The sequence below is a fragment of the Mesocricetus auratus genome, unplaced genomic scaffold (assembly GCF_017639785.1).
Source record: "Mesocricetus auratus isolate SY011 unplaced genomic scaffold, BCM_Maur_2.0 Super-Scaffold_100003, whole genome shotgun sequence".
Taxonomy (NCBI): domain Eukaryota; kingdom Metazoa; phylum Chordata; class Mammalia; order Rodentia; family Cricetidae; genus Mesocricetus; species Mesocricetus auratus.
Genome location: NW_024429188.1, coordinates 54,917,956 through 55,062,134, shown reverse-complemented (window position 1 = coordinate 55,062,134; position 144,179 = coordinate 54,917,956). Strand labels below are relative to the sequence as shown.

Below are 144,179 nucleotides of genomic sequence, written 5' to 3'. Positions count from 1 at the left end.
AAAAGTAACACCACCACAAAGGAAATTCAGTGAGACGTAACATGCAAGAGATCGCCAGTTGTGGTCTCTTATTTGATCCAGCCAATCTTTAGTTGATTCTCACTATAGATGTCATACAAGTTCCCGATTGGTCTGGTTTGATATTTGTAAGTTAGGTGTGCTTAATTCAGTACTGTTTCTGTGGGAAACATTACGAAGATTATAGAGTGCTAAAGAGTGGAGGAGGGCTTCTCGGGCTTTGGACGCCTCTATGTTCTGCTCTTGAGAGATCTGAAGGCTGATTTGATTAACATTATTCATCAGCATATTAGAAGCCATGAAGTTGGTTATAGAGATGCACCTGGTAAGATTTTCTTCCAGAAACTGTTTGTAGAGTTCATCCACCTTTTTTTCCATATAATTATTAAGCATAGAATTAGAGAGGGGTTGCTTATGTGATAACATGCTTTTTTCTCGAATCTCATCCCCATTTAATAATTTTGAACTGGATGTTTTCTCTAGAGGCTCAATTTTAGGAGAATATCCCAATGGTATATCCACCGAAAGTAAAAGAGGACCATTACAAACATCATCTTGGGCATGTTCCACAAAGCAACCAGAATCATACATGTTTCTAACATGATCACCTCCTATCTGTAGGTCAGGGTAATTCTGGCAAATGCTTGTACATGACCAAGATCGATATAAATCCAGTTGTGTTTCATCATGGCCCCTCTTTGGAATGGGCAATGCAATGGATACATTTCCTGGAAGAGGTGTACTTTTGAATTTTGCAACAGGCAGCTCATCCACAGATTTCATTTGAGATGTATCATTATCTTGTTCAGTTAGACATCCTTCTATAACTTTCTCTTGATTTCCCATCTTAAGAGGGGGAGATAAATTGTCCTGTATAGCTAAAATATTATTTTCCTTTTCATCATTTGATGTCTTCTTACATCTTACTGGTTTGCAAATTTTTGCGTGTTTCTCTTCGTTGTAAAGGAATTCTGTTAGGAAGCCTTCTCCAAGCATTTTCTTAGTCAAGTTCTTCTAAAACTATGAGTGAATTGTATTCCTACAATATAAAACAACTAATCAAGACAATTTACATTACAATATTACAATTAAAATGTAATTTACATTACATTATAATAATTTTCTCCTGCATGAACCATGTTTTAAGGAAAAACTGTTGCTTAAAGAATAGAGAATAAGACTAGAGATACATTGATTCCTTTTTATCACTGTTTATTACACTCCCTACATTTTTCATGGGGCTATTGGGATAATATTACAGAGCACCTAAGCAAGTGTTTTGAAAGCACAAACTAGGGGATATATATAACTCTCTATATCCAGCTGTCTTCTAGTATTTACTTATAAAGTACTAAAACTTTTATTTCCCAAAAATCCACTTAAAATAAGAATTTACACTTACAAAAATTTTCTGAACTAAACTATAAACATTCTGTCTATTTTTTTCAATAATGTGGGTCTCTTAGTCTTCCTACTACTTTTTCTGTCTATTCCTTTTTATATTTTTTTCTTCTTTTGGACTCAGATCTTTCTTCCTTATTTACACTACCCATTAATGCAATTTTAAAAGTTTAATATTTCCCTATAAACTCCCATATAAAAACCAAGACATGTTGGTTCACACTTGTAATCCCTGCAGACAGCAGCCTGAGGCAATAATATCATAAATTCTAGGTCAGTCTGCGCTAAATAGCAAAACCTGCCTCTTACATACAAAAATAAAAGCAAACTATATGAGAATGGAAAATACCATTCAACTTTACTCAAAATAGAGCTTTCATCTCACAAGTCCATGCTATACACTATACAAGTTTCCAGGAAACCCATTTATTTTAACGGTTGAAAGAATTTGAGAAGAAAATGAAACAACACAAATCAAACTAAGAAAGAGTTTATACTTACAATTTTTTCCAAATATCAGGGTACCTAAGGATTTGGTCTTCTGATATGCCGCCACTCCAAACTCAGAAAACGTTCTTTCTGCCTGGTTTGTGTCTCAGTGTCTGCTTACATCTTACAAAGGAGGACAGCTTTAGACACATAAATTGGTTCTGCTTTCCATTCACACCCCACGACTGAAACCCTGATAGGAAAATGATGCGGGTTAGTCACATGTGTGGTCTGGTAATGACCACTTACCAAAAGAGGATATGAAAGTGTTTATTCAAGTTCCCAATGACAGAGAGTGGGAAAATGTTAACAGCAACAGAGTTCTTCATGTACGTCAAGACAGACAAGGTTATTTTCACTTTTAAGTAGGACAAGAGTGGAAGAGTCTCAGCATCCTTGGTAAAAATGATTAATTTGAAATAAATCAAATGAGCATCAAATAGAAAAGTAATCAATAAATCGTGATGCACCATGACATGAAACACTAAATTAAGCATTTCATTAAAAATATTTGTATTAATTCTTTCAGGGCTTACATCCTTTAAAAAAACCTCTCTCCCTTCCCCTCAGAAGCCATCAACTGTCAATAGGTCTTCAGTTACGGTTGGGGGAGGGAGTCATTAGCCACTAGGCCCTTCATGTTAGAATGTTGATTAGCTCGATCTTGTACAGGTCACCACAGATGTTGTAAGATCATGAGTGCCCTGGCCATGTCTTGTCCAGAAGTCTCTATTTTCCTAACCTCTAAATCTTACACTCTTTCCACACCCACTTCTATGATGGTCTCTGAGTAAATGGAACATTTCTAATGCTTTTACAATACTAAACTGATTGTTCCTTTGTTAATTTTTTTGTTTGTTTACAACAGGTATCCCTGGATGACCCATGCTTTGGAGACCAAACTGGTCTTAAACTTATGGCTACTTGACAATCATTCTAAATTGTCATATAGATTGTTAATTTAACAAGCAAAATATTATCCGTTTAACAGAGGAAACAAAGACAGAGAAGGGGGTTATGCACTTGTTGACAGTCACAAAACTAATAAGTAATAGAATTAGGGTATTCAGCAAACAGTTGGATTAAGAACACCACAGTGTATGTTATGTATATGTGTAAAGTATGTGCACTGCAGGAGAATATACACAGTTTGACTCCAACATGAATTGTGTGTATTATTCAGAGTATTTCACACACACACACACACACACACACACACACACACCAATTTAATCTTCATAAATTTCCAGGAGACAAATACTATTTTCCTTATGAAATAAATTAAGTACAGAAAGTAGTTAGGGAACATGTTCAATTTCAGAGAAGTGTGAGGAATAGTTTGGGTTTGCATTCAAGTACTTGAGAATTAGAACTTTCACGTTTAATGTCCTTGGTGAGCTAGTTTTTGCTTTTCATTGCCTTAATATATGTCAAACATGCTGGTAAAAAAATGATGCAAATCTAATTGTTTACATCAGATTCCTTTGTAGAGAAAATGGCATGAAATATGTAGAGGGGTAATTTTACAACTTACTTTCTATATTTCTATATGAATTGAATACTCTTATGATTACTGTGTATCTGTGTTTTATGGGAATGACTGAAAGACAAAATAATTCACATACATACAAAGTCAAGGAAAATACTTTTCTATCATTATTAGAATACGCTTTCCCAGCCTTACAAAGGTCTCACCCATATTTGAATGCTTTTTAATAACACATAAAACTGCCAAAGACACACAATCACAGTTTTAATACAGATATTATATTTGGGGCTTGAATTAGTAATTCATCTTTTTATTGTATTTAATGAAATTAAATGAATCAAAAGCAACCTAAAGATAGTTCTAATTTTGTGTGTCTTACCAATCAACTCGTTCAGGTTGTCAAAGTTGTCCTCCTGTGAGAAGTACTATATTACAAGAGCACCCAGTGAAGTGAGGAGATATGTCAATATCTTACACTATAAGGTAAGGAAAGAACTTCGAAGATAAATTCTATCAATGCCACCAAAAATGAATATTAAAAGAAAATAGAAAATTTAAATCCCTCTTAATTTAAATTTCATCATTGACTATATTCCATCTAGTTTCCCTTCATCCCTATATATCATGGGTCAAAATTGTATCAATGCCCTGTCCTTAAAATATCTGCCTTTCCATACTTGGATTACAATAGCTGACTCTAATCTTGTCTCCCATAACATTTGTCATACTATTTTATCTAAATTTTATGTAAACCTAAAATCTTCAAAGTCTTCTGCTTACCCATGGTTTATAAGAATGAATATATATATGTATATATATGCATATATATGCATGTATGTGTGTGCCTCAACGTAAAATATTCTTAGGCAAGGTTTTCAACCATCACAGCAAATCTTCAAGTTATAATTACCTGCAATTTTAAACAATAGTATAAAGTCTCAAAATATTAAAAATCAAAATCCAATGTGAAACCAGACTTCCATCTTTTAGTTTCTCCCTGTGCCTCTAAATCTCAAGTAAGCAGATTACTTAATTGCAGAGACAAAAAGCCAGAAATGATCACGTTAAAACCCTACCATCTACTGGGAACCTAATATCAGTGATATTTTGTGTAAACATTTGGAGCCTAACTTTTACTGGCCAGTGATAACTGAACAAAAATGATCAGTTTCGTGAAAGATAAATTGTTCTGAAAATTTGCTACTAATGACCCTTGAGATAAGACGAAGAACTTCTCTCTCAACTGCTCTGAAACTCTCACATACTCTTAAGTCTTGATTTCTCTTTTCTGTGAAATCATCAACTGTGTTTTTGCAGTGTTCTTTCAAAAACTCCTCTTTTTTACTGTCTGTTTTCATCCAGGTAAATATCATTTACAGCCTGCACATTACTGGCTTTTTCAGACGCTATCTCAAACACAGCATTCATGACAGTTCTTTCTACCTTAAAATACTTTGTTCTAGTATTTTTGCAGCACTCTACATGACTCAACTTTGTTAAGTTCTGTTATTCTGGGATAATTACCCTGACCCACATAGTAAGGTTTGATTTTATCTGCATTATATTTATCTCATTTTATGAATTCTCACTCAGTTCCTTGAAAACAAATACTTTGTCTTATGCACTGATGTGATCTTTAGCAGAACACAGAGTCTAGCACCCGTCATTAGTAACACTTTACTTCTGCACAATCTTACAGTGAAGTCACACACTTTCACATATTCAATTCATTTAATTTTTAAAATTAAATTTTTAGATAGGTACCATCATCCTCACTTCAACAAAAATGAAATTTTAACAAATTCCTTTGCTCCGGTCTCCCACTTGTTCCTTCTTCAAGACTAGGTCTCGTGATATGTATCCCAAGCTGGCTGTAAGTCTTTATGCACCAAAGCATGACCTCATACTTCTGATCTTCCGGCTCCCGGCTCCTTCCGCGTGCTGGCATTACGGATATATGCCACCAGCCCTGCTATATGTGGGACTAGGCATGGCCCAGGACCTCAGAAGCACTCTACCAAGTGAGCTGCATCTCCAGCCACGAATCCATTCTTATTAGTAGATAGAGCCACGTAACGCAATATTGTCTTACAGAAAAAAAAGGATACTTAATCCACTTTTGACAAACTCCTTAAGGTACAAATGTTGCCAGTATCTTCCACAATTAAAAAATAAAACTGGGGGGGGGCGAAGAGATGGCTGTTCAACAGTATGTACTGGTCTTCAAGAGGACCAGAGTTCGATCCCCTACATCAATGTCAGGTGGCTCCCCGTGCATACATCTGCACACCGGCGCAGATACATAATGAAAAAGAATTTTTAGAAATCTAAAAAGAAGTTGTAAATAGAAAGTATTCACTGAAAAAAATGAGCTCTGGGTGTTTCAAAGAGGAAGCAGACATTTTACACAGGGAACAGCAAGGGTGGGGGAGAAGAGGAAGTACTAAAAGGGGTAGGGACTATTGCACAAATTGAAGGCTTGGCCTCAAAAAGGAAAGGGCAGCCTGCAAAGCACATCTCAACAAGGGAGCCAGGTTGGGGGGGCGGAGGAAAAGAACTTTCCTGTGGGGGAAATATTGCTATGTTGGTCATGTCTTGCCTGAATCTGTTTGTTTGTACTATCCTTACAAACTAAGGCAACATGAGTTTGTCTCTTTTCTTCACATGCCACACTGTATTTTAATGATTTTCCTCCCTGGTCTCTGTTCCAGTGGAAAGGTGTTAACTAGTCTGTGTTACTCTAGGGAGCACAGCCTCGCCTTCCCTCCCTGCAGATGGGTGGGACTTTCTGCCCTCTGGTCACTAGGCACCAGCTTTCCTCAGAATGGGCACCAGCCTACGCCACAAGGAGCATTTGCTCCTGAGCCAATCCTGAGTGCAGGACCTTAGCAACCCCCACAGGGAAAACAAGAAGGCTAAGCCAGGATCAGTGGTCAGACTTCAGAAAGCAGGAAGCCGGTATCCAGGAAGGGAGCTAACCATAAACCACCAGTGAAATATTCCACTCATTTCTTTTGAAGAGTAACTGCAGATTGGAAACCATGAGTAACATTAAAATTTATTATGCCAGCGTGTCAGGATCTAGGGAGGTGAGTAGGAAGGGCCTCAGGTGGAGGGAAGGAAGCAGGAGGGGATTAGAGTCAAAACATCGTATTTGGGGACGTCAAGGTTTTGCTAAGACTATCATACCCTTTCTGCCCTTTTAAATTTTGCTTTATTTTACTACGTTGGATGGAGGTGGGACATACAAGGACCTATCAAAAGGGGAGTTAACTCTCTTATTCGGGCTGTGCTCTAAGAATTGAATGATATTGGAAGTTTCAGGTGTTTTGAACTCAACTACCTTAAGGAATTCAATAATTTTGTCGGTATTTCAAGTGTACAAGAAATAGTGAACTCCATTTAGAATGGGAGAGAAGAAAACGGCAGTAAGTATATAGCCAAAATCCCCAGAGGAAACCAAGCAACCCATAAAGGGGTCAATTGTTTATTTCTAAGAAGTTGGTATATTTGCATAGGTCACATATTTCTTACACAAATTAAAGTTTGGATGATTTATTTTTGGCAGTATTTAGGAAGTATTGTAGAACAGCACTGCTTAATAGAAACATAATGAAAGCTACTTATGTAACTTTAAATTTATTACTAGTCATTTAAAAGAGAAAAACAGACTAATTTAGTATATTTAACACAAAATATTCAAAATGTCATTGCAAAATGTAATCATTATGAATGTTGGTATGTTACATATTCTTTTATCATATTGTCTTCAAAAGCACTGGCTCACATAAAAACTGAAGGATTAGAATTTTTGCCCTTTTATGAAAACCAATAACTGGTTGCCAAGCATTCATCACACCCTTGCTGCATGCCATGCACAATATCTGAAGGGAGGAATGAGATTTGATCTCAGCCTAGTCAGGTAGATTCATCTTTTTGCACAAAAAAACGCAGTTTTAAAGAAAGTAAATTATGAGATTACACTAGTTTTAAAACAACAACAACAAAAAGCATGTGACATATATGCTATTGTGTATGATAGTCTGTAAAAGTGAATGATTTCAAATAAAAACCACAAAGAATGTAATACACTAAAGTGCTGATCTATGACACTCGAACTGTTGCATAATCATCATCCGGCAGGGATGCTAGAATGCATTATTACGGGTACTAGCCTCAGTATTTCTAATACTGTAGATTTGAGGTGGAAGTGATGCTGATGCTGCCAGTCTGTGAATCATGCACAGAATATCACTGTTCTATGCAACTGTTCCCTTAATGGATTAGTCTGGAAAGATTTAGAAAAAATTATAAGATGACTCATGTCTCATGCAATATATCTTGCAATTTAAAGAAGTAATGAGAATGTGGAAACACTGAATTTTGGAATTTTAAAATTTTCTCTGCTATCCTTTAGATACAGACAAGTATTTTTGAAGTATGACTGAGTTACACCTTCTGAACATCCAACTTTAAAAAGCTTACTGACATGGCACTTTTACAGAAATCCCACTTCAGTGAGTTGGGGCTGGAGCTTGTCAAATGATTTTCACATTCTGGTATCAGAAGTATTATTTGACAAAATTACTCAAGATACCACATGAAAACACAGAAATCTCAATTTTACCTAATATTTATGATGTGGTTCTTCAATTTTTGGTTATAAATTAAATTAAAAAACAAACAACCACAGTTATGATTCTACTTTGACCATAGTGTTCATTTTAAAAGAAAGTTAAGTATCAAAATGAGTCTGTTGGTGTAGGATACAAATTTGGCAATTCAAGCACACAAAAATTAGCCATCTTTGATCTTTCATTTATTTCATGTATTTAATTTTTCATTCCATTTTCTGATTTAACTCCTGATTTTTTGTTTTCCCTCTTCTATATGTAGATGTAGACACACAGGGTGCTTTTCAAAGCAGTCTCACTGTGTGATCCAAGCTGGCCTAGAAATTGCTCACTATGGCTGTCTTTTTTATTTGTTAGTATATATTGATTGTACAAACATTTTAGTACATGTTAAGTTTCATATATTGCCACACATCTTTTAAAAGAAAATCTGTAGTCCTGTTCAATTCCATATTGTGCAATACCTATGTGTATATAACATAATACATATGACTGATAAACTATGTATAATATGACAAATATATATATATACATGATCTAACAACAAAAATGCCTAATTGTTTTTGTACCCAAGCTTGCCAACAATAATGGCTGTTCCTCTTTCATAACATAATGGATAGGCCAGACAACAAAACATAAAGGTATTAGTGCAAATTGATTAATAACTTTCTATCTCTTTATACTAGGTAAAACAAAGGCAAGATGAGGTTATGAGGATTTTGGATTCTTATAAAGTTAAGTATGAGCTAATAGACATTGCTGTCAGCTCCCAAATATTAGAAGAAATGAGAACTAAAGTTGCCTGTCCTAGTGCTGCACCGCCTCAGATATTCAATGGCCAAGAATATTGTGGAGTAAGAATGCTCATCTTCATTGTTTATATTTAATAACATAAAATCATATATGTGGGTAAAAATCAATGTATGAGGTATGAAAAGTCGGGTTTACTTAACTACAGACTAACTTCATTGTGTTTCTAACAACAAGATAATTGGTGTTTAATCCTAAAAAGATTGTCACTTCTTGGTGAAGGATAATTATGTGTATTTTTATCATTCATTATAATATGCAATAACTGATATTCTGGGGAAATTATTCATCTTTCTGAGTTAGCAGAAGTTTGAAAAAGTCTGGGCATAATAATTAGCAGGCAGCACTTGACTTTAATTTGTAATTAAGAATGATCAGAACTGATTAACTCCAATTTTATTTTTAGGATTTTATAACTTTCCACGATGCCAAAGAGAACAAGGAAGTTCTAAAGTTCCTGAAGATGGAGAAAATGTAGACATGATAAATGATAAACTCATCATTTACTCTTATCAAATAACTGCTCCATTAAAGTTATCACCAAAACTAATGGAATCCTACTCTGAATGAAATCCTACTCTGAATGATTTGTTAAAATGATTGTTTAAAACTGAACATTTTAAAGATTTGCATTTACTCTCTCTCTCTCTCTCTCTCTGTCTCTGTCTCTCTCGGTGGGAGTTGTGCCCAAACACACACACACACACACACACACGGATGCCTACAGAAACCAAAGAAAGGTGTCAAATTCCTTATTAGTTACAAGGAGCATGGGTACTGGGAACCAAACTTGAGTCCTTTCAAAGATCAGCAACCACTCTTAACTGCTAAATCATCTCTCCAGCTCCAACTGTGAACACTTTGCAGACAAGAAATTGAACTAGTATCCATCAACATGAAACTTTAAACAAAAACACTAGTAACTGGCTACACGCATGAATACACTTCTAGGGCAATTTTCAGTTTGCTTTCTGCTTTATTTTTAAATGTTTGTCACTATATTTAATACAGGTTTACATCATAAATCCTCATGCAAAGGAAACACAGGACTAAGAGTAACTTTCATTCTTAATATTCTCAGGTGAGCCGGGCGTTGGTGGCGCACGCCTTTAATCCCAGCACTCGGGAGGCAGAGGCAGGCGGATCTCTGTGAGTTCGGGGCCAGCCTGGTCTACAAAGAGAATTCCAGGACAGCCTCCAAAGTCACAGAGAAACCCTGTCTCGAAAAACCAAAAAAAAAGAAAAGAAAAGAAAAGAAAAAAATATTCTCAGGTGATTTTTCATACATTAATATCTGGGAACCAATACTTGAAAATAATTTCAGATCACCTCTTATTTCCTACATGATACAAAATGGCGGACTTCTTCCAATCTGTTTCTCCACTTGTTTTTGTTGTTGATGTTGTTGTTGACAGGCGAATTTATCTACCCATACTACATCTCAGAAGACATGGTGTTGACTCCATGTGAAATGGACTACCAAGTCCTAGATGAGTTGGTCTTCATATTTCAGTTATCCTCTGCTTCTTCAGTTAAGATTTTTCTCCATAGCCCCATCATTTTTTATTAATTTACTTTTTACATTCCAATCCCAGTTCCCCCTGCCTCCTTTCCATCCCCTCCCTCCACATCCTCTTCACCCCAACTCCCATCTGCTTCTCGGAGAGGGTAAGGCCTCCCCTAGGAAGTCTACTAAGTCTGTCCCATCATCACGCTGAGGCAGGACCAAGGCACCTCTCCTCCCCCCCACACCCGTGTCTGGGCTGGGCAGGGTATCTCTCCATATAGAATGGGCTCCCACTAAGTCAGTTTGTGCATTACAGTTAGATCTGGGACCCAGTGCCAGTGGCCTTGTACATTGTCCCAGTTGCACCATTGTCAACTATATTAAGGGAGTCTAGTTTAGTCAGAGTCAGTGATCTCTCACTAGTTCAGGTCAGCTCTTTCTGTGAATTTCCCCATCATGGTCTTGACTCCTTTGTTCATATTATCACTCCTCCCTCACTTCAATGAGCTTGGCCCAATGGTTAGTTATAGATTTCTGCATCTGCTTCCATTTGTTTCTGGAAGAGGATTCTAGCTTCTCTGGGGTTGTGAATTGTCAGCTAGTTATCTTTTGCTTTATATCTGCTATCCACTTATGAGTGAGTGCATACTATATTTGTCTTTCTGGTTTTGGGTTACCTCACTCAGGATGTTTTTTTTTTTTTTGTTCTTTCCATTTGCCTTCGAATTTTAGGATCTCACTGTTTCTTTTTATAATTTTAGTATTTTTATTTTAGAAGCACTCTTATTTACATAACAATCCCCCCATTCCCTTGCCCTCCCATGCTCCACTAAACCCCCAACCCAACCTACCCCTACCCACTCCCCTCCACGGGGGACCATCAAAGTCCCTCACATCACTTAGGGCAGGGCCCAGACCCTCCTTTCCATATCTGGGCTGCAAAAGTATCCCCTCCATAGGGAATGGACTCCCAATGTCCATTTATGATCTAGGGATAAACACTGGTTACCCTATTAGAGGTCCATAGACTCTCCTGGCCTCCTAGTTGGCACCCACATTCAGAGGGCTTGGTTCGGTCCAATGCTGATTACCCAGCTTTATGACTAGTGTCTCCATGCTCTCACTATATCAGGTCAACTGTTTCCGAGAGTTTCTCCAGCACCATCTTGGCTCCTTTGCTCATCCCTCCTCCCTCTCTGCAAATGAATTCCAGTTGTATGACACAGTATTTAGCTGTGGGTGACTGTTTCTGCTTCGATCAGCTACTGGAGGCTCTAGGAATGGCAACCAAGGCAGTCATCAATCTCATTATAATGGAAGGATATCAAAGGTATCCTCTCCACCAATGCCTAGATTGTTAGTTGGGGGTCTTTCAACCATTTTAGATTCCTCTACTATGAATTCTCTATTTAGTTCTGCACCCCAATTTTAATTAGACTGTTTCGTATTTTGGTGGCTAGCTTCTTGAGTTCATTGTATGTTTTGGAAATCAGCCCTCTGTCAGATGTGGGGTTGGTGTAGATCTTTTCCCATTCTGTGGGCTGCCATTTTGTCTTGCTGACTGTGTCTTTTGCCTTACATAAGCTTCTCAGTTTCAGGAGGTTCCATTTATTAATTGCTGATCTCAATGTGTGTGATACTGGTGTTATGTTCAGGAAGTAGTCTCCTGTACCAATTCATTCAAGGGTACTTCCCACTTTCTTCTAAGAGTTTCAGTGTTGCTGGATTTATGTTGAGGTCTTTGATCCATTTGGACTTAAGTTTTGTGCATGGCAATAGACATGGAACTATCTGCAATCTTCTACATGTCCACATCCAGTTATGCCAGCACCATTTGTTGAAGATGATTTCTTTTTTCCATTGTATAACTTTAGCTTCTTTGTCAAAAATCAGGTGTTCGTAGGTGTGTGGATTAGTATCAGGTTCTACCTGTCTACTTTTGTGCCAATGCCAAGCTGTTTTCAGGACTACAGACCTATAATAGAGCTTGAAGTGAGGGATGGTGATGCCTCCAGATGTTGCTTTATTGTACAGGGTTGCTTTGGCTATCCTGGATTTTTTGCTTTTCCATATAAATTTGAGTATTGTTCTTTCAAGGTCGGTGAAGAATTGTGTTGGGATTTTGATGGGGATTGCATTGAATTTGTAAATTTCTTTTGGCAAGATTGTCATTTTTAATATGTTGATCCTACCTATACAAGAGCATTGGAGATCATTCCATTTTCTGGCATATTCTTTAATTTCTTTCTTTAAGAATTCTTACTATACAGGTCTCTCACTTGTTTGGTTAGCATTACCCCAATATATTTTATGTTGTTTGTGGCTATTTTTTATTTTTTTCTTCTCAATATATGTTTTATTTAAATTAGAAACGTGAATGTTTCACATGTCAGTCCCAGCTCCTTCTCTCACCCCTCCTCCCTTGTCCCTCCACCAGACCCCCAGCTCCCAACCCAATACCCACATCATTCCCCAGGGAGGATGAGGCCCTCCTTGGATGGGGGGGAATCTCTAAAGTCTGTCATTTCATCCTGGGCAAGAACTAGGCCCTTTCCCATGTGTCCAGGCTGAGAGAGCGTCCCTCTATTTGGAATGGGCTCCCAAGGCTCTTTTTTAAAAATATTTTTATTATTTTAATTTTAAATAGCTTGTTTTACATGTCAATCCCAGTTCCCTCTCCCTCCCCTCTTACCACACCCCCCCACCATGCCCCACATCCTCCCACCCTATTGCCAATTCCTTCTACATAGGGGATATCTAGAGTCTGTCATTTCACTCAGGGTAGGGTTCAGGCACTCCCCTAAGAGTCCAGGCTGAGAGAGCATCCCTCTTTGTGCTATGGGCACACGATGTCTGTTTATATGCCAGGGATAGACACTGATCCACTGCTCAGGACTCCATAGGTTGCCCAGGCCTCCTCACTGACTCTCACACTCAGGGGCTCTGGATCAGTCCCATGCTGCCCTCCCAGCTGTCGGTCTGGGGTCCAAGAGCTCTCCCCTGTTCAGATCAGCTGTCTCTGCTGGTTTTGCCAGCCCATTCTTTGCCAATTTGCTCATCGCTCCTCTCTCTCTGTCGTTGGGTTCCTTGGGTTCAGTTCAGTGTTTAATGTGGGTGTTTGCCTCTGCTTCCATCAGTCACTGGATGAAGGCTCCAGGATGGTTATACACATCAAGTTCATTATCAGGACTGGGCATTTGAGGTGGTCTCTCCACTATTGCTTAGCTTGCCAATTGGTGTCATCCCTTTAGAACACTAGAGGTCACAGTGGTGTCTGATCTGTCTTCTAACCTATGATTCCCTCTTCCCCCTATCCTACCCCCCACTCAACCTTCCTGTCCCCCCTCTTCTCCCCCTCTCTATTTCCCAGCTCCCCCTCCCCCCACCCCTCGCCGTGTTCCCCATCTGTTCAGAGGATCTTGCCTTATTTCTCTTCTCTTGGGTACCATGCATAACTTTTAGGTTCTTTCCTCTTTCCCAGACTCTCTGAAGTGGAAGTGCAGACGGGCACTCTCCTGATCCATGTCTAAAAATCCATATATGAGTGAGTACATACCATGTTTGTCTTTTTGTGACTGGGTTACCTCACTCAGGATGGTTTCTTCCAGTGCTATCCATTTACCTGCGAATTTCAAGACCCCATTGTTTTTTTTCTGCTGAGTAATACTCCATTGTGTAAATGTACCACATTTTCTCTATCCACTGTTCAGTTGAGGGGCATCTAGGTTGCTTCCAGGTTCTGGGTATTACAAATAATGCTGCCATGAACATAGTGGAGCAGATGCCCTTGTTGTATGAATTTGCCTCATTTGGATATATGCCTAAGAGTGGAATTGCTGGGTCTTGTGGTAGATTGATTCCCATTTTCCTGAGAAATCTCCATACTGCTTTCCAAAGTGGCTGTACGAGTTGGCACTCCCACCAGCAGTGGAGGAGTGTTCCCCTCTCTCCACATCCTCTCCAGCATAATTTGTCTTCGGTGTTTTTGATTTTAGCCATTCTGACAGGAGTAAGACGGTATCTCTAAGTTGTTTTGATTTGCATTTCCCTGACAGCTAAGGATGTTGAGCACTTTCTTAAGTGTCTCTTGGCCATTTTAGCCTCCTCTATTGAAAATTCTCTGTTTAGTTCTGTACCCCACTTTTTAATTGGATCCTTTGGTGTTTTGGAGACTTGCTTCTTGAATTCTTTGTAAATTTTGGAGATTAGCCCTCTGTCAGATGTGGGGTTAGTGAATATATTTTCCCATTCTGTGGACTGTCTTTTTGTCTTGTTGACTGTGTCCTTTGCCTTACAGAAACTTTTTAGTTTCAGGAGGTCCCATTTGTTAATTGTCAATCTCAGTGACTGTGCCACTGGTGTTATGTTCAGGAAGTGGTCTCCTGTACCAACTCATTGAAGAGTATCCCCCACTTTCTCTTCTAAAAGTTTCAGGGTGGCTGGATTTATGTTGAGATCTTTGATCCATTTGGACTTAAGTTTTGTACAAAGCGATAAACATGGATCTATCTGCAGTCTTCTGCATACCAGTACCCAGTGATGCCAGCACCATTTGTTGAAGATGCTTTCTTTTTTCCATTGTATAGTTTTAGCTTCTTTGTCAAAAATCAAGTGCTCATAGATGTGTGGGTTAAAATCAGGGTTTTCAATTCAGTTCCATTGGTCTACCTGCCTATTTTTGTGCCAATACCAAGCTGTTTTCAGGACTATAGCTCTATAATAGAGCTTGAAGTCAGGTGTGGTGATGCCTCCTGAAGTTCCTTTATTGTATAGGGTTGTTTTGGCTATCCTGAGCCTTTTGTTTTTCCATATAAAGTTGATTAATGTTCTTTGCAGGTCTGTGAAGAATTGTGCCGGAATTTTGATAAGGATTGCATTGAATCTGTAGACTGCTTTTGGCAAGATTGCCATTTTTATTATGTTGATCCTACCAATCCAAGAGCATGGGAGATCTTTCCATTTTCTGGTATCCTCTTTGATTTCTTTCTTTAAAGACTCAAAATTCTTGATATACAGGTCTTTCACTTCCTTGGTTAACATTATCCCCAGATATTTGATGCTCTTGTAAAGGGTGAGGTTTCTCTGATTTCTTTCTCAGTCACTTCATCATCTGTATATAATAGGGCCACTGATTTTTTTGAGTTTACCTTGTATCCTGCCACTTTTCTGAAGGTGTTTATCAGCTCTAGGAGTTCCCTTGCAGAGTTTTTTGGGTCACTTATATAAACTAGCATATCATCTGCAAATAGTGACTTCTTCTTTTCCTATTTGTATATCCTTGATCTCCTTTTGTTTTCTTATTGCTGTAGCTAGAATTTCAAGTACAATATTGAAGAGAAATGCAGAGAGTGGACAGCCATGTCTTATTCCTGATTTTAGAGGAATTGCGTTGAGTTTCTCTCCATTTAGTTTGATGTTAGCTGTTGGTTTACTGTATATTGCTTTTATTATGTTCAGGTAGGTTCCTGTTATCCCTGATCTCTCTAGGACCTTTATCATGAAGGGGTAGTGGATTTTGTCAAAGGCTTTTTCAGCATCTAGTGAGATGATCATGTTGTTTTTCCTTCACAGTTTGTTTATATGGTGGATTACATTGATAGATTTTCTAATGTTGAACCATCCCTGCATTCCTGGGATGAAGCCTACTTGATCATGGTGGGTGATTTTTCTGATGTGTTCTTGAATCCGGTTTGCTAGTATTTTATTGAGTATTTTTGCATCGATGTTCATGAGGGAAATTGGTCTATAGTTCTCTTTCTTAGTTGTGTCTTTGTGTGGCTTGGGTATCAAGGTAATTGTAGCCTCGTAGAAAGAGTTTGGCAGTGAGTCTCCTGCTTCTATTGTGTGGAATACTTTGAGGAGTATTGGAATTAGCTCCTCTTTGAATTTCTGGTAGAATTCTGCACTGAAGCCATCTGGGCCTGGGCTTTTTTTGTTTGGGAGACTTTGGATGACTGCTTCTATTTCATTAGGGGTTATAGGTCTGTTTAGATTGTTTATCTGCTCTTGATTTAGTTTTGGCAAGTGATATCTATCAAGGAAATTGTCCATTTCCTTTAAATTTTCAAATTTTGTGGAGTACAGATTTTCAAAGTATGCCCTGATGATTCTCTGGATTTCCTCAGAGTCCGTTGTTATGTCCCCTTTTTCATTTCTGATTTTGTTAATTAGCATGCTCTCTCTCTCTCTGTCTTTTGGTTAGCTTGGACAGAGGTTTGTCTATTTTGTTGATTTTCTCAAAGAACCAACTCTTTTTTTCATTGATTCTTCTCAATGTTTTCCTGGTTTCTACTTGATTGATTTCAGCCCTCAATTTGATTATTTCCTGGCGTCTGCTCCTCCTGGGTGAGTTTGCTTCTTTTTGTTCTAGAACGTTCAGCTGTGCTATTAATTCTCTAGTATGACTGTTCTCCAGTTTCTTCATGTGGGCATTTAGTGCTATGAACTTTCCTCTCAGCACTGCTTTCAAAGTGTCCCATAAGTTTGCGTACGTTTTGTCTTCATTCTCATTGAATTCCAGGAAGTCTTTAATTTCTTTTTTATTTCTTCCTTTACCCAGGGATGGTGCAATTGTGCATTGTTCAATTTCCATGAATTTGTAGGGTTTCTGTGATTTGTGTTATTGTTGAATTCTAATTTTAATGCATGGTGGTCTGATAAGATACAGGGGGTTATTCCAATTTTTTTGTATCTGTGGAGATTTTCTATGTTTCCTATTATGTGATCAATTTTAGAGAAGGTTCCAAGAAGAAGGTATATCCCTTTGTGTTTGGGTGGAATGTTCTATAGATGTCTGTTAAACCCAGTTGGGTCACAACTGCTATTAGTTCTTTTGTTTCTTTGTTAAGTTTCTGTCTGGAGGTCCTGCCTAGCGGTGAGAGCGGGGTGTTGAAGTCTCCTACTATTAGTGTGTGAGATTTTATGTTCAGTTTGAGCTTTAGTAATGTTTCTTTCACAAATGTAGGTGCCTTTGTATTTGGGGCGTAGATGTTTAAAATTGATAATTCATCTTGATGGACTTTTCCTTTGATGAATATGAAATGTCCTTCTTCATCTCTTTTGATTGATTTTAATTTGAAGTCTAGTTTGTTAGATATTAGGATTGCTACACCCGCTTGTTTCTTGGGTCCGTTTGATTGGAAAATCTTTTCCCAACCCTTTACTTTGAGATACTGTCTGTCTTTGATGTTGAGATGTGTTTCTTGTATGCAGCAGAAGGATGGGTTCTGTCTTCGTATCCATTCTGCTAGTCTGTGTCTTTTTATAGGCAAGTTGAGGCCGTTTACACTGAGGGATATCAATGACCATTGATTGATGATTCTTGTTTGTGCTTGATTTATTGGTAGTGAAGTTATTTTGTGTAGTTTCCCCTCCCTTTTTTATTGGTGTTTGGTAAAGTGGGATTATATATTGCCTGTGTCTTTGTAAGTGTAGTTATCTTCCTTGGATCTATGTTTTCCTTCTAGCACTTTCTGTAGACTGGATTCATGATACGTATTGTTTAAATCTGGCTTTGTCATGGAATATTTTTTCTCCTTCTATGGTAATTGAAAGCTTTGCTGGATATAGTAGTCTGGGCTGGCATTCTTGTTCCCCTAGCATTTTAGGACATCTGTCCAGGATCTTCTGGCTTTCACCGTTTCCATTGAGAAGTCAGGTGTAATTCGGATAGGTCTGCCTTTATATGTTACTTGGCCTTTTTCTTTAGCTGCTCTTAATAGTTTCTCTTTATTCTGTAGGTTTGATGTTTTGATTATTATATGGTGAGGTGACTGCTTTTTCTGGTCCAGCCTATTTGGTGTTCTGTAAGATTCTTGTATTTTCATAGGCATATCCTTCTTTAGGTTAGGGAAGTTTTCTTCTATGATTTTGTTGAATGTGTTTTCTGTACCTTTGAGCTGTATTTCTTCGCCTTCTTCTATACCTATTATTCTCAGGTTTGGCTTCTTCACGGTGTCCCATATTTCATGGATATTTTGTGTTAGGGATTTGTTGGTTTTGAGATTTTCTTTGGTTGATGACTGTATATCCTCTAATGAGTCTTCAACACCTGAGATTCTCTCTTCTATCTCTTGTATTCTATTGGTGATACTTGCATCTGTAGTTCCTGATCGTTTACCCAGCTTTTCCATTTCCAGCATCCCCTTGTTCTGTGTTTTCTTTATTGTTTCTATTTCAGCTTTCAATCCTTCAACTGTTTGAGTTGTTTCCTTCATTTGTTTGGTTGTTTTTTCTTGGTACTCTTTAGATTCTTTGAGAGATTTGTTTATTTCTTGAGTTTTTCCCCCATTTCATGCAATTTTTTGTTTGTTTTTTTCCTCTATTTCTTTAAGGGATTTCCTCGTTTCTTCTTTGAGGGTCTCTATCATCTTCATAAAATGATTTTTAAGATCTGTCTCCTCTGCTTCATCTATGTAGTGCTTTTCAGGTCTTGCTGGCATTGGTTCCCTAGATTCTGGTGGAGTCATGTTGGTCTTTTGATTGCTGAGTGAGGTCTTATTCTGTCTTCTTCCCATCTCTTCTTCCAGTGGGTGCTGGTGGTGTCTTTCTGTCTCCACTGGTCTCCTTCCTTCCTGAAGCTGAAGCTGGAATCGCTGGAGTTTGGGGCCTGGAAGGGCTGATGTCTATCTATCCTGTTTGGGCAGGTCTTCTGGATGCCAGGAGCAGCCCCGGAAGATAGAGGGGAATGGGTGTCGGGTGGAGGATGGGGAGTGCCCCCCCCGAGACCCAAGCTCACCTAGCTGGGGTCGCTGGAGTTTGGGGCCAGGAAGGGCTGATGTCTTTCCTGTGTGCGCGGGTCTTCTGGATGCCAGGAGCGCCCCAGAAGATCGAGGGGATGGGTGTCGGCAGAGCATGGGGACTGCCCCCCCCCGGAGACCCAAGTTCACCTGGCTGGGATCCCCAAAGCTCATTTATAAACCATGATAATACTGATCTACTACCCAAGGCCCCAGTGATTTCTGTGGCCTCCTGCCTGGCACTACATTCATGGAGTCTGGATCAGTCCCCTGTTGACCTCTTAGCCATCAGTCAGGGATTCAAGAGTTCCCCCTTATCCAGTCAGCTGTCTTTGTGGGTTTCATCATCATGGTCTTGACCCCTTTGCTCATCACTTCTCCATCTCTGTCACTAGGTTCCAGGAGTTCAGTTTAGTGTTTAGCTGTGGTTGTCTGTCTCTGCTTCCATCAATCCCTGGGTGAAGGTTCTAGGATGAGATATAGGATAGTCATCAACCCTATCATCAAGGAGGGGCTATTAGTGTAGTCTCTCCACTATTGTTTAGTTTGCCAGTTGGTGTTATCCTTGTAGATCTCTGGAGAGCTCACTAGAGTCAGCTCACTCCTCAAGCCTATAATGACTCCATCTATTATGGTATCTCTCATCCTGCTCTCCTCTATTCTTACCTCGACTCAACCTTCCTGCTCCCCCAAGCCTTCTTCTCCCCTCCTCTTATCTTCACCACCTGAGATTCTCTCTTTCATCTCTTGTATTCTATTGGTTATTCTTACATCTGTATTTCCAGATCGTTTACCCTGCTTTTTTATTTCCAGCATCCCCTCATTCTGTGTTTTCTTTATTGTTTCTATTGCAGCTTTCAAGCCTTGAACTGTTTGAATTGTTTCCTTCGCTTGTTTGGTTGTTTTTTTCCTGGCTTTCTTTAGATTCTTTAAGAGATCTGTTTATTTCTTGAATTTTTTGGTCTGTCTTTTCCTCCATTTTATGTAATTTTTGTTTGTTTTTTCTTCTATTCTTTAAGGTATTTTCTCATTTCCTCTTTAAGGGCCTCTATCATCTTCATAAAAATAGTTTTTGAAGTCCTTCTCTTCTGCTTCATCTGAATTAGGCTTTTCAGGTCCTGCTGGCGTGGAGTCCCTAGATTCTAGTGGTGGCATATTGGTTTTTCTGTTGTTGAGTGTATTCTTACACTGTCGTCTTCTCATCCCTTCTTCAAGTGAATGCAGGTGGGGTCTCTCCCTCTTCTCTAGACTCCCAATAGTGGCGTATGTGGGTCAAGACTTCAGTGTCTGCAACTGTTGATGGTCTGGCCTCTCCTGGTATTCTCCTCACTCAAGGAGAGCGCATAGAGGGGCCAAGACTCAAGTGGAGGTTGGAAGGTGGAGGGCAGAAGGCGAGGGTGGGGGGCCATGAAGTGTGGCCAGACTCAGGGTGGTCCTTCATGTCAGGGCGGGTTCACTCCACTTGAGGAGCAGGCCCAGGAAGACACAAGGAGGGGAGGATGGCAGGAGTTGGGGGCCTGAGCAGAGCCCATATTCACCTCCGATGTCATTGTTTCTTACCACTGAGTAGTACGCCATTGAGTAAATATACTACATTTTCTTTTATCCATTCTTCAGTTGAGGGACATGTAGGTTGTTTCCAAGATCTGGCTATTATGAATAATGTTGCTAAGAATATAGTTAGCACCATCATTTTAATTCACACTCTTGGGAATATATCTCAACTCCTTATTGTCCACTTTTACCATTATAATATTTGTCAATCACAGTATTGCTGGGTTGGCACTTCCAATTTTGAATGAGTATTGAAATTTTTAAGACTATTATGCCGTGATCCAAATCTTAACATTTTAAATGCACAGTTAAGACTGACAGCAGTGACTTTAGAAAGATTTTTATTAAAGGTAAGTTTTTAATTCTAACAGTTTTGTGCAATGTTTTTTACTCCTTTGTCTTTGACTTTTTGTCTTTGGGGGGGGAACCAACCATCTCCCAAATAAATAACACACAGGGGCTTATTCTTAGTTATGAGTGCATGGCCTTAGCTTGGCTAGTTTCTAACCAGCTTTTCTTAACTTTAAATTAGCCTGTCTACCTTTCCCCTCTGGGCTTTTATCTTTTTTACTTCTGTATATCTTACTTTGCTTCTTACTCCAGGCTGGCTGGGTGGCTAGATGGCTGACCCCTGAAGGTCTCCTCTCCTTGTTCTCTCATTGTCCCTCTTCCTCGGTTCTCCAATTTTATTCTCTCTGCTTGCCAGCCCCACCTATTTTTGCTCCTGCCTCGCTATTAGACATTCAGCTCTTTATTAGGACCCTCAGGTGTTTTAGACCGGGAAAGAATCACAGCTGCAAATAGCTAAACAAATGCATCATAAACAAAAGTAACACATCTTTACATAATTAAACAAATGGTCCACAGTATAAACAAAAATAACACACCTTAAAATGCTGTTCTATCCCATAACAATCTACAACAGAGTTTGACATTACATAATGTAGAAAAATCAAATTTCTCCCAATTATCTAGAGTTAGTTACTAAATATTCATATTCCTAAGTCCTTTCTTACATTTTAAAGCTATAGCAAAGATCTGGGAATTTAATTGAGACAATTATGATGATTCTAAAGTACAGTAAGTAACATCTAAGAAATTGAGGTCAAATGCAAATTCCATACACATCGTTGGAGACCTGCACCTGTGAATCACTTTGCTCCTACTTTTTAATTATAGCTACTCTTTTCCTCGAGACCTCAACTTTGCTCTATGTAACTTCCTAAATGCGTCAGCTTTGCATTCTCTTGCCATTTCCCTACATTTCAGTCCATACATCCTCCTGTCATCTGTTGACAATTAATTATTGATCTTTCGTGTGTAAGTCCCTCGTGACATTCTTACTCATGCCTCCCTAACAGAATGTAGCTTCATTTTCCTTTAGGATTCAGGTATAGCCTAATATCTACTTCTCTCATAATACTAATAACAGGTTATAACTGTAGACTCCCTTAAAAATAGTGTCGGCCAACATTTTTTCATGTATTTCTACAATGTCAAATTTTGTTGAATAATAACAAATTCACAAGATACAGTGGTTTCACTAACAGTAACTGCCAAGCAGTCTTGCTTGCCTTGATAGATTTCCTGGGGGAAAGTTCTTTTTTAAATATCATTATTCTTATTGCCTGTATACATACATATAAATATAGCCTACTGAGTCCATTTAGTATTGCTTGTGTGCATATGTTTTTAGTGTTGACCACTCAGTACTGGATAACCAATTAATGGTCTCATCCCTGGGAAAGACTGGTTCTTCCCCTGTCAGCAGTCATTACTTGCTTCTAGTTATTCATCTAGGGGTGAGAACCAATAATTCCTAAAAATTCTAAATATTATGCTTATACACACAGATAAATGTAGCTCTCATTCATCATTAAAGAAGTTTCTTTTTTCAGCAGATCGAGATTATAGAAAACTATAAAAACTAGTCAAAGTACAGAAAACAGTTGACCATGGTATGCCCAGCCCCAGGTAATCCACCCACAATACAACCCATACACCCAAGGCTCAGAGACATTGTGGAAAAGGAGGGAACAGAAAGACTGTAAAAGTCAAAGGACCAGAATTTCTGCTGTGAGGGTGTTTTTTTTTGTCTAGGACAAGGAAACTATATGTGAACAAAAATATCAGTAGATAGTCCACATTCCTGAAGCAATATGTGCCAGGTCCTGTTCTAAAGGACTTTGCATGACAACTTCATTTAATGCTCTCAATTTCATGACCTATGTATGAAGAAAATGAGTTGCAAAGTAGAAATTTGCAAAAAGGCTACACAGCTAATGAATGATCAGGATTTGAAACTTCTCCCTAAGCAAAGAAGGTAGGAAGATGAGAAAGCAGCAAGGGGAATCAGAAGTGTAGGTCCATAAAAGGAAGTTCTATGGCTTAAGACTTTTCAAAATACTGTATTTTATGTGTGTATGGGCATTTTGCCTGCATGAGCATCTGTGTTCAATGCAATGTGTGTGCAGTGTCCTTGAGGTCAGAAGAAGGCATTGGATCCACTGGAATTGAAGCAAAAGTGGTGGTAAGTTGCCACGTGGGTATTAGGATCTGAACTCCAGTCATCTCGAAGAGTAGTAAGTGCTCTTAACTGCTGAGTTATATCTCCATTCTAGTCTCAGTTTTCTTTTAGGGAAATTTTTCTGGAAAGAGAGAGGAATAGCAGTCTTGAAAACTAGCTACTCTTGGGGGTAATAAGATCAGAAACGAAGGCTTCATCTTATTTCAAAAGTCTTTCTAGAGAAACCAGCAGCCACTCATTGCACTATTATGGCATAGCCACAGTGTCTAAGTGAGTCTCGTATGATGACACTGAAGGTAGCCTCACAGAGCCCTGTTCCTTTAGAGTGAGGCAACATTTCAAAGGTCCCCATACCTCCAGTGAAAATAAATGAAAAACATCCAGCTAGACCAACTAAAGCCTGATTATTCAGAACTTGTTAGGAATTGGGCACCTTCACTTGCATTTTACAGATACTTTCAAAGCCAGGAAAAATAGTGGGGAATTTTGTAAACTAAAGGAAAGACCAGGTATGTGCCAATTGACGTCTATTGACTTTAAGATTCTGGAAGCAGGCTAACAAGCAGTAGACAATCCTATGAGATAATTGATTGTCTCCAAGTAAGGCCAATAGTTAGAGAAGTAGGTTGTTACTAATGAAGTCTTGAAAGTCTGGGACTGATTGCCACAGAGATTGTGGTTCCGACTCATGAATGATTTGCCACAGAGACTGTGGTTTGGTTGTGCTGATCATTACTAGTCACGGGTCAGTGTTCTGGTTTTGTTTTGTTTTATGTTTTTTTTATCTAAGATATGGCCACTCCCAGAGAGGCTCTAAACTGGCTGACTATGAACATGAAGATAGGGAAGCCTTCCTGAAGTTCAAGAAACATATAGTGGGAAACAACTATGAACCTAATAACCAGTAAGTAGAGAGAAACAGCAGCCACAGTAAAAAAAATATATATATATATATCAGTTTCTCCTTAGGTAAATATGCATACCATGTACATGTACAAACAATTTTTCTCTTTAAGATCTATTCTCACAGCTTTCAGATACAGACTAAGAAAACTGAGGATTCTAGTTTTGTTTACTATTTACTCATGCTACCCATAAGATACTTAATCTGGATAGTATAAACATTCTACTAGTTTTGCAGATGCAATAACCTAACAGCCATCAGCTTGGAAGGGACTCTCCAGTAACAGAATGAAATGTTACACCCCTCATATATGCACACGCACACATTCACTCCAATCACTGAAACTTAGGAAGGTTGCCTTATTTAGATAAAGGGTATTTGCAGATGTAATTTAGGATTTTGATATTTAAGATAATGTAATGAACCAAATGAGTCCTAACATTGACTTCCAAGCATCTTTGTAAGAGTGAGGAAGAGGAAGACAAGTCAGAGAGAAAAGGAGAAGGATCAAAGAGGAAGACTGAATGACTGCATGCACGAACAGAAGCTGAGAAAAGGAAAATAATCTACTTTTCCTGCGGCCTTTATGAGGCACACTGCTTTAAACTTCAGGCCTTCAGAGTTATGAAAGCGATGTCTGCTATCTTAAGCTACCTGCTTTATGGTAGTTTGTTTTCACAGTCACAGGAAACTGTTACATCTTCTAAGTGTAACCTCTTAAAATGATGAGAGGAGGGAGCTCAAATGCTAGAGTCAGGGATGAGATCACAGAAGGAAAATTCAAAAGTGATAAACAAGAAATCAACATGACACTGAAGCCAATAGACTAATTATAAAGGAAGATTGAAATGCAAGGAAAAAATAAAACTAGAATTATAGAATCAGCAATAACTTCTTTATAGAAATTCACATTAAAATACCTCATTCAATTCTCTAACAAGCACAAGGTGACTTCACCTAGATATATGTATTATATACCTCATATCTAAGAACATACATGGAATGAAATCTGAAATAAAGCAGGAGTAGTCACAGCAGTATCATATAAAATAGACTTTAAATGAAAATCACTAAAAACAGAAAAAGGTAGAAAAATAACCATCACTGAGGTAAGTCAGCAAGAAAAAAATAACACAAATATGTGCACTCAATATCACACCACCAAAATATAGAAAACAAACATTAGTAGACATTTAAAGGAGAGATAGACTACATTGTAGTAATGATATATGAGTTTGACATTCTACTTTTAGAAATGGAAAGATAATACAGACACTAAACTAGTAATCAAGCTGAAATTAAAATATACTCAAAGTACCTAACATATACATATGCTGTACACCCCACTGATCACTGCCAAATACACATTTTTCCTCGTGAGTGGAGTGTTCTCTAAGATAGGTCAGAGACCACAAGATAAGAAACAATATATTTTGAAAAATGCTATAAATTCCCTTTCTGACTTCTGTGCAATAAAAATAAAGCTAGAAATAAATTGCTTGGAAAACTTGAAAATGAAAAAATGCATGTAAATAGAACTGTATGCTTTTGAACAACCAATGTATCAAAAAAAGTCAGGAAGGAAATTTAAAAACCCTATAGTTAAGTGAAAATAGAAAGTGAATTTATCAAATATTTGGGGATACAGGAAAAACTGAGAAGAAAGATTATAGCAAACAATGCTTACATTTAAAAGAGTGAGCATATTTAAAGTAGAAATTTTACTGTTTCTCAAAAACTGAAAAAGCGCCGGGCGGTGGTGGCACACGCCTTTAGTCCCAACACTCGGGAGGCAGAGGTGGGCAGATCTCTGTGAGTTCGAGGCCGGGCTGGTCCCATAGCCTCCGAAACAATACAGAGAAACCCTGTCTCGTAAAAACCAAAAAAAAAAACTGAAAAAGCATTTTCTTAATCAAAATTAGTAGGTTAAATGTAATTAAGAGCAAACCATAAATAAAAGACTAAAAAATTTAAAAGTTAAACAAAAGAAGTAATAGTAGATAACCTCTAGGGCTAAGAAAAGGGGAGAGGTTTCTAATAACATCAGTTAAAGGGGTGGCAACTAACAGTAGAGGAATGCTAAGCACTATTGCAAATTATTATACATAAGTACATACAAACATACTGAACAACCTAGAAATAAATAGCAAACTATTTGGACTCATAAACCTTACTAGAACTGAATTATAGTAAATAAAACACTAAGTAGAGCTGGGGCTTTAGCTCAATTGTAGACTGATTGCCTACCACGCGGAAGGCCCTTGGTTCAGTATCCAGAAATGAAAGAAAAAGCAATAAAAGACAGCTTAAACAAGTCAACACTGAGCAACTATAACCTATTTTTAATTGTTTCCAAAAAGTGAAGGGGAAGAAATCTTCCAAATTCACTCAACGAGACCAACACAATCCTGAAACTAAAATCATGCAAGAACACAACAAAAGAAAAAGAAAATTGCATGTTGGTATTATTGATGAACATAGATTTACAATGTTCACCAAGGGATTAGAGAGATGGCTCAGAGGTTAAAAGAACTTACACAGAGGACCCAGTTTCGATTCCCAGCACATTTGGTGGCTCACAACCATCTGGACCTCCAGAAATTGACACCTTCTTCTTGCCTTCATGGCCAGGAGGCACTCATATGCTGCACAGACATACATGCAAGCAAAACACCCATTCATATAAAATAAATAATTGAAAAATTATATGTTCACCAAATTACAGCAAATCCATTCTAACAACTCCAAGATCAAGATGGATTGATCAGAGAGATGATAAGGTTGTTCACCATGCATAATTCAATAAATATGACAGAGTTTCTCAACATAATAAAAGACAAAAATCATATGATTGGGCCTGCAAGGTCACTCTGCAGGTAAAGGCACTTGCTTTCAAATCTGATGATTTGAGTTCAACTCCCAGGACTTACATGGTCAACGTTGCAAACCAATTTCCACCGGTTGTCCTCTGCTTTCCACTTTCTCACTGTTGCACATGCTGCAACATGTGTAATCCCTTTCTCTCTCTCCTTCTGTGTGTGTGTGCATGCGTGTGTGTAAAATTTTATTTATTCTTCTTTCATATATTACATCCCAACAGCAGTTTCCCTTGTGTCCTCTCCTCCCAGGTCCTCACCCTAACTCCCTGGGACATCAACTCCTCTTCCTTTTCCTTCAGATAGGGATATCAACCAAATATGGCATATTATATTTGCAATAAAACTAGGCATCCCCCTCATATTAAGACTACACAAGGCAGCCTAGCAGAATGAAATGGGTTCCCAAAGCAGGTTACAGAGTCAGAGACAGCCACCTCTCCTGTTAAAAGTCCCACATGAAGGCCAAGCTACACTACAATAACATATATGCAGAGGACCTAAGTCAGATTCATTCAGACTCCCTGATTGTCACTTCAGTCTCAGTGAGCTCCTATGGGGCCAGGTTAATTGTTTCTATGGGGTTTCTCATGATGTTCTTGACCCCTTTGACTTCTTTTCCCCCTCTTCCACAGGATTCTCCAAGCCTAATGTTTGGCTCTGGGTTTCTGCATCTGTTTCCATCAATTGCTTGAAGCCTCTCTGATGACAAATGGTTTAGGCAATGATCTGTCAGTATAGCATAATATTATTAGGAATCACTTCATTGACTTTTTTGGCTAGTTGTATTTGGTTCTATCCTAAGTTTCTGGGCTATTTAATCTTTGCTTCCTGGCCCTCCAGGTGGTGTCAGGGTGGACTTCCTCTCCCAGTATGTGTCTCAAACTGGACCAGTCATTGGTTGGCCACTCCCACAATTTCTGCACCACCTTTATCCTAGTATATCTTGCAAGCAGGACAAACAGTAGGTCAAAATAAAATTTTAAGCTTAAGATGCTTCTAATACATACAAACAGAGCAGCTGACAAAGTCAGCATCCTACCATGATAAAATTTTAAACAAAATTAAGAACAGAAAGAACATAACAAAGGTCATTTATAACAAGCCCTCACACAAATTTAACATGGTGCTGGATGGGGAAATCTAAAGTCTGTGTTTGTAAGACCGGGTACAAGGCAAAGATGAATGATTGCTTTCATCATTTTTATTCAACACAGTGCTAGATGTCTAGCAAGAAAAATTAATTTAGTGAAAGAAATGAAGTGAATGTTAATTGGAAAATAAGCCAATTTGTCATAGCAATAAATGCAATTTTACATACTGAAAACCTCAAAAATTTCAGCAAAAACTATTATGTTTGTTAACTTTTGTCAAATTGACACAAATCAAGACATACCGTGGAAGACAGAAACTCAATTGAGGAAGTGCCTCCATTAGACTGGCCCATCTTGATTAATGATTAACAAAGGTAGCTGAGCAAGCCAGTATTCCTCCATGGACTCTAATTCAGTTCCCACCTCCAGATTCCTACCTTGGCTTTCCTTGATCATTGGCTATGCCTGTAAGTTAAAATAAACCCTTTCTTTCCCCGAGTTTCTTAAATTCAATGTTTTATAAGAGCAATTCTATTTTCTGGTACACACATCAGGTGGCTTACAGCAGCCTGTAACTTCAGCTCCAGAGACATCAATGCTTCTGCCGTCCCAAGACACCTGCACTCACATGCACAAGGTCCCCGCCCCCCCCACACACACACAAACTAAGAATTAATTCTTAAAAATTAAATTTAACATATGTAGGATATAGTTAGGGACTATTCTGGATTAGGAAACTGGTGGTTGTAGACCCTCCTCCAAGAACAATGTTTTTACTAGCCCTGGGTGATTGCCTAGGTTTCTGGATAAAAAATTTTGTTGAGTGGATTGTAAATGCAATTAAAGAGCTGTTGGTTATACATATGTATGCAGTAATACTAGTGGGAAAAAAGGCCATGGATTTGAAAGAGAGAGAGGAGGGGTATATAGGAAATTTTCTAGGGGCAGAGGAAGACAGAAACGATGTTATTATATTATAATCTGAAAAATATTTTTCAAAAGATGCAATGATTAAAAAGTTAGCACAACTGAAATCAAGAGAACAGAACTAGAGATTGGGAAGTGTAAAGAATGGGGAGATGTTAACTAACTGGTATAACATATTTCAGCAAAAATAAGATGCCATTGTGTACTACTACACAGTGCATTGCCTTCTGATATAGATACTGTATTGAAATGAGTTCTCAAGTAATTGCCATAGTGAAATAATTTAGTACATTTGGATGCCTACCCAGATCTAACCACTGTATATACTTGCATATGCACATGCTCTGTGAGTACTGTATTCACAAGCACATACACATAATTTTAAAATAAACTAAAAAATCTTCCTACAAACAAAGAAAGGCTCTAAGTCAATACACCCAGAGATATCGCATATCTGAGTTTAGTTGCAGCACTGTTCACAATAACAGCTAGTCAAAGATGAACGCATATAGAAAATGTCAGTAGTAAATAAACAATGTCATCTCAGGAATATGGGTGCAATTGAAAATGATCCCACTCAGCAAAATAAGTGAGACTCAGAAAGGCAAATATTACATGTTTGTTTTCTTTCATTGGAAATTCTGAAATTTGTGTAGACAAAATTATTTATAGGATATGCATCATGAAAGTAAAAAAGTAGAAGTGAAACTGGGGAAAGGAAGGAACTAGCATGGAGGGGAAGAAGGAAAAGGGGAATAGTTAGAGGGAGCAAGCACGATCAAATACACGATATACTTATATGAAAGCCATTGCAATGTACAACGAGCATATGCCAATAAAATAAATTAGAAATTAAACAATTGCAAGCCAAGTACATGTAGGGAAGATGTGTATTTAAATTCATATATATCTAATAAAATATTTAATATATAAATTGATGGATTCACTAATTCTACTCATTTAGACATACTTAAAGCCATAAAATGTAAAATGGACACTTTACTGGAGATTGTAACACAATAAGTTTAGGATTCTCAAATGGGTTGTAGAAAATAGTTCGTATTTAATTTACAACTCCTCTATATCCTTAGGGAATGTAGATGGGAGTAACTAGCTACATAGTTTAGATGTGACTTGTTCTGTTTTCCTTCAATGAAGGAGCTATCACTCTAAATTTAAACTACATTGTAAAAACAGTTCTGAAAATGGCAATACTATAACAGATCATCTGTACAAAACAAATTTACTATAATAGAAACAAATGAAAAGATGTGATGTATCTCAATAATCATAACTTATTTGTACAACATTTCCATATTTCAGTAGCCTATACCTGAAATAATGAACCAGTATTAAGGCTAACAAGTCAATTAGAAATAAATCAGTAGCAAATGTATATTACACCATTTATCTAGCTAGATAGCTCTACCTACCTGCCCATCTATCTAACTTAACTATCTAACCATGCATTTCTACAATCAATTGGTTTAATTTTATGGTGTGATCCAAACATCAATTTATCGGCCTTTGAGTTAGAAGAAAGCAGTGATATCTAAGAGGGAAAATGCTCAAAATACTGAATATGCAGGCTTCGTAAATGGCTCAAAAGTTAAAGGCACTTGCTGTATTTGCAAAGGACCTGAATTTGGTTCCCAGCAACACAGCCTACTGTAATTCCAGCTCCTGGAGATCTGCTCTTCTGTCTGCCTCTAGCATACCCACATATGTAGCAATACACAAACAAACATAAAAATATGTAGCAGGTATTTGTACCACCCACTGAGACTTTATTAATTTTGAAAGCTTGACATTAGCTTAGGCTTGCTTCCAACTAGCTCTTAAAATTTAAATTATCCCCTTTATATGAATCAGCTTTCTGCCACAAGACTCATTACCTCATGGCAGTATCATCTGCCCAACTTTCTCCACACTTGGCTGGCTAATCCTCCACCTCAGATTCCTTCCCAGAGTTCTTATCTCTGCCACAAAGTCCTGCTATTCTCTTCCTGTCTAGCTATTAGCCATTCAGTTCTTTATTAAATCAATCAGAAGGTACCTTAGGCAGGTGAGGTAAAACAGAGCCATCTTTCCACAGTGTACAAAAAGATTATCCCAACAAAAAATCATTTTAAACCTACCTAATATGTGAAATTACCAGTTTCTTGGCTAATTCTTTGTTACTCAAATAGAGTAACTCAGGAGACATTTGCATGGTGTTTTGAAACAAAACAAACTCTACTATATGTCTTCAGCACTAGCCTTACCCATAATAATTCTTGAAAAGTTTTAATGAATCAGGTTTTAAAACCATTACCTACTGACTGCTTCAGAGCTAGGGTTTTGGAAAAAGAAGAACCTGGTACAAGAAAAACTCCCAAGAACCCACAAAGATGACCCCAGCAAAGGCTCCTAGCAATAGGAGATATGTAGAATAACCTGGCATCTCCTGTGATAAGGCAAGACTTCCAATAGAGGAATTAGGACACCAAGTCAGCCATATAGCCATCAACATACAGTCTATCCTGCCTGTGGGATGTGCGGGGGTAAGGGTGGCTCAGAGAAAACAAAAATTAAAAACCAATGGAATGGAAAATAACATTTCAGATGATGTCTCCAATAATACACAAATGATTCTACTATAGAAGGAAATATTATAATCCAAGAATAACGACTTCAAAACTAAACAGAGGACTGGAAAAGTCATTTTTCCAAAAAAATACACAAACAGCCATAACTGCATAAAAAGATCGTCCGCATATTTAGCCACCAAAGAAATGTAAACCACAACTCTAATGAGATGCCATGTAATATCACCTACAATGACTACTAAAAGGAAAGATAAAAATAGCAAACATTTCCCAGCATTAGAAAATTTACCAAATTCATACACTACTAGTGGGAATGTAAAATAGTCAAGACAATTTGAAAATATTTTGTGGTTACTTGAATTGTTAAACAGAACTACCACATTAACCACATATGCACATACATGAAAAAGAATTGAAAACAGGTGGTCAAACATAAAATTACATTGGCATTTATAGTAGAATTATGCATGATAAACAAAGGTGGACATATGTAAATGGAAAAATGTGATTCTATCTATACAATGAAATATTATTTGATGATATAATAGGTGCTGTATTCTCCAATGACTTACTACAAGATGTGGCATAGATGAAATTCAAAAGCATGGTAACCAAAAGTACCAATTAACCAAAAATCAAAAACTTTCTAATTCCATTTATGTGACAATTACAGAACTATTAAGACCATTAAGATCAAATTTGATTACTGGTTGTGTATAGCTGAGGGAGCAAGAACAGGTAAGGATGTTGGATACTGTAATGTTTCACGCTATGTTGATGACTGTGCAAAACTCTTGGAACTTTATATTTTTAAATGGGTGAATTTTAAGGTACAAAATATTTCAATGACCACTTAGGAGTGAGTACATACTGTGTTTGTCTTTCTGGGTCTGGGTTAGCTCATTCAGGATGATACTTTTCTAGTTGTATCTATTTGCCTGCAAATTTCATGATATCATTGGGGTTTTTATTCTGCTTAGTAATATTCCATTGTGTAAAGCAAAGGATAACCAAGGTACAATCCTCAGCCCCAGAGAAGCTAGGTAACCAGGAGAACCCAAGGATCTCCCTGGGAATAGGAAGTAGATGGGATGTCCTGGGTAAACTGGGGCCAGGGAAGAGTATAGAGGGGAGGCAATAAGGGGATGGGAACATGAAGGGTCAGGATGGTTGGGAGTGGAATAAATGGGGAGAGAATTAAAAGAGATATCATGATAGAGAGGGCCATTATGGTGTTAGGGAGAAACCCAGTGCCAGGCAAACTCCTAGGTGCCCACAAGGATGACCCCAGCTATGACTCCTCACAACAGTTGGAGAAGGTGCCTGAACTGGTCTTCCCCTATAATCAGATTGGTGGCTACCCTAATTGTCGTCATAGATCCTTCATCCAGTACCTGATGGAAGCAGATGCAGAGATCCACAGTCAAGCACTGGAACAAACTCTGGAGTCACGTTGAAGAAAGGGAGGAGGGATTATATGAGCAAGGGGGGCAAGATCATGACGGGGAAACCCACAGAGACTGCTGACCTGAGCTTGTGGTAGATCATGGACTCTTAATGGACAGCTAGGGAGCCAGCATGGGACTGACTTAGGACTCTGCATCTTGGTGACAGTTGTGTAACTTCTTCTTTTGTGGTGTCCCTGGCAGTGCGACCAGGACCTGTCCCTGATGCATGAGCTGGCCTTTTGGAATCTATTCCCTAAGGTGGGATGCCTTGTTCAGCCTTGATGCAGAGGGAAGGAGCTTGGTCCTGTCTGAACTTGATATGCCATGCTTTGTTGATTCCTATGGGAGGTCTTACCCCATCTGAATGGAGACGGAGGAGGAGTGGATAAGGTGAAGGGCAGAAGGGAGGAGGTACTTGGAGGGAACAGGAGGAGAGGAAGGAGGAGAAACTGTGGTTAGTATGTAAAATACAAAAATGATATATATATAAAGATATCTCAATGAACATGTTGAAAAACAAGCATAAGAAAATAATAACTACATTAACAGAATGGTTACTCTTTCAAAAATATTCTTATCTTATGCACATGAATGTTTATTGGTGTACTATGTGCATGCCTGGTGCCAGCAGAGACTAGAAGAGTGTATCAGAAACCCTGGAACTGGAGTTATTGACAGTTGTGTGTGTTGGAAACAGAACATGGTTTCTCTGGAAGAGCCCTAAGTGTTTTAAAACACTGAGTCACCTCCCCAACCCCAAGAATGGTTACTCTTTATATAGAAATTCAAAACCTAGTTACAACGGGATGACTAGTAATATTCAGAAACAGGAATTGTGGAAGGGGGACAGAAGACCAGAAGATTCAAATTAATCAAGCATGAATCACTTAATTGTTTTTATTGGAATTCATCAGAAGAAAAGATCTGTGTTACATAGACAAGGATTTATGATGAACTCTGTATATTTTAAACACCAACAAGTGGTTAACAAAATCCATGTGAATTCTTCATTTTCTCCTTTACATAATGAAAGAAATCTGATTTCACCTACCTCCCTGTATTTACTTAGTCTTTTCCAATCAAAACCATCTTTGTTTCAAAATTCTCTATTCACCTATGCTCAGGTTCTCAGAGAAGTATTTACATTTATCAATACAATTAACAATTTATAGTGTTTTCTGAAAATGGAACGTTCTGAAGAACAAAAATTCTAAAAAGCAAATGAGCTCCAAAATATGAAATTACCAAATCACCAAGTCTGGATTTATAAACACAAATATGCCAAACATAATATAAAAAGCATCAAGAATTTTATTTCCCAGGCGTTTACTGTGGAGTTTCTTTCAAAACTCATCTTAATCCTCAGGATTTTATTTCCTTTTCTTTCATCTCTCAAGCATGTTTCTCGGTTGACAAAACGGAAGGCTCTAATTGGAGAAGACGCGATCCAAACTTTTATTTAAGTTGATTTCAGGGTACTATCCCATGGATATAAATATCACCCAATGCATCTATTTTTTAAAAACACCTGTCTAAAACAGTATTATTTAATACGAAACAAAAGTTAAATTGTCCACATACAATGTCACCTGCTGCACTTAGCAATGTTAAGGAAAAATAATAGCTAAAATTATTTTGCTCACTCCAGAATCCGCTAAAAGCACTCTGTTTCCCACAGAGTTTACTGGAAAATATTTTTTGTAAAAAGAAAAAATGGAATACTTTTGACTCCAATAAATAGTCCAAAATTCAAGTCACTAAAAAACTGAGAAATTGCCTTCAAATTGTTTTTGCTTATTTATTTTGTTTGGTTTGGTTTTCTCCTTTCTAACCAACTATAAAAGATAATTATGCATCAAAATTACTGTACATTATTTAGAAGCCAGAAACACATAATTTCTAAAAACATTTATTTTAAAGCATCAAATCAAGCTTGAATTTCAGTAAACAAAGCTATGACTTCACTATATGATGAATTTTTGCAGAGTACAGTTTAGCAAACAGCAGATATAATACAGTATAAAGGGCGATTGTACAAAGGTACCATATCAATACCTTCTGGGTGAGTGATTTGGGTCATGTTTATCTTCAAAGTATTTCAAATGGTGTTCCTTTTCGTTGATACTTGTGCTTTCTGACAAAATGAAAGCATGCCAGTGATTCTTTCTACTTGGACTGATGCTTTGACACATGTGCCTAAACTGGAACAAAAAGTTCAGCATTCATGACCACCAGCTATATTAAAGCAGGAGAAGGCAGCCACTGAGATTTCTTTTAGCAAACACCAAAGGAAAGAAAATGCTGAGCGACGAGGATCAAGATATTATATAACGGTTAATTAAAAGACTGAGCTCTTTGCAAGAAGGCCCAATTCAAAATTAATTGCAATCTTCTTTCCATGACTTACAATCCCATGTTTTTACTGAGGCAAGCAACTTAGAAACATAATTATGTTATAACTGTGTAAGTAAACAAGGAGTTTGCCAGTGGAATGCAATCGATGCTTCTCTTGTGGGAAGTCAACTATTTTGATCACTGAATGTGCAATGAAAGGTTACATTTAGAAGCCAGGAAAACTTGTGGTTCGGGGCATATACATTGCTTCTATGGAAGAATGAGAATGTCACAATCACTGTAGGAAATTACAATGTCTAACACATCGTAAACATAACCTGCAAATACATTTCAGCAACATCACATCAAAATATTCACGAATATTAATGAGGCTAATTTGGAATAAGAGTTTCCTTCTCTCTCTTTCTCCTCGTTTAATTCCTCGATGTTGAAATGAAGATATCCTTAAGCTACACAGTAATATCAAAAAAGAAGCATATGGGGTTTTTTTTGTAAAATCCTTAGAGACCATAAAATATCTTGGCAGATAACAATACTATTCTATGATATCTACTTAAAGTTTAAACTTCATCTCTCATTTTTTCACTACCATGTTCACATTTCAGTTATGCTTGTTTGCATGCGAGAACATCAGCTAATCTATTATTTCAACAGTTTCGCCTATTTCTTTTGGAGCCAAGGTTTTTTATCAAAGCAATGGAGATTCCTTATTTTCAAGATGCTGAAGGAAGAACGCATGACACTCAAGCTTGCTGCTTTGCCTGGGCTTCTGCTTCCTGGAAAACAAAACAAACACAACATACGTTTAAAATATCACAAGGCAAACACTCCTATTCATCTCGGCTAAAATAAATTAGCAATTACTAGGATTATTCAAAGGCACAGTACTTATTTCCAGAGGGAAAGAGAGGATGTCATCACGCCAGAAAGTGCTATGCAGGTTGCAGGGAGAGAACAGGCATCGAATTCTGACTCAGCTGTGGATTCTGTATACCACACAACCAACTCACCAGGCAAGATGGGACCACTGAGAAAATGATGGCGTGCCTTTTATGGGGGTTAGCGACAGTTTTCTGATTGGATTTGAAGCCTGCTCCACAAGAGGAAATTCATGTATGGTTCTATGATCCTGGTAAGAAGTCCCTGAGTGAGGAAGTCGCAGGTACTAGAAGGAGCCTTCTATTGTTTTGTTAAATGTTTAAGTTGTGTTCAACAAACTGCCTGCTAATTGTGTTTATCAGCATGTAGTTGGTGTTGCTTACAGACTTGGTCAGAGAAGCTTCTTTTTGCAGTGAGCTGCAGTTAGTAACTGGTAAAAGGACTCAGTCATCAATGAGACATCTGTGCCACCACCCCGAAGTCTGAAAAAACACTTTGAAAAAGACAGTGGAGAAAAAGAGCCATAGGATGGGGGTGTTATAGAATGTATTTTAGGCACAACATGACTTTTGCACTCATCTCATGAACTCACAGGTTGGTTACCTATATTAGACAGGGCTCTGACAACATTCCCTCACTGAATTAAGGGAGGGGCTTGTGAGGCACCGCCCATCCTTTAGAAGATTGGCAGTTAACTGTTAATGGTTGCAGTTAACAGCTACTGATGGTGGGGGAAAGTAAATTTTCTTAAATGGTGTTTATGCTCTGGTAAATGCCTCCCAAACTATGCTCATATTGGAAAGCCATTTTTAAATTCAATGGATCACACACAAAAGCATAAAACTAAAAGTGAGATTGTATAGAAAGCAGAGGTTTGGGGAGCGGGAGACAGTTAATGGGGTAAATATGATCAAAACACATTACATATGTGTATGAAATTATCAAACTACTTTAAAAATAAAAACGATGAATAACAACTAGCATATGCAATTGGGGAAGCAATTAGATAACATCGTGTATATGCTTGGCAAGTGTTTCTTCACATAAGTACATACCACTTTGAAGTAAGCAGTACATGGGAGATAGCCTAGCTCCCGATAGTCACACTCTCTCTTTCCTAATGAAAGAAATTGCTGATATGGGCATCTAAAGCAAAAGGGTATTCTACATTCAAAGTAAGTGTCCATTAGAATGCATCATATTACCAGACACGGTAGCACACACCTTCAATTCCAGCATTCAAGAGGCAGAGGCAGGTGGAGCTCTCTGAGTCTGAAGCCAGTTGGTCTGCAGTGTGGGTTTGTATTTAATTATAGGAATAAAATATAATGTAGGACCAGTGAGACAACTTAACAGGCAAAGATGCATGCTGTCCCTGATGCAAGCCTGATGATCTGAGCTCAAATCCTGGAACTCAGTCCTCTTACCTACACATGTGCACTGTGGCACTAATGCTCCTTCTCATCACACACACACACACACACACACACACACACACACACACGCAGGCACGCACACACTGAATATTGAAATAAAACAAGATCCATTTAAGTAGCAATAGTTGTCTTCAGGCATCTATAAACACATGGATGCCCATGCACACAAACATTATGGACACACACACACACACACACACACACACACACACACACACACCACCACCACCACCACCACCACCAACAACAACAACAACAACAACAACAGCAGCAATAATAATCTTAATTAAAACCTGCACAGGTTTTGAGTTAAGTAACTCAGTGTTCAAATCCCAGCTGTGCCACTCAATTATGTAATCTTGGACGAAGTAAGTTATTTAAGTATTTTCTCAGTAGAATTCTCTACAGACGCTTAGTTCATGAAGGTGATATCAGGATGAAAAGAGAGAAATACAGAGTGTGTGGCTCAGTCCATGACCCATTCCAGGCATCAATTCTTTCTTCTTTTTCCCCTCGCCTTTTTTGACTAGAACCAAGTCCACAGTTAGTTGTTATTAATCTTGCTTAGTAATCTCTTGGATAGATTATATTCAAAGAAAACAGGATTGTTCCACACACCACAGCTGAGGCAGATTCCATGGCAACTTTCCACCACAAAATGGTTCATACAAAATTAAGGCAAACATTTCTCTAACCATAACTCTCAACTGTGGTAACAGATTACTACAAGAGACTTTTCTAGCCAAATCATTTTCTCCTTAAAGACAAATAACAACGGATCTATTTTTTCAGCAAAGTGTAAACTACTTTACTGCCAGTGCTAATAAGTATTTTCTGAGTTGATTTAAAAAAGAAATTAGTGTCCTTTCCCTCTTAAGCACTCCAGGCACATAAAGGGATAATAAAGCATATTTACTTGTCTTCCACAAAACCATGCTTTATAGAACTATTTTCAGTGCTGTTCTTTTAGGTAGCAAGTTTTCTACTTCATTAGTTTTCAATAATTATAAAGGGTATGCACTATTAGTTATATGGAAAATAAGGAATAAGAGAAAGTCATTCCTATTGGCTATGATTCCTTCCAGGCTCTTATTTGTCCTGTGCATAGGTTCTGAATAGAATTAGAGAATTAGACAGTAAAAACAAATCTAGAACTCATTTACACATATTTTACCACAAACTACTATAGTTCTCTCTTTTCAGTACAGGAGATATTCCAACTTCCAGTGGACACGTGAAACCACAGACATTCTAGCTCGTCTGGATTTTTTCCTATAGAAAAGTTGAACTCATAAAACAAGCATAGTTAGAAACTAACAAAAAATAACTAACCATAGTGCATTAAAACAATAGACTCTAATAAAAGGTATGTGAATGTGGCTCCCATCCTTCTCTGCTGCCGTTGAGCAGATCATTCATACAGACTGGATGAGCTTGGCAAAAGGGCAATTCAGATCCTGTATGGAGTGGACTGGGATGCTGAGAGATTCATCACACTATTCAGACTGACAAAAACACATATGTTGTTTGTTCTGGAATTTTTAATTAATACTTCCAGACCAGAGTGGACAGAACTATGGAAATGAGACTGTATAAGACAAAGCCATGATAATTTTTTAAGTGTCAGCACGAGCTCACTAAATGGACAAACATAATTTGTTGACTCTATTGATGGACATTTGTTTCCAACATTATAGATAACAGACGCATACACAAAATGTATATTTAAATTATATGACTCATCTATTATCCATAAAGCTCATTAACAAATTAACTTAATTGACACTTCTTTGAAATAATGAACTTTTCTCCAGAGGTTTGAGATTGCAGATTATATTTTGATCCATGCCTTTATCCATACAGTAGTTTCCATATCCAGGATTAATTCATCAGACTATATATTACTCAGTGTGAAATTTCTGGGTGAAGGAGTAGAGTAACAATTTTGGATCTCTTGGCAAACATTTGCTGTTCTCCTTTGGCTTACTGTGCCAAAAGTACTATCTGTTTCAATATACTTTCCCAGCAAGAGTTTTACTACTTTGTTTTATTTTTACTAATTTCACATGTGAAAACTGCATCTCATTTTACTACATGTTATGGATTTTACATATGGATTAACTACTGAATTTATTTTTTGCTAAGATACATTTATTAATTCTATGTGTAAGTGTGTGTGTCTGCATGTGAGGATTGCACATGAGTGAAGTTGCCCTCAGCCCCAGAGGTGCAGAGCGAGAGTAACATCCACCTGTGAGTGGCCAGTGTGTGTTGGAAGCCAAACTCGGGTCATCTGGAAAAGCAGCAAGTGTTGTTAACTGCTGAGCCATTTCTGCAGACACTACTATGTGAATTTCTTATCTAATGTCCTTTCTGTTTATCCAAGTCTTTCTTGAAGGGATTATGCCATGGTGGTAGTCACTAAAAAAAAGTGATCAGAATAGAAAAAGACTCTTCAGATATCAAATTATCACATCTAGTCTTAGGAAAATGTGCTAACATTCAAAATCTCTCTGTAATCAGTCCACTCCAGATGTCTTTTTGTTAACACAATATATCAATTCCCTTTTGCCCAACCCTTCGTAATATCCAGTGCTACTGTATTTTATTCTTACTTCCAGGTTTAAATAATGACAGAAAAAGCCATTATAACAAACGGAATAACTCCACTGTGGGCTCAAACTTTCTGACCTGAGTTGGGTTCTCACTTCCATTCATGGTCACAGCCTACCTCTTGGCTTATCTTCAAAAACTAATCCTGTTTCCCCTCATAATTCTAATGTTCCAAAATTCTTCTCAGGTTTCATAGGTAATTTCAATTTTCCTCATGGCTCACAATCAATTTCTCTTCCCACCTCACACTAAAGGAAGAATACCTTCAAATACGAACGTTTGCAACCTTCCTTCATATTGTCATTTCTAATTGTAATCCTCTCCTTGGGCTGTCAATCACGCCAGAAGGTATATGCTTTCTCATAACTCCATTCCTGTTAAGTCAATTATTTGTTTTATCACAGGCAAAAGCCAGCGGAGTGATTTAACCCACTCCAGTTCTTAGATGCACGAGCATCTTCTTAATTGTCAAAGCTTATAATGTGACTCTGCTCATCTGCCTTCTAAATCCATCACTGTCTTTGTTAAAGCTATTTCACCTTATGGTCCCATCAGTTGTTTTCATGGACTCTTAAAACATCCTAAAATAGAAATCAGGTTATAAAATATCATCCTTCTAATGGTCACAGTGCACAGTATGTTCCTACTAAATTTAGTTTCTTTTTTATTCAAATTAGAAACAATCTTATTTTACATATCAATCCTAGTTCCCTCTCCCTCCCATTCTCCCATGCCAATCACCAGCCCCCCATTCCATCCCCCACCCACTCCCCAGGGAGGGTGAGGCTTCCATGGGGGGAATCATCAGAATCTGTCAAGTCATTTGGGGCAGGGCCTGGGCCCTCCCTGTGTGTCTAGGCTAAGAGAGTATCCCTCAATGGGAAATGAGCTCCCAAAGTCCATTCATGTACTAGGAATACATCCTGGTTCCACTGCCAGAAGTTGCATGGACTGCCCAGGCCTCCTAGCTGACACCCACATTCAGGGGGTCCTGGTTTCATCCTATGCTGGTTTCAGAGCCTGTCAGACTGGGGTCCATTTTAAGGGCTGGAGAGATGGCTCAGAGGTTAAAAGCACTGACTGCACTTCCAAAGGTCCTGAGTTCAATTCCCAGCAACCACATAGTAGTTCACAACCATCTGTAAATTCAGTTTCTTAGGATAAACTTTTGTGTAGCAATATGGATATGTAATCCATATTGCTATGATCAAAGCAACTGTGGTAAGATCCTGTCTCAAAGTAAGAATGGAAGATATGCAGATTAAATTAAAATAAACAATATCTTAAAATACTGAAGTAATCATACCGGTATCCAGTTGTGGTGGCCCATACCTTTAATCCCTCTTGAGACAGAGGATAACAGATCTACTTCCCCAGATTTTCCATAGTGACTTCTGAGTGCCTAACAGATAAAGGTGAAGCTACCATATACAGCAATCATTACTGGTCTGAACCTACCTAGCCAATCTTAAACAACCTAGCATGGTGTGAACCTACCTAGCCAATCTTAAACAACCTAACACAGTGCCCTTTTCTTTAATATCCCCTATTCTTAAACCACACTGTACTACATTCTGTTCCCACGGTGTAAGATCATCATGTGCAGCTACGTGTCCCTATGAAAAATTACTTTGTGTCATTTCAATATTTTGAAATTTCCAACACATTTCTACTGAAAACGTCTCTAATCTCCTCAATAAGAAATCATGACTATTTTCATGAATTCCTATAGCACTTTATTCAGGAAAGTAGTACAGAATTTACCATACTATGGCTTCAATTATAATTATTCACACATTTATTATATAATCTTTTGGACATGTACACTCACTAGTTTATAAGAAGAATGTAAGGAATATGTCATACTTTGTTTTTTTCCACCATTAACTTTATTGTTTGACAACTGATAAATACTTGGTGAATGGATGAACTCTAATTTTAATTGAAGGGGAAGTCATCAGCCAGAGGAAGTAGATTGTCCTTTTTTTGCACCCCCTCTGATCTGCATTAAACTCAATGGCTTAACTTGGGTCTCACCAATTATTTGTTTAAATAATTAAATTATTTGTTTAAAGACTTAAATAAAAAAACATTTTTCTTCTGACTTGATTCCATTTTTACAAAGCCTAAAATATCACATTTATCCATGGGAAAGGAATGTTTGGCAAGGAAGTAGAACAAACATATTTACAAACCCTTTCTGGTGAAAATGTAGATGGTACTATAGGTTCTCAAGATTAAAGAAGGAACTGGAGTTTAAATAAATTGCTGAACATAAAATCTTTTGTTGAGAGTGGAACACAGATTAGTGCCACAGGGGTAACATATTTTGATTAAATGAGCTGGAATGAAAAAGACCAAATGGAAAAGACAATGGTCTACTTAAAGTCCACAGCTATGGGGCATTTCATTCAACACACAATTTTGCTTTTGCTTTTCCTTCTTTATTTGGGCTCCCCTGGGAACACTGTCGCTTGAAAAATTAATTTGTCTTGGCAAGAAACAAAATACCAAAGTTAGCTGGCAATTTAGTGACCAGTTTTGTAACCCAAATGTTCATATCGCACTCTAGCTGGTTCTGAAATATTCTCTCACACACAGCTAGGAATGCTACTAAGGAGACAGTCATAAACTAAGATGCTTGATGTCCATTGGAATGTGCGTAAGAGCTGGAATAATGGAGTTTAATGTTGACAATCATTTATTTGAGAATGAATAACCGCATATCTGCTGCCTTAGGCAGCTTGATAGAGAAGTCCCACTTAATAGTCTACTTGCTGTATACACACACACTCTATGTTCTATGCACATTTGCCTACCCTGTTAGGGATTAAGTATATGTAGAAGGGACACTGTTCTAGACTTAATATGAATATTTAACAGGAAGAACTCTTACTGATTAAAAACCTCAGCAGCAACAAGATAATCAAACAATGAATCAATTAGAGGAACCCTACCTTTGAACCAGGTGGTGCTGTCAAGCCTAAAAAGGCATAGACTGCATTATTTTCTCGGGCTTCAAAGAAGGCATCATAGTCCTTTGGGAAAAGAAGACAAGAAGAATTAGCAGTCTGCAACCCAACAAAGGAAAGATATGTGTTCACAATGGCTTCATGGGATGACAGGATCAGCTGTCTTCTTGGGGACTAAGCTCCATAATCTGAAACTCTGGAAGGAGTAATAAGGAGACGTGCAGGCTTCTGAGACTACCCGTGTGTGATACCAACTTCAGAAGTTGAGACTGAAGGATTACTAGTTCCAGGTCAGACTGGGACAAGTGGGGAAACACTGTCTCAAAAAAAAACCCAAAGAGGAAAAGACCTGTAAAGCTGGGGACAGGGGGGGAAAGAAAGTAAAAGAAAAAGAAAAGTCCAGACAAAGTATTATGAGACAAAAAGAAAAAATTCCAAGATTACCAGTAAGCTCATTTTGTGATAGATTCCAGTTTCACCTTTTTATGAGAGTTCTGTGTGTGCAAATGTGTGTGTCTCTGCAGCTACATGTGCTTCTTGTGCTATTTCTTTGCCTCTTTTTTCTATTTATTTATTTTATCCTATTCTGGATTGTTTGTTTTTTATTTAATCATGTTTTATTTTACTTTGCTATTATTTTAAACTACTTTGTTTCCTAACAATAGGCAGGAAGAAACAGTGTGGATTTGGGTGAGTGGGGATATGGTGAGAACATGGGAGGAGTTTGGAGAGGGAAAATCATAACCATATTGTTTGAAAAAATCTGTTTTCAATTAAAAACAACAACAAACAAAACACAAAGAGGAGGGGGTGAAGGACGGGAGAAAGGGATTTTGGATACCATTTAATCTATACTAGAAGGCATACTGGTCTTTTAGGCAGAAAATACAGAACGATTTTTTTGCACATGACATAGGATTTACATCTGCTTGCACCTTTCTCCCCCACCCAAAGCAAGCATTTCTCATAGTAGATAGCTTATTTCTGGTGGGAGACCCATTCTAATTCAACATAGTTCTCTTCTGTTACTGACTTTAATAATGATTTACTCAGCCGGAAATAAAACCAATATTAGCTCCATATGCATAAAGCCGGAAGGCGGGTGATACTATACTGTCTTTTCAAAGAAAGTGAAGGGTTCTCAAAATACGAGCAAAAGAAGCCTCAACTCTGAGGATACAAAAGAATCTTGTCATGTCTCAAGTTGGTTCAGCTTTACGTTGCTGGCCCCTAAGCCACTAAGCCTTCACCAAAAGTACCAAGTAGACTTGTCTACAATGGTAACTTGTGATCAATAACAAGCAGTTAAATGTCTATTTTCTACACGTTGCCTTGATTAGTGTGATTTTGAAACATCACAGGGACTCTGACATTTTGACTGATTTGTTGAAGCTGAATTTGCTGAAATCTCTAGAGAATGTTGTAGGTTTTACAGCTCTGAGGGAAAAAGGTATCCTGACAGTAGGAAGCCAAGGAATTCCTCAAAATCACACTGCACAACAAACCTCACACAAGAGATTTATTGGAAGGGAAAAATCCAGGAGGGTGGCTGCCTCTGCTCGGAGAGAAGCAGCAGAGAACTGAGCAGAAGGCAGGGTTTAAATAGAGTTTCTTTGGGGGGCAGAACTTTCCAGGATGGAGATTTCCAGGGCGGGGGGGTTGGTGGGATTTCAAGTCCTGAGCTTGGCTGCCTGTATCTGGAGAGTGTTGGTCCAGCTGTTAGGGCAGTTAGAGTGTACTGCGTGTGGAACCTGGCAGTTGGAGGTCCTCAGGAGAAGGACCTGGCCACATGTGTGTCTCAAGGGACTTACGAATGCTTCACCAACGGATTGTCTTTGCAAGGATGCATTCAAACACATTACTTTTCCACACTTGGATGTGGACATAAAAGGCACTGATGACCTGAACAGTTCAGATCCTACCTCAAGAAATATCAGAACATCCAGAGTCAGGCATGGTGTCACAAACTGTAATATGCATTTGGAAGGTAGAAGAAGGAGGATCAGAAGTTCAGGGTCATCAGCTACATAATAAGGTTTTGGGGGAGCCAGCCAGGGCTACATGAGATTCTGTCTTAAAGCATAGAGTCCTTTCGTTCTCTCACATTCTGCATACTCTCAAAAGAAAGTCTTCTTTGTGAAAGATAATGCTAAGAGAATAAAAAGATAAATTACAACATATAGCAGCCTTTCCAAGACCGCCAGCCCCCAGATCATGACAAGGAGAGTTATTGTTAATAAAGGAAGACTCAGCCTCATCTTATGCTAGGACCGCCATCCCCCAGATCATGACAAGGAAGTTATTGTTAACAAAGGAATGCTCAGACTCATCTTATGCTTGCCCCGCCAGCTCCTTTAACTGATTTTAACCTGGTGCTATTTCCGTTTCTTCATTCTGTATGTCCTACTTTCCTGCTTTTTCCATGTCTGGCTGGCTGTCCCAGGGAGGATCTCCCTCTCATTCACTCTTCTTATTAAGTCTAAATTCCTCCCCCTACTTATTTTCTCTTCCACCAGCCCTGCCTCTCCCTCTACTGCCTAGCTACTGGACAGTCAGCTTTTTATTAGATCAATCAGGTGCCTTAGGCAGTCATATTTACATAGTTAAAATAATATTACACAACAACATGGAAGAAAATAATTGCAAATCGTATATGTGGCAAATTTCACATTTACAATACATTAAAATCATAAGATGTAATAGTGATAAAATGAAATTAAATAGGAGTAAATGACTAAACAAACACTTTAAGAGGATAGAAGGATGACAAATAAGCACAAAAATACGTGTTGATATCATAATTTTGATAATTACATAAATACAAATTAAAATGACCAGAAGATACCAAGACACCAAGCTATTTTGGATTGGTTTAAAAGGCTGACAATAAGGCTAAGAAGTAGTTCAGGACTCCAGCATTTGTCTGTCATGTGTATAATACTGTCTGAAACATGCAGCAACATACAAAAAGGACAGATACAAAACTTCTGGCAATACTAAGAGCTGAAGGGAAAGCTGAGTATCAGGAATCCTTAAACAAGACTGCAAAATGGCATAGTCAATCCAGAAACATTCCAAATCCTTTATAAATTAAAATGCAATCACTGTGTTAAGCAGCAAACACATTCCTGGCATTCACCTCTGAGAACAGAAAATTAGTGTTCATACAAAAATCAGAAAATAAATGCTCAAAGTACTTATAGTCATAATAGCTCAGATATGGAAGCAATGGAACTGTACCAATGTACAGTGGCTAAACAAAGTATCTGTATAATGACATAGGCAACAACCTGGATCTCAAATACATCCAATTCACTGAAAGAAGCCAGTATCTAAAGACTACATACTGGATGAATCCATTTATATGGCCTTATCAAAAAGACAAAATTATAGCGATGATGATATATTAGTGTTTGCCAGGCATTGGTGTTGGCAGAGCATATACCTATAAAGAAATATGGGAGTTTGAGAAATGGTTCTGTATTTTCATTGTAGCATTAGTTACAGAAACAAATGCATGTGTTAAAATTCATAGGAAACCACACACCAAAAAAAGTCACTAGTCTAAAATTTCAAACATTAAACTTACAAAAAGATGAGTAATAAAAGTATGTTTTAAGGAAAAATGACAAAAATTAAAATATACAAATGAAATAAAAGTAAGTACCGGAGGACTGTGTGTGTGTGTGTGTGTGTGTGTGTGTGTGTGTGTGTGTGTGTGTTCCATCAAACTGACTGTGAGAATTTAAATGTGGAAGTTAGCAAAGCTAAAAATAAAAATAAATGTAAATTCAAGTTAACTCAATTAAAAGTGAACTGAAATACCTGCCTAAGACATGCTTAAAATGAATATCTACAAAAGGCCATTAGGCTTATGAAAAAAATGTCCATCACAATAAATTATTAAGGAATTCTAAATTAAAATCACGGTGAGATACCAACTTTAACCATGCAAAAATTAAGTTTTTCAAAAGAACAAAAATATAAAAAGTGTTCAGAAAGATGTAGAGTAAGTAAAACCTTCCACAGAATTGCACGTGAATGTAAATTAGTACAACCATTATGGAAAATTATATATATGTTCCTCAGAACATTAAAAATAGAACTGTCTTATATCAGCCTGATCTACATAGCAAGCTCTGGGACAGCCAGGATTGAACAGAGAGGCCATATCTCAAAAATAAAAAATGAAAATAAAAACTATCCCATGAAAGCCGGGCGTTGGTGGCGCACGCCTTTAATCCCAGCACTCAGGAGGCAGAGGCAGGCGGATCTCTGTGAGTTTGAGGCCAGCCTGGTCTACAAGAGCTAGTTCCAGGTCAGGCTCGAAAACAATACAGAGAAACCCTGTCTTGAAAAACCAAAAAAAAAACCTATCCCATGATCCAGCATTCTCCCATTGAGGCATACGTCCAAAGAAAGTGAGATCATTATGGATACAGGTCTTACACATGTAGTCCTAGCACTCATGGTAAAGGCAAGAGAATTGCCTGAATTTGAAGTCAGCCTGGCCTATAGAGAACCCTGGGTTTAAAAAAGTGAAAAAGCAAAGAATAATGAAAAAAAAAAGAATGTCAAAGAGATTACTACAATCAGGTATTTACTGCATCACTAGTCACAATAGGTAAGAAATGGAAACAGTCCATGTTCTTCAATGGATAAAGGAAAAAAGAAAATTCAGCACGTGTACCCAGTAAAATACCATTCAGCCTTTAAAATAAACCCCCATTATCTGTGACATGGAAAGACCTAGAGAATACATTAAGCAAAATTGAAATGCAAATACCTTGTTGTGGCTTCTGAATTAACGAATTTATATACAATGTTAGCATTTAATCAGTATACAAAGTAAAACGTTTCATGATGGAATCTGTGTGGTGTGTGTGTGTGTGTGCGCGCACACGCACACATGTGTGTTTTATGTGTAGCAGTAAGAGGCCATTGTCAGATGTGCTCTACCACTGAACCTGGGACATTAAAGGCATGCTGTGTCTTGCCCAGCACTTAACACGGAAACTGGGGGTATGAACGCAGGTTCTCATGCTTATGCAGTAAAAACTTAACTGAGTCATTTCCCCCAGCCTCACGTTATGGGATTTTCACATGTAATTTTTGGTGCTTTGCTTCCCCTACTCCCTTCCCCAACCTGCTTGCCCCCTTCCTCCTCCCACTATTTCTCTTCTGCTTTTATGTCACATGTACACTGCTATCTTCTTTTCTGCTTTTTTTATTCCCTCCACACTTGCCCTTTAAAACTTCTCTCCCCCCCATGGTCTATTGTCTGGTTTATGGCCTGTATCCACACACAACACACACACACACACACACACACACACACACACACACACTAAAATCCAGCATCCACATAGGAGAGAGAACATGAGTATTCAACTTTTCTTTCTGGAATGTTGCTTAAAGTCAAAATGTCCAGTCCTAACACTGAGACCCACAACTGGACAATGTGCAGAGATTAAGAGACTTTGGAGCCCTCAGTCCTAAATGGGAGTCTTCATCAATTCCCTCCCCACAGGCCTCGAGGATCTATAATGAAGAAGAGGCAGACTGTAAGAGCAAGAGGGTATGGAGGCCCTCTAAATGGGACTAATCAGTGTTCATATGAACTCAGAGAGACTGTGACAAGCATACACAAGGGCCTACACAGGTCTAAACCAGATTGGGTCCTAGTGCTGAGAGGGGAAGTGGACACAGCCCCCATCCTTAAGCCAAAAGCTATCTCCAACTGACCACAACTTGCATAGGAAAAACTCATTTTCTCCAATATAGTCTCACTGGATATATAAGCCACATTTCTGGGCAGGCCTCATGCCTAGCAGCAAATAGCTAAAACAAAATGAACTTGATATTTGGGGAGGTTTTCTTTCTTTGCATTGTAATATTTTGAACATTTTTTATCTTAGTAGTAGTCTTTTGCTTCTATATTTTTTTGCATTTTCATGGTATGTGAGTGTGTATGCGTGCGTGTGTGTGTGTGTGTATGCATTTCTAGTGCTCTTAGTCTCTTATTTTCCTGTTTATTTTCTAAGGAGTCAGAAAAGTAGGCGAAGTCAGATGAGAGGGAAGGTGAATATGATCTGGAAGGAGTGGGGGAGGGGAAACTATGATCAGAATATATTGTATGAAATATTTATTATTATTAATATTATTTGAGACAACGTTTCTCTGTGTAGGTGCCCTAGAATTGGCTGTCCTAGAACTAGCTCTGTAGGCCAGGCTAGCCTCAAAATCACAGAGATCCACCTGCCTCTACCTCCTGAGGACTGGGATTAAAGGTGTGTGCCACTTCACCTGGCTGAAAAAAATCTTTTCAATAGAAATTATAACAGTAATTACTAGTTCCAATTAGTTTCTTGCATATATCATGACTTTCTTTTTCATTATAACTGGATAAAATTCCATTTCATCCCATTTTTAGTCATTTAACTGCTGATAAATATCACTATGTATGTCCTTATTCACATGTGAAATTTGAGCAAATCAACCTTATAAAAGCAGAGACTAGTACCAATAGTACCAATGTATTTTTCTTACTTCCTGGATATACTTTTGAGTTCCTTACTCCAAAGTGAAACTAGCAGGATTCTGACAACAATTTTATGCTGAGACTGGTAAGTTACTCAAGGTATCTACATTTCACCAGCTATAAGTTAACAAAACATAATTCAAAAGAATCCAGTGTACCAGATATTGTCACACATTCCTGTAATCCTAGCATTTGGCAGGCAGAAGTCTTATTGTAAATTCTAAATTCTATATGACAGGGGCATATAGCATCCTCTAGGTCACCCTGTACTATAAAGTGAGATCTTGGAGATCCTGCCTCAAAAGGAAAAAATGTAGAAGCCATAGAGAAGGTTGTTTTTGTTATCAAAAATTGATAAAGACAACTTAGATAAGTCTTCAGATTCATGTGTAATAAAGCAATTCTTCAATCTGTATAAAAATCTGGTAATTTAGTGCTATGAGACTTGCCTGTCTCAAGTATTTCAGGGTCAACTTATATTGTCATTTGTTGGTTCCAGACACAGAAAAAATAAATATATTCATGAATCTAAGTAGAAAAATACCATTTCCTTCAATTAAACCATATCAATGTAATTGTTTCAAAATATTTATTAAGCATACAATTATATAAACTAACACTGTTCTTTTCATTTATTTTATTTTGAGAAATAGTCTAACTGTGTAATCCAGGATGGATTCAAAGTTCTTATCTTCCAGACTTTGTCTCCCCAAATGAGCTGGAATTGCAGGGATATGCCTCCATGCCTGGCATAAGCAGTGTTCTTGGTGTTAAATACACAACAATAAGCAAAGTATTTCCATTTCTGGAGCAATTTTCTTAGGGAAAAAATGTAAAGAAACTTTATTTACTACTCTGGAATGTCAATGACATTAACCAAGAATGTATGTCACCATATTTTGTTATCATGTAAATTCTCATTTCACTCTTATGTACAGCAAGACTTTCAGAACAAGGATTGTCCTAAAGGACTCTTGTGATCCATACTGTTTTTGTTTCCAAATACCAAACAACAGACATTTGAAAAAGAAAAGAGCACTAATATATTTTATGTTTTCCAAGAACTAGGGGGATTTTGAAAGTTCTCAACACACACACATACACACACACACACACACACACAAGTGACAAATGGTTGAAGACAGAAGATGTGCTTATATTTTTGTGCTTTAGACATAACACACACTTGTATCAAAACATCATATGGTAAAATAAGAATATGTACCAACTTCTATGCCACTAAAAATAATGGTTCTAAAAATGAACAATCAAGAACACATATTGGATTACATTGGACAACTGACCATTTCTAAACTGTTTTATTTTTAAAAAATTAAAATATTACATCGATTTCCCCCTTACACACACTCCCTTGAATTCATGGCCTCTATTTTAATTGTGTGTGTGTGTGTGTGTGTGTGTGTGTGTATGTGTGTGTGTGTGTGTTTATCCTAAATACGTAAATACAACCTGGTCATAAACTGACTGACATTTGCAGCCCATTCTAGCTGCTAAGATTCAATGATTTGTAGAAATTTCAAAAGAATAGCCTAAGTGCCTTCACCTATCTTCAGGTATAATTTACACATTGGTGCTATGTTCGACAATATATGAAATCTACAACAGAACTGACAAATTTAATGATGGAAAAAAATTCCACCAGTGAACTTTCCCATTTTGGTTTATACCTTTCCCTTAGATAGCACTAATTAACAATAAGAGGTTAAGAAGAGGAATCTTCTTCAGTCTTATATAAACCAGCGATGTAGAGGCTTTGTACTGGTGCTTCTGAGGACATTTATTCAAGCCAGGGTGCGGTAGAAAGCCCCTGTAATGGCAGCAATCAGAGACTAGGGCAGGAGGATCCATAGTACAAGTTCATCCTCAGCAGCATGGGAATCTGAGGCCAGTCTCAGTTGTCTCAAAAATAATAGATCTAGAAAATAACACTCAGAGAAGAGAATAGAACTGTTCATAAAAGGAAGTCCAGCAGACAATCTACATCCCAGTGGTCAGGAAAGGGACATGAGAGAGTCCAGACGACAGGCAATGATAAGGCCGTGGTCTGATTGAAATCAAACTGAGGACATATAAAGCCAATTGCACATCCAGTGTCTGCTCTTATGCATTTACATGTTTTGTCTGTTCACTTGACTTTTGTTCCTGGAAGGCAAAATACTGTGTAACTGCTTAGGGTGGCTGCACAGGCAAATGACTGTGTGCAGAAGAAATGCCTATACACAGGCTGGGAGGTAAATGTGAAAGGTATTAACTTCATTTGAAGCAATATATTTCAGTAAACAAGATATAAAGTGCTTCTTTACCCCACGGTACTGGCATTCATTGAAAATCTGAGGTGGCAGGGGGTACCCTGTGGCTGGTCGACTGTCTTCAGGTACATTTTCTCTCATCCACTTCCGATTCTCTTCATTAGCTGCAATATCTTTTTCTTCAAATCCTATTTTGTTGGCTTCTAAGAAACCAAGCACATCCTGCTGCTTCTTCTTAATCTAGGAGCCAAAGGGGACAGGGAGAATGACACTGTTAGTAGTGTTTATTCCTTTTCTTTTACTTCCTTTTCTTATGGACACAGCAGGGTTTTTTAAGGATACGTGTGTGTGTGTGTGTGTGTGTGTTCAAATTATAAATGCATGCAATAATAATTAATGAAGAAAGAGGGCATGGATTTGAAGGAAAGTGGAGGAGGATGTATATGGGAGTGTTTGGAGGGAGGAAAGTGAAGGAAGAAATGTAAATTACAATCCCCAAAATAACAAAGTATTAATAAGAAGTAATAAGATCTTTACTAAGAGGTCAAAATAATTTACCATTCAATTCTAGTGACAGAGATTTCAACAAAGTCAGTACTTAGGACCCAGGAGACATGAATTTAGACATAGATGAAATTTTCAGTGCAGAAGATACATTTTCTCTCAACACTGTCTTGTTGATGATGTCTCACAGTAAGACCCTGCAGGCCCTTTTACAGCTCTATCCTCCTTTTTGCACTAAAAGTTCGCAAGGAAGTTAACTACACTCAAAACAACATGGGCAATAGATAATCTAACTTTACCAGAAATCAGAAATAGGAGAAAATCTCACACACAAAACCACCACCACGGACAGATCCAAAGCAAACAAGAATCAACAATCAGTGGTCATTAATATCCCTGAATATCAAAGGTCTTAACTCACCTATAAAAAGACACAGGCTAACAGAATGGATACGAAGACAGAATCCATCCTGCTGTTTCATACAAGAAACACACCTCAATTTCAAAGACAGACGCTACCTCAAGGTTAAGGGTTGGGAAAAGACTTTCCAATCAAATGGACATAAGAAGCAAGCAGGTGTAGCTATACTAATATCTAACAAAATAGACTTCAAACTAAAATTAATCAAAAGAGATGAAGAAGGTCATTTCATAGTCATCATAGGAAAAATCCATCAGGAAGAAGTCTCAATTCTGAACATATATGCCCCAAATATAAAGGCACGTTCATAAAAGAAACATTACCACAACACAAATCACACATGAACCCCACATACTTATAGTGGGAGACTTCAATACCCCACTCTAATCACTGGACAGGTCCACCAGACAGAAACTTAACAAAGAAACAATGGAAATAACAGAAGTTATCATCCAACTGGGTTTAACAGACATCTATAGGACATTCCACTCAAACAGAAAAAAGAATATAGCTTCTTCTTAGCACCACACGGAAATTCTCTAAAAATCGACCACATTCTTAGCTTCTGTAAGGCAAAGGACATGATCAACAAGACAAAACGACAGCCCACAGAATGGGAAAAGATATTCACAAATCCCACATCTGACAGAGGGCTAATCTCCAAAATTTACAAAGAACTCAAGAAGCTAGTCTCCAGAACACCAAAGGATCCCATTAAAAAGTGGGCTACAGAAATAGAGAATTCTCAACAGAGGAGTCCAAAATGGCCAAGAGACACCTGAGAATGTGCCAACATCCTTAGCCATTAGGGAAATGCAATTCAAACAACTCTGAGATACCATCTCACTCCCATCAGAATGGCTAAAATCAAAAACACTAATGACAGTTTATGCTGGAAAGGATGTGGAGAAAGGGGTACACTCCTCCACTGCTGGTAGGAATGCCAACTTTTGCAGCCACTTTGGAAATCAGTATGGAGATTCCCCAGGAAAATGGAAATCAGTCTACCACAAGATCCAGCAATTCCACTCCTAGGCATATACCCAAAAGATGTACCCTCATACAATAAGGACATCTGCTCAACTATGTTCATAGCAGCATTATTTGTAATAGTGAGAACCTGGGAAGAACCGAGATGCCCCTCAACTGAAGAGTGGATACAGAAAATGTGGTACATTTACACAATGGAGTAATACTCAGCAGAAAAAAATGGAATCTTGAAATTTGCAGGCAAATGGATGGCACTAAAAGAAACCATCCTGAGTGAGGTAACCCGGTCACAAAAAGACAACTATGGTATGTACTCACTCATACACTGATTTTAGACATGGAGCAGGGTGCTGCGAGCCCACAATCCCACCGCCAGAGAGTCTGGGGTACAGGGAGGACCCTAAAAGAGATATGCATGGTAACCTGGAGAAGGGTTATAGGATGAGATCTCCTAATTGGATTGGGGGGAGAAGAGGAGGGCAGAAGGAGATGGGAGAAAAGAGGAGAGGAGAGGAGGACATGGGAGAGCAGGAGGGTTGAGCCAGGGTAAGAATAGAGGAGAAAAGGATGGGAGATACCACAAAAAAGGGAGCCCGTATAAATTGGAGGAGAGATCTGGCACTAGTGAGATCTTCACAGATCTGCAAGAATGACACCAACTGGCATTAAGGTTAACTTAAATGCCCTCCCATGATATTGAGAATGATGACTACCTTATATGCCATCCTAGAACTCTCCCCCAGTGGCTGATGGAGGCAGAGGCAGACACCCACAGCTGTGAACCGAATTGAACTCCTGGAACCCAGTTGCAAAGAGGAGTGATGACCAAAGGAATCAAGATCAGGCTGGCGAAAACAACAGGGGCAGCTGACCTAAACAAGGGGGAACACACGGACCCCAGACTGATGACTGAGGGTCCAGCATGGGACTGATCCAGACACCCTCCCACCGAACCTGGGTGACAGAGAGGAGGCCTTGGCAATCTGTGGGACCCTGGAGAGTAGAGCAGTATTTATTCCTGGCATACAGATGGACTCTGGGAACCCATACCACGTGGAGGGATGCTCTTTCAGCCTGGACACATGGGGAAGAACCTAGGCCCTTCCTGGGATGATGTGACAGACTCTGAAAATCCCTCATGGAAGCCCTTGCCCTCCCTGGGGTGCGGAGGGGAAATGGAGTGGGGGTGAGGGCTTGGGAGGGTTGTGGGGTGGGGGAGGAGGAGAGGGAGAGGGAACTGAGAGTTACATGTGTAAAAAGTTAAATAAAAAAATATGACAAAAGGAAGAAAAAACAAAAAAGGGAGAAGATAACTGAACAGCAGAAAGAGAGAAAGAGAGAGAGAAAGAGAGAGAGAGGAAGGAAGGAAGGAAGGAAGGAAGGAAGGAAGGAAGGAAGGAAGAAAATGAACCCTTTCCTCACTTGTTTCACCATATTTTCAAAATACTTGGGTCACTATCAACCATGTAAATAAATCCCGCAGTGCACACTGGTCTACAACAATGCAGCAATTCTGAGTTGAGGTGATTAAGAATCACCCTATGGCAAGTGCCTCAATGACTAATGTGGAAGAGCAAATGAGGATGAGTCCCAGCATCAACCTCAGGCCTCTACATGCACGCACACACATGTGTATGTATGCCAACATTCAGTCAGATCTACCCAAACACACAGATGCATCCCACACACATACACACAAAATAGAGGAAGGAAGGAGGGAGGGAAAGAGAGAAAGAGAGAGAATGAGGTTAAGAAAGAATTCCTCTGAGGCCTAGGTAATCTATTGAGCCTTGGGCAGATCAGTACTCATCCCGAGTATACACAAGGACTTTGGACTCCCATAGAACAATGTGAGATGCACTCTTTCCCTGAACTCTTGGGGGAGGGTCTAGGCCCTGCCCTGGATGAAATGACAGACTATGGACACCCCCATGGAGGGCCTCACCCTCCCTGGGGGAATGAGGGGATAATGGGGGGGCTGGGGGAGGGCACAGGAGGAGGGGAGGGAAAGGGAGAGGGACCTGGAACTGACCTGTGAAGCAACCTTGTTTCTTATCTAAATTTAAACTGAAAAATAAATTAAAAAAAAAGAAAAGAAAACTAGAAAAAAAGAATTCCTGTGTCCAGGCACAATCATTCCTGCTATAATCCTATCTCTCTTTCACACACTCTCTCTCTCTCTTTTTAGGAATTTACTTTCTCTGAGGCCTTTTTGAGAATATAAGGCACCCTGTATATATTCTATACGCAAGCCAAATTCATAGTAACAAATCTTCTGAAGCTGATACGTATAATATTAATTGCTACTTCTGTAATAAACGATAAAGGCTTACAGCATCTCACACTTTTGTCAATCTATTTAAAAAGTGTGTAAATGCCTCTCCTTGGGTAGAGTAAGCTGTGGATAGATAAAAGTCTGAAGATGACTTAAAGTAGAACAATTGATTAATACACTGCTTGAGTCATTTGGGATGAGTCACACTATGGAAAGGGGGAGTGTTTTGGCTTCATAAAGGTTCTACAGAGATGACAGTGACTATGCAAAAGGCAGGTATGCCCAAGGCTTTGTAAGTGGGGTTTCCGCCAATGAAATGCATGATGATTTAAGGTGGGTCAGCCTAGTGATTTTGCCAACTGACATCTCATTGTATAATCCCTGTGGTCTGTTAGCAAACAACAAGATTGATTAGTTGTTGTAAATCTGTATTATCATATTTATGTTGTGAATCTATAAAAACCTAAGCATTCTCCCAGGGACTTTGCCACCTATTATAAAATATATAATGTAGCTACAGTATTGTTCCCTGATTATTATTTTCATTTGGGATTTAAACATGGCCTAAGGTGTGATTTTGAAACAAGTTGAAAAGGAGTAAACTTGTGATGGCTAATCCTGCTTTTCAACCTGACTACATCTAGAATCAACTAGGTATCGAGCTGCTGGGCATTGCAATGAAGATTCTTCTTGACTGAGATTATATGAAACAAGAAGACAGATCTTAATCTGCTTGGTACCTTCTGATGGCAATCCTCATAATTTGATATATTGGGAACATTTTCGGTGATGTGGGGTGTCCTTCTGTATGCAGTGAATGTGTGATGCTTTGAATGGTATATCAGTAAAACTGCTTTGGGATATGGCATGGCAGACTATAGCTAGGTTGGAAATCAAAGCAGAGATACAGGGAGAAAAAAGGCAAAGTAGAGAGAAGATGCAAGCAGACACTGAGTAAGTCAGACGTGTAGAAAATGAAGTAATGTCATGGCCACCTGGCAATCCATACATTAAAACAAATTGATAATCCTATCTCTTAAGGAGACTGAGCCAGAGGATCACTGGTTTTAAGACCAGCTTGGGTTTGAAGTTGAGTGTTTTGCCTAAAGTTCCCCATGTAGAAATTCTAAATGTCATTCGATAAAGGTAAAGAAAACAATTTCCAAGCCTTTGTCTGTGCTAGTATTGATGGTCGTTTTAAGGAGGGAGGCTACTGCTTTGCTGCAGAACAATCTTTGTACACTGTAAATATGTACTGGTCTCATTGATAATAAAACACTGATTGGCTGATAGCTAGGCAAGATTTTCTGGGTAAAGAGAATGCTGGGAAGGAGAGCAGAGTCAGAGGAGTCGCCAACCAAACAGAAAGGAAGCAGCACCTGCAGGAGAGGTTAAAGCCATGAGTTTTGGGGTAGCCCATAGATTAATAGAAATGGGTAAGTTTAAGTTGTACAAATTAGTTAGTAATAAGCCTAAGCTATGGGCCTAGCATTTATAATTAATATTAAGTCTCCGTGTCAATTATTTGGGAACTGGCAGGTGGGAGAGAAAAGTCCACCTACACTGCTTGTACCCACTAATGCAATTCTAACAGATTCATCCATGTCCATTCCCTGTGTGAAGTTCTCAGTGGGGTCTCTACTGTCTCCTTCTGACTTCCAGCGGTCTACATTACCCAGCCTGGAGCAGTCCCGCCTTTTCCACATAGTATTAGGCTCCCGTTCACCACTGAAATTGGACACAGGATTGAGCTTTTATGTACTTTATTTTTCTAGAATAAGAATAACCATAAAAAAGTGTAGGTTATATATTAGGCACAGTAAGACAACAATTAAAGTTAATAATAAAATAGACTAGTTACAATAATATATTGTCACAAGAGTTATGTAAATGTGCTCTCTGTCTCATCTAGCACACACATGGGTAGTGCCTAGAACATGGGGACACTGGACAGAGATTGCTCACACACTGGCTGAGACGAACAGTATGGCATGAGATCTCATCGCACTACTCTGGATGGCAATTTAAATTTTAAATTATTATTTCTGGATTCATCAATAGTTTGGAGCACGGTTTGCCACGAACAGCTAGAAAGTGAAATCATGGAAATGGGGGGCAAGGCTATTGGTCACAATGTTTGTCAATCATTTCATACATTGATGTTATAGCCCTTGGGTGAGCTGATAAGGCACCTGGGCATAGGGGCCACGCCTTTATCTTCTGTCTTCCCATACAGTACATGGGTCTGGTAAGAAAGTTATTGTTAAGTATTTAATTATCTAGTATAGTTTCATTTTAAGTTTAGCACAACCAAACAACCTGTTTTGGTACTTTTTAAATTCAAATCAAATTTAATTTGCCAATTACCTTAAATTCACACAGAGTTCCCATTCATCCGTCACCCAGTTTCTCCTATTATTGATATCTTATCTCAAAGAAGTACATCTGTCTTAAAGTAAGAAGCTAACATCAGTGAAATACTATCAAATCAACCCCAGCCTATTTGGATCCCATCATTTTTGCCTTTAACGCCTTTTTTCTGTTCCCTTTCAGGATTATATTTATTCATCATGTCTACTTAGGTTCTTCTGGTCTGTGACAGTGTCTCAGACCATTTTCCCCATGATCTTGGCAAGACTGAAGCACACTGGTCAGATGTTGTGTAATGCCTCTGGAGTCAGACTTCGACCTATATTTCTCTCATACGGTTAGACTGGGAGGGATTATGAATTTGGGGGAAAAGAGTATAAAGGATGTACAACTTTCTCATTCTACCATGCCAGAGAACACCTGACAGAAACATGACTTACTAGGGTGATATTAACCTTGATTACTTGGTAAACATAATATGTGGAGGATTTCTTCGTGGCTTTTTCAATTTCCACATTGTGTATTTGACAGTAAATAATTTTCTCATTCCACACTAAGTATTTGGTAATCAGTAAGATCAGCCTACACTTGAACAAAGTATTCTTTATAAAACTCTAACTTCATAGTGAAAATCTAACAGTACTTCTTAGTCAGAGGTCCTTGAAAATTAGAGAAATATCAGGTGGCTATAATTAGCAACATATGAGAAATTACTGAAAAGTAATCTACATTATCTTTGAGGTTAAATAGGGTGGCTTTCTCATAATTCGATTTCTATTTGGAAACACATCTTCAAAAATAGCCTTGGATTAAACACCTCACGTATCATATTAGAGTAATGAAAAATGAATTAGAGGCAAATGTTTATTAGTGCAGCTTAGTTATGCCTTAGTCACCTCTCTCAGTGTAAGATATTCTGCCTATTCTTGAAGTAGTGGTGCCAGAGAAATGTAAAATATGCCACCCTACATTCCTTTTAAGCCAACATACATTCCTTCTAGCAAAGCTTCTTGTACACTGGTAACGCTTGCACAGATTTTCCTCCATCCTTCTATTTTCCAAAATCACACTTGCAAGTCTCAGAACAAAGCTGATGAAAAGTTTGTACCTTGAAACATCTACAAAGCTCTATAAAGTACCTAAATGTTAACACATTCCATGCCAGAGAAACTGAAGCTGTTTTAAGCAAAAATGTCAAAAGAAAAAGCCCCAAAGTTTCACAAGATCTAGAGCTTCTTGCCTTAAAAGCTATGAGTTCACTTGTATTAGAGAGAAACTTTGGGCTATCAGAAAGCATTCCCTGCTATTATTTCCAAATTCACTAGATTACAAGTTGTAGCTATTCCAGAAAAGACTGGGAGGAGTTGAGAGATGGTTCAGCAGTTCAGAGCACTGTCTGCTCTTGCAGAGGTTCTGATTTCACTTCCCAGAATTCATACAATGGCTCAAACCACAAGTAACTCCAGTTCCGGGTGGAGATCCAACCCCTCTTCTGGACTTCACAGGTACCAGGCAGTCGTATGGTGCCCAGACGCAGATGCATGTAAAAGGCCCATACACACAAAATAAATAAATCAAAAACACAAAAGTAAAACTGCTGGGAAACAGATTTAGCTTCTTATTCATATCAATAACAATTATCATGATAGATAGCAATTAAGTAAAAGTTAACTATAATTAGTGCTTCATGTGTATTTTTTCACTAGATATCCACAATACCTGCAGTGTAGGTATTCTGGTTTTCATGTTATGGATTAGATTACCAAGGTTCAAAGAGATTAAGGAAATTTATCCAAATTCATGAAACCAGTATGTGACAGAAGTAAAATTCAAATTTAGACATCCTTTAACAGCAAATCTTATGTTATTTCACTACACTTGCCAGTCTTCTCTTATTTTACCTTCTACATTTATTGTTTTAAGAAATTCTTGGGTCAGCAATATGTCTCACTGCGTGATACCTGCAGCCAAGCCAGACAGTCTAAGTTTTATTCTTAGGTCCCACATAGTGGAGAGAAAAATCAAGATTCACAAGTTGTCCTCTGGCATTCACACATGCACAATAAATAAATAAGTAAGCAAATCAATCAAATAAATTAAGAAGAAAGCTTAATATAAGACTGATAAAATCTTATAAAGAGTACTACTCTCTGGCATAGTGGCAGGCACATGTAGTCCTAGATACTTGAGAAACTGAAGGATAATAATTACATAAGCCCAGGACCCTAAACCAGCATGAGCAGCATAGTGAAAGACACTATTTCAAAGGTAATATTTTGTTATGTGTTCTTGTTATACATGGTGGTTGTAAATGCTATGTAACAGAGTTTTATTCCGTCTGAACGGGTATTGCACAAATGAACATATTTCCATAGCATTCGAAGAAAAAGACATCTGAAATACCCACTTCCAACTCAGGATCCTCCAATGGTAGAAAGGGTTCAGTATTTGACTCTGTCTGGTAATGCTATAGAGTTATCAGTTAATTGAAAATGTTACTCTCCAATATACTCTAGGCCTCAAGGTCACTCACTGTTTTTATACAATAAAAATAACATAAGAGCTAGGCAGTGGTAGTGCACACCTTTAATAGCAGCACCCAGGAAGCAGCAGCAGGCTGATTTCTATGAGTTCAAGGCCAGCCTGGTCTACAGTAGAGCAAGTTCCAAGACACAGAGAAACTGTCTCAAAAATCCAAAACCACAACCAAAAGAAAAGAATATAATAATAATAATAATAATAATAACAGAAATTTTAGGATCTGAAGGAAAATTTAAATTATAATTATAAAATATAAGTCCTAAACTAATACATGATTTTTGAATTATTAGATCTAACCAGTCCTGAATCAAAGTCTGGCATAACTCTGCTACAGACTAGAATAAGAGGCGGAAGAACAGATGTACTAAATGTGATAGCAATAGGCTCTATGTTTCAGGTCCCTTTCTGCATTGCACCACATATAAGCTCATTGTGAAGTACAATGCGATAATTAGTATTTACCAAGCGTTTCCTATGAACCAGGCACTGTGATAAGCTCTTTACATGTTTATTTTATTTTATTCTCACAATAATCTTCTGAAGCAGCTGGTATTATTTTCATTGCAGACACTCTGACAAAGAAACTAATGCTCAGATGGATTAAGGAACTTGTTCCAAATCGCATACTTGTCCAATCTCTGCCAGACAAAAATCACCACTTAAAAACTAAGTATACAGAATAACAAATAATGTACTGCCATGCTTGATGCCTCCTGCTAATTAGATCATCTGTTGACTTATTGAAGTTGTCTTGAGCGCAGATGTGGCTCATAATAATTTTTCTATCATTCTTCATTTCAAAGCCTGCTCTAAAGTAACAGCAAGAAAACCTGGAGATTATTTTTAGTGTCATTTTTGTTTATTTTTGAGATTGTCATTTAATTACAATATTTCCCCTTCCCTTTAAGATTTTGCTGTTGCTCTTGTCTTGAAGTGTTGAGGATCAATGTCGAGGTGTCGTGTACCATGAGCAAGTATTCTATCCCTGAATCCCATCCCTGTCCCTTAGTGCACTTTTTGGATACAGGATGTCAATATATGGTCCACACTGACCCCCAGCTTATGATCCTTTTGCCTCAGCCTCCAGCATTATGACATGTTTCCACAAAAGTGTCAGTGACATATGACTACAGCAGACTACAGGAAACAAGTATTCAGAGGAAATGGGACTAACAAGTGCCGTAGGCTATTCTTGCAACTTTGGGAGTGTCCTTAAAGAAAAACCCTTCCTTCAAACGAATCACACTTTTAGAAGCAACCATCAAAGCTCAATAATTGGAACAAGTGCTACTCTGACATTACAGTTCTTCCATTCAAAAATTCCAGACCGGTGTTACACTAAGATTTTGAAAATAAACTGTTCATCTCAGCTCCCACTTTCTTGCCTTAATCACTATCATTAAGAATTCAGTAGAACAGTTTTCTGTTAGATTTCAATCCTCTTTCAGAGAATAGCATCCTGAAAATAGAATAAAAAGAATTTGAATGGTTATAAGGAGCATTTAAAACAACAAAATGGTGATTTACAGGCAAAAAAATAGGTTTTCCATTCTGTCCCTTTCTCTATGTAAGAAATTCCAGCAGTAAGGAAACTGTGTCCTAAAGGCACTTCCTGCTAATGCTACAGGCCTTCTAATTCCGGCCAGACAAAGTCACCAGGCAACCTTGCCATATAAGGATAAGCAAAAACACAAATCCTCAAACAGCTGATGTGAAGTCACAGGGCAGGCATATGAGAACCAAATATGGTAGCTAAACTCTGCAGCTCACAGGATGCCTTTTTAAAAGAGAAGGCTGTAAGCAGCTACTCTATCAGTTCTTGAATCACAAGAAAAGCAATACTAGTATTAACCAGATAACAAATATTAGTCAGTCTACAGTGTGTCACATTAGCTGGCCGTCTTTTCCTTTCCCTTTTTTGCTAACAGACAATTGGGAAATATGTGGCCAAGGGGTGTGCATATAACATCATTAAAGTCATTCAATCTACCTCCTCTGAAAGAAGCAAATATACGACCCAGGTGTCCCAGGAAATTAGTTCTGTCCCACTACAGGAAAAGCTCGCTGTGACCAGGAAAACAAATCCACAGATATGACATAATTCGATAAGACTTACATCCCAAGGGCATGCATGTTCTCTTCACCTACAGGTTGAACCTGATTTTGGGAGTTGTTCTATAGCCCTGAAGAGGATAGAATACCATGTGTTCCTCTCCAGCAAACCATGAGAATTAAAGGGCACACACAGGCATCATCTTGATTTTCAGTGATCATACTGTTGCTATTATATGATCAAATGAGTTGCTGGTGCTGAGGGTGGTTAATTTGGAGAAGGTCAAGTAACATCAAAGGCTTTTTCCCAGTGTGTGGTAACAGCCATGGAAATACAATTCTTAATCTTGTAATTTCATGTTCAAATTCCTTATTTAAGTAAATACAAGAGAACAAAATTATGTCCCTGAAGAAACTGTGTGTGATATTCTGGCCGGTTTTGTTCTGTTTCTTTTCACCAGTAGAAATTTGAAAGTTTTTTGCAATATGCCCATTCAGACTTACATAAATGTTTGTGATGTGGTTACTTGAAAGGATACTTTGTGCACACCAAAAGCAAGCAAATGCCATATCATTGTGTAGCAACACGGGAAAACATCTACAACATCAAAAGGAAAAGCTAGAAAAGCATTATTTTTTGTGATTTCAACTGTGAAAAGGGAAAGAAAAACAAGGTTTGTTAAAAGACTAGCAAGAATTTAAAGAATACTATGTGTTCCTTCCTCAGAAACCCTACCAGAGATGTACTTCTTTGTGGGATCCCTTCACTCTGGGGGTGGTAGGACCTCTTGTTTATAGCCCAGAGAATATGGCAAAGGGAATGGGATGCGACTGTAATGTTGTGCTAGACAGGGTTCTCTTTACAAGACTCACACTGGAGTCTCCTTTGTCTCCAATGAAGGAAACAAACTCTGGAGTGTCAAGAAAATGAATTCCACCAACAAGCGCATGAACATGAAAGTAGATTCTACCTCAGTGCAGCCTCCCAATCAGACTAGCTCACACCTTGAGTGCAGGTTTGCAGAAAATTCAGCTAAACTATGCCAGCACTTTTGACCCACAGGTATTAAAAATACAATGAACAGATGTTGATTTAAGATGAAGAAATTACAATCATCTGCTCTATAGTACACAAAACCACTACAGGACCAAACTAACTTGGCAATGAATCTCAGAGAAATTCAACCTATTGTGTATGGCTGAGCAAGGTGACTAAACCCTCTGAGTCTCAAATTCGTCATTTGTTTGTTTATAATAATAATAATAATATCCACCTCTCAGAAATGTTACACAAAACTCATAGATAAAAGAAGCTATGATCCTATTGCATTACCTACTAAAAATTAGTTGGGTTGTAAACTACAAGTTCTCAAATGTCTTTTTGCTCATCATGTTATTTAGTAGCTGCTGAATCCGACTCATGGCTTATTTTATAAATAGGTGGCAAGGGAATTAATAAATAAATAAAAGTAAGCTCTAATGTGCCAGAGAGAGATAGAGGGGGGATAGAGAGAGGTAAAATTAGAGAGAATCACTGCCCTCAAAGAATGAAACATAATGAATGGTGAAAAAGCCCCAATAGAGGTAAAATCGCTTCTGGGGTTTTATGAGAATGAAAGTGTCTAGATGAGGAGTCAGACATAATAAGATTTGTATGTATAATTCAATAAAACATTCCTGAAGATGCTATCAGTACCAATACAAAAACTACACATGAGAATATAAGGTGTTAAACAGGATCAATGCAGTTGCTAGGAAGCCGCCGTGAGGCAAACGATATGTGACAAGCTAGGCAAACGTCTGAGCTAGTAATGTTCCTCACTCACATTACAGGGCTCTGAGACACAAAAGCCCAGTAAAAGACTAAAAGACCACTGGGAAACCAAATTCTCGTTCCAAAGCGTTGAAAGCTGCAAATTACAACAGAACTCCTAAAGTTCGAGGCTCAAGACTTCTGTCATTTAAACAACAGTCGATAAGGTAGTTGGAACATAACAGTCTAGCAGAAAGCTGACTGAAAGGTAAATGTTGTCAAACAGTACTTCTGCTAAATAAAAACTCTTAAGCCTCAAAGTCAATCATCACATAAAAAAATCTAGTTGCATTACAAGATTGCTACATTTTTCTGAAATTGGCTACATCTTGTCCAGAAGGAAAAGAACTGCCACGGCCAGCGTAAAGATAAGTATGCAGCAGGAGGAAAAGTTCCTAAGTCAATGGAAACTTCGATTCTCAAAGCCTGCCAATTCAATATATCACTTGTGTTCATGGGAAAAATTCCAGCAACATTCATGTCTGAGAAAAAGGGGTAACAGAAAATATTGTGAAATAACAAGGAGTTAGAAACTCATTGCCCTAACCTCAAAAAGTTCCCCAAACCACCCTGTGAATAATACAAATAATACCCATAATACCACACAGAGTCATATGCAAGTTCTCAGAAACGCAGTTCTTCACTATTTTCCACCAAAAGAAAATTAACCACTGTCCTTTTCTTCCCCAAAGGAAAAGGAAGATGTTTTTACATTTGTTTCACTGCATTTTATGCCCTGTAAAATGCATTTTTCCATAAACAAAATCTGCCCCAATATAATAAGCATATTTTAAGACATTAACTTTCTCAAATTCAAAAGCAGTACTAGAGTAGAAAGAAAAAAAGAGGTGAAAGCGGAAAAAAGATTCAAAGACATTTGAACAATTGATAATTGCATCAGTCAAGTCAGGACAGACAGCATCCCAGCCAGTTCACTCTGGAAAAGCATCAAATGCAGAAACAAATTGTCATCATAATCAAATTCCTAGAAATGAACCACAATTCCAAATCCAGTTTTGTTATTGTTGGGTTGTTTTTTTCTTTTTGTTTGTTTCTAAGGCAAGATTCGGCTATCCATCCCTTGCAGGTCTAGTAATTGCAATGTAAAGCAGATCATCCTAAACTACTTACCTTAGCCTCAGGGAGAAAAGAAATGCTAGGATTAAAGTCATGCACAAACAGGCCTGTGTGGCTTTCAGTTCCACTCTTATAATTCAATTTATTTATCCTTAATCATTACTATTTAAAGGCCCAATAGCAGGGAACCTCAAATATCTGTATGCATTTTATAATTATATTTGCAAGTACTTCTTTCTGATTTTGTATAACATGTGTTCAACATTGCCAGTAATGGAAACCTTGTCTAGACAAAAAGCAATCCATTTCATTATTTATTTTTGTGCACATATTTCATTGTTGCACATGGGAAAATTTAGAAGCTGCTGCCCAGTTAAAAAGTCATCATCGGGTGTGGTTGATTTAAGGTAAAGGAGTTCAAGTGGCTTTATGCAAAAATTTGACATTGTAAAACATTTGACTTTTAAAAGAAATTTATTGGAAATCTCCACAGGAAATATAAATATATACATATATATACACATATATGTGTGTTTAGCAATCTAATTTTTTGTATTTCAGTGCTTCTTCAAGACTGCACAGGCTGGGTTGGGAAATGACTATTGATCTAGTTACACATACACACACACACACACACACACACACGCACGCATGCAAACACCATACAAGGTATGCACAAAGAGGAAAAAAATGGAACAGAGACATCATTAAGTTGGCAGAGTGTTTGCCTAGCACTAGAAGGTAAAGGCAAGAGGATCAGGGCTTTAAGGGCATCCAGAGCCACACAGCAATTTGGGAGCCAGTTTGGGACATGTGGTATCTTGTCCAAAGTCATTCGCCCTAGATTTTTTGCCTCAGGAAATAATTACTAAATATATACAAACTGGTGGTGAATCTCTGCCATATTCTTCATAGTTAAAAGGCTACTCACTTGTGCAGAAAGCACTTTTAAACAGAAATAAAATACCAAATATTATTTTTTCTGAATACCTTAGCTATAGTATTGTAACCCCAACCACTGTCAACAACTGATGAGGTGCTATCATTACAAAGAGAATTAAGACTCTACTTCAATAGACCACAAAACTCTGTCTTCTTAGGATAACAAATTTATCTGTTGAAGGAAAAGGAACAAGTCTGAAGCCTGAGCTGAACAGAGTGCCCCAGATGACATTCCAGAGAGCACCACAAATGTACTCCCACACTCCGGCCAATAAAACATGCTCCAAACCATCTGGCTGAGAAGAGCTGCCATATAGCACCTAATTAGTTGAGCAAGACCAGAACCAAATGGTCCAAAAAGTTAGTAAGCTCATAAATAAAGATTGCTTAGAAAGAAAATGTCTGAGCACTGTACTTGCAAATTTTGTGCAATGTAATTGCTGCCGTAGCTATGTGGCCTATCACTATCAAAAGGGACAGTCTATCCAGCAATAACTGGTAGAAGTACTGAAGGGTCTGAAACATTAACCTACTCATTATCAAATAAGCCTGTCATAATTTTTCTCTATTTTTATTTAAATTAGAATCAAGCTTTTTTACACATCAATCCCAGTTTCCTCTCCCCACCCTCCTCCCCTGACCCCCACTAACCTCCTATCCCATGCCCTTTCTGCTCCCAGGGAGGGTGAGGCCTTCCATGGGGGATCTTCAAAGTCTGTCACATCATTTGGAGCAGGGCCTAGACCCTCCCCCATGTGTCTAGGCTCAGAGAGTATCCTTCTATGTAGAGTGGGCTCCCAAAGTCCAATCATATGCTAGGGATTAATACTGATCCACTACCAGAGGCCCCATAGATTGCCGAGGCCTCCTCACTGACACCCACATTCTGGGGGTCTAGACCAGTCCCATGCTGGTTTCCCAGCTATCAGTCTGGTGTCCATGATCTCCCGCTTCTTCAGGTCAGCTGTTTCTGTGGGTTTCACCAGCTTGGTCTTGACCCCTTTACTCATCACTCCTCCCTCTCTGCAACTGAATTCCAGGAGTTCAGTTCAGTGTTTAGCTATGGGTGTCTGCATCTGCTTCCATCAAGTACTGGATGAAGGCTCTAGGATGGCATATAAGGTAGTCATCTGTCACATTATCAGGGAAGGGCATTTAACGTAGCCTCTTGACTGTTGCTTAGATTGTTAGATGGGGTCATCCTTGTAGAACTCTGGACATTTCCCTAGTGCCAGATTTCTCGTTAAACCTATAATGACTCCCTCTATTATGATATCGCTTTTCTTGCTAACTTTCCTGCTGCCTCATGTCCACCTCTCCCCTCCTCCTCTACCCTTCTCTTTCTCCTAGCTCCCACTCCCCTATCCCCATGCTCCCAATTTGCTCAGGAGATCTTGTCCCTTTCACTTTCTCCAGGGCACCATGTATGTCTCTCTTAGGGCCTACAGATTCAATACAATCCACCATCAAAATACTGGCACAATTCTTTACAGACCTTTGAAAGAACATTAATCAACTTTATATGGAAAAACAAAACACCCGGGATAGCCAAAACAACCCTGTACAATAAAGAAACTTCTGGAGGCATCACCATCTCTGACTTCAAGCTCTACTATAGAGATATAACCCTGGAATTGGCACAAAAATAGACAGGTAGACCAATGGAACTGAATTGATAACCCTGATATTAACCCACACACATACAAACACCTGATTTTTGACAAAGAAGCTAAAATTATACAATGGAAAAAAGAAAGCATCCTCAACAAATAGTGTTGGCATAACTGGATGGTGGCTTGTAGAAGAATGCAGATAGATCCATATCTATCGCCTTGTACAAAACTTAAGTCCAAATGGATCAAAGACATCAACATAAATCCAGCCACACTGAATCTCTTAGAAGAGAAAAGGAGAGGTACCATTGAACAAATTGGTACAGGAGACTGTTTCCTGAATATAACACCAGTAGTACAGACACTTAGAACAACAATTAATAAATGGGACCTTCTATCCCCCATGGAGGACCTCACCCTCCCTGCAGAACTGAGTGGGGATTGGGTTGGGGGTTGGGAGGGTTGGGGGAGACAGGGAAGGAGGGGATGGAGAGGGAGTTGGGATTGACATGTGAAGCAAGCTTGTTCCCAATTTAAATTAAAAAATCTTTAAAAACATAAAAAATAAAAATAAATGGGACCTCTTGAAACTGAGAAGCTTCTGTAAGATAAAGAACACAGTCAACAAGACAAAATGGTAGCCCACAGAATTGGAAAAGATCTTCACCAACCCCACATCTGACAAAGGGCTGATTTCCAAAATATACAAAGAACTCAAGAAGCCAGTCACCAAAACACCAAAGGATCCATTTTAAAAGTGGGGTACAGAACTAAATAGAGAATCCTTAATAGAGGAGTCTAAAATGGCTGAAATTACTCAACATCCTTAGCCATCAAGGAAATGCAAATCAAAACAACTCTGAGATACCATCTTGCTCCTGTCAGAATGGCTAAAATCAAAAACACCAATGACAGTTTATGCTGGAGAGGATGTGGAGAAAGGGGAACACTCCTCCACTGCTGGTGAGAGTGACAACTTGTACAGCCACTTTAGAAATCAGTATGGAGTTTCCTCAGGAAAGTGGGAATCAATCTACCACAAGATCCAGCAATTTCACTCTTAGGCATACACCTAAAAGATGCACATTCATACAAGGATGTCTGTTCCACTATGTTCATAGAAGCATTATTTGTAATAGCCAGAACCTGGAAGCAACTTAGATGCCCCTCAGCTGAAGAATGGATAGAGAAACTGTGCTACGTTTACACAATAGAGTACTACTCAGGCGGGGGGGAGGGTAGAATCATGAAATTTACAGGCAAATGGATGGAACTAGAAGAAACCATCCTGAGTGAGGTAACCCCTAAGTGAGGTTACCCAGTCACAGAAAGACAAACATAGTATATACTCACTCATATAAGGATATTAGACATAGAACAAAGGATTGCCAGTCTACAATCCACACCACCAGAGAAGCTAGGAAACAACGAGATCCTTAAGACAGACATACAAGAAGAGGAAAGGAACAAGATCTCCTGAGCAAATTGGGAACATGGAGGGAGCGGAGAGGTTGTTAGGAGAAAGAGAAGAAGAGAAGAGGAGTAGAGAGGAGGACATCAGGGAGCAGGAAGATTCATTCGGAGGAAGAATAGAGGAGAGCAAGAAAAGAGATACCATAATAGAGGGAGCCATTATAGGTTTAAAGAGAAATCTGAGACCTGTATCTTTTATAATGAGCAGTAAGCAAATGTGTCCTTTGCTCTGGAGGGAATCACGGTATATTTAATTCTGCCTGTATGTATAGGAAGCCAATACTGAAATCAGTGACTCTGCCCACAAGTTGTACATAAAAGCACTGATCAGCAAAGGATATTGTGCCAACAACTACCACTTACAATATACTTTGGCTACAAAATAGCTTCTCATTCTTGTCCTACAGGTTTTCCAAGGTGAACTTAATCTGAGAATCAAATACTGTGTGGGGTGATGAAAGCCTATAATTTTACCACCTGGTTAAGTAAAAACACTGTGGGGGTTCATTTGTATAACAATTCAATTAAAAATATAAATCATGGATGCTTCAAAAATTCATGGAGGAGACTTAACTTTACCTCCAGACATAATGCATTCACTCAACAGTAATGTGGGTTGTTTATTTGGGAAATCAATTCTCGTCAGTGATGTTACACTTTAACTTTTCTTACTATAAAACCAAAACTCTGTGTGTGTGCCAAAAGACGAAAGTGAATCATGACCTCACTGAGAGTCTAGACAAGCTAAAAAGCATTTATTCTCTCTATAAACCCTTGTGTCTTAGGCATCCTGATCCTGCTTCAGTGTGGAGTTGCTGAAATCAATCTAATTTTCCTCAAGTTAAAAGAGAAACAACTGGCAATTATCAAAAGAAAAGCCTTATTAAACGTAAAGTACATGGGGTTAGTGGTGTAGCTCAGTGGCAGAGTGTTTTGTCTAGCATGCTCTAGGCTCTAGGCTCATATCCCAGCACTAGAAAGACTAATGACTGGTGTAAGAACTGAAATATTATGCAAACAAAATTTTTTGCTTTGTTTAGTTTTTTATTTTATCTATAATAAGAATATGCATAGTTTAAAGGGAATAAAATTACAGAAATTAAAATATTAATTTTATATATTTCTTAAAAGTGCTCAACTGATTGTTATAAATGTGCCCCAAATCACTTTAGGTTCCAATCGTAATCCATACACCCCCCAAAAAAGAAGCTGGGGTATGTATGGGCTAGTTTTATGACAAGACAGAAAGATATGTTTCATTTTCTTCATTAAGAAATATACTAAGGGGCCGGGCGTTGGTGGCTCACACCTTTAATCCCAGCACTCAGGAGGCAGAGGCAGGTGGATCTCTGTGAGTTCGAGACTAGCCTGGTCTACCGAGCGAGTTCCAAAACAATACAGAGAAACCCTGTCTCGAAAAACCAAAAAAAAAAAAGAAAGAAAGAAAGAAAAGAAATATACTAAGGGGAGTGACTTATTCTAAGGCATCACCTAGTGATCTGATGACATCAAATTTGCTGAAATGTATCCAATTGCCCTAGCATCAAACTACCTGTCTTGCAAATTGTCATATGTATAATTAACCACAGGGAGTCCCTGACAATCATGATGTTCTAAATATTATGTTGCTCTGTTTCTCAGCAAATATACAGTTTCCTTAAATGTGTATGGATCTTTGAAAAGATCTATATAACAAATGTTTGTTAATGATTCATTATAGAACATGGCAAGCTTTTAATACTAACCTTTTGATGACTTTGTAGGAAAACAGAGCAAAAGCAATGACCTTCTAGAACTAACGAAACTCCTTATAAATAACTGTATTTTTGTCTTGATAGAAAAACACAGGAAGTATTGAAAAAAAACTAACTTAACATTCCCTTTCTGACTGGTCTTACCTAAATTAGAGATTGAAAAATAGCTAGCAATTTTCATTTTTTTCTTCAGTCCGTATTTATATGCAACACCCATCAAAGTAGCCACCCCCTCCCATATTCTGTAGGGAGAATAAGATATGCAAATGCTATTTCTGTTTCATAAACATTTAAAATTTCAATTCGCCATACTTCAGTAAAACACTTATAAATACTTCCATGCCTGCTATTACACTAAGCACTTTGCCTACTTCACGTTAGTTAATGAGAAAACAGTTTGCACAGTAGTTAACTCTCTGCCAAAACAACACAGCCAGAAAATGGTAGAGCAGAGAAATCAAACCAAACAGATCAACATTTAAACATATAATTAAAACAAAGATTGTCATGTTTACTTGAAAAACACACTTGAAATAGTTACACTCATATAATATGAATGTTGTCAGATAAGTTTTTGAGCATTAATTTATTTTCCAGTCCAAATATGAAACTAAAAATAGACTTTAAATGTTACTGCATGAAGTCATACACCAAACTTGTTTTATGATCACTAGAAGAGCATTAGGTGCTTCTTGCTTCAGGAAAGTCTTGGGAAATTTCTTTAATTATGTGGTGTTCATTAAGTCCGGTAAGATTTTAAGATCTACATCAGAACCTCCAGACTGGAGTTTGGTGTAATCAAATAATATTTTTTCTCTTTACCTAACGGTATGCTACTAAATACATTTTTCCCCTCGAGGCTACACTGAATACATTCATTTCCCAAATAAAGACATACATTCCACACATTCAGAAAATGCTTTGCTGAAATAAATCAAATTCTACTTGAAAATTTTTATTCAAAGAAAAAAACTGGCCATTTTCACTACAGAATATTTATGAAAAGTAAAAGCATATGACATAAAGACTCCAATATTTGGTGTTAGTTCTAAAATACAACCTGTATTTTTTTCTTTGATTAGTTTCAAATTCATATTCAGAATTCCTCTATAACAAGTACTCAGCTGAGATGGATAGTCTAGATACTGTTCTGTCACGGCATCCTTCTGGGATTTATTTAAATGAAGGTATAATTTGTAAGGACCTGGAAATTCTGCTTTCCTACAGCACCCTATGCAGCTAATTTTACCAAAATTAGGAACAAATATTTTCTGTAATTACTACATGTGTATGGAGTGTATTGGTAATGTTCTAATTTTTCCTTGCAAAAGACAGCTGCAATCATTTCATCCTTTTCTACCAAGATGCCTTGTGTATGGCAGTAATTTTCCCATTTGGCTTTGCATAGAGGGGAGAGCCACACCTCCCTTTGGACTAAAAATGTATTTCCTTGGAATGGTTTACTCTAAAAAGCAAATGTCTTTAGTTTCATCAACATATCCAGTCACAGAAAAAAAAGCTCTTATACTCTTTCATGCTACCAAGAGAGAGGGCAATTTGGGATATATACACGGCATGCTTAATGCCAATAAATCTAGTGCCATTGGGAAGAACATGATTCCTACTTGTTTGTGAATACTGCTTACTGAGAAACAGAAAACTTAAGTAAATTCTGCATTTTTCAAAGTGCAGGTGTGACTCTTCTTATAAAGAACCAGCATTTGTCCCTGAAAATGTGTATCCAAAAAGAAAAGATTATAAATTTTGCAACCTTTGTATAAGTCAGGCTGATACATATAAAAGGATGTATGCAATAATTAATAATTTATTTTTAAAATGCAAGAGGAACTGGGAACCATAGTGCATGTCAGTAATCCCAACAATCAGGAAGCAAAGGCCGGAGGATCAACACATGTTCAAGGCCAGACTGGTCTACATAGAGAGAGCTCCTCTCAAAACTAAAGTGGGAACCAAGGGCTAGGGACATAGCACCTTGGTAAACCATTTGTCTAGCAACTATATGGCCCTGTATTCAATTCCCAACTCTGAAAAACATGGGGAGGTGTGGAATGCCAAATGAGTTTTGCCTGAATTGAGAAATGAATTTTTTGTCATTTTAATCCCATTTACTCTCTATTACCCCCTTCCTTCTCTTGCTGGAACCCTCCTCAGTATATTAAAAATGCCCTCTCATGTCCCTCTTCTCCTTTTCTGTCTTTTGTGTGTGATCCACAGAGTTTAATTAGAGTTGCTTCTATGAACATGGGTACGAGGTTATTTGCTGGCAACTTATCAGTGTTCGTGTCACTGGAAAAAAAAAAAGACACTATGCCCAGTAAAACATTAACTGACAATACTCTCTCAGAAAGGGCTGGACCTTACTAGGTACCTGGCCTGTCCATAATGAAATGGTGATAGGCTTAATATTGTGCAATACTTGCCCAGGTAACCACAGCTACAGTAACTTCATGATTGCAACAGCTATGTCATGTCCCGGTGTCTTTTTGCTGCACATCATCCCACATTTCTGCTGCCTATGGTAAGATGTTCCCTGAGAGTTAGAAAACTTAAAAGGCTTCTTTGCACTGTTGCTCTAATTTTTTGGCCTCTGTTGGTTACATATACCACTGCCAGCACTGCCAGCACCACCACCACGTAGCTTATTGGAGTTGAATTAATTTCTTTACTTTTGTCTTACAGTCCTATGTATTATACCTCAACTTGTTCCCCCAACCAACACCAACTCCAAACATGGACCATGGACCCTTCTTTTAGAAAACCACTACTAGTTCTCAAAATGATACTGTTTTCAGTCCTTTAAGACATGACCTAGTTTTCTCAAGTCCTCTCTCTCTCTCTCTCTCTCTCTCTCTCTCTCTCTCTCGCTCTCTCTCTCTCTCTATCTATCTATCTCTCTCTCTCTCTCACTCACTCCTTCTTTCCATCCCTGCATGTGCTTGTGTGTGTGTGTGTATGTGACTAATTTAACTAACAGATTTTTTTCATGGTGTACCTGATGTTCAAAACACAAAAGGACAAAAAGGTGAATCACGTTCACATGGATCCTAACCAGTAAGTCTACACTGCTGTTAAATAAAATTGTGAATATGGCTTTCCAAGATTTCACAAACAGATGACCCTCATATTACACAGTAAGAGGCAATGGAATGTTTACAGGACACTCAGCATTGCTCTTCCTGTTACTGCTCTCAGCAATGTCCATTCCCTCCACCTAATAATGAAAGTCTTGCTCAATTTCTTTGCTCCAATTGCAAAGCAGCCTTCTGGATCATTTGTCCCACACCCAGAGCATGTGCTCTTTCACAATGACCAAGATACAGGACATTGTACACATGGGGCACAAAGAAGTACATACAGAATGATTATACAGACTGTGCCCTAGACTTCACTATTAATGTTCTAAATCAGATACACAAATAAGAGGAAATTAATATTGGCCAAATAACTGTTCAATAGAAACCCCGACCACAAAGAAAGTGGAGACAGCCAGAAGCTACAGCAAGACCAAAAGCAGAAAATGAGGAGTAAGGAAATAAAAAGAATTATCAGTCAGAAAACTGTACCCCATTAGTAAGACAGAGTCGATGATAATCCTTCAGTGGGATAAAGACAAGTGATGGCAGGCTGCCCAACTACTTAACTAAAGATATTCAATTAGTATGCTTTATATTGTAATGCTGGAAAAGTGAAGACAGGTAGGCAGGAGCAGAGTAGGCGAAGGACAGAGGCCACAGGTCAGGAAATAAGTGGCCAAATGAATATTTGAGCCAAGACCAACATGTTTTCATTGTACTAACATATTTTCATGCCTTAATGTGACCAGGAAGTATGAAAGCTCCATTTTAGTGTCTTCTAGGTGGTGACAAGACAGGGAATGAGTCACACGTAGGAAACAGTGACTACTGCATCCCATTGCTCACTTAAGGCACTGCTTTTCTCCTCATTTCTTACTAACTTTGTTAAGGAAGGAAAGGTTCAGTGGCAAGTCTTCAGACACACTCAGCTACCTACAAAGCACAAGCATTAAAACGCACCTTTTTTTGTGCCGCCTAAGTGCTGGTTGATTTGATAACCAAAGACTCTCAAAATGTTGTCAACGTGCACTTGCTTTCAGAGGAATGTTCAGTCTGTGCCCCAAATTACAAGAACCTTCAAACATACAAGTTCATTTTCTGTGCTGAAGTTAAACACTCTCACCACTATAATGATGCTAGTCTTGCATTTATTGAGTGGCTACTATATACTGTGCACAGTGCGAGACTTATCACATTACCTTTTAGTCTTTAAAAGAGTTTGGTAATGTTGGCATTAGTACCTTCATTTTATAAAGAAATAGTATCTAAGCCAGGCATGGCAGTACATGCCTATAATCCTGACACTCAGGAGAAAGAAGTTTTGGAGTTCAAGGGCGGCCTGAGCTATGTCAGTTTGAGGCATGCGTGAACTATATAAAATCCTGTCTAAGGAGACAGACAGTGTCTATGACGAAAAAAAATGAACTACCAGTAAAGAGTAGTTTGAACTACCAAATAAGACTTGACTCCATGTAGCCAGACTCTGCTCTGCATTGCTCAATTCTATGGTGTGTGGAAATCTAAATGTCTCATGACTACTTATTAGCTAACAAGTATCAGTAATAACTACTGGAGTGAATTTAAGGTACTACCATCCAACTGTGCCATCCACACTCACTTCTGCACTTTTTATAAATACGAGGAAACAGAACCAGTCTAGAGGTTCATCAATATATGAGCAGGTAAAAATACAGTACATATATATAATGGAATTATTCATCCATGAGGAAAAGCAGATGACATTCTCGAAAAAATGGATGGGACTAAGAAAACATTATGTTACATGAGATACAAAAACCAGAAGGTAAATGCCCCATGTTTTCTCACATGTATAGAGTATAAATTTAAATTTGTGTATATGTGCATGTGTAGATCATATAACTAGAGTGGGGACCATGAGAAAGGAAAACGAGATAGTAAAAGAAAGGCAAAGAGGGAGGGGGGAACGAGAACACATGTGGGACACAGGAAGAGACTAACGAGCAAGAAGACTACAGGCAAGTGGAGAGGGGAAACGAGGAAGAGAAAGGAAAACTATATTCACATATTATGCAAGCAAGCATCATGAAGCCAATTACACTGGATGCCAACTTAAAAGATTAATGTATTTTTAAAATAAAATATCTGAAAAGCAACAAAAAGGGACACAGCCCAAAGCCTCAAATTACAATCCTTCATGATACTTGAACATGCCCAGGAAGTAAGCATATCTAGGTACATGTGGTCTCGATAACATGGTTATTTATATGCCTTAAGTCCAAAAGTGCTTTAATGCTTTCAAAGGGAAATAGAAGTTTTTGAAAACAAGAGGAGATGAAAAGCTCTAACAGAGCCTCGCCTAAGAACTTTGAAACTCCTGCAAAGTGAGTTCTCCTTCAACATCACACATCCCCTTACAGAACATGAAGTTTATCCATGCTATAGGGTTAAAACGTCCATAGAGAACACTTTGCTGTTAACGTAAATGGTAAAGCAGTATCATTAACAATTACTTCTTCTGACCATATTTACTAAAGGAATATCAGAATATCACTGGAAAAAGAGAATTACTAAAATCTTAAAAATTGCCAGGTATGGTGGTGCATGCCTTTATTCCCATCAAACAGAGGCAGACAGACCTCTGAGTTTGAGACCAACATGGTCTGCATGTTCTAAGACAGCCGGGGCTACACGGAGAAACCCTGTCTCAGAAAAAAACAAAACTAAAAATCCTAAAAATAAAAGTTACATTTAACTTTGTATAAATTTTTGTGGGACTACATGGGGTGTGGGAAGAAGGGAGGTAGGAGGATGGGAACTGTGGTTAGTATGTAAGATGAAAAAAAAAATAAATAAAAATGTTTTGTGCAAGTCATGAAAGAAAAAGATGGACTGGTAAGAAGGCTTACAAATAAAGACAATTGCCACAAAACATGATTATCTCAGTTCAATTTCAAACCTGCACACTAGAAAGAGAGCTGGCTCCTGCAACTTATTCTCTGACCTCCACACATGTGCTGTGACATACACACACACACACACACACTCACATTCACACATACACACACACACTCACATACACACACACATATGCACTCCATACACATGATATTTTATATGTACTTTTATATTTAGGCACAACTAAATATAAAAACAATTTCTTAAAGAATTAAAGAAAACCTAGGCACAGTGGTGCACATCTTTAATCCCAGCACTCAGGACGCAGAGGCAGGTGGATCTTAATTCTATCTTATTAGCACATAACGCAAACTTGATTTTATGTCCTTCATCAATTTGCTTAAGTGAGAATATTAAAGTGTTTCTAAATTGCTCAACTATTTGCAATGGGAACCCACTCCTTTCAATGTAATTTGAATACAGAGGAAGACCTATCAAGAAACCATCTACATTTTATGACCTGCTTAAAATAGCCCGTGGGGGGGGGACAGATTGTTCTGGACCATGTTCAAATCTTAAGAGAGAAGGACATGATGGCCCACCACCACAGTCGGAGACATATGTTTGAGTCTATGCCTTTAAAATCCCTAAAGAATTCAAAAGGGAAGGAAAACTCTTGCTGAGGATGGTAGCACGTGCTTGTAATACCAGAAGCAAGTAGAAAGCTGAGATAGGAGAATAGGAATTTAATAAATCTGGCCAGACTACAGAGTGAGATTCTGTCTCAAAAGAAAAAGGGGAGGTTGCGGGGAGCAAAAGATCACTTGTCCAGCAAGCCTGAAATCTGGTATTCAACCCTCACTAGTGCTTTAAAAACAAAGAGCCTAAGGAGCAGTTAAACATGAATAGTAAAGTGGATGGAAGATGAAACAACTCATCAAGTGATGGGATAGGAAAAACAGATGTCTCAACAGGATATTCAAAAACATTGAAGCAATAAGATGTGCCTGCCAAATGGGGAAATATAAAAGCAAACAATTTCTACACATTCCAAGCTTATCAGTTCAAAGTAATACTTTTTTTTACCAGCATTAACTGTAGCGAACTTCAGCCAAGTGCTAACTTCAACAATGCCAAATCACAGCTATGGATCCTGGCTCTGCTATTACTGTCTATAAGATCTTAGGCTACCTAAACGCTGAGCTGGTTTTCTTTTGTATAAAATCCGTACAGTTGTAAGGAATAAGTTTGGGAAAGAATGGAAAGTGTCTGGCTTTATGCCTAGAACTTGGAGGGGACTGAGTTAAGTAGGAAGTGTTACCATACTCATTACTTTCTCCTACCTGTGCTTTAATCTTATGCCAAAGTCCTATCATGTCTAGACCATATTTAGATACACCTTTTCCTTCTATCTGGATTGCTTTGAAAACTATACTTTCTGATATTATAATACAATTACATTATGTTCTCCTTCACTTCCCTCCCTCCAAGACCTCCTATATACCCCCCTACTTGTTTCTTTCAAATTCATGGCCTCTTTTTCTTTCATTTTTGGTATGTATCTTTGTGTGTGTGTATTCTTTTTTATTCTTTCATATATATATAATTTTTTATTTTTAAATTTAAATTAGAAACAAGGTGGCTTCACATGTCAATTCCAGGTCCCTCTCTGTTTCCCTCCCCTCCTCCCATGCCCTCCCACCAACCCCCCCCAATATCCCCTCATTTCCCCAGGGAGGGTGAGGCCCTCCATGGGGGAGTCCATAGCCTGTCATTTCATCCAGGGCAGGGCCTAGAGCATCCCCCAAGAGTTCAGGGTGAGAGTACATCTCACATTGTTGGATGGGAGCCCAAAGTCCATGTGTATACTCAGGATGAATAATGATCTACTGCCCAAGGCTCAATAGATTACCTAGGCCTCCTCACTGACACCCACATTCAGGGGGTCTTGATCAGTCCCATGCTGGATTCCCAGCCATCAGTCTGGGATTCAAGAGCTAACCCTTGTCAGGTCAGCTGTTTCTGGGGGTTAAACCAGCCCAGTCTTAATCCCTTCGGTCATCTGGCCTCCCTCTCTGCCACTGGATTTCCTGAGTTCAGCTCAGTGTTTAGCTGTGGGAGTCTGCCTCTGCTTCCATCAGCCACTGAATGAAGGTTCTGTTTCCCAGACTCTATGGCCATGGGATTATAGGCTGGCACTCCCCAGATCTATGTCTAAAATCCATATATGAGAAAGTACATGCCATGTATCTCTTTTTGTGACTGGGTTACCTCGCTCAGGCTGGTTTCTTCTAGTGCCATCCATTTGCCTGCAAATTTCAGGATTCCATTGTTTTTTTCTGCTGAATAGTACTCCATTGTGTAAATGTGTGTGTGTGTATTCTTAAATGCATAAATGCAAACTGTTCTATCTGTATAAAGTTATTTGTAATGAAGTATTTTTAACCTGTCCTTCTCTATTTTTGTTTCCATTTTAATTAAGCATATAGTGTCAAACACCATCACTGCATTTCAAAAAAGGTGGATCTTGTGGTTATTATAGCAGTGGTTTCTAGACTGTAATACCAGCACTCTGGAGGCTATGGCAGGAGAACTAGGAGAGTTAGAGACAGTAGTGAGGAGCAGGAGTTGGGGAGAGAGTAAGGAGATGGGAACAAGATACTTATTATAAGGATTTGTGAGGCTTCATATACAAACAAAGCATGTTTTTCATTTAAACACACAACTGTTATTTCTAATATATATGTGTGTGTGTGTGTATGTGTGTGTGCGCACACGCTATATTAACTAAACTCAAATTTATTTAGAAGTGTTACACAGTTTATTGCAGCTTTATATTATTGTTTATTCCTTCAATTAATGAGCTATAAAAATTGAATGACTGTAGACTTTCTAAATATAGAAAAACTGGATCCCAGCATACAGCTGTAGGAATCCTGAGAGGCCTGAGACAGTCACCTTGAACACAAATTTTTTTTTGGTTTTTTTGGTTTTTTTTTTAGTTTTAATTTTATATTTTTATTATCATTTGTATTTTAATGTTAAATAGCTTGTTTTACATGTCAATCCCAGTTCCCTCTCCCTCCCCTCCTCCCGCACTCCCCTTCCCCCCCCACCCTCCCACCCTATTGCCAAATCCTTCCACATAGGGGATATCTAGAGTCTGTCACTTCACTCTGGGTAGGGTCCAGGCACTCCCCTAAGAGTCCAGGCTGAGAGAGCATCCCTCTTTGTGCTATAGGCACACGATGACTGTTTGTATTCCAGGGATAGACACTGATCCACAGCTCAGGGCCCCATAGGTTGCCCAGGCCTTCTCGCTGACACTCACATTTGGGGGGTCCAGATCAGTCCCATGCTGGCCTCCCCACTGTCAGTCTGGGGTCCAAGAGCTCTCCCCTGTTCAGATCAGCTGTCTCTGCTGGTTTTGCCAGCCCAATCTTTGCCAATTTGCTCATCACTCCTCTGTCTCTGTCACTGGGTTCCTTGGGTTCAGTTCAGTGATTAATTGTGTGTTTGCCTCTGCTTCCATCAGTCACAGGATGAAGGCGCCCGGATGGTTATAGACATCAAGTTCATTATCAGGAATGGGCATTCGAGGTGGTCTCTCCACTATTGCTTAGCTTGCCAATTGATGTTATCCCTTTAGATCACTCGAGGTCACTCTGGTGCCTGATCTGTCTTCTATCCTATGATTCCCTCTTCCCCCTATTCTACCACCACCAAACAATATACAGTAAACCAACAGCTAACATCAAACTAAATGGAGAGAAACTCAAAGCAATTCCTCTAAAATCAGGAACAAGACAAGGCTGTCCACTCTCTCCATATCTCTTCAATAATGTACTTGAAGCTCTAGCTACAGCAATAAGACAACAAAAGGAGATAAAGGAGATACAAATATGAAAAGAAGAAGTCAAACTTTCACTATTTGCAGATGATATGATAGTTTACATAAGTGACCCAAAAAACTCCGCAAGGATACTCCTAGAGCTGATAAACACCTTCAGCAATGTGGCAGGATACAAGGTAAACTCAAAAAAATCAGTGGTCCTATTATATACAGATGATGAAGTGACTGAGAAAGAAATCAGAGAAACATCACCCTTTACAATAGCCAAAAACAGCATCAAATATCTGGGGATAATGTTAACCAAGGAAGTGAAAGACCTGTATATCAAGAACTTTATGTCCTTAAAGAAAGAAACCAAAGAAGATACCAGAAAATGGAAAGAACTCCCATGCTCTTGGATTGGTAGGATCAACATAATAAAAATGGCAATCTTGCCAAAAGCAGTCTACAGATTCAATGCAATCCCTATCAAAATTCCATCACAAATCTTCAAGGACCTGGAAAGAACATTAATCAACTTTATATGGAAAAACAAAAGGCCCAGGATAGCCAAAACATCCCTATACAATAAAGGAACTTCAGGAGGCATCACCATACCTGACTTCAAGCTCTATTATAGAGCTAATGTCCTGAAAACAGCTTGGTATTGGCACAAAAATAGGCAGGTAGACCAATGGAACCGAATCGAAAGCCCTAATTTTAACCCACACACCTATGAACACCTGATTTTTGACAAAGAAGCTAAAACTGTACAATGGAAAAAAGAAAGCATCTTCAACAAATGGTGCTGGCATAACTGGGTACTGGTATGCAGAAGACTACAGATAGATCCATGTTTATCGCCTTGTACAAAACTTAAGTCCAAATGGATCAAAGATCTCAACATAAATCCAGCCACACTGAAACTTTTAGGAGAGAAAGTGGGAGATACTCTTCAACGAGTTGGTACAGGAGACCACTTCCTAAACATAACACCAGTGGCACAGGCACTGAGATCGACAATTAACAAATGGGACCTTCTGAAACTAAAAAGCTTCTGTAAGGCAAAGGGCACAGTCAAAAAGACAAAAAGGCAGGCCACAGAATGGGAAAAGATATTCACTAACCCTACATCTGACAGAGGGCTAATCTCCAAAATTTACAAAGAACTCAAGAAACAAGTCTCCAAAACACCAAAGGATCCAATTAAAAGGTGGGGTACAGAACTAAATAGAGAATTCTCAATAGAGGAGGCTAAAATGGCCAAGAGACACTTAAGAAAGTGCTCAACATCCTTAGCCATCAGGGAAATGCCAATCAAAACAACTCTGAGATACCATCTTACTCCTGTCAGAATGGCTAAAATCAAAAACACCGAAGACAATTTATGCTGGAGAGGATGTGGAGAGAGGGGAACACTCCTCCACTGCTGGTGGGAGTGCCGACTCATACAGCCTCTTTGGAAATCAGTATGGAGATTCCTCAGGAAAGTGGGAATTAATCTACCACTAGACCCAGCAATTCCACTCTTAAGCATATATCCAAATGAGGCAAATTCATACAACAAGGGCATCTGCTCCACTATGTTCATAGCAGCATTATTTGTAATAGCCAGAACCTGGAAGCAACCTAGATGCCCCTCAACTGAAGAGTGGATAGAGAAAATGTGGTACATTTACACAATGGAGTATTACTCAGCAGAAAAAAACAATGGAATCTTGAAATTCGCAGGTAAATGGATAGCACTGGAATAAACCATCCTGAGTGAGGTAACCCAGTCGTAAAAAGACAAACATGGTATGTACTCACTAATATATGGATTTTAGACATGGATCAGGATAGTGCCAGTCTGCACTTCCACTGATAGAGAGTCTGGGAAACAGGAAAGAACCTAAAAGATATGCATATATGCATAGTACCCAAGAGAAGAGGATTGAGACAAGATCCTCTGAATGGATGGGGAACACGGCGAGGGGTGGGGGGGAGTGGGAGCTGGGAAGAAGAGAGGGGGTGAAGAGGAAGAGAGTTGGTCATGGGGGAACACAAAATTTAAGAGGGTGCCAAATTCAATAATCAGATTATAATGTCTTAAAGAAAGCATCTTGGTTTAGTTTGTACTGCTACAGCATGATATCACATAACAGAGAGTTTATGAACAACAAATTTACTTCCCTGTAGATATGAAAGCTAAAAAGTCCAAGACCAGGGCATTGGCATCTGCTAAAGGTCTTCTGTTGCTTCTGCAAAAAGTATCGTAAGGAAGAGAAGTGAGATGAGGGGAGATGAAATGATGGAAAAGGAGAAACAAGAAGGCACACAAGAGGCTGAATGCATCCTTTCATGTAGAACTCAGTCCTGTAATAGCATCAAGCCATGCACAAAAAGCAGGGACCTCATAAGCTCTTGAAAGTCCCCTCTTAATACAACCACAATGAAAAATTTCAGTATGAATTGGGAAAATAACAATGACTAAAACCATAGAAGAGCTAGTCAAATTAAAATTTTGAAGCACAAATAAGTATGGGGGTTACAAAATCTTAAAGGCCCAGTGTAGCAAAGCCAGCATGAGGATGAGGTGACAGAGGTGAGTCATACAACAGGAGGATTCTATTGAGGATTTGACCTCAAATGCCTAAAGCCAAATGAAGGCCTGGGTCAAATTTCACCATACAAAAAGAGTTAAGTAGAATGTCCAGCTGGACCTCCAAAATGTAAGCTGATCCACAGCACGGTGCTTTCACAGAGAAAAGGCATCCTTTGGCAAGACAGTAAGAACAAGAGACAAGAGACAGCATGAGAGAAGGCCGGGTATTTATGTGGAGAGCCTGAATTTCTAAGAGCAACAGCTGGGGAGAGTGTCAATTAAGTAGTAAACTCTTGGTATTTAGAAAGCCTGCCAGGTTGCCTCCATTTCTTTTTCAGAAGGCAAACAACAACCACCACCACTAAGACCATTTAGTGCCTACTGCATGCAGCAAACTACATAGCGAGCCTAATCTTGTTTACTCACTACAATTTTGATATGTATGTGCGATATTACCTGCATTTCCTTTACTGAGTTCTAGAGGGAAATAAATAGCATATAAGGTGCCTATCTGGACAAAGATACTAGGAAAAGTACAAAGTTTTCAGACAGACCATAATGCCACCTAAAACGATATCAAGTAGCACCATTGAACCGTTACTGTTTTGAGCACTATTTGGCATATTATCTTATTCTACTTTTTAATAGGAAGGCATTCTATCCTCATTTTTACTGAGGTTCAGAGGGGAGTGTAACACATGCATATGGACAGAAATATACACACACATGATGATGAACGTGAATATTTAGCATTTTCTGTATGGCAAAGATTAAGTACAATATTGTGTATATGGCCACGTTTAATTTTACTTGGCAGCACCTGAGCAATGTTGCTGCCATATTTCTTCTTGTCTGTTTTCTGTTCCTGTGACAAACATCATGATCAAAGGCAACTTGGGGAGGAAAGGCTCTATTTCAGTTTACAGCTGACAATACATCATTCAGGGAAGACAGAGCAGGGGCTTGTTCAGGACTACTGCAGAAACCATAGAGTGATTCTACTCAATGCTTTCTTGTACATACGAGGTCCACCTGCCTAGTGGAGACATTGCCCACAATGGGCTGGCCAAACTACATCAATTAGCATTCCATAAAATGCCACAAAGAAACATTCATAGGCCAGTCTACTAAAAGCAAGCCTCCCGTTGAGCCTTTCTCAGCTAAGTCTGACCTAGCCAGGTTCACAGCAGAAGGTAACTAGGAGACCCTTTTTACTCAAAGTAACAAGGACCTTCTAGCAGACCTCTGTGAGTCATTTTCTGCCTTCATTCATCTTTAAAGATACTGCTATAACCCATGGAAGCCAACAAAGGCAACACAACCAGAACCGAAGAAGACCTTTGGAATTTAAACGCAAACTATGTATTGGCGGTCCTTGAAGCTCAGGCCTGAAGCTGAATCTGAAGGATCCAAACTTCTTAGGGTAACAAATGTGAAAATGAGTCCCAGAGCAACTTAGCAAAACCAAAAGAATGAAGGGAGGGAACCAGAGACGGAAGGAGGGAGGGAGGGAGGGAGGGAGGGAGGGAGGGAGGGAGGGAGCACTGTGTAGCTCAGCAGTACAGCCCTTGTTTAGGATTTGTGAGGCCCTAGAGTCGCTCACCAGTACAAGAAGGAAAATTTAACCTCTTTAATCCCAAATTAAAGGACCATAAAGATTGTACTGCTTTCCCTAACTCCAAATATGATAAGGACGTACCAAGCTGATTATGTATTGGTGGAGAATCCACCTCCCAATAAACACAAACCTCCTTTCATTCTTCTACAATCCTGCCCTACTTTTATTTTATTTTGATATACTAGCAAACAAATTTTCCTTTCTCTGCCACCAACTGAGCATCCAATAATCAAATCACACTTTCTGAGGTTAATATCAGATTCTACAGGTATAAAGGCTCAGTCAGGAAACACTGTCTCAACACAAGAACACACAAGCCCAAAGTATGGTCCTTATAAACTGTATTTCAACCTCACAAGTACAAGTCCAAGAGTCTCCACAGCCTCTGTGGTGACTTAAATGAGAATGTCCCCTCCCCATAAGTTCTGACATGAACTTGGTCCCTAGTTGATAGTGCTGCCTTGGGAGGTTTAGTAAGTGTGGCCCTGCTCTAGGAAGTATGTTACTGGGGAGGGGCTTGAGGTTTAAAAGCCAGTATTCCCAGTTTGCTTTCCGCTTCCTATTTACAGTTCAAAATGTGAGCTCTCAGCATCCTGCTCCAGCCTGCAGCTTGCTGCTGTGTTCCTTTGCCGTGATAGCAACGAACTCTTAGCCCTCTGGGGCCATAAGTCCAAACAAACATGTCCTTTCATAAATTGCATTGGCCATGGTGTTTTATCACAACAATATAAAAGTAACTAATACAGCCTCCACTCGGGATCAATAATCCACTACAGCAACTCACAAAACTGAGCAAAAAATGTTCTATTTACCATTATAATTTACTGTAAGAAACACAAATGCACAGCCAGATGGCTAGGTACAGGAAGCTCTGTGTCTGTAGAGTCAGAGTACTTTGTCCTCCAACCATACACTTGGGACTCAGATTATTCCTGAACCAATCATTGTCTGAAGGCCACCTTGAAGCCATTTAGTCATAACTCAACCATTTCCTTATTAGTGTAAAGTCACAACAATTTTAAAAAAGCCTATACTCCTACCACCAAGAAAATTTTAAGGGTTTTAAGAGTTTTGTGTCAAAAACCAGGGATGAACACACACACACACACACACACACACACACACACACACACACACACTATGAAACTTAAGTAATTTTCCAAAGTGTTAACACACGTTATTTTTGCACAAATTAGACACTTCTTTTTTTTTTGGTTTTTTGAGACAGGGTTTCTCGGTGTAATAACCCTGGCTGTCCTGGAACTCACACTGTAGACCAAGCTGGCCTTGAACTCAGATTCACCAGCCTCTGATACCTGAGTGTTGACATTTTATTTTTAATACAATTGAACATTGTCAGAAAAACTTTGGTCGGTTCATCAAGAAATTGATTATCATCACCAAACATAAGTAATTTAGTTAAATTGATTATCATCATCTAACATAACTAATTTAGTTAATTTAGCTAAGTATTATTAACAGGAGTCCGTGTAATTTGTTAGATCAATATGACTGCTTCTTAGCACAGGACAAAAATCCCTTAATACACTACTACTTTGTTTTGATCCCTAGGTCCAGATGTAATTGATCACATGCATAAAAAGAATTTGCCCAAATCTATGAGGCCTTTGGCAGTGGATCAGTATTTAGCCCTAGTACACGGATGGACTTTGGGAGCCCATCCCACATGGAGGGATACTCTCTCAGCCTAGACACACGGGGGAGGGCCTAGGCCCTGCTCCAAATGATATGACAGACTTTGAAAATCCCCATGGAAGGCCTCACCCTCCTTGGGGAGCAGAAAGGGGATGGGATAGGGAGTTGTGGGGCCAGGGGAGAAGGGGAGGGAGAGGGAACTGGGATTGACATGTAAAACAAGCCTGTTTCTAATTTAAATAAAAAAGAGGAAAAAAAGAATTGCCCAAAACAATAACTTAGTTCCCCCATTCACTAACATCTTATAAACTTAGCAGTATAGGTAAAATAAATTCTACCTCTCCTCCTTTAAAAGAAGGCCAATGGCACTGTTGTCCTGCTATTTCAAATGCTAAAATAAGTTATGAGTTATGAGTATTTGTTGACTCCAAATTTACAAACAGATCTTCAATTTTAAGTCCATCTTTTAGATATTTGTCTAGTGAAATATCAATCTCTCCACTAGAAAACACTTTTCTTGAAAGGTTAAGAGCTACCCAAAATTCTGTGGATAGGCTTCTACTAAAAGTTTGAATGTATTCATGCATGACAAATTTCCAAGACAACCCACCATGGCTTTCCTAGCTTCTCCCTGAAGGAACACAGAACACCAACTAGTGAGTGACTTATTTCATCATACTAACAAACTGTTCCAAGCAGAAATAACTCAGTAAACTAATTAGAAATTCCCAAGTGTCAAAATTCATATGGGGGAAGAGTACAGAATAAATACAGGATACCTTTGAATTTATATCGGTGAGGGAAATTCAGTTTTCCCCTAACTGGGCTCAGAGTCAAAGTACAAACAGCAATCCACCAGTTTACCTTATGTGTCAAGAATCAGCTGGAGTCCTTCATTATAGATAGGAAAGCACAGCTTTATATCAACAGCACCAACGTCAGTGGGACTAGCAATGCTTTAAATGTGCAGAAGGTTTTAGTGCTCGCAGTATCTGCCACTATGTCTGCAAGGTTCTACAGAGCTCTCCTCTGACTTCCACACCAGTTTTATTCCATATTTTCAAGCTGTGTCAGACACAAAAGCTATTGCCAATATTCCTCAAATATGCCATCCTCATTTCTTTCCCTCAATGTGTCAGTGGTGATTCCTTTACCCAAAATGTTACCTTTACTGCATACTGTTGGCCTGCTTCTTCCTTCTTTCCTTACTTGCTTCAATTCCTTCGTAGTATAACTTTGCCAGACCCCACTATTTAAAACAAGTCTCTTATTATGCTCCCCTACTAAGTAAGCATGGTCCCATTACTTTGTGGCACTTATCACAACTTGAAATTACAATGTTGAAATAATGCTCTCTCATTTACACATTTACTTCTTTAATGTCTAAGATTTCCTTTGGAGTGCACACCTAACTTAAGGACAGTATCGATCTTGTTCACTGATAAACCCCAGGACAAGCACATTGAAAATCTGTAAAATATACCTGTCGTTATGACAACAGTTTCATGGAATAAGTGTGGAAGTGCTTGTATTCTCATTTTCAAGTTGAAGTCATAGGGGTTAGTAGAAAATGGGGAACTTATGAATCATGGTATTGAAACTCAACCACTATACTTCCTACTCGCTGTCCACAGTCCTTCCCACCATGACATGACTAAAATCTCCCTAATTACTAGCAGCTTCACATGATAGAATCCCTGACAACTTTTCCAGATGTGAAATCAAATCGCATGGTTATGTCTTCTTAGTGATGGGTGTGCTTGCAGGGAACTGGAGATCAGAAGCAGGCATCAGACCCCCAGCCCCGGAGTTAAGTCGTCGAATGTAGATGCTGGGAACCAAACTCTGGACCTCTGCAAGAACAGCAGGCACTCTAAACTGCTAAGCCGTCTCTCCAGTCCCAGAATTCTTTTTAAAGTATCATTAGTTGTAGTTGTTTATGTTCTTTTCAAAAAAGGCCTGCAGTTACATGCAGACCACTTGAGATCCCTCATCTAGCCAGGCCTGGTGGCATGCATCTACAATCCTAGCTTTCAGAAGTCTATGGCAGGACCATTCCTACTTTGAGACCAGCCTGCACTGAAAGGCAAGATCCTGGTGTAGAAAATAAAACCACCAAACTTGAATAATCGTTAACATTATGACCTCTGTCTCATATATGTAAATCTTACAAGAGTTGTAGCCATAAAGCGTGTGTGGAAGGAGACTGAATGTCATTGTTTTAAGAAATGGAGCTCAAAGTATATACTGAAAACAGATGAATAAAAAATGCAGATTAATTCTATATTATGACTTAAAATGGGCTATTTGTCCTCAAATTTTATTAGTAACGAGTATGACCAGGAAAGAAATATAAAAATTTAGAAGCAGCTATGAAAATCTTACTTTCTGAAATTACAGTTACTTAAACCTGCCAATATGTTGAAATGTATGACAAAATAAGAAGCAATATAATCACATTCTAATTGGGAATAATGTGTGAGCTTGATAGAGGGTACAGAGATCTAAAAAAAATTCCTTTGCCATTGTAGTTAATAGTCTAAGCATGAGTTCACCATCCATAGCATGTAGAATGCTTTTGCTCTAGGCTCTTTAACAAGTAAGGTTCCTCTCAACATTGCCGGTATCACAGATTTCAAGCCTGCTGTGAAGAAAGTTGGAGATGGAATAAATACTTTGAGTTTTTCAAAAGAATATTGTGAAAAATGAAATGATACAGGCCAAACATTAAATAATCCAGGTTGTTACCCATCCACCCCAGTTAAAAACATGGTACAACCTACTCATTTTAGATATTTAAAACTGATACATTTGGAACTAGGGAAATAGCTCAGTAGGTAAAATATTTGCCTCACAAATATGAGAACCTGAGCTCTATCACCACCACCTAAGTAAAAAAGCCAGGTATGGAAGTGCACTTGGAATCCCAGTGCTGTGGACGTGGAAACAGATGGGTCCCTGGGGCTTCTCTGGCCCTACCATCCTGGCCTAGCTGGTTAGCTTCAGACCAGTGAAGACCTGTTTCCCAAAAAGGTAGGTGGTTCCTGAGGAACAACACCCGAGATTCTCCTCTGGCCACCAAACACAACTACACACACACACACACACACACACACACACACACGCACACACACCACTCACACACATACACACTCACCACTCACAAACACACAAACACACACACACCACTCACACACATACACGCCACTCACAAACATACACATACACAAACACACATACACACACCACTTACCCACATACATACACACCACTCACAAACATACATACACACATACACACACATCACTCACACACACACATGCACACTCACAAACATACATACACACACATCACTCACACACACACACATTTACACTCACCACTCACAAAGATACATACACCCACATCACTCACACACATACACACATGCACACTCACCACTCACAAAGATACATACACCCACATCACTCACACACATACACACATGCACACTCACCACTCACAAACATACATACACACATCACTCATACACATACACACATGCACACTCACCACTCACAAAGATACATACACACACATCACTCACACACATACACACCACTCACAAAGATACATACACACACATTACTCACACACATGCACACTCACCACTCACAAACATACATACACACATACACAAACACACACACACACACACCATTCACACTTTCTTTTGATCTTTAGAAGGGCATTAGAGACACTTAAAAGTCCTGTTTTGCTTTTCTCCTTTAAATCCACTGAAATCTTCTCTGAACCCTTCCTGTCTCATATGTCCTTACTCTGCCTCGGTACTTCAGAACTGACAGTGTAGCTTAAAACAACTGAAAAACTACAAACATAGATAAAATTCTATGATTTGAAACATAGTTTAACATTTAGAGATTATTGCTTCTATCTTTAAAATTAAATGAAAAACATTATCTCTTTTAGAGGGTTATCTAAAAGAAAAGGAAAATTGTAGGCCTGATTTCCTTTAGGCTATGAAGCTCATAATAGTCTCACCGGACAGTTGGTCCAAATGTCATTTTTCATGTCTTTACGTCTTTAAGCCCAAGGGTTTGCAAGCAAGGGGCCAGATTCTGTGCTCTAAAACAGACCCCGTACACCGAAGTCTGTATGAGGTGGAAAGTGTACACAGGAGAACATTTTGGTGGGAAAAAAGAAATAGAACTCTTAAGAGACTGACTGTTTTAGTGGTGACTAATGTGGTCCCCTTCGCATCAAAATAAAATATAGAAGCTTTAAACCCATGAAGTAACTGAAAAATTCACATTGTGTTTTAACAGGTGTGGAAGTCTAATAACACAGATTATTTAATATTTGGCCTCTGTCTCTCCACTTTACAAAATAGCATTCTTTGGAAAAGACAAAGGAATTTCTTCACAACCAATTTCCTCATAACAGGCTTGGCATCCGTAATAGAGAATGTTTAAACAACTTTACTTGAGAGAACAAAAACAGTGGCCGAGTCAAGTGAAATGCCCAAAGACAGATGAGCTCTCTATGCTGTACAGATATGGCAAATCTACTGTTTCCTAAAAGACCTGTAGCAAACTACCGCCAGCTGTATGACTTAAACCAATGCAGATTTTATCTTACAGCTCTGGAGGTCAGTTTGGAATTAGATTGTCAGGGCTAAAATCAAGGTGGTGGCACAGCTGTTCCCTTCTAACAGCTCTGGTGGAGATTACATTTTCTTTGTCCTTACTGGCTTCTAGACATTGCCTACATTCCTTCCTTGTGACCCCTTTTACACATCCTCTAACATCCAGAGTAATATCATCTGCTTCCCTTCTGTCAATAAATTTCTCCATGGCCTCTTAGAAGAATACTTCTGATTACATTCATGGTTCACATAGACAACCCAGGAGATTTGGCCTATCTTAAAACCTCCAATAAAACCTTCACCATTTCCTTTGCTAAGTAAGACAGACGGGTTCCATAAATTAGGACCTGGTAATCTCTGGCAGGCATTATTAACGTGAGCTACAGAGTACGACTGAATCCACACACACTCATGATGCATTTGCTGAGCCAGGAGTATCTGGCCCACAGCCATATGGTTGTTGTCCCCTCTCTCACACACAGTTTGAAGGCAAATGACTGATAACAAGTCTTAAAGCATTCTTTTCAAAACTATAAGAATGAAAACATGGGCAAATATGCAACTAAGCAAAACATTTTCATGGTAGAAAAAATAAATTCTTTTATAGTTTCAAAATGGCTGTCAGTAGTCCAGGTTACATCATGTAAGCTAAAGTCAGGTCCATATACTGAAAAGTAAGGAAGATAGACATTAATTGTCTAATGAATTCAGATATTGCAACTTCAAAACATGTAGATGAACCAGAAAATTCCTCATCTCTACTCTACACTATCCCCCAAATACCTTTATTTATGTCTATTAAAATTGTAGACATTCTATAGAACTCAGTTTCAGGTAATATGAGAAGGCTCTGGACCTGATGGCAATAATAAAACTTCATTTCCAATCAAAAGTTATTACTGTGAATGATGCAAGTGGCCATCAAGAATTTTCTTATTGTAGCAAAATACTATACCATCAAAATATTCTTTTACCCACCCCAAGTTCTGAGCCTCAATCTCCTACTATGGTTGTAAGAAAGCCAAGACTGGGACTTAGCATGGTGATGCTCACATGCAATTCCAGCACTTGGCGGAAGAAGCCAGTAACTCCCAGAGTTTAAGGTCAGCCTGGGCTACCTGTCTCCAAAAACATCTAAGAATAGTCATTTAACATCGGCATTCAGTGATAGATCACCTACCTTCATATTAACAAAGTTCTCTATTAATGATCTTTTCCATAAAGCTTTAAGATAAGCATGTGTTGGGGTCTATACATAAATTCAACACTGAGTGGACTCAGTAGGTTCTCTCTCTCTCTCTCTCTCTCTCTCTCTCTCTCTCGGAGGGTTCTGTTTCTCTCTCTCTTTGTGTGTGTAATGCTAATAATTATAGATGATATCATCAATTTGAGAAAAGGAAGAAGGGGCTATAGAAATTATAAAAATACAGAACTTGTATACCAAACTCTCAAAAACAAAAAAACAAAAACTAATAATAATTCAAACTTTAAAAAGATAGGTCAATGTTTTATTACTTATTACTTTTGCCAGATTTTCTCAATAATTAACTATCTGTATTATCAAGTTAGAAAATTTAAGTTCCATTGACAATCGATACAATATTGACTGTTACTAGAGAGATGTGTCTTCTGCATAAAAAGAGGCACAACTAATGGGAGGCCAGGTTAGATAGTGCAGAGCTTTGCTCACAGTCCTGTGTAGACAGCTAGAAAACAAACAAATCATTGGGAGACTGCTTAACTGCTTCCTAGAGGCATCCCAGTGTGCCTCTTCATTACCAGCATGATTCTAAAACCTCTTGATTTTAATTCCCAAAAGTACGATACTAATCTGAACACTGGCATATTGGTTTTCTGTTGTTTCTGTAACAAAGTATACAAACAACACAACTCTATCTTGAAGTTCTGGAGGCCATTTTTGGTCTCACTGGAGTAAAATCAACGCATTAGTAGGGCTAGGTTCTTTAGGTTAAAATAGTTTCCTTGAATTCCTTTGCTCACAGTCTGTGTCTCCATTCTCAAATCAAAACCCTTACAGATTTTTTCTCATATATTGTCACCCTGACTATGAGAGTTTGGTCTCCGTCTTTTACTTATACTGAAACTGAACTCTCTTGGGTAATCTAAAATATTTAAGGAGCATGAGACAACAGCAGAAACTACAAAGAGGATACTGTTCATCATATGCATAGTGCTTGCAGGACCAGAAAGGACAACAGTGGAGCACACCGGGTTCAAGGGAATGACCCGAAAAGAACTTAAAACTCCACTCTCCACAAAACAGACCACAGAACACTGAGGCTGCTGAGGGAGTGCTTCCCATTGATTGACCTTTCCCCCAGCGAAGCACAAAGTAGAGCCTGTTAGAGCCAGACAGATACAAGAACCTCACCTTTCAACTCACAGCGGTTGGGCCACCAATTCACCCCAGAAGTATGCTCTTCATTTCTTATTTATTTTCTTTGACTTAATCTCCACTCTTGCATGTGTGTCTCATGATTGTTTTGCCTTTGTCTGCATATTGCTCAGTCAGGTTTTAGGACTGCTGTATATGTTTCTTCACCTAGTCTTAAACAAGGCTTTCCTTTTTTTTTACAACCTTTCACACAAATTTCACACACTTTCCCTCTTATTTATACGTCGTCTCCTCCATCATCCTTAGCGACTGCGATTTTTACCTCTTCACGGTTTTACCAATCTCTCGACTCTGCAGGCCCCGACAGCATCACAGCTTCACCATCCTAGGCGCTTTATCCACTGATTTCTTTTCAGAGCTGATATACTACTTACCCTTATCTCGACTGCCTCACTCACGCCTCCAAATCCTGAATTCATTAACTAAAATTCCACTGCACTCCACACTATCCTTAGCACGTCCTCCAACAGTTATTGAAAGCAAGAGGGCACTGTGGTTAACTGGCAAGTACATCATTTGCATAGTGTTAAAATCAAACAGTTGTGGATTTCCTCACAGTCTCCTTGGAATAATACAGCGCTGGCAACACCCTCAGCTCCTACACTGATGAACTGTTTCTGAACTCTACACCTGAACTCAAGAGCATTCAAGTGCCATTTGAACATTGCCAATACTTCAACTGAGAGAATATGGCTGATATACACGCACACAAAATGAAACAGCCTTAGATGTGCAAATCCCTGTGTAGTAAAATACGAAACACACACACACACACACACACATACACACACAGCATAACACCTCCAAAAATTACTGATCCTACTTTAATGGCACCTAGTCTGGGTGATTTAGAAGAAATTTCACAAAGCTCAAAGCAGTGATTATGAAGTATTTTCAAAGGCATAAACACCAAAATAAAATAAAAGATAACCAAAAAAGGGATTAAAACACTGAAAAAACTGATCCAAAAATTTTTTTAAATGATCCAAAATGCTGGAAATGAAAACCATGGTAAGCCAAATAAAGAACTCCTTGAAACTCTCACCAATAGAATGGGCCAGGGAGAGGACAGGAAGGGAACCTGGAGGACAAGGAGGAAGAACTGGACTGATCAGATCGTAAACCTACTAGAATACCTGGGCATGAGGAAGGACATTCTGAGTGACTCTCATTGTTCTGGAAATAAAAACTGCAATCACCAAATGGGACCTCATGATGATTAGTGTCTAGAATGTGCGAAGAACTCAAGAACCTGAACATCTAGAAAACAAGCACTCCAATAAAAGATAGATAGATAGATAGATAGATAGATAGATAGATAGATAGACAGAGGCCATGGAACTGAGCACGATTCTCAAAAGAAGAAATATAAATGGGCAAGAAATAGTTTTTAAAAGATTTCGATATCATCTGCAGTCAGGAAAATGCAAACTAAGACTACTTTAATAATTCATCTCACTCAAGCAATAATGATTATCATCAGGAAAACAAGTGGGCTGGAGAGATGGCTTAGTGGTAAGGAGCACTGGCTGCTCATCCAGAGGACCATATGACCAGCGCCCATATGGCAACTCACAACTGTCCAGTTCCAGATAATTTGATACCTTCTTGTGGTCTGTGTGGTTTCCAGGCACACATGGTACACAGACATGCACGCAGGTAAAACCCCCAGACACAAAAAGTAAAATAATATCTTTAAAATTTTCCTTGAAAAAAAATGTTTAAAAAAGCAAACAAACAAACAAATAAACAAAAAACAAAACAGAAAGGACTTATCAACTCTTGGTGGGAGTATAAATTGGGACAGCCATTATGGAAACTAGTATGGAAATTTCTCAAAAGTCTAAAAGCGGAAGCGCCACATTACTCAGTTATGCCAGTCCTGTGTGTATAAAAGGTGTCCATAAACTAGCACAGAGATACTTGCACACCCGTGTTTATTCTTGAGCAAATTCACAATAGCCAAAAATGCAATCAGTCTAGACTTCCATCATCTGATGACTGGATGGTGAAAATAAGGAACTTTATTCAGCTGTAAAATAAAAAAGAAAATTAGGAATTCGTGAGAAAATGTATAGAACTGGAAAGTCACTAAGCAAGATAACCCAGTTTAGAAAGACAGACACATTTTCTCTCATATGTGGATCTTAACTTTGGAGTTTTAGATTTGTTTTTAATATGGAGTATATGTAACTAGAGGTCCGGAAGCTAGAAAAGGCACATGAGAAAGGTAGAGGACTGTAAAACACATATGAAATGAAAGTAGGGCTGGGATACTAGGAGTTAAACTTTGTGAGTAGGAGAAGGTAAGGAGTCCACTAACCAAAATTGTGATGTGGAAACTTATGGAAGCTAGTTACAAAATTTGTACTTGGAAAAGAATTGAAGCACAGATACTCTTACATAGGTGGAGGTGGACAGTGTGTTCTCAGAAGAAAACATGGGTTAATAAATGAAAATTTCATTGCCAGATGTGGGATTACTCCTCCACCGTGTATCTTTGACACAAGAGGCCCTAGAGGCTATCAAAACAACACGGCTATTGCCATTGCTCTTAGTTGCCCGCTACAACTAGACAGTAAAACCATGGTGAATACACCACACACTTCAGCTACAGGGCATAGAGAAATCAAACTGCAACAACCATGCAAACTCCCTCCCTGCTGACTAGCTTTCACAGTGCCAGAAAGTACTATGAGGGGCCACTGTGGTACAAAACATACCAGTAATATTATGCGGTGGTGTAATATGCATGCTACAACACCAACATACTAAATAAGATGTTGCTACTTACTGGTGCGACACAAGTATTGCTGGGTAACTGGCTGGTTTTGAGGTCTCTTCCACAGGAAGGAACTCACACTTCTTCAAACCTAATCAGAAGACCACGGCTGGGGAAGTCATAGGCCCTACAGGGAACCCACTACTGTTGTTTTGCAAAATGGGACACGTTACCAAACTGCCTTCCAAATATTTTATGTTTCTACCCATACATAAATCCTACTCTCAAACTCTTCCTTTTTTGTAATGGGCAGCAGTCACTGACCAAAATGCAGGAAATAAAGTACTATTGAGTGCACATCCCTAAAGAAGTTCTTTCTATTACCTCCCCAGCTAAAGTGGCTCAGAGACATCACCTAAGGGGGCTTGGAATCTAAGAACTGGAGGATAGGGAGGAAATTGATGAAGTGCTGCCTTCTGGACATGACAGGACCATAGCACTGGTGAACTCATAGCAACTGTGATTACCTGCAGAAGACCGGCACAGGATCAAGCCAATAGACAATTAACCATGAATGATACAAGAGCCTGAGGCTCTACTCCATGCTGAAAAGCTCGCTATTGGTAACTTATGACAGCTTGAGTGGGAGCTCAGGTTTTTGTGAAGAGTGTGTCTGCTGGCATGTAGCCCATACTCTGGTGGATGAAGCCGTACTCAGTGGCTTATTTTCAAAAGAGGAAATGAAGGTGAGAGGGAGACGTACTTGGGGATCCAATGGAAGAAAGAAGTGGAATTTGGGTTGGATATGCTCAAGATATACTGTATGCATGTATGAAGTTGTCAAATAAAAAATCTTCTAAAAGAAGGAATGAGAAATACGAAATAACTTTTTCCACTTAACTATACACAAGCACAACTCTTCACTGAAAAACAATTACACAATATATTTTGACTCCTCACAGTTCCTTCTCATCTCCCTACCCACCCAACTTTATGGTTCTCCCTAACAAAAAAAAGACACAACAATACAAACAGGCAAAGACCAGTAAGATGAAAAATGCCAAAACAAAAACAAAAAAGTCCACAAAAATATGTTGAGCTTCTTTTGGGTTTGGGTTGGCTAACTACTCCTGAGCACGGGGCCTGCCCTAGAGTGTGCTTGATACACACAGTGACACTCCAACAGCGAAGACTTAGTTTTACTTTTCTGGCAAGTATCAACTGCAGATAGTTTCTTGGCAACAGGTGGAATCCCCATGTCAGTGCTGGGATCCCATGTGGCTTGACCCTATGCAGGTCTTGCACAGGCACAACTCTTAACTGTAATAGAACATTTGCTCTATATATCACTGCCATCAGTTTCTCTGCCATAAGGAAAAGTCCAAGGACACCCTTCGTCTTCATATGCATTTATATATTCTGAAATATCTCTGTGTCTGTCTCTTTTTCAGTATTTGATTCCTTATTTAAGTTTTCATAATATGTCTTCTGTGTGTGTGTGTGAGAGAGAGAGAGAGTGAGAAAGTGATTAAAGCAGTTTAAGAGAATGATAGAGAAACATTTGAGAGTTACATTACATTCAGGAATTAAACTTTTTGCCTGTGAAGGCAACTGTCTACAACATCTGTCACCCTCATCATTGTCAGGTTTAATGTGGATGTACTGGCTGGCTAAGGTGGACCTTTCTTCCTTCACCATTCTTGCACTTCCCTCCAAAATTTGTGTCCTTGTCAAAAAGGAAACCCTTCCATGATAGAAAAGAACTCTCCTTTGGTCATGGGTATATAAGTAACTGCAGTTCGCTGGTAGGGAATCTCCAAATAAGTTCTGAAGGAATAATAAATTTGAAAATAATTAGTGAGACTCGAATTCTAACAAGGCAGCTATAATAGTGGATATAAAACACATGCACCATAGGGTTCAAGACCATAAAAGACCATAATGGTGAAACCCACAAAGACAGCTGATCGGACAAGCGGGAGCTCTTGAATCCCAGACTGATGGCTGAGAGGCCAACAGGGGACTTATCCAGACTCCATGAATGTAGTGCCAGTGAGGAGGCCTCAGAAATCTCTGGAGCCTTGGGTAGATCAGTGTTTACCATGGTATATGAATGATCTTTGGGAGCCTATTCCAAATAGAGGGATGCTCTCTCAGCCTGGACACATGGGGAAGGGCCTAGGTCCTGCCCTGGATGAAATGACAGACTTTGGAGATTCCCCCAAGGAGGGCCTCACCCTCCCTGGGGAATGATGTGGGGATTGGGTGAAGGGCTGGGGGGGGGTTGGTGGAGGGACAAGGGAGGAGTGGTGGGAGAGGTATCTGGGATTGACATGTGAAGCATTCATGTTGCTAATTTAAATAAAAACATATATTGAGGAAAAAAGAAAATAAAAAAACACATGCACCATATCTGTAGACAAATAATCAAACACTATTTCCAGAAAACTAAGTGCTGGGGATATAGCTCGGTCAGTAAGGAGTTTTGTCACACAAGCATGAGGACGAGAGTTCAATCCCCAGGAATTATATAAAACGCCAAGCATATTGGTTTGTAATCCCAGTGCTGACTTAGGCGGAGACAAGCAGATCCAGAGGAATCACTGGCCAGCCATCCTAACACAACTAACAAGTCCCCAGGTCCCAGTGAGAGACCCTGTCTCAAAAATAGATAAAGGTACACAGCTACTGAGAAACATCTGAGACTGTCCTCCAGCCCCCACATGCACATGCCACACTTAGCATGCAAACACACACACACACAGGAAGAAAATTTCAGGGAGACAAGACAGGGTCATACGTTAGATGAAGGGTTCTAACATCAAGCTTCCAACCTTAGAATACAAAAATTCAGAGTACTAGGTAGAGATGAAAAAGAACAGACATTTTGGCTTACTATTAAATCTTTCTAATAACTGGGTTACCTAACAATGGAAAAACTTTCGTTTCTGAATAATTATTACAAATATGAATAAAGACAGTAAACGGCTACAGATTGCCAGGTGAGGTGGTAGGTCTAGCCTGTAGTTCCAGCACTTGGGAGGCTAAAGCAGGCTTCTTGTGAGAGGCCATCCTGGGCTACATAGTGAGTTCCAGGCCAGCCTAGACTACAATATGAAACCCTGTCCTAAAAAGCAAAACAAAACACACCTGTAAACTAGATGTGCACTTTAAGTAAGAGGCTTAGTGGAGTGCACTATAGGTCCATTTCACCTACAGGATTCTTTAGTTCTAGAATCTGACTTAACAAATACAATTATCTCCACCAAAAGCTTACATCAACATTCTATTATGGCAGCAACATCATCATAAAAGTTAAATAGTTCATCAACAAATACAAGAGAACATGTTTTCCATGCTAGGGAGTGATAACACATGACACAGTTCATTTTTACAGTTTAACTACTTATTAGACACGAGATAAACTGACAATAAAATTAGTCTCCCTTCTGAAATGAGCAGACCAGAAACACCAACATAGTCCCCTTCAAATGTCTGCTCTCTCCTCCTCCAGAGACCTCGGTTTCCTGGGAGGTGTTTCTGCAGAGATTCAAGCGCTCACATTTCTGGGCTCAGCTTTCCTTCTCCCAAGGCCTTATGTTGTGCTCAGTAGCCAAGAACAAAGGTGTGAGCTGTGGCCTCGGGAGAGATTATCACCACCAGAAGAAGGAAGGTCCCCTCAGAAGCTACAGAGGTGTGCCACATCAACGCAGGGGCAGTTTCTATGGAAACCACGGCAAAGCAAATTGATGGTTGTGCTCAAGGGTATCATCAGCAAATAGAAGAAAGGAAGCCACCAAAAGCCACTCAAATCACCACCGCCTGAGCTATGGAGACCACAGTCAGGAAGTAAAGCGTGGGGGAAGCTACAAGAGTTCAGATAGCCAGCCAAGCAACGGTGAGATCCACAGCCAGATGGTCCTCCAGGACACCAACAAGAACACCCTGACCTTGTCAGCCTCCATGTCACATTGGTCCAGAATCACCTTAAGCACAGACCTTGCTGTGGGAGGGTAATGAGGACACCAACAGGCAGGCTGAGGTGTGAGGCGATACCAGTTCTGACCCATATACCAAGTGTGAGCAGAAGTGGGTACTAAGCAAAAGCCAGGAGAAAGAATCCTGTCCTTGTGTTGTCCTCAAGCAATGAAGCAGATGAGACAGCACAGCCAAGAACAGACTCAAAACTCCCCTCCTCATTAGTCCTGGTACCAGCTAGGGAAGAAACTTCCTCCTTGATTGAGTATACCTGACCTTCATCTGTCTGGCAGTTCAAATAGTGCTCCACTGCTGAATGCAGTGCTACATATTAGTTTAATAACTAACGTACACATGCTGCATCATAGGAAAAAACAAAAATAACTAATCTAATAAAGGGAAGAGTATATAGACAGAAAGTGTTTATTGTAAGGGAGTTTTGAGGTAAAGAGAATTACACTAAGAAAGACTTCACTAGTGAAGAGAGGATGACCAGAATTGTGGAATGACGGGAGGAAAATCCATTTGCAAAAGCACAGAGGTGAGAACAAAACTTGGTTATGGAAAAAGTAATATGTTTGTGTCCACAACGCCTTTAGTGCAGTGTTTCCACTGACAGCACCTAAGATGATTTTTAGTATGTGAATGAGCATGCTTATTCAATTGAGTGTATTTATGTTAATAGGTAATAGAAAGCTGAGCAATTAGTGCATTAAATCCATTTCACCTATATCACTGTTTAGAACAAATCAGTTGGTTCATGCAAGCATTCATTCATGCATTCAAATTCCATAAATGTATATTCATTATATACTTGCCAATGACTGAGCACAGTGTGGTAGTCTGAAAACACAACAGAGATTAATTAACATCAGAAACTTTACAAACTCGTGAGGAAGAACCATAACAGAAAAGCTGAATAACTTAGAAAACAGTGGACAAGATGCAACAACAGTAAAATATACGTAGTCTATGGAGTTCTCTGGAAATTGTTAATACGTGAATTCATGGGAGAAGATTGCAGAGGGAAACAACAGAGAAAATGCTTCACTCGCTTATCAACTCAGCTTCAATTCAGTCTGTAGTTCTCAGCGGTATCAGGATTATCAAATGGAGGCTAACAGTCACAAGCCTTGTCCTCCTTGTTACCTTCAGCACTACCAAAATAATTCCACACATCACTTTCAAAATAAACTGTTATAGGGGCAAAATTCATGCTAATTGTTAAAAATCCATTCATTTCCCCAAGGAATATCCAAAGGAAACTAGGGCTGAATATCGATCTCTAAATCTCTGATAAAGGTTTAATTTTAAAAAGAAGCTCCAGGGCCAGGGAAATGGCTGAGCATGTAAAGATGCATGCTGCCATGCCTGACAAGCTTGATTTAATCCTTGGGGCCCACATGGTGAAAGGACAAGGACTGACTCCTTCAAATTGTCCTCTAACCTCTGCATGTACATCATCACACACACACACACACACACACACACAAACACCACATGCACACGCATATACCACACATACACCACACACATACACCACACACACACACACACCACACACATACACCACACACACACACCACACACATACACCACACACACACACCACACACATATACCACACACGCACCACACACACGCCACACACATATACCACACACACACCACACACACACATACACACAAACACCACATGCACACGCATATACCACACATACACCACACACATATACCACACATACACAGCACCACACCCCACTCACACACACACAAACCACACACACATGCACACACACACCACTCACACACACACACACACACACACCACTCACACAAACCACACACACAAACACAAACACACCACACACATACAGGAAAGAGAGAATAAATAACCAAAACAATACAATTTAAAAAAAAAGAAACTCTCTTTAACAGCTGAAAACTAATTTACTTCTCATGCTGAGGTCAAGGTCTGGCATTCTTTCTGAGGCCTTCACCTGATCTAAACCAAATTGATAATGGAAAATAAAATAGCTTATAATTTTAGTTAAAACTTCAACTGTAATTATTATGATGCTTTTACTCTTAATTACACAAAATTACTAGAATTGGTACTGGAGATGGCCTGAATGACAGGATGTTTAGTGAAATGCACACACACACACACACACACACACACAAACACCACATGCACACGCATATACCACACATACACCACACACATACACCACACACACACCACACACATACACCACACACACACCACACACATACACCACACACACACCACACACATATACCACACACACACACACACACACACACACACACACACACACGGTTGGGAGGGGAGTTAGATTTACTAAACTTTCTATATAATCCATCTGGCCAATATTTGACCCAGTTCCTTTGGGGAAAAAAAAGTGAGTCAGTTTTCATCTCCTTTGGAGATAAAGTTTTTTTCAATTTGTAACCCAAACAGGCCTCAAACATGGTAGCAATCTTTCTGCTTCATTATCCTGAACTTTGGGATCACCGTCATTGGCTGTCATGCCTGGCACTTGAGTCACCTGTATATCAGGAATATCCCAGAAGAAACCATAATACCCCCTTCACGGTTCCTCTTAAACATGTTTTTCTTTGTAAGTGTTCGCAATTCCAGAATTGAAGACAAGGAAGGAAATAGTGTTGACTAAAACGACTAAACAAAGGATGATTCATGGCTCATTTATTATACTATGTTAAAAATGGAGTTGAGGGTAAACATACTGGAATTATAAATGAGACTCAAAGTAAACTTGTTGTATGAAATGACATTAGTAAACACTAATTATCTTATTCACAGTTTAACTGTGACTAGAAATAATGCTGCTTAATTAATATCTATTCATGATTCATCCTCAGCCTTGTCTCCAACTATGCGGTTTGGGGGTAAGTACATGATCTATGCCTCAGCTTGTCTTCTTGACTGTTAAAGAAGTCATGGGTTGGGAATGTAGCTCAATGGTAGAGTATTTCTCCAGAACCCAGCTTCGTAAATTGTGGGTAATGTCCCCATGTTAGACTATGTAACTGAATGTACTGGATATGAAAAGTTCAGCAACAGTAAACGACTTCTAAACACACAAGAATCAAAACTTAGCACAAAATCTAATGGCTAATAAACCCAACGTCTTTCTGTCAGCATTCGTCTATGCTACAAGGTACAACTGAGTTGCAGCTTTGGTTCTGAACACATACATGCACTTAGTACTCATGTCCTCACACAAAATACCTTGGCCCAGATTTGAGACTACTGTACATTACAAACTTCGGTGTTCTAGTGTACAAAACTCTCTGTTCTCATAGGAACATAATTATTTAATCACAGGGAAGAAAGACTATTTTCATATTGTTGCTCTACAGCATAAATATCAAATTAGTGTATCATTGGAATTGATTACATTAGAAGGTTTGATTTTTTAAGATTGCCTTCAAAAACAAACTGCTAAAAAACTTTTGACTTGGGGTTAAGCCAGAATTTCAAACCATTTCTGAAATGGCCTTAAACATATTTCTGCCATTGGGTATAACACATTTAGGTGAAGTTGCATACTCGGTATTAATTTATAAAACCAAACTTTTGATCAGACCTGAAAACATGGGAGGTGCTCTGTATCCTGAAGCATCAAATATTTAACCAATATTTAATTCATTATATAAATATAAACAAGCACGTCTTCTTATATGCAAATTTGTTTTCATCATGGTAACATTAGACATATATATCAAAATTGCTTTAAGATAAACTTATGATTTATTATCAGTAAATATTTGATCTTTCAAGACAGAAAACAAATCGGTTGAGTACACTGAAGGAATGAGGTATAGATTTGACCAAAACAGACTATATTTGTGTATGAAACTTTCAAACAATTAAAAATTAGCATTAATCTCAGTGGAACACAGTACTTATATTACCTACTCCAAAAATTTATAAGCCCAACCTTTATGAGCCCTTCCTTATCAACAAAGACTCTGCTTTCTTTCCTATCAGGATGCTTCTGAAACCTCTTGAAGTCTGTTTAATATGTTTAACTTGTATTCACTCTGTAAAACACATATATGCAGATAGACAAATACATACACACCACACATACATAAATGCATACATGGACAGATGGGTAGAATGGTTTACCGTGTGCTATGAGATGTGGAAATTAATAATAGTAATTAAGTTTCAAATACAAGAGCCTGTGTTTGCCTCAGTCAAATTGCTAAAGTAGGCAGATTCTGGCAAACTCAAACTGATGCTATTAAACTGCTGAATCTCATAATGGTTATTCAATAAATTCTACATTGTGAAAAGACAGAAAAAAGAACTCTTAGTCTAGCATATGTTCACCAACTCAAGATAACTTGTTTGTGTGTGAACATACACATAAATATCCGTCCACAGCCTAGGAAAATTGTTATATTTGGGATATGTCGAGTCGGAATTCACATTTTTAAAAATAATTTAAGGATAGTCTAGAGAGTGAAACTTACCACGAATGTGCCTGAAATAGCTGGAAAATGCTCATCAAGAAAAGATGTTTAATGTTTTAGAGATTAAACATTAGCTAAGGAGAAATATTCAGGAGAAACAGAAGATGCAAAAAATTAGGCTAACAATGAAAACCATGTAGCAAATTTTCAGAAGCATAAAATCCCTTTGCAGAAAACAAAGATTTGAAAGTGAGACTGTCACGGGCAGCATAACAGCTTGTTTTCTGGAGTTCCAAACCTGTGTAACTGCCTTAGTACCATTTTTCTTGCCTAAAGTATAATTTCTTTAGGACACAAACTTTGTATCAAATGTCACATTCAACTAACCACGAATCATTACGCATTCCTTTTTTTTTTAACCTTTCCTTCAAGCACTGAGAGGATTGAATTTGAAACTTCCTAACAGGTCCTCTGGAACGTATCGAGTCCTCTTTTAAAGTTTAAAAACTGCTTATTTTTGAGACAATCTCACTATGTAGCCCTAGCTGTATTGGAATTCAGCTATGTAAACCGGGCTGGCCTCAAACTTCTTTCAATTCTCCTCCCTCTGCCCCTGTCCCTAGGATTGCCACTGGAACCACTTTCGTCTATGTCCTTTCAAGCCCGTGGTGGGGGACGACACAGAGCAAGAGTCAGAAAAATGAAGAGGGCAGGAAATGAAGGAAGAAGGGGGAAGATAGAGAGGGGGAGAGGGAGGGAGACCAAGACTGTTTCTTCCCTCAAGAGAGTAACTCACAATGGAAAACAAATAACAGGCCTCTCTTCTGTGCAAATATTAGTATTTCCAAACAAAACAAAGAACTGAAGTTCTGTGAACCATATCTAGAATGTCTAAAGACACAGGCACAATTATAATTTATATATAGAAAGAGGAAAGGCATTTTCTTCAGCTAACAATTTTAACCAATTTATTGGGGCACTGATGAAAATTTTCCTTCTTTCAACAAAATTCAAAGTAGTTACTATTATTCATGTTTTAACAAAAAATGCTAGCATTCCCCAGGATGCAAGTCTCAGGTCTTTTATTTTTCACAAGGAATAGGCATTACAGGGGCTAAACCACTTCTCTAAGCTCCTTTCTTTCCCAAGGTCAATTGAGGGCTCCCTAGTTGCGTAAGAACTGGTGATAGGAAAGACTGCTAAGAAATTATCATTTAACTACCTTAAAAAGTTACCACCTGGAGTTGCGGAGTCCTGAGGCAGGTATTTTTCTCTACAACAGAAGCAGTTTAGTTCAAAAATTTGCAACAGTTCTAGCAATTGAACCTTTTAAAGGCATTGCACTGGGTTTTAAATTAGTCTTGTCCTGTAATTTTCTTCATTAGTAATGCCATTCAACTAACCCCAATACTTGAGCTTTAGGGACCTTCAAATTTAAAATGTTTAAAATATCTATCTTGAAATTTATTTAAATCCAGTAAATTGCAAGCCTCATGAAATAACCACCACGTGGTAGTGGTAATATCATTGATAGACATGGGCAATACACAGAATGCTTCCTGGAAAACGAACAGAAGGGAAGAAATAAAAATCATCAGATTTAGTTTTAACTTTCTTAAAATAAAAGTGATGGGCTCTTTCCAAAAGTTTAAAAGAAGGCTTTGCATATTATTTTAGTGGAAACTTGGGAAATTTATGTTCATCTGATGCCAGGTGAATGTGTATATATAGTGCAGTCTTTCACTTCCTGTGTATATTTGGTTTCAGGAATCTGATCTCTCTCCCACAAAAGAATGGGTACACTTTCACTGGCCACACAGATTTCCATGTCATATTCATAGAGTCCAGAGAGAGAAGGAGCATAGAGTAGTACTCCAGTGTATTACCAAGGGGGAGTGTATGCTTCCTTCTAGGGAGAGTTTACTAAGAAAATAAATTGATTATAACCTTTCTGGGCCAGCTCCCAAGAAGTTCATATATGGATAGCTTCGATGACCTTCTATGACCTCACCTAGATAGATGATTCTAACATTTTGCTTTCAATTCAGTGGTCGTAAAAATAGAAGGGAGTAAAAGCTGATTTTTATCCAGTAGACACAAAACATTCTGTGACATGGTCAAGGGGTCTTAATGACAAATGACAAAAGACAAGTTGTTTCCAATTGGTTATGCTTCTACCTACGTAACATTGTTTTAGTCAAGAGCAGTTCAATCACAAGAAAATCTCATATTTGAAATACTATATTAACAGGAGCAACCAGGGTTCGAAGAGAAAAACCTATCCACCAACATAACTGGATTCAGATGCTTAGTATCGCCAAGGGAAATTTTCTGAGCTGAATCACTGTACTGAGCTGAGCAGGAATATGTTCATGAGATGGGAAATTATCAGCTTATCGACTTATTTGATGGAAACTTAAGGAAAACACTAATTATTTCAGTATTTAGCATTTTTGTCATATAGTTGGAAAAAGGTCAACATACTGAATAGCCCCTACACTGGAATTTCTAGCGCAGGATATAACCTTTATCCAACTTAGCAGTGATATAAATAATGAACCAAATTTGTGAGAAACTTAACCTAAAACGAAATATCTGGGAATCCTATAAGATTTAGAAAGGCAAGGGAAAGAGCCAGGGATAGTGGGATGGATGAGACTAACTAGGCTTTTATAGACACTTAATAGATGCAGCTCAAGTTTTTGTAAGGCATAATTATTTATCCAAAGTGTCCCAGCAGGTTGATCCCAAGGTGAAGGGAACCTAGATAAGCCTGGGTAGGATTTGTCACATAATAAAAGAATGCTTTAGTGCTTACCCTGAAATTCCAAAACAACTGATAAAAATAGTTGGTTAGAAACACCACAAATCTTCGAGCTTGTCATCACAGCTACATTTGACATTAATCAGAGCTGACCTTAATCATGCCTCTGCTGCATGTGCAAGTACAGAAAAAAAACTGGAATAGTACATTGTACTTAGGGTCTAATTCCCACACCCTCCAAGGAAATGAGGAAAAAAACAGGGTAAAAGTTCAACTGAAATAATAAATTATCATCATTTTTAGACTAACTATTCATGGAAATATGACTGAAATTAGACCAAAAATGTATTTGAACATCTGTTGAAGACTATGACTCCTGTGAGAGCTTATCAATACACCAGCAGAGACGTTCCAAAAGTATCTTGGCCTATGAAAACCTCATATATTATCCCCTTATTTATAGACCACGTAACTTAATCATCTCAAAGGACAGTCCCATAGTTTCTCATTCTGAGACACACAGAGTCTGAGAGACATTTATTCCAGGTTGTTTCTTGTCCTCGAGAAGAAAGGTACATAATCTACTCCAGTGATTAGCACACATATTTTCTTAATGAACGTGTGAATTAGAGCATGGAAGGAAAAAACTCCACAGCACAATCATAGACCAAGAATTTGCAGAACCTGGCCTAGCCAAATCTATTCAAAATGCCCACTCTTTAACAAGGTTGTTTATTCAGTCTTCCATTGGTTTATATGGTTTTGTAGATATCCACATGCTATCAAATTAGTTCCATGAAGAAGTAGAGGGCCAAGGCTCTATAAACCCTCAGATCTAGATTGTAACAATTTTGTTTATACAGAATCCCAAAGAATTGCATTTATCTCTTTATCTTCTTTGAATTTGGTTCACAAGATTCCACACATCAGCCCACAAAGTTACAGAAACATCTGCTTACTGATTCCCCCACCTGCAGCCTTCAGGAGACTCCATTAGCATTAGGAACAAAACTAAGTATAAACAATTCTACTGAAAGAAACAGTACATTCGTTGCACTAAGGACTAAAATAATTCATCTCCGAAAACTAATTTAAAGTGTAAAATACATGCATGTACAAGTATTTATTTATTTATTTTTATTTTCAGGGCTTGGGATCAAATCCAGGCCCTTGCACATACTAGGTAAGCCCTGCCAGCAAACTATTATTTTCTAAAGAGCCAATTTTTTAATTGGTTTGGCAAGTGAAGGTAGTGGAAATTGTCCAGCTATTCATACTTTATGTAAGAGCTGTGACTTTCCTGTTTATTCTCTTACTAGAACAATTTAAATCTGGCCAGTAAAAATAAAAGGACTCTCTTCGTGGTCAATATTTACTTTATAGAAAACTTGAATTAGTAAGGATAGTTATTTGTTGTTGTTATTACTTGTGAAAGGGTCTCATTGTCTATCCCTATCTAGCTTAGGATAGCCTTTCGTTTTACCACACTAGTAAAAAAATCAGACAATATAGGTCTCTTCTTGTAGACTCCATTCCTTATACCTTATTCCTTCCAAGCAGGCTGTTACATTCAGCATGCCACTGAAACTATGTTCAAGATCACTAATAATTTCCTGATTTTAAACTCAATGACATTTTGTCAATTTTCACAATTCTTGCATGGCACTACCGAACAATGCTTAAGCTCCCTGAACACTTGCCTCTCTACCCTAGCTTCCATTCTGAACCACTCTCATCATCCTAAAGAAATCTCCCTCCTTTTTCTATTCCTTTCATCACCTCCTATGTGTAAATTTTCAGCAAGGTTGTATCCACATCTCATTTTAAAATTGCTTCCTCTTAGTTCCTTCTTTCCCATAGTTTCAAATAACACTAGTTGAATGACTCCTACACTTTTAACTTTCTAGCCACCATCGTTGCCCAACTCTAATTATACACTTCTGAATACCAACCACAAACTTCCAATTGGTAGCCAATTGCATTTGAACTGCAACATGCCATCTATGGATGCATCAGGAAATATTTAGAATCCTACTCCATTCTAATTATATTCTGGGTATTAAGAAATAAAGAAAGTAAATAAATTATTATTCATGCCTCACTTGCATTTTATAATAGGTCTAAAGTAGGGTCCTACTACGTCAAACACTCAACAGGACGTCAACAGAAAAAAACTAAGAAATAAAAACACCGACATAGCCTCCAAATCTGTTCTATTAGATACAGGAATCTTCCTTCTATGGTTTGAAATAGTTAGTATGATAGAAGGAATTTATAGCTTGAGCAAATTTTTAGAAAAAAAACACATTTAAAGTTATCATACGCAATATGCCACCTGTCTTTTTATCATACACTTTCACATAAAATGACACACACGCCGGGCGGTGGTGGAGCATGCCTTTAATCCCAGCACTTGGGAGGCAGAGGCAGACATATCTCTGTGAGTTCCAGGCCGGGCTGGACTGATAGCCTCCAAAACAATACAGAGAAACCCTGTCTCGTAAAAACCAAAAAAAAAAAAATGACACACACATACAAGCCATTCATGGTGGCCCATATATTGTAATCTGAGGTGCTTTCAATGATCATTAGTTCAAGGTCACCCAAAGTCTCGGTTTCCTAGGAAGGCTAGCCTGGGGGGATGCAGGACACACTGTCATAAAACAAAAACAAGAAAAAAGCCTAGCATTCCAACTTCTCATATTTCAAAGAAATCTCATGACATAAAATGGTAGTCCTTGTGGATGGAGAGATCGTTCGATGGCTAAGAGTGCTTTTTGCTCTTACAGAGGACCCATTTTGCTTTCCAGCACCCGGCAACTCCCAACCATGTGTAAACCCAGTTCCAAAGAATCCAATGTCCTCTTCTGGTCTCTGAGAGCACTGCATGCATGTGCTACACAGACATACATACAGGCAGAACATACACATAGACATAAAATGAAAATAAATAGTAAACAAAATGGTGATCCTTTTCTCCAGTGTGAGTCAGTTCCAGTTTCTTCACATACTAAAACATCATCTAAGAACCTTTACTTCTAACTGTTTGCAGACCAATCCGTGCAAGACGAAGCCAGGAGGCCAATATGGCTTATTCTTATGAATCTCCTCGATTGTGCTTTTACGTGATATAGTATCTCATTTTTCCAACAGTTACTCTTTAGATGTTTTCTGTACGGTAGGTAGTATGGTCATGAATGATGTGCTTAAATTAATCTTAAAGCAAAACTCTTAAGACATCATGCCCAACTATGAGGAGCATCTATTTCTGTAAATAAATGATTTTCTAAATTTATTATATGCTGATTCATACTAAAATCTACTTGAACATCTAGAAATAAATTATTTAGGCAAGCTTGTATTACTTTTAGTTTTCACAAAACGTAGAAACACTGACTTAAAGGAGATGCATGCTATGTGGCTGGCAGGGCAGGCCTTTCACCTGCAGTCTCTGGCATTTGGATAATGCTAGCATCCCTTGAGGTAGGAAGTTTAATGTTCACATTTTTGGTAGTGTCAGATTACATTCTAAATGTGATGCACAATCTTCTCTTAAACTCCCCATATAATATAAACATGTAACAGTATAATATATAACAGTAAATATAAACTACCCTTATAGTATAAGCATATAACAGTATAATACAATATAAAACAGTAAAATATAAACATAAACAGCATATACAAATAATACTAAATCCATTCTTCAATTTCAACTTCAAAATTAAATCAAATTCCTTATCTACCTAGATAATTCATCATAGTTTCTTCATATTCTTTTCATACATGTCTTTCAAAATCCCTTTACAAATCATGACCCATAAATTCACAAGTGTTTGGCCTTATTCCGGGTCTTGGCACCCTGTTTCCTTACTCACTTTAAGACTTAGCAAGTGTTTCTCTTATCATTCGGTGAACTCACACCAGCAGTGATTTTCTGCCTCCAGCCACCAAAAAACTTTGCTTCCTCAAAAGTGCTCAGAAATTTTCATTTTAATCTCTTTATTTTTCATTTTAAGTAGAAGCTCACTAGAAAAGTTTCATCTCAACTGTCTTATTTTAAGAGCCTCAAAAATTTAGTGGACGCAAAAAGGCCAGTTATATGTAAGTTTCTGAATTAATGAGATCAAATCCAACAGATTTCATTAATGAACTCCTTAGAACACTTACAGACATTTTTTTCCATGGTACCCTTCATTTTCCATTACCCATATTCAGGTGTGAGGATAACAGACAAAGAAAGATGTGGTGGCATACTCGTATCAAAAAGAAATAACACACATCACCCTTCAATTCCATTCTAAAATCAACTTCTCTTATTGTTGTTAGGATAGTTTATACTAGGTGGTTTATTATATTGACCTAAAGGACATATTTTATAATCTAACTGATCAAGATCAGTCTTGAGATATGATTACTGTGTTTTTCTGCTCTGAAGAATTCTAAGTTCTCTACTTGACATAAGAGACCCTTAGAATTAATTGTTCTGTTCCTGGTACTGCTATATGCCAGTTAGTTATGAAATACCTTCATGATTCTTCCAAGATCAGGGAAAAGGAAAGATTGTAGTGACTTATAAGTTCAGTAACATAGTTGGTAATATTATTTATCAAATCTACATAGATTAGCATAGAGGTGTACTGACTTCAGATCAGACAAATCTAGAAAGCAGTTTCCTGGTTCTATGGCCTTGTTAACTTTTTTAACCTGCTTTTGGCTTCTTAGGGTTGCAGGCCATGCATCATGGTGCATGCCTTTAATCCTAGCTTATAAAAGACAGAGGCAGACGGATCTCTATGTATTCAAGGCCAGCTTCATCTTGTAGTGAATTCCAGGATGGTTAGAGTTAGACAGTAACCTCAAATAAACATGTGGATACTGGGCCAAGTGGTGGTGGCACACACCTTTAATCCCAGCACTCGGAAGCCAGAAACAGGAGGATCTCTGTGAGTTCGACGCCAGCCTGGTTTACAGCATGAGTTCCAGGACGGCCAAGGTTACACAGAGAAACCTTGTCTCGAAAAACCAAAAAAAAAATGTGAATACTAGACGCTGGTATGGTGGGACAGGACTGTCATCTCCATAATAAGGGTGCTAAAGATAGAAAATGGAGATTTATAGGCCCATACTAGGCCACATTGTGAGACCCAATCTCAAAAAAATGAGATTTTATTATTGATTTCACTTAGTTGTTACAGAACTAAATAACAAATTAGAGGTAAAGTTGCGGCTGCTAAATCAAGGTATATTTAAATACTCCATGAAAGACAACAAGACAGCTCTTAAAATTGCTTTCTTTTTTTTTTTTTTTTTTTTTTTGCAGTGCTGGGTATCAAACCCAATACTTCACCCATCTAGGACAGCATTCCTCCACTGAGTCTTTCTCATAGTACTCTCAACTAAAGAGGACTAGTTATTGCCTCCCAAATTAAAGCAAGGTAGTTAATCGTTTTTAAACAATAAGTACCTATCTACCCAAGTCTTCCTTCTAAATCAACTCTCAAAAGTTATACCAGAGACGACAGTTTCCAAAACCATGCAACTTGATTAAATGCATACTGTTCCAATTTTAACAATGAGAAATATGCCACACTTGTGATGAAACAGCTTCTGAGAGGTGATGATGAAATAAACAGACCAACTTGTCTCATGCAGTAGCTGTTACCTGAGATGAATATTGTCTGGTGCTTAAAAAGTGACGTTTAATTAGTCTTGAGTCGCTGTTGGAAATATCCCAAGCATAAATGTGTGGCCCCAACCCAACGCTGTGATGGGTTCTTATTTCCAGAAGAGCTAAACCAAAGACTATAATTCAAAGACGGGAATCTAAACCCAGAGTTTATAAATCATAAAAATACTGCTTTCCAATTTAGTCATAAAAACCTACCTTTCTTTTTTTAACCATGCTAGTGTATAGCCACAAAATACATGTTTTGGTGGTTGTTCCTATATCTGGGGATTGGGTTGGTATGTTTGGTTTTCTTTATTTTGCTTTTATCCTTTTTTCTTTTCTTTTTTTGACACAGGGCCTGACCCTGGAGCCTAGTCTTGTTGGCTTTACGGACGCTGTAACGATACGCGACACACAATTAAGGAAAATAAGGCTCAGTATTTTATATAGAAAATTACTCACAAGATACCAAACCCCGAGAAGCCCAGCAGATCTCCGCTAGCGACTGGACCGGAAGCCGAACTCCAGGAAAAGAGAGCGAGACTTCCTGTGCGCTGTCTTTTATGCCTTCCCCAGTAACGCCCCTAGCCATGCCCAAAAGTGGGCTTGGCTAGTGACGTAGTTCTGCCTACATACGTATACGTCTTTATGTCCAGCCGTATACGTCTTTAGTCCTGCCTAAAGTGGGTGTGGTTAGCGGTGTGGTAAACCGCCCTTTTATTACCTCATCTGTATGCGCCTCTAGTAAGTCACATGTTTCATGGCGGCATAGACTTCCTCCTACATAGTCTGGCCTCAAACTTTCTATAGTTGAACTTCAGACTTCCAGAGTGCTATGATCATCAGTTTGCACAGACATGCTAGCCGATCAATACGCAGCACAAGCCCCTACAAAAAGGGGTAAAGACTACTTAAAATGCAACCCTATTAAGTTGTAAAAGAAAATGCAGTGCTGGCCTCCCTCTTAGTCTTCTGTCTCTTCGCATCTCATTCTCAAGGACAGGTCACAGTGAGGACACATTTATTTAGTAAGAGGATCTCCCAAGTATGTTTTTATTGTATGTGCACATGTCCATGTATGTGATCTGTATGCATGAATGCAGTCACCTAACAGTGAGTGTTTGGAGGATAACTCTCAGGAGTTGGTTTTCTCCTTCCACCAATATGGTAATTCTAGGACTCAAACTCAGGCCCCATTCTGCTTAGCTTCCTAGATCAGATGAGATCGGATGCATTCAGGGTTGTATGGCCATAGACAGGAAACATATCTCAATGGTGGTGACTTTTGTGCAACTGAAAATGTTTGAAAGTCTATCAGTTATTCTAAGGCAGAATGTATTACAAACTTTTAGTAAAAAGCCATAACCTCATAGGTGAAAAGGATAATGCGAATTTATCTTTGGCATAAAGATTTGTTATTCTGCCAAGGAAGAATAATAACCTTAAGGTCAACACTTCTCTTAGAATGGCCTGCATTAAAGTAGACGTGGTCAGGCTGAAAGTTCTAATTCTTTATGGCTATTCTCAGGTGTGTTTTCCTAAAATATATATTACACAATAAACTATGCATATTTAATATATATGTATGTATTCTTCGAGAAGTTCATATATGCATGCAATGTATTTTTGGTCACATTTGTTTCCTCCCACTCCTTCTAGATTTCACCCACAACCCCACCCCCCACCCAACTTCGTGTCCTCTTTTTCTTCTAATATAACCTGTCAAGTACACTTTACATTGCTCTTTAATGAGTGGGAGTGGACTATCCACTGGAGCATGGTAAACCTGCTGGGGACCTTACCTTTAAAGGCAACTGACCCTCTGCCAGCAACCACCGAAATTATCAGTAGCTCCTCAGGTAAGGGAAGGGGCACATGAATTCCTCTCCCATCCGTGTTAGAATGTTAATTGGCTTGTTCTTGTGCAGGCAAGCACGGTTGCTGACAACTATGTACCTTTATAGAATATGTTTTGCTTTATTGGAATTATCAAAGGTTAAAGTCATATTGTGTTTTATTGGTAAAGTTAAATACATTACAGCGGATCTGTGGGACCTGTTGGCCTTCATCTACCTTGCTACCTACCTAGAGACCTTTAAAATTTACCATTTTTTACTTCTTCCAATCTAGACCAAGATGAGATACGCATACTTTCAAATAAAAAGGGCAGTTCTTTTCTGATGACTGCTTTTGTTAGTATGAGAGACAAAGGTGACATTTAATACTTGGCCAGCCCAGAGGAGTTTTAAACAAAGGAATTCTTTTCTAGCCCAATGCTGTACTTTCTGCATATATGGTTGCTTAAAGGGTTGTAGACTTGCAGAACACAATGAAAATTCAAATAAAACTTTTAAAATACCACACAAATTCAGACTCCATATATTTGAAGTGTTCAGCTCTGTTGGATTTTTGTTGTCCTTGTACTACCTTTTCGTTAGCACGGCTGTTCAAGATTTGGCTGCAGTTCACATACCAGCTACTGTGCCTAGTACTTTCCATACATTATCACATTTAATTTAACTCTTAAAGTAACTGTGAAGTGCTATTATTAGACCCTCTTATGTGTTTGTAGAGACTCTCACTGAGATTCAAGAGATATTAGCTATATATTGATCAAGATCAAAAGAGCTAGAAATGGCAGAGCTGAGGTTCTAATCTATACAGGATGCTGCCTTCAGAACCCTAGCATCGTTGTTTACATATCCTCCATGTGTAGACATTACATAGAAATTTTGATTTATGATTACAAAGACAATTACCTTTGAGGCCAGCCTGGTCTACAGAGCTAATTCCAGGGCTACACGGATAAACCCTGTCTCGAAAAACAAACCAACCATTTAAAGTAGGGAGCGTGGGTTATCCCAGTGGGTAAAAGTGGTAATGCCGTCTAATATATACAAAAATAAAACAGCAAAAAAGTCTGCCACCTAAGATAAAATTACTTAAGAACCACATAACAAAGAACAGTGGCTTGCTGCTCTACGTACCTATTATAAACGAAGAAAATAATATGACTAGTGAGTCGTGATTTGGTGATCAAGACTGTTCAGTTTTTTTCACTTTTTTTTATTATTTGTGAATGCCACCATAGAATTCACCCTAAAGCTAACTTCCTGTTAGTAGTTATAAGGAAAACAGAGAGAGAGTAATCATTGCATATGCTATCCCCAAAATGAAATCCTCAGAAACCACATTATATACTGCAGCCTTCAAGTTTCTGCACCACCACACACAGAATGCATAGAGGATAGAAAATGGAATTCAAATAAGGATCCTGGGGAGTTAAGTGGAGAATTCTCCTAAGCCAACAAAACCTTTCTATCATCATTCTAGCAATTTCAACAAAAGGTCAATGTTGTTTTCTGCAATGTATTAAGTTATGTAGACATAGGATTCAACATACCGTTTTATCCTAAATTTAAATTTGTAAGGCATTGCAATCTAAATTGCTATAGTGTGTGAGTGTACAGTATATATATAGTATATGAGGTATATATGTTGTATACATATATACATATGCTACTACATGTCAACATATCAATAATGGGCACAAGCAATTATAAAAATGAAGGAGTAGAACGCCAGATGTGGCTGCACAACCCTATAGTAGTTCCAGCACTTGGGCTGCTAAGGTAGGAGGATCATGAGTCTGAGTCTTACCTGGGCTATGTGATGAGTCCCTGTCTCAAAAAAATTAGCAGATGTTAAGTGTAACTAGGAAGAGATAAGAAATAAAATAGGAACATGCGGAATTTTCTTTCTGTTGACAGCTGGAAACTGCATTCTTGCCAGATGGTTCCACGAAGAGAAATGAAATTAAGGCCTGAATTGTCATAACTTCACCTAAAAATGTCAGGTTAGACTTTCCAAAATGTGCCTGTGTCTTCTCTACTTTCCTAGCCCTGAGTAAACCACATACCCTACTTACTCACATTCACTTAGACACAGCATCCCTCCTCTACCCTAGCTCCCCATTTTGGTATTCCCACATATGGACATGCCCAGGCAGTTCTTCTCAACCTGCAGGACTTACTCATTCTCCTAACATCTAAGGTCACATTCAAGTTTATGTTGTCATGCCTACTAACTGCTTTGAATCATTGTCAGCAGGTATTTTTTTATGATTACACATAAGTTTAAATTTAAGCAGCTTTTCACTGCATTAGAACTCCATAGTTTAGTAGCTATGTGACACTGGAGAAGTTGCTTAACCTCTTCATATCTGTATTTCCTTTTCTGAAAAATCATAATCATGAGATTATTATCAAATGTAAGGAGTACCTAAAACAACTTAAGCATTCCTATCAAGTTTCCTTTTGTTTTGTTTTTTGAAGATGGTTTCTCTGTGTAGCCCTGGCTGTCCGGGAACTAAACCAGGCTAGCCTTGAACTCACAGATATCTATCTGCCTTCCTGTGCCTCTTGCGTGCTGAGATTAAAGGCGTGCATCATCGGGTCTACCAGCTATCCTTATTGTTGTTACTATCAAGAATTCACTGCAGCCAGGTTGTGATGGCACAAGCCTTTAATCCCAGCCCTTGGGAGGCAGAGAAAGGCAGATGTCTGAGTTTGAGGCCAGCCTGATCTACAGAGTGAGTTCTAGGACACCTAGGGCTACACAGAGAAACTCTGTCCCCAAAACTAACAAACAAACAGAAAGGAATTCACTGCAAAGTCTAACACATTTGATTTTACTTCTAACCTTCAGAAGCAAGTGCTACTCCTGTGTATTGGGGTAGAGATGAGAACACATTTTAAAAGTTGTCTTTTAAATTAGGCTGGAAAGTCTTGGGCTATAGCATTGCTCATTAATGTTGGTCTAGATCACTAGCAGAACAAATAAACCACATAATATTGCTGATCATTATAATATTCAGGAAAAATATGCAAACAGGCTCGGGGCTGGAGAGATGGCTCAGTGGTCAAGAGCACTTATTGCTCTTGCAGAGGACCTGGGTTCAGTTCCCAGCATATACATGGTGGCTCTGAAACATCTGCAACTATAATTCCAAGGGATCCAACACCCTCTTCTGGTCTCCATGAGCATCAGGCATGCACATAGTATATACATATGCAGGCAAAACATTCAATACATACTATCAAAACAAAGCCAATAAACTTAAACACTCATCGGACACATAATAACTTACAGAAATGTATCTTTTCATTTTTTTAGGTTCCATCAGAACATTTGCCTCCAAATTTCTAAATCATTTGTTAAAAGGACAATTCTTTTGCTATCTTAAAGGAAAAATTTGGTATAGCAAACTGAAATTTCCTTTCTCAGATAAATAGCTACCACCCCATTCATGTAAAGTAGTTCTCCTTAAAGATCCTCTCTTCATACTATTTTAGGATTATTTTAAAAATGCAAGATTACAATGAAGCAATCATTTATTTTGGCACTATGAAATTGAAAATTTTGATATTTTCATAAAAAATGGAATTAGTGCAACAATGGACAACTCCTTAGTTATCCATGAAAAAGAACAATAGAAACTAAACACAAATACCATAAATACCTGTCATTTAAAAAATCTCATAAAAGTCTTAATCCCTCCTAGGGCATTTAGAAATTTAAGTCTTAACAAAGAAAGAGGGAGGTGTAACTCTAATACTTGATGAAATTCTTAAAGCAGTTTCTCCTCGAGTTGATTTCTGGAAGAGAAACAGAAGAGAAAGAAAGCAAAGAACAAACAGCAGTGTTGAAACTACATGCCCCCCCACACACTCAAAAAAGCTATGTGCTTGGGAGATTCTATCTAATAAGGAGTAACCAAAGACATAAAGCTAGGCTTTGTAAATGCAGTTACTCTAGTAGATTAATATTCAGTAACCCATGTTTTACTTTGAATTATCAGAATGTTACGTACAGAGGCCAAGAGGCTTCTACAGTAGAGTCCCCAAGAAATAATAAACATTTCTATTTTTTTTCAAACAAAGTATTCAGTAACTCTTAAGAGTAACTTTTCTTATCCTTTAAAATACAATCTAGACACACCCACACATGTTGGCAAGAGACAAAGTTCAAGGTTCGAGGTTCTTGTGATTTCATGTAACCTTCAGTTCTATTCCAGATCCTCTTAAATAAAAATACAAACAACCCAATAACCCAGGATCTCCACCACTCTAAAGCTAAGAAGGAGGGTTCTACATTCCAATTCCTGAGCCCACACATCTGCTCTTGCCACTGTTGGTCTTTATTTTTCCTCCTGGGGTTGCAAGAACAGAGGCTCTTTCATTTAACATGAGTATGCATTCAGCTTTCACCTCAGTTTACCCAGTCCTCTGCAGACATACTAGAAATTGTTATGCTCAGTTAACAATTGGCAAATGAATCAAGAAAATAATATCCTATGAAGAGGCAGCAACTTAGGTGCCACATGTCCTTTTACCAGTCTGAAAGTAGTGGGTTTTAGAGGGACAATCTCTTGAAGGAAAAGAAAAAGTCAAAATAAGAATCAATATGGGGGGCATGTCCCACACTACATTAAATAAAAACACCCACACACACCAAAAAAAGGAAGAAGGGGAAGAAGAAGAAGAAGAAGAAGAAGAAGAAGAAGAAGAAGAAGAAGAAGAAGAAGAAGAAACAAAAATCATTTGTATCATTGTTCCTGACTTTCTATTTTCTTTTAATGTTCTATGCCCTGCCTACATGCTCTCAGAATAATTCCATTACAGTGGTTTCAGAATAATCTCAGTACCTCAAGAGTCTTCCACTCCCTTCCCAGCAGTACCCCATGCTTTACAGAAACGCAGTGCTTCCCCTCAACTCGGTACTTAGAGCATATTTGTAAACTGCCTCACTCTTGATAGCCTGAAAGTCACTGATTTGATTTGATTTGATTTCACCTATCCGTGAAATCCATAAATCTCCTCCCATCTACCTAAACTCGGTAGTTTTCCTTTTCTTTTAGAAACGAAATATGGCACTAATGTCTCAAGGCAAACAAAGCTAACTCCAAGGAAAAAAATGAAATCGACGCAACAAAGGAAGAAAGGAAAGAAGGGGGAGGGTGTAGTGGGCGATGCTTGCGTCTTCTAAGGAGAAGCTTCCAGTGTAACTTCTGCAATTAAACGGTTCTGGGGCAGAGGGGTCTAGTGTGTTGGAAAACAACAAAGGTGGGCTCCCACTCTCCTTACCGCCGTAGAGCCAGAAGAAGATGCAATATATACACGGATCACCATCCTGGAAACAAGAGCTTGTAGTCGGTCGCTGGAGTGTTGAAAAGGGCTGAGAAACAGCTGCAGCAATGCTGGAACAGAGCAAGGGGCCAAACAGAGGTTGGAAGAAGAGGGTGGGGGAAGGTGGAAGGGGAACTGGCCAGAGCCCCGCCTCCACCAGTGGCTGCTTTCAATGAGCTTCCAGCACTGCAGTCCCAGCCCCAAACCCCGGAAGGCTCAGGCTTATTTGCATCATTTCTAAATTGTTTTTTTAAAACACAGGATCTCGAACTGCACCGCGAGATCTGTTAAAACAATTCTTTTTGACTATTCCTTCTCCTGGAACGGGGCGAGGAAGAACTAATATAAGGAGCGGGGGTGGGGATCCCTGAATTGCACTAGGTTAGGATAAAGGACCCTTTCCCTTGTACACCAGAAGTTTTGCGTGTTACTTCCTGCTCAGAAATGTATGCAAATAACATAGTTGAAAGCTAGCTTTGTGTTGAATCCAAAAACTAGTTTAATTTTTTTAAACCGTGTTATCAAAGCCTTGTGTATTTTAAGATGCCTACAAAGAAGTGAGTGATTTTTTTAACCTTAGTTGGTTGCAGGAATTCAGTGAAATGCAGCGCGATGTGGAGGAGGGCTGAAGAGAAGTTTCAAGTTTCCCTAGACCGGAAAGGGCAGAATAGGTTTTCTTTTTGTCTGGGCTTTTGTTCAAATAAGAAACAATCCTTTGGTGGAAATTTGCAGGAGATATAATCAACAACTGTAGAATGACGGAGGAAATTGCAGAGAAAAAAATTAATCAACAACTCTTAGAATGAAGGAGGAAATTGCAGGGAAAAAAATCATCAGAAAATACTTAGAACGAACTTTGTGCCTTGGTGTTTCATACCTGTAATCTCTGCACTTGGGAGGTGAGATTTGATTGCCAGGAATTAGAAACGGGACTATGCTAAAGAGTGAAACTATTAAAAACCAAAAGCAAACAAAAAGACTTCCTACAAATTATCGAGTACAGTAAATTAGTTATCTAGCTGCCATCCTCATCATCAACAACACAGTTACTGTTAATTTTACTTCCCAGAGCACATGACAAGGAAAATTTTTATAACTATAAATCAGAATCATAATCATGATTTCAAAAAAAATCTATAGTTTCTTTCACATTAACGCTGTACAACTTCTCTCTTTTTGGAGTTCTATATTAATTGATTGGACTCTTAAAATAATGGAAAAAAGAAACAGGCCGGGCAGTGGTGGCGCATGCCTTTAATCCCAGCACTCAGAGAAACCCTGTCTCGAAAAAACAAGAAAGAAGAAAGGAAAGAAAGAAAGAAAGAAAGGAAGGAAGGAAGGAAGGAAGGAAGGAAGGAAGGAAGGAAGAGAACAAAGTATTTCTATCTAGTCTATAAACTATTGAATGCAATTAATTATTCCCAGAAAACTGAATAGTGGCATTAGCAGATTATCTGATAGGTCTTGTCTATACCTTAGAGAAATGGAGCTGGACATGTAGCTCCCTTACAGATCACATCAAGGCCCAAGGTTGGATCTCTAGTACTATACACACACACAGAGAAAGACACACACACACACACACACAGAAAGACACACACACACACACACACACAAGTGCGTGCGTGTGTAATAAATGTTATATTCACCTTAGAGAATATGAGTCAATAAATGGTGTTATAAATCAAATCTGCTGTTCCTTAATGATAAGACTTCTGGTTATTTTTAAGGGAAACTGTTAGCAATGCCTCTAAGGTAAGATAATGGATATTATTATATTATCATAATTGTTCTTCACTACATTTACTTGTCCTTAAGATGCATATTCTGGAATGGTCAGCCTAGAATGGTCATTTCTGCTTGATTTGATTTGTCCATTTAGAAACCATCCTAGATCACTCGCTTTTATTATTTGGCTGGAAAGATTACAGTCAGTTTGTACAAACTGGAGCGGATAAGAGTTTTCAAATAACACATGTAATCTATTCCTATAGAAAACCATGACAGCCAATTGTCAATGCATTTCAAAAATTAAAAATAAACTCATACCATGTACAAAAAAATTATAAAATATTGAACACTGTGGCATGTGCCTATAGTCCCTGATACTCAACTAAGAAGATTATTCGTGTTCGGGAGTGCCAAGCCAGCACAGGCAACATAATGAGATCTTGTCTCTCAATTGAGCACAGCCCCAGTACCTAAAGATAATGTCTACTGTGTGACATATCAGCCTTTCCAGGAAGAGGGGGTACAGCAAGGAAGGCGTACAAGTTGAATGTAATGGTAGGGATTTTACATTTTATTTATTATAAAATGCTATTTTGTAAAATTTTACCTACGTAAATAAATTTATGTAATTCTCCCGTGTTAGAAAATATGATTTTGAGTGATTTTATGAGTTTCAGATTTATAGGCATACCAAAAGTTATATAAACAACTGTCTTGGCTAGTTATTTTCCCTGCTTGACCCAAGCTAGCTTTTTCTGGGAAGACGTACCACAAGTGAGAAAATGCCTTCATCAGATTGCCTGTAGTAGTCTGTGGAGACTTTTCTTGATTAATAATTGCTATGGGAAGGCTGAGTCCATTGTGGGCGGTGTCATCCCTGGGATGATGATCACAAGTGCTATAAGAAAGCAGGCTGTGAGAGGCCAACAGGGGACTGATCCACACTCCATGGATGTAGTCTCAGTGAGGTGGCCACAGAAATCACTGGGGCCTTGGGTAGTAGATCAGTGTTTACCATGGTTTATGAATGAACTTTGGGAGCCCACTCCAAATAGGGGGATGCTCTCTCAGCCTGGACACATGGGGAAGGGCCTAGGTCCTGCCCTGGATGAAATGACAGACTTTAGAGATCCCTCAAGGAGGGCCTCACCCTCCCTGGGGAATGATGTGGGGATTGTGTGGGGGGCTGGTGGAGGGACAGGGGAGGAGGGGTGGGAGAGGGAGCTGGGATTGACATGTGAAGCATTCATGCTTCTAATTTAAATAAAAGCATTACAAAAAAGAAAGCAGACTGAACAAGCTATGGGGAGCAAATCAGTAAGCAGCATCCTCCATGGCTTCTGCATCAGCTCCTGCCTAGCAGCATCCTCCATGGCTTCTGCATCAGCTCCTGCCTAGCAGCATCCTCCATGGCTTCTGCATCAGCTCCTGCCTAGCAGCATCCTCCATGGCTTCTGCATCAGCTCCTGCCTAGCAGCATCCTCCATGGCTTCTGCATCAGCTCCTGCCTAGCAGCATCCTCCATGGCTTCTGCATCAGCTCCTGCCTAGCAGCATCCTCCATGGCTTCTGCATCAGCTCCTGCCTAGCAGCATCCTCCATGGCTTCTGCATCAGCTCCTGCCTAGCAGCATCCTCCATGGCTTCTGCATCAGCTCCTGCCTAGCAGCATCCTCCATGGCTTCTGCATCAGCTCCTGCCTAGCAGCATCCTCCATGGCTTCTGCATCAGCTCCTGCCTAGCAGCATCCTCCATGGCTTCTGCATCAGCTCCTGCCTAGCAGCATCCTCCATGGCTTCTGCATCAGCTCCTGCCTAGCAGCATCCTCCATGGCTTCTGCATCAGCTCCTGCCTCCAGGTTCCTGCCTTGAGTTCCTGCCTTGGCTTCCCTCAGTGATGGATTGTGACCTGACAATATAAGATGAAATAAACCCTTTCCTCCCTAAGTTGCTTTTGTTCATAATCTTTATAACAACAATGGAAACCTAAGACAACACTTCTCTATTATTGAGCATATTGCTTGTTTTCAATTATTCTGTAATGCTATAGTGCATATCTCTAAATGTTTATCTGAATCTCTAAGAATTTCTTAGGAATGTTACAGTGATATGGCTCAGCAGGTAAAAAAAAAACCCTCACTCCAGGTAAACGTTTGCTCCTGGAACCCACAAGGGAAGGAGAGAACGGATTCCGAAAAATCGTCCTTTGATCTCTGCATATACACCATAGCACATGTGTGACCATGCAGACATGACTACCCCTCACACACACACGTCATGCACATCATTCACACACAATAATAATAATAATAATAATAATAATAATTTTACAAATTAATTATTTAATGAAGAATTTTAGCAAACTGAATAGACACTAGAGATTACAGTTACAATGATATATAATGTAAGCCTAGTATCAACAGTGACTGGGATGGAAAAAGACTATTAATTGAAGAACTAGCTAATGTTACCCTAGTAATGATGATTACATTTTTGGGTTGCAGAGAATAGTCTGAATACAATCCTTTTATATTTTTATTTGTATTAATGTGTGTGTGTGTGTGTGCGCACGCGCGTGCGAGTGCATGCCTGTGTAAGTGTGTTTGTGACTTGTGGCCTGCACTCACAGGAGGTCTTAGAAGAAACGGTGGGAGTCAGTTCTCTCCTGCCACACTGTGTGATCCAGGAATCAAACTTAGGTCAGAAAGTCTACCTTCAAGGGTGGAGGCATAAGACCTCCTGTATGAGCAGGACAGAGGGAGGTGGTCAGGGGTTATTTAGAGTTTCTTCTACCAAGGAGGTTAAATGTTTGGACTGAGTAGGAAAATAGCATTTTCTAGGATGAGCAATATGGCTCAGCGTGTAAAGGGGTTTGTTACCAAGACTGATGACCTGGGTTTGATTCATGGGATTCACATGGTGGAAGAACAGAACCCCAACCTCCACTCCCATGGCAAGGCATGGCATGGCATGGGTGTGTCCTTTCATGCACATACATGCACATATACACACAGGGATAGGGACAGAGAGACACAGAGACTCAATAAATAAGCAAGTAAATCTAAATAAGAGAAAAGGTTTTCTTTTTCTCTGGGTTTGTGTGTAAAGGTGAATCTCCCTGGAATTTCTAATCCTGAGCAGAATATGAAAGTATATAAACAGCCTCTGCTTGAAAAGGAAGACATGCTCTCCTGAAGGGTCAGTCAGTTCAGACAAGGGAATGGGAAGTACACCCAGGGAAAAGATCAAATTAGAAGGAGAGTCATCTCATTATGAAGTGGGCTCTCAAGTGAGTAGAGAGAAGACTTTTTAATAAGAGTGATAGAGTGGAATTGGAACACGAGATGGACTCTCTGGATAGAGGCTTCCTCTAGTCCTCACCCTAGGTCAACTTAGCAAATCACATCCTGCAGAGGAGACTGAGCTTCTTCTCTATGGAGCCCTACGTCAGGAGCGAGTTCTTCAGCCTTGATGCTTTTAAAATTCAGTGTATTCCCTACAAACACATTCTGTACCCGCTAAGTCCACCCTGGATGGTGAGACCAGTGAAACTGTCTCAGTGCACACACAATTGCTCCAACAATCCAGAACAGGCAGCTTAAAGAACATGCTTTGGAGAATGCTATGCTCATGACCATTGCCACCTGAGGATCTACTCCAGCAAATGGAATTTAGAGTCATCTTGTCAGGCCAGAGGACATTTTTAACAGGTCTTACCCTGTATGTGTCTCCTCCCACAAACATCCCCTGATTTACCTTATTAAGACATTCTCCACTTTTCTGACATAGGGTTTGGTATTTCTCTACTCTCGATTCCGTTTGCATGTTTTGATTACATAGAACAGTCTGAATGCAGTCTTCTTCCCTGGGTGTACTTCCCATTCCATTGTCTGAACTGACTGTCCCTTCAGGAGAGCATGTCTTCCTTTTCAAGCAGAGACCGTTTATATACTTCCACAACCTACTCAGTATTAGAAATTCCAGGGAAATTCATCTTTACACACAAACCCTGAGAAAAAAATCTTTTCTCTTATTTAATGATTTACTTGCTTGTTTATTGAGCGTCTGTGTCTCTCTGTCTCTATGTCTCTGTCTCTGTGTCTCTCTGCCCCTGTCTGTCTCTCCCCCTCTCCCTGCCGTGTGTGTGTGTGTGTGTGTGTGTGTGTGTGTGTGTGTGTACGCGCCCATATGTGTGCATGTAAGCACACACCCACACCATGCCTTGCCATGGGAGTGGAGGTTGGGGTTCTGTTCTTCCACCATGTGAATCCCATGAATCAAACCCAGGTCATCAGTCTTGGTAACAAACCCCTTTACACACTGAGTCATCTTGTTCTTCCTGGAAAATGTTATTTTCTTACTCAGTCCAAACATTTGACCTCTTTGGCAGAAGAAGCTGTAAATAACCTCTGATCTCCTTATGACTACAGCTGTTTTCTCTTCCTTCCTTCCTTCCTTCCTTTCTTTTCTGTGTGTCTCTCTGATTCTCCCTTCCTCTCTCCCTTCCTTCCTTCCTTCCTTTCTTCCTCCCTCCCTTCCTCCCTCCCTCCCTTCCTCCCTGCCTCCTTCCTTCTTTTTAATTCTTTTTTTAAAATTACTTTGATAGAGCTGGAGAGATGGCTCAGCATTAAGAGCATTGACTGTTTTTCCAGAGGACATAGGTTCAATTCCCAGCTCACAACATTCTGTAATTCCAGGTGCAGGGGGGTCTGATGCCCTCTTCTGGACGCCATTGAACACTGCATGTCGCTGGTGCCCAAAGGTGCATGCAAAACATCCAGACACATGAAATAATAATAATAATGAATAATAATATCTCAAAAATATTTTGACAGAAGCCTGGACTACATAGGGAAGGGAGTTTGTTTTAGAGTTATTTTGGGTGTATGTATATGAGTGGTTTTTTCTTGTTTTTTTTTTTTGAGACAGGGTTTCTCTGTATTGTTTTGGAGGCTGTCCTGGAACTCGCTCTGTAGACCAGGATGGCCTCGAACTCACAGAGATCCACCTGCCTCTGCCTCCCGAGTGCTGGTATTAGAGGCGTGTGCCCGGTACATGAGTGTTTTACCTGCCTACCTGCCTGTTTGCTCATATGTACACTACCTGCATGTCAGATGCCTTCAGAGCCCAGAAGAAGGCATCTGATGCTCTGGAACTGGAGTCACAGACTGTTGGGAGCCAAGTGGATGCTGGGAATTGAACCTGGGTCTTCTGCAATAGCAGCCAGTGCTCTTAATCACTGGGCCAACACTATAGTACATATTCTCTAGAAGGGATGCACTTTCCTGGGCCCCACAGCCACCAGACATGAACATAAATGCATAGACATAAGTGCAGGCAAAACAGTGATACACATTTAAAATCAATAATTTAAAATATACTTATATTTATTCTTTGAGAATTCTATATATGAACACAGTGTATTTTGATCACGTCCACCCACTAATCTCCCTCGCAACTCCTTACAAATCCTCCCCTCCACATTCCTTCTCACCTTTCCGTCTTCTCTTTTTCAACCCATCCAGTCTACTTAGTACTCCTCCTATGTGGAGCGGCAGGGCTGCCCATTGGAGCACAGGGATCCTATTAGAGGTCACAGTCTTGAAGAAAATTTGTCCTCAGTTGCTTTGTTTTGTTTTGAAATCCAGGTAACCCAGTTCTTCCTTGTCTAGGTCTTCAACATTTTTATCTCTATTACACTTTGACTTATTTTGTGTGTGCATTATGTGAGCGTGCAACAACTCACCGGAGTCGGTTCTCTCCTTGTATCCTGTGGCTTCTGGGGACGGAACTCATGTGTGCCTTGACCTGCTGAGCCATGACCACCCGCCACCACTCTGATATTTTTGTGTGTTTAGTTTGATAAAGGTTTTCAATATGGAGTTCTGAGTGGCCTGGAGATGTGAGGACCATGTTGTCAGCTGTCACCAAACTCACAGAAATTTGCTGACTTCTGCTTCCAAAGTGCTGAAACTGAAGGTGTGTACCACCACGCCTACTTCCTCTTTGATATTTTAAAGAAGATTTTTAAAGATTTGCTTTAATATTTGGAATTGATTTTAGCAAATGGTGTTCTAACATGTGGGAACCAGGAAATTAGAAAGAAGCCATTGGGGCATGGGAACCGTAACACATGTGTGACGCATAATGCAAGTAGCATGAAGGAGCAAGAGGAATATTGGAGAAGAAGGTTTAATGGAATGCAAAAGAGAACGGAAGGGTAATGCAGATGCTAGCATGGGGGAAGTACCTAACACTAAGGACATTTGAAAAGCCTGTATAGAATATATATATATAAGTTTATGGGATATACTACATATATCCTCCCAGAAGCCATGTGTTGCTAGATAAAAAGCCTAGTGCCAGGTTTGAGATAACTCCCCTAGAACTGTTGCTTAAGGGGTGTCCCAGGGGCCTCCCAAATAGCACAAGCTATTGCCATTGCTCCTGGTTGTCCACCAGAAATGATGGTAAGTAAGCCTCTTTTGCTGAAGACACCACACACTTTGGTCCCAGGACATGCACCATTCAAGCTGCCATGGACCTGGAAGCTTCCTCCTTGGGGGATAACAATCCTAGTACCAGATGGCGCTAGGGGGCTACTGGGGAGAAGATGTCATCAAGAGCCTTATCTAGCTGTGAACCCTGTACACTGTAGTAATGATCAGCATGACAAGGCGTGTCCACATGTACAGTCATGGCGTGGATGTTATGGTGGTAATGAACTACTTTCTGACTGGATTTGAGTCCAGCTCAGGAGAGGAAATTCATGCCTGGTAGTGTAAATCTGAACAATCTGAACAAGAACTCAGGGGTGGGGAGCTCATAGGCCCAGGGGTGAGCCTACTAGTGTTATTGTGCTAAATGAAGACAGTATGGAACTTTCTTCTAAATCCATGTCTTTATACTCACAGATCTGTGCATCTCACTCATCATCAAAGAAGTTTCTTTGTGCAGGGTTAGTGACTAACAGAAACTCATAACTGGTCAAAGTGCAGAGAATAAATACCTGTGGACTGTGGACTGTTCAGTCTTAAAAGGGACATCTGTATATACCCTCTCCTTCTGTGGTTGTTTAGATGATAAATGTTCTCCATCATCTCAGTCACTGGAACACTTGGTCCCTAGTTGTTGGTGATGCTCGAGGAGGTTTAGGAGGTGTGGCTGTACTGAAGGAAGTGTAGCACTGGAGGCTGGGCTTCAGTGTTTGGAAGTCCCAGAAGCTGGGTCCCTGTGGGCAGCAGTAGAGGTGGCAGCAGCCAGATCCAGCACTTTGAGCCAGTCCGCCCCAACATCTACCCCATCTATGAGCCAGTAGAGTATGGTAAGGAGCCACTTCCGCAGAAGCAGAGCTGCAGTATCACCATGACTCTGGCAACAGCAGGATAGTCAAGACAAGTGAGTTCCGGCAATGGTCCACCTGCAATGACCCAGTGTTTAAGGTGCTTCGGGGACTCATCGCAATGAATACTGGCATGCAAGGCTGTCTGGATGAACACACACACACACACACACACACACACACACACACACACACACCATAACACACTGTAGTTTCTAGTGCCACTAGGACAAACGAATATTCAGTGAATAGGTAGGACCATGCTGTTGCCAAGTGGACACAGGGCAGCATGAAGCAGCCTGGAGCTTGCACTCAACTCAGCCCCAAAACGCACTGCCCAGACAGCAGCACAATCGCCCCGGTTCTGAGCAATGACAGGATGATCCAAGATAACCAACAGTTCATTTTCTGGATTGGACCGCCTCGAGAAATCTCTATGATCTGTGATCCCTGGATGCAAGAGGCAGCGTGGTTGTAGCCAAACTGTTGCAACTCCCTTCACCACAGTTGACTGCTGTGGGGAGGTCCTGGTTGGGCAAGTCACCTCCAACTCAAGCATAAACTTGTGCTGGAGGAAAGTATACCCTACTTAGTCTCCCACAGTGGGGAGGGGAATAGTTACCCACCCCTGGGACAGTTTGTCTTTGCCTGCATTGTTTTAGCATGGATGTCTTATGCAAACAGCTTCTTGTGCTGGAAAGCCTTCTAGAAGCTCCTTAGCACACAATGACACTTCCTGCCAGGAGTTTTTCCTTACACTTGCCTTTGAGTAACCCAGTCAAATGTCTTCCTCAGCTTTAGCTTTTTCTTATCCCTTCTAGTTTTCTCTCCCACTTTCCGACATTCTTTACAAGCTGTTCTTTAGACCCACCAAAGCCATATAAAAAGCTCTAAAGAGCTCCCCCCACCACGGGTCTCGCAGAGTCACTAAAGCTCCAGATGAGTCTCCAGGTCCCAGTTCTTCCCCCCCCAGGCTAGGGCAAGCAGTGTCCTATCAGGCCCATATATGGAACACCATGTATGGCTTTCCTTTTACCTAGTTCCCTCTGGAGCTCCTCTCCCTCCTCTGCACTCCTCCAGCCCCTGATATTTATAGAGACTTCAGATGGAGATCACCAAGGGTTACTGATGCCTCCGATAAGCCAGTCCATGAAGGACTGGTTTCCCTCAGATTGTCTCAGGTTACGCAGTCTTTGCCTTAAGGAATAGGGCTGTTTTTTCTGCCTCCACAGCAGTTAGAGCGATTCCATCTGTTCCCATGGTCCACAGACACACTGTGAGCTGTGATAGGTTCTTTCATTGCTTAAAAGCCTTACCCACGGGGCTGGAGATCTGGCTTAGAGGTTAAGAGCGATGGCTGTTTTTCCAGAGGACCCAGGCTAGGGTCGCTGCACCCATATGGCAGCTCACAACTATCTCTAACTCCAGTTCCAGGGAATCCAACAGTCTCCTCTGGCTGCTGTGGACCCTGCACACATGTGGTACACAGACAGTCATCCAGACAAAATGCCCATACACATATGAATAAATAAAACTCTTCCCCAATTCCATCGGTTAAAGCGCTGAATATTCAATCCCTGGTTAGCACAGTTCTTTTTCTGGACTATTATTGTTAAGGCACTCATCTGCATGATGGCTCACAGATCTCTTCACCTCTCCTCTTCCTCTCTTCTCTTCTCTCCTCTCCACTCCTCTCCTCCCCTTCCTCCCCTCCCCCTTCCCCCCCAAAGGTTGGACCTGAAGGATATCTTCTGTCTCTTTTACTTTGTTCTCCCCTCCCCCACTCTGATTCTTTCAGAGTTCTTAGATTCCAGTAAGGGCTTTTGAACATGGATTTAACTTGTATTTGTGCTCTTTTCCCTTCAGCCTTCAAGTCTTAAGAAACGGCAAAACACCTCTTAATTAAGGTTGCCGTTGCTGTGATGAAACACCATGATCAAAACCAATTTTAGAGAGATTGGATTTATTTGACATACACTTCCACAGCACTGCTCATTAAGGAAGGAAGCCAGGACAGGAACTCAAACAGGGTGGAAACCTGGAGTCAGGAGCTGATGCAGAGGTCATGGAGGGTGCTGTTACTGGCTTGTTCCTCATGGTTTGCTCAGCCTGCTTTCCTATAGAACCCGGGACCACCAGCCCAGGATGACACCAGTTTCCATGGCCTGTGCCCTCCCCCAGCAATCACTAATTAAGAAAAAGTCTTGCAGGCTTGCCTACAGCCTGGTCTTTTTGTTTAGTTTTTGCTTTTGTTTTTCGAGACAGGGTTTCTTTGTGTAACTTTAGAGCCTGTCCTGGCACTCACTCTGTAGACCAGGCTGGCCTTGAACTCACAGAGATCCGCCTGCCTCTGCCTCCCGAGTGCTGGGATTAAAGCTGTGCGCCACCAACGCCCCGCCTACAGCCTGATGTTACAGAGGCATTTTACCAATCCAGGTTCCCTCCTCTCAGGTGACTATAGCTTGTGTCAAGTTGACATAAACTTAGCCAGCACAGCATCTCTCTCTTGCTGTTTCGTTTATGCAGTTTGCAGCAGGGGCTAACACAAAGCTTCAACCCCCTTTCTTGTGGCAATTTCTCCTCTAAACAAACGAGTTCCTTCTTAGCCACCATCTCGGCCTCAGGCACATTTCTTACTATACCCTGCAGTGACTAGGCAATCTCTAGTGCTACTTGCCATTAATCTGGACCCATGGGTGTGACTCCCAAAGACTGCAAAACTGTCTATACACACTCAGTTGGTTTCAGAGCATCTCTGTACCATCCAGGCATGCCACCCCATACTGCCTGCATGAAGACTGCCTGCCATACTGAGATTTCCACCACAGATACTCCTAATGGTGATGATTCAGCCTTAGTTGCTCACCTCACTACCCACAGCAAATAAAAAAAAAGAGAGAACAAAATGCAACCACTCTCGTAGCACAAAGGCATATTAACACACACCATATGGCTGTAGCGGAATTTCCTCTGAGGGCACTCCCCCTTCAGGCTGTTCTGCCTCAATTGCATGCCTTGCTAACCATAGCCAGGAGCCTGCAATCACTCCTCTGAAACTTGTCTTTGGGTCTGTCCTGTCCCTTTTGTGTGTCGAGTGTTAGGAAATAGGCATTTCCTGGGGAGAGGCAGCATACACGTCTACTTACCCCAGAAAGGGAGCCTGCAACTGGCCAAAATAACGATTGCACAAATGTTCAATTTGTCGAACCAATGAGTCCATTTTTATTAGAGTTATTAACAAGAGTAGGGGTGAAGGGTTCCTTACAAGGAGCAGGAGTAATTCAAAAGCAGCTACATTACCAGAAAACCGCCTCGATGGGGATGGCCACGCCCAGAGCCCTGACTGCAGAGCTCTCCTGAGAGCTGGCGGGCAGCTGCCCAGTCCAACACCTCTCTTCCTTTGTGCACTCTGACTGGTCAGAGTCTGCCGGCTTCCTCCACCGGCAGCAAGTGTTCTCCTCCTGGTTATGGCCGGTTAGGAGCCCCCAAGAACACTGCAAGTACCCGGGGTCCATCTGCCCCAGGACACAAGACCCTTCGTTTACCTCTTCTTTGCCTCCTGGGACAACTGAGCTGTCCCTTTCTTCATTGAACAAATGCCTCAATCTGGATAGTGTGTCACAATTCCGGGGACATGCCGCACAACAACATGGCAACTCACAATAGTTGTGTTTACCCACACAAGCCCGGCCCAGAGTCAAGCTACTCAATAGTCTAACCTGAATAGGAGAAGAGCTCATGAACCTTCCCTTCTCAGGAGCACTTGACAAGTTGACGGCTTCCATGGGAAGGACAGTACTTTTAGGGGTGTGGTCCCTGGTAGTTTGATCACATTTCAGTACATAGCCCCATGCTTAGGAGTATATATGCTTAGAACCAATTGTACTCAGTAGGTAATTTTTTTTAAAGGATGAAGTCATGAAGTGAGAGGGGGAAAGGGACAGGGGATGAATATGATCAAATGTATTGTATGGAGTTCTCAAGAAGCAATAAAGCATTATATTTAATAAAGAACATCATGTATATTCTTAAGAGTTGTGTAACTATAATGGGCCACTAAATTATAATTATGCCATCTCATGAAAGCATTCCTAAGAAGACTTTAAAGGGCTAAAGCTGTCTTGGACAAACTGGTCTCTGGTCACTTAGATGACCCATGAATTCCTAGAGCAATCTGGCCTCTTGACTAGTCATAGACGTCTAGAGTAAACTGATCGCTGGACAAGCCATAAACTCCTAGAGTAAACTGATCTCTGAACCAGCTATAAATTCCTATACCATGTGTCCCTGACCTAAAGGTTATGAGAACGGCCTGACCACTTAACTGCTATCTCTCTACCTCTGTAAACAACACTTGCTTACTGCAGTTTTCCAGAGCTGCCTTTCCATATATGTCACAATTACAGTTTTTGCCTTTAAAAGTTTGAACAAACTGGAGGTCGAGGCTGCTTCCCACTATTTTGCCTGGAACAGCTCAGCCTGTGGTAAATAAAGACTCCATATGACTTATTCATGTACCTTGGAAGTTTTTCTCTTCAGGTACCCCATAACATGATGTTGTTTTTAAATTGAAATTTTGGGGGGAGGGTGGCTGGGGAGATGATGCAGTGGGTAAGAGAACTTGCTGTGAAAATATGAGAACCCAAATTATGATCCAGGTAGCTGGACTTTAAAAGGAGCCTGGAGAGCCACACTCCCCTGCAGCCTCTGTACTGTGGGAAACGGAAACAGGAGGATTGCAAGAGTTTGCTTGCTTCAAGTCTAGCTTCAAGGTTTGCCAGGGGATGTGCCTCAAAGGAATAAGGCAGGAGTGACGCATTAGGACACCCGACATCTCCCGCTGGCCTCTTGTATACGTGGGCATATGCAACCAACACCCGTGAGTGTACTACATGACTGCACTCACACACACACACACACACACATACTCTCTCTCATACATGCGCACACACACACAGACACACACACGTACACACACGTACACACATGTACTAAAAGTATCTATCCAAAAAGAATTTTTTAAAATATTTTATTTATTTATTGTGTATACAGTCTTCTGCCTGCAGGCCAGCAGAGGGTACCAGATCTTATTCAAGGTGGTTGTGAGCCACCATGTGGTTGCTGGGAATTGAACTCAGGATCTCTGGAAGAACAGTCAGTGCTCTTAACCGCTGAGCCATCTCTCCAGCCCCCAAAAAGAATTTTTTAAACAATGCTTGGTTGATTTGTGTGTAGTCATTACATATATTTAGCAAAAGTTGGTTTTGGCTGAAATGTTATGAGTACTGAATTGATATCTAACAAGGTTGACTTGGTAATATTTGTGGAAATTTAAAACATTTGATATATCTTTATTGTAATGTTGTTACCTTTTGTTGTTTGTTTTAAATAATTTATTTATGTGCATTGGTGTTTTGCCTGCACGAATATCGGTGTAAGGGTGCTGGGTCCCTCAGAACTAAAGTTACGGACAGGTCTAAGTTTCCATGTGGTGTAACATGAATAAATACATGACCCAGAGACAGATATTGGGGTTCCAGCTGAAGATCAGGGAAGCAAAGTAGCAGGTTACTAGCTCTTACCAGTGCCTCAGGCTGAGTGGGTTGATCCTGCTGCCTTTCCTCAGCATGGCTGGAGAACCAGTGCCTGATACTGACTATTGAAGACCCTGCTCCTGTCCTTTATACCCCTCTAGTGCTGGGATTAAACGTGTGTGGTCCCAGGTGCTGAGATCATCCTTGTGTGACCTGTTTCTCTTTAGGACTGGATCAATCTTCTGTAGATATGGGTGGCCTTGAACTCTTAATCCTGAGTCCTAGGATTAAAGGTGTGTACCACCACCCCTTAGCTTCTGGCTGCCTGAATTAAAGGTGTGTACCTGATTTCTATGGCTTGTGGCTAACTTTGCTTTCTGAATCTTCAGGCAAGCTTCAATAAATAACATATCACTGCAATGTGGGTGCTGGGAATTGAACCCTGATCCTTTAGAAGGGCAGTCAGTGCTCTTAACTCCAGCCCTGGCTTTTGTCTTCTTAAATAGTCAATATTTTTATTTTCTTAAAAATTTAAACAGAAGAAATTCTGCTAGAAATAGTGTGCTAGTTCACCTGGAACATTTTAAATAAAATATTGTTATGATTCATTGAGAATTTCCTACATGCATACAAAGTACTTTCTTCACATTCAACTCCCACTCCTCCCCAAATTTCTCCCATATTCTTGCACTCCTCATCCCTCCACCACTTCCCAGCTTCATGTCCTCTTTTTATTTAATAACCCATCCAGTCTAATTCCTTCTCCCTGTCTACTCTCGGGTGTATGGCGCTCAGCCGGAACATGGTTGACTTATTAGGGACCACCCTGATAAATAAAATCAATGTTCCCTCCCACAGCATCCATTAACTGCCAATAACTCTTAACTAAGCATGGGCACTGCCGAGCCGCGTCCCTCCATGCTGGAATGTTGACTGGCTTGATCTTTTGCAGTTCTTGCAAAGGTAACCACAACTGTTGTGAGTTTATGGGTGCAGGAAACCTATCATATGCACAAGACACTCATTTACTACAGTTTTCTGACCTGTGGTCTCATAATCTTTCCATCCCCTCTTCCAGGATGGTCCTTGAGCCTTGGGAGAAGAGGATGTGATAGATGTCCTGTAGAGGGTTGAGTAGTCCTCAGATACTTATTCTCTGCACTTTGACCAGTTGTGAGTTTCTGCTAGTCACTAATCCTGCATGAAGAAACTTCTTTGATGATTACTGAGATGCACTGATCTGCGGTATAAAGACATGTGCTATTTGGGAGGTCCCTGGGACACCCCTTAAGCAACAGTTCTAGGGGAGTTATCTCAAACCTGGCACTAGGCTTTTTATCTAGCAACACATGGCTTCTGGGAGTAATATATCCCTTGTGTCGGGTAACTCCAAACTCTTATGTATATGTAGATTTCTACATGGCTTTAAAAACTACCCTTGGCTTTAGCTAGCCCTCCTCCCACTCCCCCTACTTCCCTTTTCACATTCCTCTTCCAACTGAAATCCCCTTCACCATTTATCTTAATTTGCTTTCTATTGTTAGGACAAAACACCATGATCAAAAGCAATGCGAGGAGGAGACAGTCCATTACTGAGGGAAGCCAAGGCACGGACCATAGCAGAGACCATGGAGGGGCACTGCTTACTCGTTTGTTCCAGATGTCTTTTGCAATTTGCTTTCTTTTTAATAATTTATTTATTTTTATTTTTTGTGCAGTGATGTTTTGCCTACATATATGTCTGTGTGAGGATGCCAGATCTGCTGGAACTGGAGTTACAGACAGCTGTGAGTTGTCATGTGGGTGCTGGGAACTGAACTTGGGTCCACTGGAAGAGAAACCAGTGCTCTTAACCACTGAGCCATCTCTCCAGCCCCTCAATTTGCTTTCTTATACAATTCAGGATGACCTGCCAATGGGTGCCATTACTCACAGTGAGCTGGGCTCTCCTGAATCAATCATTAATTAAGAAAATCACCACAATCCGGGCGTTGGTGGCACACGCCTCTAATCCCAGCACTCGGGAGGCAGAGGCAGGTGGATCTCCGTGAGTTCGAGGCCAGCCTGGTCTACAGAGCCAATTCCAGGACAGCCTCCAAAAACGATACAGAGAAACGCTGTCTCGAAAAAAAAAAAGAAAAGCAAAGGAAATCACCACAATCTTTCCTACAGGCCAATCTAATAAAGGCATTTTCTCAAGTGAGATGTCTTCTTCCCAGATCACCCTGGCTTGTGTCAAGTTGACAAAAAATTAGTAATCAGGCCTCCTTTAGTCCCCCTTTCCTCTTCCTTTCATACCAACTAGTTTCTTCTACCTTCCCAAGACATTTCTTTCTCTTCCCACCAAAGGTCTCTTTCTTGTCTCATAGTTCTACAGTGATGCCAAATCTAACCTAAATCTAACAATTGGATACTAAGATCCACATATGAGAGAAAACATGGAAAGTTGGTCTTTCTACGGCTGTTAACTCACTCTGAATGATTATTTCTAGTTCCATCCATTTACTTGCAAACTTTATTTTTCTTTGTAGCTGAATTAAAATTTCAATGTCTATCAATACCACAGGTTTTCATTACCCATTCATCAGCTGATGAACAACTAGAAATAACATACACACTCCGGGTGTGCATTTAACCAGAATTTTGTATACACTCAGGTTTTTTTGTTCAAGTGCATGCTACTTTGGTTGTTATTTTGGTAACAATAGTCTTACTGGCCTTCAAAAATCCTTGAGTGTTGCATGTATCAGGGACAATGTCATTCATAACACCTGATGTCCATCCTCTTGCCTTTCCTGAAAGATGGAGAGAAAGAAATATAACACACAGACATCAACATGTAAATATTTAAATCACACCCCACACCCACTACATTTTGATGGACTTCCTCTTGCTCTTGTCAACTGCCTATAACGAGACTATCAGCAGGGGAGCGCGGATGAATTAGCATAAAATGATTGCTTAGTAATTCTTAGCTTTTTTTCACCACCTGGGATGAAGTGATGGGCAACAGAAGAAAGCAACCCTAGGACACTTGCAGAAAAGTATTGAGTTCAGGGTTCTGACCACATACAAATTGCGGTACATCGGTACGATCACTAGAGGGCACCACTGGTCTATGGAAGAGAAATGTCTGGCACTTAACAAAGCTGAGACTTTTCGAGAATTTTTACCAGCTCTGCACAGAATTTTAACAGAAGGATAGAATGTAGTCTCATCCATTGTCCCAGAGCAGTTACATCGAAGGATCTCAGGAAACAATAAAATTCCAAGCAAAATCAACAACAGTTTTCAAAACATTCTGATACTTGGAGGGAAAAAAAATCTGATACTCAGATTAAAAAACTATTGGTCCAATCCTCTTTTGCCAAATCCCATTGATTCCGCAAAAGGTAAAGGTCAATTCCGTTACCATAAGAAGAAACTAATTAACGCTATGCTGGAAATGTATTTCTTAGGTTTTATTTCTTACAAAGAGTCGGGCTTGAGCCCCCCCCCATCCCACACACTTTATAGAATCGTTTTGACTTTTTAATTTATTTTATTTGGTTATGTCTTAGTTAGGACTTCTATTTCTGGGACAAAATACCATAACCAAAAGGCAAGTTAGTAAGGAGAGTGTTTATTGGGTTTACACTTGAGCACTGTTGTTCAGCATTGAAAGAAGTCAGGACAGGAACTCAAACAGAGCAGGATCCTGGAAACAGGAGTTGATGCAGAGGCCATAAGGGGTGCTGCTTATTGGCTTGCTTCCTCTAGCTTCCTCAGCCTGCTTCCTTATAGAAGCCAGGACTATCACGGCAGGGATGGAACCAAGCACAATGGGCTGGGCCCTCCCCCATCAATCGCTAGTTACGAAAATGCCTTATAGCTGTATCTTTTTTATGCCTTTTTTTATTTTAGAAACACTTTTATTTTACATGTCAATCCTTTCATTCCCTTGCCCTCCCATCCTCCCCTGCTTCCCACCCACCCCCTCAACCCACCCCCCACCCACTCTCCAAGGATAGTGAGGCCCTCCACGGGGGACCATCAAAGTCTGTCACATCATTTGGAGGAGGACTTAGGCCCTGTTTCTTGTATCTGGGCTGCAATAATATCTCTCCATCCCTCCAAAGTCCATTTGTGCTCTAGGAATAGACACTGGCTCCACTGTGAGAGGTCTCATAGACTGCCCTGACCTCCTAGCCGTCACCCACACTCAGAGGATACAGCTGTATCTTTTTTTATTTTATTTTTAAATTTAAATTAGAAACAAGGTTGCTTCACAATTCAATCCCAGCTCCCTCTCCCTCCCCTCCTCCTACACCCTCCCACCAAGCCCCCACCCCCCTCCCCCAATCCCCACTCCTTTCCTCAGGGAGGGTGAGGCCCTCCTCGGGGGGTGTCCATAGTCTGTCATTTCCAAAAAACAAAGCAATATATTTCGGCTTATGGTGAAGGGAGCTGGTAAATTTTCAGTTACATTTTTTTATATTTTCCTAATTTCTTCTACCAAGAATATTAGTTAAGAGTCTTGGCCAGGTGGTAGTAGTACATGCCTTTAATCCCAGCACTCAAGAGGCAGAGGCAGGCAGATCTCTGTGAGTTCGAGGCCAGCCTGGTCGATAGAGCTAGTTCCAGGACAGTCAGAGCTCTTACACAGAGAAACCCTGTCTCTAAATTTTTTTTAAAGAGAGTTAGTGTTAGATGCCTTGTTTTTTGATACATTGAGAAAAATATCTATTTTCTAAAAGAATAATTCATGTTTAGTCTTTCCCAAGACTCCCCAAACATACACATCCCCATTTTACAGAGTGTTACTGTAATGATCAAGTTTATAGACTAGAGAAATCAGATTCTAAATCACAGATTTTGCAATTGTCTTCTGACCTTGAGCTAGATTTCATTATTCTGAAGTTCAGCTTCTACTTTTTGTGAAGAATTATCATAATCGTACCCAACTTCTAAAGTGATAAAGATGTAAGGCTTTTAAAATGGACAGTAATGTTATAGATGGTCAATGCATAGCTATTTTGCAATGACTCTGTAAGAACCACGCTTATGTATAGATATGATCTCATTAAGGAAAAGCTGTTTATAGTGTTGAATGTGATTTTCTATCACCTGTTCAGCAATAAACTTTATGGCCAAAATGCAAGACATAATAAAATTTACTAAGAAAAACACATAAGCCAATTTCTACAATCATTTTAGTGTATTTCTAATGTATAGATGTATAGTACTCATATACTAGAACAGAATACACATATGAAAATTACTTTCATAATAATAAATGTTACATTTACTTACAGAGTGCCATAGTTAATTGAGGTAGACACTATTGTCCGGGTTCAGGGAACAGACTGCCAAGGTTGAGTTATTTTCCCAAGACCTTTAGCTAATACACAGTAAAGTGAAGATCTAAGATTTTTAAAACCAATTGGCTTTTTCCCTTTTATGAAAAATAATCTTTTTCTCTTACATAATATATCCTGATTACAGTTGCCCCTCCCTCTACTCCTCCCAGGTCCTCTCCCTCCTCTCATCCCTCTGATCCACTCCCTTTTTGCCGCTCATTAGGAAACAAAGAAGCTTCTAATAAACAGTATGAAAACAAAATGCAATATGATAAAACAAACACATTGCAATTGAACAAAACAAATAAACAAAAGGAAAAACATCCAAGGGATGGTACGAGAAACAGAGCCACCTGTTCTGGCACTCAGGGATCCTATGCAAACACTAAATTGGAAGCCAATTTAGAAGGCATTGTTTGCCTCAGGTCCTCCAGCCCCTCTGGCTTTATACTCTTTCTACTTCCTCTTCCCCTGGCTTCCCTGAGCCCTGAGGGGAGGAATTTGATGAAGACATCCTGTTTAGGGCTGAGTTTTCCAAGGTCTTTCAGTCTCTGCACAGCGTCTGGCTGCTGGTCACTGTGTTTGCTCCCAGCTGCTGCTTGAGAATGCTTCTCTGATGATAGCTGAGAAAGGAAGGCACTGACCTATGAGTATAGCAGAATTTCACTAGGAGTTATTTTATTGCACTTTTTAGAGCAGTAGTATTTGGTTTCAATTTTACCCTTGGTCCTTAGGCTATCTAATCTCTGCTTCTCGGTCCCCCAAGTACTGTAGGGTCTGGGAACCGTAAGTGGGGTTTAGTCTTTCCCAAGATACTGGTTGGTTACTCCCACCATTGCACTAGCATATCTTGCAGGCAAGACACCACTATAAATCAAAGCGTTTGTGGCTGGGTTGGTGTTTATGTTCCTTTTTTGGTAGTAGTACAGTACCTTCTGCTGGGAATCTCCACTCCAGTTTCCCTCCTCCCATTCCAGACCCCACCCCACAGAAAACCCACCAAGGGGCAGCTCCTTCCCCAGAGCTGATCAAGACGATACGTTCAGGGTATCTGAGACCTGGTTGACAGACCTACCATGTGATTCCTCTCCTGCCTTTCTGAGAGTCACCTGGGAGTGCTCTGCTTTGCTCTGCTCTGTTTCTGAAATCTGGTCTTACGGATTTGGCTTATTGCATCTGCGGAGAAACCCACAAACCAGGGATCCAGTACTTCTCACCTTCTTGTATCAAAGATGCTAGAACACAGGGGTGAAAGCTCTATGTAGGCACCAGCTCGACTTCTCCATGTCCAATGAATAGCATAGGTGTTCGCTTCAGCAATGGGCCTTGGCATCGCTTTGTGGCAAGCAACTATAGTCTTGGTAACAACCTACATGGTTTGGAGATTCTCACTGGGCCCCTTTGGCCAACTCAATTCGATGTAACGCAATACCAGGACCTGAAGCTTCATTTGAGTCAAAAGATGACCAGCTGGGGCTCTGTGTCCCCCATTATTTGACAATTTCATTTAGATCACCTTCATATATGTATATATTTTAGGATGCTTCTACTGTATTAGGCTTCCATACTACCCCTTAAATGGCCCATAGTTTATGTTGTCTCTCCCACTATGCCCTCTGTTTGGTTGGAACCTCCAGCATAGTCCTGCTTGATGCAGAAAACCCCATTCCTGTCGCTCCAAACCCTGCCCTCTCAGAGAATCTACAAGAAAGATAGCAAAAAGCCCTATCCGCATTTGTGGCAGCTCCTCCCCTGAAGTTGCCAGTAGCCCAGGGTCACGCCTAAAGCGGTGAGCTTTGACCATACTTGGGCATAAACCCAGTTTGTGGAGGACCCATTGCCTACAGGGTATATATGCTCCCTGCTTTAATTTGGCTGTGTGACTTCTCCGGCCTGATCTCGGCCCCTGGCGGACTCACCTGGGAGTTGTTTTGCTCAAATATACCTGTTCTTTTTGATGTTTCTATTCTACTTGATCTGGCTTATTGCATTGGCAGAAAAACCTATTACGTTACAGAAAATCTATCATCCTCCTCATCCTCCATTCCCACCTCCCCACTGGATCCTGCTGTTCCGTACACACTCCCCATCCATCCATAACTATCTATTCTATTTCCACTTCTTACGGAGATCTATCTCCTCCTCCTAGTCCCTTACTCTATACCTAACCTCTGTTGTTCTATGGATTGGAGCTTGGTTATCATTGACTTAACCGTTAACACTTTATATAATAATAAACATGAAAACAGCTATATAGAAAGAATGTAAAGAAAATATTTCAAGTTATCATTAGGAACAACATGTACTTTTTCATATATGCATCACTATTCTGCTATTTTCTTTTGTTTAGGAGCCAGGCATGGTGGCAACATACCTGTAATTCTAGTTGCTGGAAGGCTGAGAAAGGAAGAACATGAGTTCAAGACCAACATAGTAAATTCAAGGCCAGCCTGGGCCACATAAATGATAGTTGTGTCAAAAAATGAATGAATGAATGAGGGAAGTACTGTTTTAGAACTTTTGCCTTTCACTATCTCTTTTTCCTTATGTCACCAAATACTAAACAATAATTTACTTCTCTGTAACTACCTGTATTAGCCACTTTTCTCATTGCTATCATAAAATAACTTGGCTAAAGTGACAGGTTTGTAGCAAGAATAACTCTGGTCAATGGTACACGATGCACAATGCTTGGATTCCTGACATTCAGATGGATCATGAATCAGTTAAAGAGGACTGATAATACTCAGCTCCTTTGTAAAAGGAGCCCAAGGCTGGCCTTTGTTTTTGTCCTTCTAAAAGTGGCATTGTTGTGCACTATTGTCC

The 144,179-nt window shown here is 39.4% G+C and overlaps 3 protein-coding genes across 3 annotated transcripts in view; 1 reads left to right on the top strand and 2 right to left on the bottom strand.

The window, feature by feature from the left end:
• Positions 1-2,062, bottom strand: part of LOC101833018 (TLR adapter interacting with SLC15A4 on the lysosome) — a 3,369-nt gene extending 1,307 nt beyond the window's left edge. The window contains exons 1-2 of the mRNA XM_021234645.2: positions 1,921-2,062; positions 1-1,057 (exon numbers count right to left, since the gene is read on the bottom strand). The exon at positions 1-1,057 is cut by the window's left edge and continues 1,307 nt beyond it. Of these exons, the coding sequence (XP_021090304.1) occupies positions 112-1,014 (903 nt within the window). The 5' untranslated portion in view covers positions 1,015-1,057; positions 1,921-2,062 and the 3' untranslated portion in view covers positions 1-111. The remainder of the gene's footprint in view (positions 1,058-1,920) is intronic.
• Positions 2,063-6,273: 4,211 nt separating this feature from the next.
• Positions 6,274-9,391, top strand: LOC106022230 (SH3 domain-binding glutamic acid-rich-like protein 3). Its single transcript, XM_013122731.3, has 3 exons — positions 6,274-6,486; positions 8,718-8,885; positions 9,248-9,391. Exons 1-3 carry the CDS (start codon positions 6,439-6,441, stop codon positions 9,317-9,319), a joined length of 288 nt encoding a protein of 95 aa, XP_012978185.1. The 5' UTR covers positions 6,274-6,438; the 3' UTR covers positions 9,320-9,391.
• A 24,496-nt stretch (positions 9,392-33,887) lies between these two features.
• On the bottom strand, positions 33,888-121,620 carry Sh3bgrl (SH3 domain binding glutamate rich protein like). Its single transcript, XM_040744331.1, has 4 exons — positions 121,369-121,620; positions 52,125-52,310; positions 43,245-43,325; positions 33,888-36,135 (listed from the first exon to the last, which is right to left on the bottom strand). Exons 1-4 carry the CDS (start codon positions 121,411-121,413, stop codon positions 36,103-36,105), a joined length of 345 nt encoding a protein of 114 aa, XP_040600265.1. The 5' UTR covers positions 121,414-121,620; the 3' UTR covers positions 33,888-36,102.
• Positions 121,621-144,179: the final 22,559 nt, after the last annotated feature.

Excerpts from the sequence above, each read along its gene's own strand:
- Sh3bgrl (XM_040744331.1), bottom strand. The coding sequence starts at position 121,413 with ATGGTGATCCGTGTATATATTGCATCTTCTTCTGGCTCTACGGCG. Across the intron at positions 52,311-121,368 it reads CTTCTTCTGGCTCTACGGCG|ATTAAGAAGAAGCAGCAGGA; the intron begins GTAAGGAGAGTG and ends TTTGGCTCCTAG. Across the intron at positions 36,136-43,244 it reads CAGCACCACCTGGTTCAAAG|GAAGCAGAAGCCCAGGCAAA; the intron begins GTAGGGTTCCTC and ends TTTGTTTTCCAG.
- LOC106022230 (XM_013122731.3), top strand. The coding sequence starts at position 6,439 with ATGAGTAACATTAAAATTTATTATGCCAGCGTGTCAGGATCTAGGGAG. Across the intron at positions 6,487-8,717 it reads GCGTGTCAGGATCTAGGGAG|GTAAAACAAAGGCAAGATGA; the intron begins GTGAGTAGGAAG and ends TCTTTATACTAG. Across the intron at positions 8,886-9,247 it reads ATGGCCAAGAATATTGTGGA|GATTTTATAACTTTCCACGA; the intron begins GTAAGAATGCTC and ends TTTTATTTTTAG.